The sequence below is a fragment of the Schistocerca nitens genome, chromosome 8 (assembly GCF_023898315.1).
Source record: "Schistocerca nitens isolate TAMUIC-IGC-003100 chromosome 8, iqSchNite1.1, whole genome shotgun sequence".
NCBI lineage: Eukaryota > Metazoa > Arthropoda > Insecta > Orthoptera > Acrididae > Schistocerca > Schistocerca nitens.
In genome coordinates, this window is record NC_064621.1 from 125,160,017 (window position 1) to 125,300,873 (window position 140,857).

The following is a 140,857-nucleotide window of genomic DNA, read 5'->3' on the forward strand; positions in this document are numbered from 1 at the left end:
TAGCTGTTTGGCATAAATATTTCTGAGGCTTGTTGCTATTACAGCTGGATCTGAAAACGAAAAGAAATATGTTTCACGTTCCATGAGACTCATCATCAGATATACGATGTACGATTTAAAGAAATGAGGCAACGGAGTGGACTCGAGTATGTGTCTATGTTTACAGAGCACTATTTTTCTTCCTTCTACATTTCGGTTGTCGTTCTCGTTATTTGGTCTGGGCAGACGTCATGTAACACCTCTTCAGGTTTATCATCGAAGACTTCACTAAGTTTTTCCTTATTTCTTGTTTTTTTTTTATTCTTTACAAAGGGCAGGGACGACGAGGAATACTGTCCACCTTTAATGAACGACTCAGACTTCGTTTCCTTGGCAGCTGTCGGCGGCCAGGTTATGTGTCCAAGATCTACTTTTGTGTCATCTCGATGAAATATTCTGTTTGACTTCCATTTAAGATGTGCCACAGAGTAAGTGAAATTTCTTGGACACAACAAAGAAAGGTATACCACAGCAATGTCATGTTGGCTTAGTGGTAAGAGACTCGATTTACAATGTTCTGGTTGATATCCAAGTCTTAAATCTCATTGGAGGAAAGCTGTGGTTTGGAAGACTTTCTCTTGGTATCTTTCTTCGATATGCAAACGGCTCCAGTGATATTTAGTCACTAAATGGCAAGACAGCTCTGCATCAAAAGCCATCTCACAACATCCGTTCTATGCAGTGTGGAAGTGAGAAGATAGATCAATTTTGCCAAGTACTAAGGAAGAAGCAGAAAAGTCTCAAAGGGACCATTAATGACGATATTTGTGTATTGTCATGTAGGGAATCATCACTCTGAATTAATTCTGGAGATGGAAAACATTTTTTCATATCTTTCATTTTGTAGCTTCATCAGAAGGGATACATTTTCATTGTAAATATATCTTCTGATTATTCTGTGATATACTAGAATCATTTCACAACTGTGGCTGAAACAAACAGGTTTCTATCATTACATGAAACTTGGTTGTACAAATCATGTCATAATTGTATAATTCAACTGCATTATCTATACATTTCAGCCATGGAGATATAACGCATGTTTCAAAGATTTTCAGGCCATTTTCTGCAAGAACAATTGGCACATGAGTAACTGCCATGCCTGTGTCGAAATTTTATGACACTTGCATTAGCAGCTAATAGATTCTCCCACTCTCCCACATATGCCATGTACAGAACAAGCAGATCTGAGGAAACATAGCAGAATACCTACAGTGTCACTTTCAATTACAGTATGATCTTCATAACTTCGTTGATGAGTAACAAAGTCAGATGGAATGTCTATGTTCCACTGTAGACCGACTCTATTTCTTTCACTTAGTGTATCATTTCTTTGTCATGGAAGAGGTTTGGTGTCACAGACCATATTACTCTATTTTGTATGTATAGGGCATGCAACTGGTAGAATGACATAGTAGTTAATATTGTCAGTTACTAATCTGGAGCTAGGTGTTTTGATACCTTCACTTGGATGAGCTTTGAGTCATGGTAAGAGTTATTAGTTTGTGAGGACAATGCGAACCATGAAGTATTCATAATTTTAAAGTTTCCTTAAGTATACAACTGTAGATGTAGTAGACACAAATGCCCAAAGTATAATTGTAATGTTCAAACTAATTCATTCAGTCTAATTTAATCAATGAATTTAAATGGAACTCATTTTAAAAAAAGAAATCATACAGAATTAAATGTTTGTAATCCCCAATAAAACTATAAATATTTTAAAAATCCTCAATTAATATTCTGTTTTGAATACCATAAATTAAACTCTTTTGATCATAAAAAAAGGTTGTGTATCATCAGGAATTTTGTGCTTAAAACCATTATTTTAATTATTGTATGTGCTTGTGTGCCTCTGACATTCAGTTACTTGTGTAGACTATTACTACTCACAGAATGCAGTCTAAATATCGTTCCCCTAACATTCAGTACTGGTGCTCTTCAAGTCTGCAACTGAACTAGGCTGACCAGCAACTTCTCAAATATTATATTGTCGACAGTTACCTATAAATTTTTTCAACAAATTTCTTTTTTTGCCTTATATACTAAACAATTAGTTTTAATTCTTTGTCTTCCATTTTTTGTTGTTATTCAACTGGAACATGTTTGAAAATGTTTTATTTTTTACATTTGAGACAACAAAATATAATTGTCTGAGAGGTGACTGGGCTTCTTCATTTATATATATCAAGAGTTAACTAAATTTAAATTTATTTATATCTGATGTAATAGTATAACCAAGTAAAAAAATTGGAATTGCTCATGTTATTGAGTTTCTTGAGAAAGGAATCCATATCTGTAAGTTTAAATTTCGCCTAATAAAATTATTTTTAATGGTGCTGCTGCTGCTGCAGGTTTAACATTATCTTTTAGTCTTATTAATAGAAACTTCACTAATTTGAAGTTTTTATTGATTGATTAGTAGTACATACTTTGTTGTAAAGTTTAACTGAAACACTTGGCATAATACCAAACTGCTTAAAAGTTAAGTCATTGAAGGAAAATGTTGACTTATATTTGTACCATTAACAACAACTTCTTTAAGAAGGAAATTGTACTCATGGAATTTATGACTTATTTGTTCATTTCGAGTCATCAACAAAAAGTCAGTTATTTGTTTATCTTATTCCTTATTCTTAATTCATTAAAGTTACGAATTATAATTAAGGGTTGAATAGATAGTTCTTATCTTTTGAAGATTATCTTCTGTAGCACTGTCATATAACATATTTCACTTCTTAAAATTTGTTATATTTGATTAATATCTTTTTGTAAATACTGTTTGGTAATGGCATCATAACCACAAATTACATCACCCATGTCTGCTGAACGTTTATTTTTAAAGGTAATTTTACTGAATTCATTCTCATATTGTTTAGTATAATTTTCTATTTCTAATTCTATTTCATTGTTTATTTCTCTAATTTATGCCCATTAGTGTGTTATTGCATTTCTAATAAAATTTTACTGAACTTAATATTTAATTTATTTCTTTTTATAATTCACATTTATTTTTTAAATCTGAATCTCCTAAATAAATTTATTATTTATATTTAATTCAGAGATTTTTGTAATTTTTCATATTTTTTTAATTTATGTCCAAAAAGTGCCATTTACAAAATTTAAAAAATCATTAATTTAGCAATATCTGCCAATGGTTATAAACTGAATAGACATTAATGACCACACATAAATTCACCAAAATTAGGCATTCTTTCAACATTATAATATAATAAATTTCCAAGGTAATTACACAGTTTGGGTGTATTTGCTCTAAATGAATGAGAAATAAATTAAAATTTTTCTTTTAGAAAAAATGTAATGCATAACCAACATTATTCATATTTTTTCTGTTTTTTAGGTAATTCATTACTTAGGAAAACACTTCGAAAACAATTAATTTTTAATTATATAGCTAGCTTTACTAAATCAAAATTTATAGTGCTTCGTTACTGTTTTGCTGTTATTTCATATATTTTTCTCTAGTTCCTTTATTTTTTATTGCTAAATTATTTATTTTTTGTTCTTCCAATTTGTAATCTTTTTGATTTTTATCTATTATTATTTTTGCTTTACCAGCGATTTTACCGATCTTAGCTGAACATGATAATGCAATGTTTATTATGGTAAAAAACCACCTCCATGATTTCTTAAATCAGAATCTGTTTTTTTCTTTTTATAAAATGTTCAGCACTTATTTCACCTAATGTTATAACTAAATTTCGACCTGATTTTATTATTCCTTTTGTTCATTAGTTACAAAATCCCTACTAATATTTAAATGTTCATTATTTAGTTTTATTTTAATTGCTTTAAGTTTGGTTTGGCTACTTGGAGCAAAGTATAATCAATTATAAAATTATTCATGGATTTGGATTAAAATTTTATAAAATTGTGACTAAAAATTAATTAAACATCTCATTTATACTAATTTTCATAAAAATTTGATTAAATTTACGTAAAAGGATTTTGTTTTGATTAAGATTTCATAAATTTCTTATGAAAAGTTATAAAAATATTTTCCTTAGGTTAAATTTTATAAAACCTTGATTAAATTTTGTAAAAAACATTTTGTTGAATATGGTTATAACCTATTCACTAGTAATTTCTGTTTCTATATGTTATTCCTCTAGCTGCTGTTGCTGCTAATTCGTCTCCAAATAAGCCATCATCAGAATACATTCTATCTATTGCAGTTAACTGAAGTTCTGTATCTGTTTTGTACGTTTTTTCATATTCATTATTAGTTCTATAGGAAATGTCATATTTTCTACAAGCCTCAGCTCTTGGAATTTTCTTTATCATCACTAGTTAATCTGCTTTCTAATTTTGTTCCCAGAATACAGTAATTTCAACCATGTAGGTACATTTCAATAGTTAATTTATTAATTACAGTATTAACTAACCCTTTTCCATAATTTTCCGATTACCAAGACGTGTAAGGTAAGTTACTGAAAAATGTAACGTAATATAGGATAGCATTTGCATCACTAATAATACAATCATATAATTTAGAATGAAATTTTCACAGTGGAGTGTGTGCTGATATGAAACTTCTTGGCAGATTAAAACTGTGTGCTGGACTGAGACTCAGGACCTGTGCCTTTCAGGGGCAAGTGCTTTACCAACTGAGTTACCCAAGCATGACTCGTAACCGTCCTCACAGCTTTAATTCCGTCAGTAGGAAATTTGGAAAGTAAGAGACGAGGTAATGGCAGAATTAAAGTTGTGAGGACGAGTTGTGAGTAATGCTTGGGGATCTCAGCTGGTAGAGCACTTCCCTGCAAAAGCCAAAGGTCTTGAGTTCGAGTCTTACTCTGGCACACAGTTTTAATCTGCCAGAAAGTTTGAATCATATAATTTGTTTGTTAAAATCTTTGGTATTCCTACTTTTTAATTTAATACTTTTTATTTCCAGTTAGTGCTTCACCATGAATTACTGCTTATCGTTTGATTAATTGGAAAACTCATTTGCCTATTTGATTAATTTTTCTGTAGTTTCTTAAATATAATAGTAGAACAATGCTTTCAGATAAACTTGGATCTGGATCTAAATCTACTGTGAAGTTTTTAGAAAAATAAGTTTTGGCAATTTATTCTACCATATATCAATACTTATTACCTCTACCTCATTTGGTTTGGTGTATTATGAGAATGTAATGCAACTGAATCAAACAATATATCTACATAAATCAGTGGACAAAATGTTTTACTCATATTGTCCATAGTATTTTTTCATATTAATAGATTCATTATTCCATCTCTTCCTTCATATGTTTTACTACCAGCTGTTAATTTATCATTACCACATTTTACTGGCAGTTTACCAACAAATCTAAATGTATCAACAGGCCTTGATCCAGAATATGTACCTTTACCGTATTTGATAATTTCTAGCATTCTTTCACTCAAATATATTTTTTAATATTTGATGCTTGTTCATAATTATTTTAATTCTTTATCTTATCCTGTTTTTAATATTTGTTCACTGAATCTTGTATTTCTGATATACTTAACGTACAACCTCTTCTATATGTTTTGACTTACGCTACATGATTAAATTCTTCTAAATAATGTTGTTCTTGATAACAAGCAGTGTGTTTCCCAAGTCTTTTAGATTCTTCAGCTGCTTTTAAAACCTTATCTCCTCTATTTTACGTTTTTAATTTTTACATATTCACTTCTACATTGTATTTTTATTTTTTACATTCCTCTCCTACTTGTTCTTTTATCTTTGTATTTCGTCTAACTATTTTAACAATCTCAGGGTCATATTTTTTACATGCAATAACAGAAAACATTGATGATTTACTTGATAAAGCTTTGCAAAAAACGATTATGTTGTTTTAAAAATACTTAAGTTTCGTTTTGTTCTGTCTGTGTTGTTAAAAAGAGATTTGTTTAGTAAGGAAGAAAGCTGCAATGATTTTTATATGATAACTGATAGTTAATGATCATGTTGCTCAATAATACTTAACATTTCTGTCTAGTTTACTTTGTTGAAAATGTTGCTTGGTAATAATATAGTTTGAAAATCACTTACATTTCTTTTTGAAAAATTTATATTTCCATTCATTAGGTTTTCTAGCCATATGTATTTTAATAAATGAAAATTTTTCAGTATTCCAACATTTAGTACTGATTTCTTTCAAATCATCAGATTTTAAATCAACACTGACAAATTCAGTGTAGATATGAGTAAATTCATTATCTTGTATAACAAAATTTAAAAATTAATATTATCTCTAGTTCTTTTGGTACTTTGAAATATGTTTGAGTTAAACAAAAACAATTTATTGCTATATGTCTTTGTATAGAAAATATTCTGTAATTGTATCTTATCTTCAAGTATATAATCATCGAATAAAACAACTGAGTTACCTTCACATTCATCAAATGGTGAAATTCCATCATTATTTTCAAGAAAGTATAAATTTATCCATTATGCTTATTTCCAATGTTTTCGTATCTTTTTATAAATTCTGTGAATAAATGTTATGTTCATGCCAGTGGAAGCTACAAGTGGTAAAAGATAATTACTGGTCATTAATGTCGTTTTTCAATAACCACTTGAGCATATTACTGCACATGAAACAGAACTTAGTATAAGTTCACCATAGTTTTTTTAAATTATATTTTCTGGAATTCTTTTTAATTTGTTCCAAACATTTATTTCCTTTAAACCTAGTTAAGAATTTATGAACTTAAATATCCATCACTTATTCCAATTTATGAGAAGCAAATTCAAGCTGTATAAATGAATATTACTAAAGAATCAATTAATTTTGTGGATTTTAATGGTAAGCGCCTTTGTAATATGCTTTTTTATTGTATATTAATTTTTTTGTATATTTTATATATTAAATTTTTTATTATATATTAAACAATTCAATTGGAAGAACATATATTTTTTTTAAATTGCTTCATTTTCATTATCTATATGCTTAAGTGCTTTATATGTTTAATATATTCTTAAATTTTAGCAACATATTTAGCTTTACACGAAGGATTGTTAATTTCATCAAGAATTGTGAAAACTTTCTTATCATCATCAATAAGCTTCTTGTTTATGAGATCTATGAATGATTCCATGTATTTCAAACGATTTTTATTAGAGTTTTTTATTTGCTGCAATCTCTGTTTTCATTTTTTATGGCATCATCTCCATTTTCCATTTTTCATTTTTGAAGAAAATGTGAGTGGGAAACCTAACAAAAATCGTATCTTGACTACTGGTGTGTTGGTAAATATTTTACGTCTGGTGATTAAAGTTGCCTACCTTCTAGAACATATCACTTCTCCTCATACACGTGTCAGTAAATTGGGTACAATACATAGTTTTATACTATGCAGTATACTGTCAGCATTCTGACGAGTAATCACACTGCTAGCAGATACTCCTGTAATGTTGATCAGATACTGTATGCTCAATGTCAATCACACAGCGCTTTATGAGCAGTTAATAAGGAATGATGTTCGCCTGCATGCATGGACACATGAGATGAAAGTACAGAAACTCTTAATGATAAATGGGGTGGGCCATTGCTGATGACCTAGCAACTACATATCATGCTAATGGAGTGGGTGTAGAGGTTAAGTGATCATAGTGCTCTTCAACGCCAAACATTGTAATGTGGTATGTATTTGTTAGGCCCTGTTTAGAAAACGACAACTTTAAGTAAAATAACGCAAATGCGCTGTGAAACAACAATAGTGCCACTGTTGTCAACGTTTTCAACTTGTACCGTACAGCATGAAGCGCGAAGCACCCGCTTATGAATACTCTATTGGCCTATGACCGATCCAAGTGTATAACACTAAATATGTTTTAGACAAACGTTTGCTCATCTGCGCACAAAACAAAACACATAATGAAGAAGCCACACAAAGGTGCATAGTCTTGTGGGCAAAATACAGAATGGTACACCATTTATCGGAAAAAAATCCTGTGTAGCGGCGAAATATAGTGTGTCGTCCTCTACTGAAACCCCAAGATGGCGGCGAACTATAAGTGCTCCATAAATAGACTGAAAATCCAGTTTTTGATGAAATCTGTTTGTTCATTTAGTATTTCTGACGAAAATTTTGTTTTACTCTGTAAAATATCAAATTCCTCAAGCCTATTTAATAGCAGCCCCTCTGGGGCTTTGTGCAGAATTTTAAGATTAGTCTGGCTGTTTCGTACAAGATTCCTTTTTATATACCCATCATTGATTTTTGTAGGACCAACGAGTTTCTCCTATGTAAAATTTATCGCGATCACTACAGTTATCCTGTAAGCTCTCATTCCCTCACACATGTTATGCCTGGGCTCAGTCGAGTGTCGCAATTTGTTCCGTAATTTACTGTTCGTTTTAAGCCCTGATCTGATATTATATTTCTTGAATCTGCTTAGTACATGTTCAGTGAATGTTCCATTGTATGTCATACTTATCCTCAGTACTTTTGTTAATTATAAGCTTACTATATAGAGACCCAACTTCAGTATTGTGACCATTCGATCTTGCTATCTGTTCTAAAATATTCAATTATTTTATGCCATTCTCATTGAAGGGCAGCTTTATTAACCTATTTAGCAAATCCCGAAAATAAGCCCATATATGCCCTTGTGGGTGGCATGAGTCCGCTGGTATAACAGCCAAACGTCAATTTGTCTGTGGACTTATTTGTAGTTAAATCGATAAATTATTGCTTGTTTAATTTCGTGCTCAACTGTAATTCTACGCTGGGGTGTAAACTTTTAAATTTCACGGTCACCTCTTTGTTTCCTGATTGCGATTTACTACTATGAAGGTGTCATCCACATCCTTACTATAAGTGATAATGTTATTCCAGATTTCTGGGTGTTTGACAATGAAACTGATTTCTAAGTGATCCAAGAAAATCTCGGCTCTTGTGCCCGATAAACTGTTTCCCTTAGTGAGGACCACTGATTGATGACAATATTTACCACTACATGCGAAGTAGTTAAAAGATAAATAAAACTAACATTTCGATCAGTTCTATTATGTCGCCTTGGCAATTTTTTTATGTTTTAACAAATTATACTTATAACACCAATGGTTTCAGAAACTGGTATACTAGTATATACATAAACGACATCCAAAGGAAGATAAGTAAGCATCTTCTGGAAGGACTAAATATTTTGTCTTTTCTACAAAATGGTAAGAGCTCGTCAAAGAAAAGCGTCTATCAAAAGTGTAAGCATCTCTGAATCTTTTATTGATATCCCTGTTCAACATACACATGGGCGCAGCACGACTGTTCACAGCTGGACACACCAGATGAGACTCATTGTGCTGCTTCACCTTTGATTTAAGTGTAGGTATACTTCAGTTCATTACTGCTACTCTTTCCCTACCTCTCTCTGTTGGATATAGAAAAAAAACCGGACTTTAATTACATTTTCAATACTGCATTAAATTTTTGCACTGAATGGTATTTAATCTCGGTAATACCACTACCTATGAAAAATTCCATAGTTTTGGTAATATAATCACAATCGTCAATTAACACAAACGAATTTCGCCTATGAGCCTTCGTTACTATGTATTTGTTTTCATATAACTTTTCGTTTAACTGCATTAGCGTTTTTAATAGAAAAGGGGATTTTTCCATATCTTGTTTGGTTTCCCTATTGCCCTTTTTAGACTAATGACAATGTCTGCTTGTTGACTTTTACTTAATTTCGCTACATCGCAAATTCTTTTTACTTCAGCAATAGTACTTTTGACTAATATATTGTTAACTCTAGGAGAGACGTTGTACTTCAATCCTTTATGCAACTAATTTAATATCTCACTGCTTAAATGAAATTACTCCAGTTAGATACCCTATTCGCAAAGACATGACTAGCTGCATTGCTGTTCTCGTCTCTACAGTACCTAATTAACACAGAAATTTTCTTTTCGTGCCTCTTCAAAACACAATGATGCCCATTCGCATTGAATGAAGAATTACACTGAAACACAGTACAAATATTCCTAAAGAATGTTTCTAAAGGGAAAAGCTTTCTCCTATACATGTCTCTTAGTCTGTAGGTATGTTTTATTTCACTTCCTACCCACACGATTTCGAAGCGCTGTTTAATCTTTGCTGCTGTTCTGGAACTGTTGAAGGCTCCTAATCTTGCATATTTCGGTATAACTCCATGGACTAAAAACGTTTTACAATTACCAAATACGCAGCAACCAGTCGCATATTCATGTTTTATTTATTCAGTTTTGCAAATCGATTTCAACTGATTAACAGCCATTATCGGTGCTTTCAACCAATATGTGCCCTAAGCAGTACTACTGTCTTATGAATAAATAAAACATGATTTTTCGACTGGTTGCTTCATATTTGGTAAATTTATGGTTTACAGTCACTGCACGACTTGGGAACCACAAGCAGCCCACCATTCATAAAAAAGTTTTGTTGAAGTTTATTCTCCTAATGCTCTTCTTGATACTTCGTTTTATCTTATGTAATTCTTCGATGTCTCTGAGTGCCCGACCAGGCATAGTATCAGCTGCAATTTTAACGAAAATACTGTCAGACGACGCAGCCATCTAGATGCATTTTTAATAACTTACCTCTTGACCACACTTTTACTTTTCACCAACCTTAGGCGTTTCAACTTTCCGTCATTTTCAAAGACTACAAAAATACAGCATAAAAATGTAATTAGACGACATGAAAATATCACACATTTCACCATTGATGAAACACATATTACAGCGACTAGAATATGGTTTCCCAGCTTACCATTGCTACGTCAGTCATATGAAAACATTAGATACACTGTATCACACCAACATTTTCGAGCGCGAAACAAATGCAAATTGCCACCAGGGAAGACCTTACTTGCGTTATCTTAAGTATGCCGACTGAGTGTTCTTATGCAGCTCCTCAGTCACTCACGCTGCACGGCAGAATTTGAAAACTGTTGACAACAGCGCTACTGCATCTGTTTCACAACGCTTTCATGTTATTTGATTTAAGCTGTCACTTTTTAAACAGAAACAAGTTGTACAATTTTCGTTAACATTTTTGGATACAGTGATCAATGCAGTAATTATATTCTAACTAAAGTTCAGTCTTGATCACAGTACTTATGTCTCAATAACACAGGTGACCGGTTTCGGTTATGTTTATATAACCATCATCAGACCCATGGCTTCCTTGGAGGATGGTAGGCGTAGCTCTCCTCAGCTGCTACGAAGTCGACTGTTGACTTCGTAGCAGCTAAGGAGAGCTCCGCCTACCATCCTCCAAGGAAGCCATGGGTCTGAAGATGGTTATATAAAGATAACCGAAACCGGTCACCTATGTTATTGAGACTTAAGTGTTGTGATCAAGACTGAACTTTAGTTAAAATATAACAAATTGCAGCTTGAACCACGTAGCCAGCACCGCCTAGCGGTCAAGTCCACTTGGCTTCCAAAACTTTCACTTGCTAGCAATTTGCACTTGTCTTGTGCTCGACAATGTTCACGTGATACAATGTACCTAATGTTTTTAAATGACTGATACAGCAATGGTAAGCTAGGAAGCCGTATTCTAGTCGTTGTAATATGTATCTTATCAATGGTGATATGTATCACATTATCATATCATCTTTGAAAATGTCGGAAAGTCAAAACACGTAAGGCTGATGGAAAATAAAAGTATATATATATATATATATATATATATATATATATATATATATATATATATGTCGTCTTCTAATATTTCTACATGAATTTCGCTGGCTATATACAGGGTGGTCCATTGATCGTGCCCTGGCAGAAGCGTCAAACAAAAAAACTACAAAGAATGAAACTTGTCTAGCTTGAAGGGGAAACTATGCAGCGCCATTTATCACAAAGCGAAAAAAGTGGCCCAACTAAAACATTCATATTTCTTTACGTACTACACAAATATGTATAAAAAATGGGGGTTCCTATTTTTAAAAAAACGCAGTCAATATCCATTTCACCTATGGCAGCGCCATCTATCGGGACAACCATAGCGCCATCTGGTTTCGCCCTTCAAGCTAGACGAGTTTTGTTCATTATTGTTTTATTGTTTATTCGTTTGATGCTTATTTCATGAGATATTTGGCCCGGTACTATCAATGGACCACCCTGCATACATGAAAATTGTGCATAACTATTTTCTGAGAGTATTTACAATGTCTGTGTATCCTACTAAACATGAACCCGCTACCTTTTACTTGAGTCTATTTTTTAAGTGTGGTGCTTTAATCTTAATACACCTTTATTATTTCATTTTCTACTGAGTATGAACGTTTTGAGGTTCAGTTAATTGGTTTGCTTAAACTGATTGAGTGACGTCAGTGGCGTTCAGAACCATCTTAAATGTGTCTTAGTAACTGTTCGCCGTCAGCACACAGGACCGATGGATCTGAGCTATGTGTCGCGTGCGATATTGCCTGCACCCGGTCACTCGCTTCAAGAACCGACTCACGACCGGTTTAACCAGTTATTTCCATCAGTATTATGGACAGCACTATGTCGGGATGTTCTGCTATGGAAAATAACAATTACTTTAAGCAGTAGCTATAACTGATTTCTGTATTCTCACAAACACCTGCTGAAGTGAGAAAGATAGCTAATTGAAGTTGTTTTGAAACGCTTTTCTTGGGAATTGTTGCTTACTTTACAGAATATATTACGTTTTTCGCTGATGCCAACTGGATTGTGTACGGATTTTCAGTGTGCTGAAACAATTCATTTTACGTTATTAGTCTTCATTTCCTTTTATATTCATTAGCCTTAGAGCTTAATTATAAGTATTTACACAATTTATTCGATGTGTCTACGGTAATGTTACCAATAGCATCACTACTCATTACCAAAATTCTTGTTATAAACAGTGTGAAGGAGACTGAGATTATATGAAATGAGAAAGGGCTTTAGTATAATTGTATAGCATAGTTGAACCTTTAAATCACGATATACTCTTAAAGTTCCAGGCTGTAAGTACATTATTCAACTTTAATAATTCATGTAATTACTTCATAAAAAACTCAAAATCATATGATGGAGCCCATTGTTTCGCGACTTTTATAATGAACTTCCCACCAATTTTACTTCTACAGCATATGCTTCAAAATGCTACTCACTGCATACTCAGAGAGTTCATTTTCAATTACTTTTTGGTGTAATTGGCAGCTCCTACTTCCACATCACTGCTTAAAGTAGTTCGTGATTTCTGGATAATAACAAATCTAACATAAATTTCGTACTCGAAGAGGGCAAAGCCAAACGAAGGGCAACCGCAAAATCACACTGAATAAACAGAGAAACGAATCGCCGCCGTATGGCCACATCCCACCGCCAGGCAGCCATATTGCGCGCACCATGCTCATTTGACTCACCAGATTGCATGGGCCTTACATTCAACCAGGGACCAGTGACCGAGCGCTGCGATATTCCCACACATGTGAACCTACGAGGTGATCGGGCGCCCATGCGACGGATCGCTGTGATCGGGAACTCGTATGAGGGACCCATAAGTTTGAAGACAGCTGGCAGTAGCACGACGCAGTGTGAAACTCACTGGACCACGCTGCCATGCTGATCTGAGATGTTTTGAGATAATGACGGCGTTACCAGTTTACAATAGCAAAATTAATATAATTTGTCTTAAAACTTACACACATGGAAGATGCCGCTCCAAACAGTAATTCGGTGATCATTGAACACTTGGAACAGCCAGGGAAAACTTCAGAATTCCATAGAATTTTGTGAAAAATGCAACTGCTTATCTTCCAGCAATGAGCACCAGCTCTGTTATTACATTGTTTCTATTAAGTGCAATAAAACTTGCACTTTTCATGCACTTTTCTCCGCCCTCACTATTGGTAAAAAAAATCTTTAAATTATCTTTTTCGTACGGATATCAATGCAACAGACACTGTTTGCATACTGCGGTGGTCTCGCGGTTCTAGGCGCTCAGTCCGGAACCGCGCGACTGCTACGGTCGCAGGTTCGAATCCTGCCTCGGGCATGGATGTTTGTGATGTCCTTAGGTTAGTTAGGTTTAAGTAGTTCTAAGTTCTAGGGGACTGATGACCACAGATGTTAAGTCCCATAGGGCTCAGAGCCATTTGACCTATTTTTGAACTGTTTGCATAAACAATTCATTCATTGCCACAGTTTTTCTACAGTCTACATAGACCCTCCTGTCTGGTGACAAATATAAGAGTTCTTGGTTGATCTCACTGATTTTACACCACGCCTTCCGGCAATATGTCTTCAATAATAATCGAGCAATTAATAATCGTGTTCAACATCACATGGTTACATTCCGCAATTAACCAGTTCTCGCTATCTTATGTTATTTTCTTATTCCTTAAGATCTTCTATATCAAAATGATTCAGCTTCTTCTCCAATCTGTCAAACCATCTGTCTCCTTCTTTGATACGCCTCAACTCGTATCTTTGAATACTTCATATACGTAATGTCAGGCGCTTTCTGTCAAAAAGCCTTTACTGTGTTTCTGTCTACACTTTTCAATACACTAACAAATTCTCAAAATAAAATTCCATCCTTTCCTTCCCGTTGCAATATTTTTTTCCGCATTCCCCTCGACACATCACAGTCTAAAGATTGCTTAGAAATATTTCTTCCTTCCCCATTACATGTACAATTCCTTCATTAACATGTTTTCATCAACCTCTGTTCACCAACTGTCTCACCTGTCATACCTCAATTAAAAAACGCAGATATTAATTTTGAGATTACTGTCATAATATTTGATTACATTTATTCAATACATTAACTTTACATAAAAGTAAAGTAAAAGGAATTCATACACCACTAAAATTTCATACACTCATACAAATTCACTCACATTTTATGTTCGTATTAATAATAATTGGTAAATACATATGCAAATTCTTAACAGTAGGAACATACAGACTCAACTAAACAAAAAGTACTGTCGAGTAAACAAATAGTAATTACAAGAGATAAATATCTCCTTCACCCCAGATATCTTATGAATGTCTAAGTCTTTATGAAAATGTCTGACAGTTAATTTAATCTGTATTAATCTTCATTCGTACCCGAACTGACGCTGCATTGACCCACACTGTGGTGCTAGAGCAGTGCCGGGTGGCCACTATTAGTCTATCGATTGTCCATAAGTTGTCACACTTCAGCAGTTAGCGTTCGCGGGTCGCAGACATGTGATCCACTTATCCCCCCCCCCCCCAGTCAGTGATATTCCTCTGCTACATGTGGCATTCGACTCAACAGATAAACCACACTTCCATGTATAACACTCAACAAATGGTAGCAGGGCACTCTGAGTCAATAGTCGTAACTGCAGTGTTGGGTCCAGTCTCATTAGACACATCTTCTTGTACCTAAACGTTACTTTAGTAAATCATCACATGAACATGTAAAATAGAAACAAAAAAATTGCTCTAAAATCACTTATTTTTATTTTATCTTGATATGTTACATTTTACCTTCTAATGGGCCATACTTGATTGACCTCCTCCACATAGTAGTTTCACCTGTTCAGCCACTGACTTCTTAATTCGACTTTTCAATAAATATAATGGCACTTCGGTTTAGCACTAGATACTTTCATCAATGCCTCCATCTTCTCCCTCTTCCAGGGTGACATACTGAAGAATTTTTGTGTGCTAGTAATACTTCCGTCCACATAAAAAAAAATTCAATTCGCTAACACCCAAGGAATAAAATCGGAGTACATTTGGTGCATTGCGTCTACATATGTGTATAGTTGAAATTAAGTTCCTTCTTACTGACGTCTTCCTTCACCTCAAGAACTTCCCCTACTCTCTCGTGTTCGTCATCTTCTATTGTTGTTTCGTTGTTGTTGTTGTGGTCTTCAGTCCTGAGACTGGCTTGATGCAGCTCTCCATGCTACTCTATCTTGTGCAAGCTTCTTCATCTCCCAGTACCTACTCCAACCTACATCCTTCTGAATCTGCTTAGTGTATTCATCTCTTGGTCTCCCTCTACGATTTTTACCATCCACACAGCCGTCCAATACTAAATTGGTGATCCCTTGATGCCTCTGAACATGTCCTACCAACCGATCCCTTCTTCTAGTCAAGTTGTGCCACAAACTTCTCTTCTCCCCAATCCTATTCAATACTTCCTCATTAGTTACGTGATCTACCCATCTAATCTTCAGCATTCTTCTGTAGCACCACATTTCGAAAGCTTCTATTCTTTTCTTGTCCAAACTATGTATCGTCCAAGTTTCACTTCCATACATGGCTACACTCCGTACATATACTTTCAGAAACGACTTCCAGACACTTAAATCTATACTCAGTGTTAACAAATTTCTCTTCTTCAGAAATGCTTTCCTTGCCATTGCCAGTCTACATTTTATATCCTCTCTACTTCGACCATCATCAGTTATTTTGCTCCCCAAATAGCAAAACTCCTTTACTACTTTGAGCGTCCCATTTCCTTATCTAATACCCTCTGCATCACCCGACTTAATCAGACTACATTCCATTACTCTCATTTTGCTTTTGTTGATGTTCATCTTATATCCTTCTTTCAAGACACTATCCATTCCGTTCAGCTGCTCTTCCAGGTCATTTGCTGTCTCTGACCGAATTACAATGTCATCGGCAAACCTCAAAGTTTTTGTTTCTGCTTCATGGATTTTAATACCGACTCCGAATTTTTCTTTTGTTTCCTTCACTGCTTGCTCAATATACAGGTTGAATAACATCGGGGAGAGGCTACAACCCTCTCTCACTCCCTTCCCAACCACTGATTCCCTTTCTTGTCCCTCGACTCTTATAACTGCCATCTGGTTTCTGTACAAACTGCAAATAGCCTTTCGCTCCATGTATTTCATCCCTGCCACCTTCAGAATTTGAAAGAGAGTATTCCAGTCAACATTGTCAAAATATTTCTCTAAGTCTACAAATACTAGAAACGTAGGTTTGCCTTTCCTTAATCTAACTTCTACGATAAGTCGTAAAATCAGTATTGTCTCATGTGTTCCAATATTTCTACGGAATCCAAACTAATCTTCCTCAAGGTCGGCTTCTACTAGTTTTTCCATTCGTCTGTAAAGAATTCGCGTTAGTATTTTGCAGCTGTGACTTATTAAATTGATAGTTCGGTAATTTTCACACCTGTCAACACCTGGAATTATTATATTCTTCTTGAAGTCTGAGGGTATTTCGCCTGTCTCATACATCTTGCTCACTAGATGGTAGAGTTTTGTTAGGCCTGGCTCTCCCATGGCTCTCAGTAGTTCTAATTGAATGTTGTCTATTCCTGGTGCCTTGTTCCGACTCAGGTCTTTCAGTGCTCTGTCAAACTCTTCACGCAGTATCATATCTCCCATTTCATCTTCATCTACATCTTCTTCCATTTCCATAATACTGTCCTCAAGTACATCGCCCTTGTATAGACCCTCTACATACTCCTTCCACCTTTCTGCTTTCCCTTCTTTGTTTAGAACTGGGTTTCCATCTGAGCTCTTGATATTCATACAAATGGTTCTCTTTTCTCCAGAGGTCTCTTTAATTTTCCTGTAGGCAGTATCTATCTTACCCCTAGTGAGATAAGCCTCTATATCCTTACATTTGTCCTCTAGCCATCCCTACTTAGCCATTTTGCACTCCCTGTCGATCTCATTTTTGAGACGTTTGTATTCCTTTCTGCCTGCGTCATTTAATGCATTTTTATATTTTCTCCTTTCATCAATTAAATTGAATATTTCGTTACCCAAGGATTTCTACTGGCCCTCGTCTTTTTACCTATTTGATCCTCTGCTGCCTTCAATATTTCATCCCTCAAAGCTACCCATTCTTCTTCTATTGTATTTTTCCCCCATTCCTGTCAATTGTTCTCTTATGCTTTCCGTGAAACTCTGTACAACCTCTGGTTTAGTCAATTTATCCAGGTCCCATCTCCTTAAATTCCCACCTTTTTGTAGTTTCTTCAGTTTTAGTCTACAGTTCATAACCAACAGATTGTGGTCAGAGTCCACATCTGCCCCTGGAAATGTCTTACAATTTAAAACTTGGTTCCTAAATCTCTGTCTTACCATTATATAATCTATCTGAAACCTCTCAGTATCTCCAGGCTTCTTCCATGCATACAACCTTCTTTTATGATTCTTGAATCAAGTGTTAGCTATGATTAAGTTGTGCTCTGTGCAAAATTCTACCAGGCGGCTGCCTCTTTCATTTCTTACCCCCAATCCATATTCACCTGATGTTTCGTATTTCAGTCCAAATACTTGTTTGACTCATCTCTCCATGCCAGTTTATCCCGTAGAAGCCTCTTCACCTCGGCATTACTAGCGCCATCTATCCATTTGAACCTGCTTAAAGTATTCACGCATTTGTCTCCGCCTATAACTTTTACCGCTTCCCACCTGTACCTTTCCCTCCAGTACAAAATCGACGATTCCCTGATAGCCAAGGATGTGTCCTATTAACCGAATCCTTCTTTCACCCAATTAACTCCATATATCCCTTTTTTCCCCTAGTTCTATTCAGAAACTCATAATTTACTGGTACATCTTCCTATTTAGTCTTTAGCATTTTTCTATATCATCACATTTCAAAAGCTATTTTCGTCTTCTTTGAAGTGCCAATCGCTCACGTTTCACTTACATACGTGGCTATTCTCCAGTCGAGTACCTTCAGAAAATACGTCCTAACAATTCAATTTGAATTACATGTTAACAAATTCCTCTTCTTCAGAAACAGTTTTCTTGCTACTTCCATTCTGCATTTTTCATCTTGCCTCCTTCAGCAATCATCAGTTAGTTTGTTGTCCAAATAACAAATCTCACCGGCAACTCACTTCCTAATCTAATTCTCTCAATATCGCCTGATTTACTGGAACTACATTCCACACCATTGTTTCACTTTTAATAAAGTTGATGTTATAATCCCTTCTCAGTACTCTATCAATACCGTTCAACAGCTCTTCCACGTCCTTGCCAATCACTGACGAAATTGTTATTTCATAGGTTAACCAAGAAGTTTCTTATTTCTCCTTCCTCAATTTTCATTCACTTTCCTAATTTCATTTGGTTTTCTGTCATGGCTTGTTAAATGTACAGACTGAAACATATTGAAGGTAGACTACAATTCCGTCTTTTTCCCTTCTGGTCTGTGGCTTCCTTTTCCTGTCCTTCGACTTTTATAACTGCAGCCTGGTTTCTGAACCATTTGTAAATAATATTTGACTCCCTGTACTTTATCCCCACCAAAATCTTAAGGAATGTAATCCTGTCCACATCGCCAAACGCAGTCTCAAAACCTGTAAATGCTATGAACGTTGTTTGCTGCTTCACCCTGATTTCCACAACAAGTAGGGTCGGTGTTGTCTCGCATGTTCCAACATTTTTATGGAATCCAATCTGATCTTCTCGAATGTTAGCCTCCATCTGTTTTACCATTTTTGTGTAAATAATTGGTGTCAGTATTTTGCATCTGTGACTTATTAAACTGGCGATTCCGTAATATTTAGGATATTTCTCCTTTTATATTTTATAATTTTTTCATACCAGGTCTCACAAAGATCTCAATAACTATGTGGGATTTTTGACTATCCAGGGACCCTCCTTCCACTTAGGTTGCTAAGTGCTCTATCGAATTGTCTGTTGTATCATACCGTATGTTCGTGCTCAGCTTCACATACTTCTTCTTTACCTTCTATAACACTTTCCTCAGACTCTTCCACTTATGTAAAGCATTCCGTGGTAGTCTTACAAAATTTCAGGGATGCTGGTGAAGCGTAAATTTGAGGTAAGGTACCTTGTCCCGGAACCGAGCCAGTCGAAAGTTAAAAACAAAAATCGTCCTGATACCTTTGAAAGTGGACTTGTTCAGCTTCGCTATTGTGAAACAGATCTCTAACACATGCCCATAGCTCAAAAACAGTCGTAATTCCGATAACAGATATCCCTGCGCCAGCTGTGAGCTCCGATCTGTGACGAAGCTTTTCATCTTTCTGTGTGTTGATTCTACAATAGTCTCGGTTGTTTAATTGTCTTTGTTAACAATCTCAAGTTGTTGCATATTTATTTGCCGAATTTCGTTAATAGAAATGTGGAAAATTAATAAACGGAGCGGAATGTTCATTCTGAGTAAAACGACCTGACGAAGTGAATATGAATTCCTATACGAAACAAGTATGACAGCAAACTAAAATGACCAGTACTGAAGAACCACAATTAATCTAAGTCCACCGTTTAACTTTCAAAAAGTCCGCTCCATGAATTTGAAGGAAATCTCAAAGACCTGCATGAAATGGACTTACAGCTGTGACTTCGCTGTCAAATTTAAATACTGGCTGGTAAGAACACTGTGTTTTGTTATGTATATACTATGTATCTTCTAAGGATCAAGTTAAAATTACAGTTATTATAATACTCTCAATCATAAGCTGCTTTCTCAGCCTTTCCTCAACCGCTTTTCCGATGCAGTTATTGACCATAGGAGCAGAAAGTCTGCATCTTTACTCGACACCCGTTTTCATCTGAGCACTTATCTTCTTGTCATCCTTCTTATTGCTCATTCCTTGTTCTTTTACCTACTGCGTATTACTTCTCTTTCCGTATAGTGTACTTTTTAGCAATGTTTGTGAGGGTTTCTAACATCTTGCTGCAAATTACGTTTGCAACTGCTTTTGCTGGATCAAGAACTTGTATTAAAGCGGTTTTCTCTTTTTAAAGTATTGATTACATAATGAAGTGTGACGTTATAACTACCTTTCAGGCACCTTTAGATTCCCTGAAGCCAGACTAATCACCAAGTAACAGTTGAATTTTCTTTTCATTATTCTTTGTCTCATTCGTCCATAGCAATCAAAGAAATGGAGATGTCAGCTGCTAAACATTTCAAGTAGGAAAATAAACAAAACCGATTGCACAAAGTTATCTTTCGACATAAACATAATCGAAAAGGAATAAATCTATTTTGTCTTTCATTGTGCTTGGATGCTGACCAACGTGTTACTTCTTGCTTTTCTGGTGTTGCTGATGCAGGCCGTCTGGTTGTGTTGTAGCGCGTGCTGCTAGAGCACCCGTGCGGCGTAGGCGAGTCGGTGACGGTGATCCTGCAGGATGTCAGTCACGAGGACATGCGCCGCTTGCTGGACCTCATGTACACCGGAAGCACCGAAGTGCCTGGCTATGACCTACCACGCTTCCTGTGCGTCGCTCAGGCACTCGACGTCACCCTACTGCAGTCGGGTGCAATACGGATTTGTGAAGTCACTACCTCGCCCAGTGCAGAACTCGCCACAGAACCCATCCAGATCACCACCCCTGCCGTCCCCGTATCGCCGCCAAAAACTGTGACAGACCCTACAGGGCCGCCTCCAAATGAGCCTTCCCCGTCACACTGCCACTCGCTGCTGCTGGCCTCACAACTTCGTGACACCGACGTTGGACAGCAGACGCCATCTAAAGGTACGCCTATGCCGTCGCGGCCGTGTCGGATCGCTATGCCGCTATCAACCCCGCCGCCAACAACAGCCCACAGCCCAAACAAAGGTGCTGAACAGCCTATGATTCAGGCGCAGAGCTTGCAGGTTCCCCACTGCTGTTCCTCAGAAACCGGGTCGTCGCTGCCCACTTTTACCTTCGTGAACATGTCGCCTTCGGCTGTGGGCAAACAGCGACGCATCCAACCCTGGATACCACAAGATTGTTGCACAGAACAGGTGTGTTCCTTCATCCAGACTCACGCACTGGATTACCAGTGCCAGCCTCTTGATTACAAGACGGTGGTGGGATCACTGTACGTAGTGAAAACTACTCTTTAGTGCATAATACACTTTTGTCCTGTTATCATAATCCATCATTTAACAGTTCCAGTTTAGAGGGTGCTGTGTAAAAGCAACACCTGTTTCCTCCCATGAAGATAAACTCTACTGCTAACGACAGCGTCCTGTGTTGCTGTTCTCACAGCAGCATACATCTTTATCTACATATATAATCATTACAGGGAAACCATAACGAAAATCATGGCAGAGGGTGACTACAGTGACACAAGTCATTAGAGCCCTTTTCTATTCAAGTACGGAGAGTGAGAAGAAGGAACGTTCAAGTACGTATATCACAAAGTATATGGCCTAGCCTTGACCTCGCGATTCCAGCCGTGGCGACACATATGTGGTTAGCTTATTCCTGCCTTCTTCAGTTAAGATTGCATCTTGAGAGTCTGTAAGTAGGCTTTTTCAGGATAGGTTGCCTCTGTGTTCAAATGCCTGCCAGTTCAGTTTCTTCAGTACTTCTGTGACACTCACCAATGTGTCAACCTAATCTGTGGCCATTGGTTACATGCAGCAGGTATATATGAACCGTATTTTAGAGATAAACATGTTTATATGTAGTGGCGTTTCACAAATGTCAAAAGCAGTGCAAGTACATATGCTGGAAAGTATAAACAATTATAAGAATAGGGGCTGGAGACCAAGATGCGTGATTCATCTCCAGATGAATAGTTTGCGAACAGTGAGAGACACTGGACCACAGCACATGCTAGTGGTAGAAACCTAGAGACTGACGCCACAGAGGGACACCGACTGTTTAACAGGTGATGATGCGAGTCGATCTCACGAGTTCGGGCTGCTAAATCTGCCACAGGCTGACATGGGATGTCAAGGTGCCATGAGAGTTTAATCAATCGCTGGGATGTGCAGCCCAGCCAGATGAGTGGGTGACCAGAGGATTTGGTGAAAATTTTGTTGTGTGCACAAAGATATCATTGTTAGACAATCATAGAGAGTTGTGCAAAATTGAGGATAAAATGTTGTGGGTGTATTGAAAGATGCCATCTAGATGTGTAATATTCGCTCTGAACATAGAGTAATAACGTGATTGTTCCCAATTACAAGGTAAAGAATAAACATTGTACAAGTATTTAGGTGTCATGCTATATAAAGGGCGCTATGAACATAGAGTAAAAATCTGATAGTTTCGAATTACTAGTTAAAAAAAGAACATTGCACAGGCATTTAGGTGTCTTGCTATAGAAAGGAATGATCACATAAAATCATTACTAGAGGAAGTGAATGGAAGCGTCCTAGGAAAATGGACAATGGAAGCATAGAGTGTTCCATTTCAGTTCCTTCAGTAGCTATGTTACACTCTCCCATGGATTAAATAAACTTGTGGCCATTCTTGGTGCCCTTCTCTGTTTGCATCCAATATCTTCTGTTAGGCCTATCTGGTACAGACCGCGCACACTTAAGCAATATTCTAGAACCGGTCATATGAGCGATTTGTAAGCATTCTCCGTGGTAGATTGATTGAAGTTACCAAGTATTCTACCAATAAAAAAAAAGTCTACCAGTAAACCGAAATCTTTACCCATGACTGAACCTATGTGATTATTCCACTTCATATCCCTACAAAGTGTTTCACCCAGGTATTTATATAAGTTGGCTAATTCCAACAGTGAATAATCAGTTTTATAGTCATAGGATACTATGTTTTTTTTTTTTCATTTTGTAAAGTGCAGAATTTTACACTTCTGGACATTTAAGGGAGATGCTAACAACTGCTCATCTGCTCATTCTAGCAAACATACTCACCCAGCCTTCTTGATTCGTCTATTAACCTCTAATATATTTTCATTGCGTCTCGGCTGTCTAACTACCCGTTGAAGACAGTATTCGGATAATATATTAAAAAATACTTCACAAGATTGCCTCGTCGTACTTCCTGTATTGAACTCACATATTTATGTCTACGAACTGGGTTAGTTACAGTCGCCTCCAACCATTATTTCATGATGCGGGTTCTTCGCGGTACTGACCATATACTTTCTTTGAATGCCTCAAACAGTCAGGAGGAAGCAGATCACCAGAAATAACACACAACAATAAGCTTGATTTCACCAAGATAGAGACAAAATATTTGTCGACTGCAATGGACACTTTTCACTGAAAGGGTGGAATTTGTCTTTCCGGTATACGTTCCATGATTCTCAAAATTTTTCTGTGCTTGAGTCACCTCTAGGTCCTGAGAATATCTTGAGCGCGAAGAATTTACTGCACGCCAGTAATTTGGGGAAACTTATTACGAAAACATCGACAATCTGAAAAACTTTCACAGTCTGTCTACTCTGAACGCGGTCTGATTTCGCTACGTGCGTGTCGACTAGTGAGCGTTTGTCAGATTATCTTAGACTACCGCCAAGCATAAAAAATGGCCAGGTGCACTTCACAATGTCTCTGCTACCAGCGTAGCTGCTCCTTTTGTGTGCTGCACACCTGATCTACCAAAGGGAGTCTTACAATTCTCCACCCGACAATGAAGGTCCAGACCATCACTGATTCAACGAGCGCTTCCATTAGATTCCCAACCAAAAGGCTCTAACCAGCACTGGGAACAATGCTGCAAACTGCGAGCTCAGCAGCCTTCACAAGTTCCACAAGCCGCCCATATGAATTGAGGATGGCCTCGGAAACCTGGTGATAGATGTTCTTGGTGCCGACATTAGCCACGACTTGCAGACGACATAGTCCTTCTTTCAAGCCCTAAACCTTTTCCCCTAGGGGGCTCCATGACACGCCTAACACTGTAGCTACTGATAAATAGAAAACGCTCCCCCTCTCCCATCCATGTGTTTCCTTGGACACTGTCCACTCACAGAGCGAATGGACGAGGAAGACCAATTGCCTCGAGGGACGCAAGCAAATACATTACCACCAGTCATTCACCCTGTACTGAGAGCATATCCACTGCGGCAGTTGCATTGGTTCGTGCCTCAGCAACAGAGCCTGTAGGCCAAACAAAGTGACTCCTGAGGTGTCTCTTCAATGCATCAAATTTTCTGACACTGATGCACTCTGATGCACCTGACTGTAGATGGTTGACTTTAGCCAGAAGTGCATTCAGCTGTTCGCAAACCGTGGGCAATTCCTTCTGCATCCACACACAACTTGCACACATCCTAGCCATGCTAGCATGGCTAACTTAAGAAATAAACTAAAGAAACACACAGAGCAACCTAAATATTCAATTTGCAACCCTCCCTATGTATCACCTTTGGAGGCTGCGTGCCGTTGATCGGTATAGTTGCCTAGTTGCCTGTTCAAAAGAAATGATAGACTGCCCAGATATACACGTTACAGTTGAGAAATACATGTACGGAATTTAACAATTAAAACGCGAAAGAAACACTGGAAAAGATGATACACAACTAGCTGGTCTACTTGTGCGTAAGAGGCGAAGTCTGGAGTCCAAATTGCAAGTAACAAAACCCTTTTACTCCTACATTATTAATATCAGTTAAAAACCACTGTCTTTACTAGTTGTTATGCGTATAGTGGATAATATTTCTTTGTAGCTCCTTTCTTTTTGAATAACAGGCTTTCACAAACCTCACAGGCTGTCATTAGATACCTATCTTTCTTTACTTTTTCCTTTTCCTTTGACTCTCTTTTGTTTATATATATATATATATATATATATATATATATATATATATATATATATATATATATATATATATATATATATAGCCATTTTCTCCATTGCTTCCTTGGATCATGTAGCCAATTAATGTTATAAAGAACGATTTCAATTTCCACTTAACTAATAGAGTGTTGTGAAGCAGATCGCTCATAACAATCTCAATGTCCTTTACATATGTACACAAGTTCTGATGATTATTTCTTATAGGCATCTGACAGAGCCTTCCAGCTTCCTGCATAGCTCGTTTTGTCGGTTCCTCTGAGATTGTACTAGCGTATTAATGTCAGGTGTTAACATGAACGTTTTCTGAGTATCGTACCACTTCATAAGATAGAAAACTATACTGCAGAAACCAATGTCTCGACCGCAGTTGCAGTGGCCTGCTTCTGGGTCTACTGGTGTGCTTTAGCTTATACAGGCTGGTATGTCTCACACGTGTGTCACGTGTTGCTGGTGCGGCATTTTGAACCCCAAGAGCTGGCAGCCATGTTGGGACACGCCTGTATGCATCCTTTCTGTTCATTTTGTTAGCGTGTTTCATTATTTCTACGGCCTCTCTGATTTTGAATTGGACGAAACTGGCTGCTTGGTCAGCACAAAGGCTTCGTTAAATTTAATTTTCTTTCCTGCAGTCTAGCTGGTGTTCAACAGCTGCAGATCTGATTTGTTGCCTTAGACGAATGCGTTACTTCACGTTCCGATATGCAGGTTGGTATTGGCCTGTCAGTCTCACCGATGTACATCTTCACACACTGACTTTACATATACTACAAACATGGAGTGTGTGAAGCACCTATCATGCCCTTGGTAGAGCCTAGCAAATCCTGGCTGCAGTATTAGACAGCCTTTACGCCAAAGCGGCAAAGGTGATTACTAATCTAGCCAGTGACATTTTTGTCTAAGAGTAATCGCACACCAGGGTGCAGCTTGTCGATTTCTTGTCTATGTCGCTTTCTTTTGTTTGTTGCTGTGGCTGACTGGATCCATGGCTGGTTGCAGCCATTGCCCAATAATCCGCTTTGCGATCGATAGGTATTGTATTGTATGGAACTAGGACCTAGAAACGACGTCCCCGCCGTAGCCTGCAGTGATAGACAACCCCATAATAGGCTACAGCAGTCCACCCACCCCACCGCCGCCCCACACCGAACCCAGAGTTATTGGGCGGCTCGGCCCCCAGTGGACCCCCTCGGGACTGGACCCCACACTAGACGAGTGTAACCACAATGATTGCGTGGTAGACTAATTATGGTGTACGCGTACGTGAGGGAAGTGTTTGCGCAGCGGATTCGTGCCCGGGAGCGGCATGCCTTCCCGCCTGGAAAGCAGTGCATTAGACCACACGGTTAACCAGGCGGGCTGCGATCGATAGGTAGTGCCATGTCTTCTGGAACACGATCCCTGGTGTGAAGGGGCCGTGGCACAATTGAGTGCCTTTAAGGCCGTTTTCCGGGAGAGGCAGTGAGTGATGCAGCACGGACAGCTCAGGTCTGCGGAGCAACGAGCTTATTCTACGAGCCATTTGACTTCCACGTTTGTCTTGTTAAGCGTCTTCAGGACATGAAGGATGCGCACTGGAAACGGGAGTGGACACATTATTCCTTTGCCCGACAAGATTTGGAGATGGGCAGGGGGTGGTCGTCATCCATGCATCTCCTGGCGGCTCCAAGTCTTCCCACTGTGTGTCTCCGCAAGCTGCTTTGGATGCTTGAGCATATAATAGTTTTGACTGTTCGGTTTCTTCAGGTGGTTGTGCCTTGCAGCCTCTATGTCGACTCGGTTCATTTTCCTGTTGTTGTTGTTCCACGCTTCTGCGTCTGGCCAGGTGTTTTGAGGAGCATCTCACTGGTATGAAAACATAATAGTTTCAGTTTGGTAGCTGTCATAGGGATGTGATTTGATTGTGTGGGATTATGTAAATTTTTTATGTTATTGGGTCGTTATTCGTGACGTTCAAAATATTTCTCTTTGCCTGGTGCTTTGTGCACTAAATCGCCAACTCGCTTTCTTCAGTTATTTGGTACGTCTTATGCGTCTTACGAGGACAAATCTTGCTGCATGTATTTTGGTGACTTATTCTTCGAAGCCAAGCTTGTGTATTTTAGGTTAATCATCCTACAGTTCGCTTCTTCCTTCTATTTATGTTTTCTGTCCCGCGTTACTCTTTAGTATTTGCCTTTCCCGCCCCGCGGCGTGATTTGAAAATGAATCTCATTGGCCGCTGAACCTCTTTACAGTCAGGTGTAAGTGGGCGGCAGAGGGGTGGGAGAGGGGATGACGGTTGCCCTGGACAGTTACCTTATCATCTTTGAGCTTCTTATTACAACTGTTTTGTCTATGCTGCCAGTGTGTAAAGTAATGACTTAAGTTTTTACTAGTTTTACTTACAACTTAATTCTCTGTTCATCGAGCTATATTGTATGATCGTGACTCTGGGCATGTATGCCAAGTCTTACAAAAATGTAATAATAGTAATGATCTTTTGAAAATAATTTAGATTCGCGACTGAAACAGAATCGAATGGTCTAGTTTTTAGCACCACTCTCTCTACAGGCCACAAGTGACCCATTGGGACCATCCTACCGCTGTGTCATCCTCCAGCAATGTAAGCGTAAATGAGTGGAACAAAGTGTCGTCACTTCAGAGGCTCCACGAATTTGCTGCTAACGGGGCTAAGGGAGACCCCATTGCTACGCTGTTTGCTGCTCGTAGGATTTTCCTTGCCATTCCAAGTTGGTGACGACAATCATAGTTCAACGAGGTCGCACAGTCGTTACTTGCTCTGGTAGGATAAGAAAAGTTTGTGTACTGGCACGTTTGCGAATAATGGCCTTATATCAAAGTCGACCATGATGGCGGTGGGTAAATGGTTTTCCCCACTTACCCAATTTATACGGTTTGTGAAGTGCATCAAACTCTTCAAACAAGAGTTTACTTTGCCGACTACAGGTCTTAATTTTGAGTGTAGACATTTTGGCAGTTTGTACTATATGTAGGCTAGGTGATCTATTTCACTATGGGCCTTAAAGCATAATTTTCCTAATGTATATTCGGCACTCCACAACCTGTAGGAGCAACTGGTACTGTTGAAATTCTGTTCCTGGACGTGGTGGTGTACAGGGCAACGTAGAGCACGCTAGGACACAGAGTATATCGGAAGCCTACACATATGTACACGTATTTCCACACCCAGTCCAACCACCACCTAGCACTTTTATGCTGTTTGGTTGCCCTTGCCCAGCGTCTAAGCGATGCTCAAACCATAAAACTTGTTTTCAAAAATTTGTGTGCAATGTTTGTGGCCAATGGTTGCAACCATACATCGATCCAGACAGCCATGACAGTAAACAAAAGGAAGCAAGATAGGTAAGAAATCGACAAACGGAGAGCAGAAGAGCGCTTACCCTACGTGAAAAATGTCATTGGCTGGAATGTTGAACACTATCGCCACGTTGGCGTTCAGTCTGTCTACTACATCGGCCACAAGATTCATGATGTGCTACGCTCCACCAATTAGAAGATAGGTGCTTCACACACTGCAGGTGTGTACAAGGCGGAATATCAGAATGGAAAACTATACTTCGCTGAAACCAGCAAGCCTATAGCTACATCCATACGGAAACACAGCTAATCTGCAGTGGTCGAACAATAGCAAGACCGTAACAGGGAAATCAGATTTAATGAAACCTGCATACTGGCCACGCAGCCGGGTTTGACGAAATCTAGAAACAGTAAAATACGCTAAAGTAATGAACGGAGAGGGGGGATACATGCTTGCCTTATCTTCGCTGCCAGCACTCGGGGTTAACATTCCGCACAAACAACATGTGTCACGAGTGCTACCAGAGAATAACTGACGCCCCACAGCCTGCGTCTAGCAGGAGGAAAGCTGCAGCCCACACTTCACTCGCCAATCAACACCAATTGTTGCAAATAATGAAAGAGGCAATAGATAAGAGCACATCTCCACACTCTTATCCTTTTTTTCGAGTCATCAGACTGGTTTGATGCTGCCTGCTACGAATTCCTCTTCTGGCCAAACCTCTTCATCTTAAAGTAGCGCTTGTAACCTAAGTCGTCTGGATCTATCCAGGTCTCTGTTTTCCTATATAATTTTTACATTATACAGTTCCCTCTAGTACCATGGAAGTTGTTCCGTGATGTCTTAACTGATGCCGTACCATCCCGCCCATTTTTTCTTGTCAGTGTTTTCAACGTATACCTTTCCTCGCGGATTCTCCAGAGAAACTCCTAATTCCTTGCCTTGTAATTCCACCTACTTTTCAACATGCTTCTGTAGCACCATGTCGCAAATGCTTGGATTCTCTTCTATTCCGGTGTTCCTGTAATTCATGTTTCACTACCATTCAATGCTGTGCTGAAAACGTACATTGTTAAAAATTTATTAATCAAATTAAGACCTTTGTTTGATGCTAGTAGACTCCTCCTGGCCAGAAATCCCCTTTTAGCCAGTGCTAGCTCTTTGTGTCTTCCTTGCTCCTTCCGGCATGGGCTATTTTGCTGCCTAGGTAGCAGAATTCCTTAACTTCATCTATTTCGTTATCACCAATCCCGATGTTAAGTTTCTCACTGCTCTCATTTCTGCTATTTTCATTGCTTTCGTCTTTCTTCGATTTACTCCCAGTCCATAATCTGTATTCATTTCAATGTGTATTCCATTCAGCAAATTCTGCAATTCTTCTTCGCTTTCCCTGAAGAAAGCAATGTCAACAGTGAATCTTACCACTGATCCTTTCACGTGAATTTTAGTTCCACTCTTGAACTTTTCTTTTACTTCCGTTATTCACCTGCACCACAGCAATCTTTTAAAACTGTCACTCATTCCGCCTCAATGAGACATTTTACAACAATAAAATTGTGACCTGATGTCATGCTCAGTGAGCAGCAATGACCACATATACAGGGTGTTACAAAAAGGTACGGCCAAACTTTCAGGAAACATTCCTCATACACAAAGCAGGAAAATATGTTATGATGTGGACATCTGTCCGGAAACGCTTACTGTCCATGTTAGAGCTCATGTTATTACTTTTCTTCAAATCACATTAATCATGGAATGGAAACACACAGCAACAGAACGTACCAGCGTGACTTCAAACACTTTGTTACAGGAAATGTTCAAAAGGTCCTCCGTTAGCGAGGATACATGCATCCACCCTCCGTCGCATGGAATATCACAGCCGTCCACAATACGAGCATGGAGAGTCTCTACATTTGGTACCGGGGTTGCGTAGACAAGAGCTTTCAAATACCCTGCATAAATGAAAGTCAAGAGGTTTGAGGCCAGGAGAGCGTGGAGGCCATGGAATTGGTCCACCTCTACCAATCCATCGGTCACCAAATCTGTTGTTGAGAAGCGTACGAACACTTCGACTGAAATATTCAGGAGCTCCATCGTGCATGAACCACATGTTGTGTCGTACTTGTAAAGGCACATGTTCTAGCAGCACAGGTAGAGTATCCCGTACGAAATCATGATAACGTGCTCCATTGAGCGTAGGTGGAAGAAACTAAAATGACCTCTAACATGGAAATTAAGCGTTTCCGGACACATGTCCACATAACATCTTTTCTTTATTTGTGTGTGAGGAATGTTTCCTGAAAGTTTGGCCGTACCTTTTTGTAACACCCTGTAGATGATTGCACGCAGATAAAGCACACCATTAGACCCAGAAAAAGACCACTGTGACCGTGGCTGATACGTTCTTCTACCCAGTATAGTTTTTTTTACATTATGTTGCCGTCCAATACTCATAAAGCTTTTAGGTCACCTCATACTGGCCACAGAAGCCTACTTATTAATACAGAACGGGTTCCTTTATCCTTTAACAATTCCTTTCCTCTTATGTTTGGGAACTGTGTACCATTTCATGAAAGAGTATTCTTGTAATAAGCCACTATGGTTAAACAGTCTCAATCGGAACAACTCTCATATATTCGCTGCATCAACTACTTTCCGTATATACAGCTTCAAATACATCGAAATCATTTCCATGACACCCAGTGCATAATATTAATCAGGTCGCATTGGCACTAGAGGACGCTAAAATGTTAGTTGTTACTAGATCTCACATGTTGTCCAGAACTGTTGTGTACATAGTTCCGCGTAGTTAGCGCGTACACAACTTTCCCAATAGAGCGCGCCTCGCTAAGCACAACAGCGCAGGCGCAGCGCTCGTCCGTCTCCGCACTACGAGATGGCGCTGTCTTAGAGACGGTCCGCCGATCCACGTATTAATATGTAACGCAGCCAATGATATTGCTGCTAACGTAGAACCTCTTCTCCTCGCGGATCACACTCGCGCAGTGACACCTGAACGCGCGAGGTATTATAACGAGTGTACAGACCTGCGATTAGTCAGTCTGTGCCAGTCTGCATTAGTCTGCATTTGCTGTACCAGTCTACAGTCAAGTTTCAGTCTGCGCCTAATAAGATTATCATATTCCTGTACATAGCCATGAAGACAAATGTATAGACACTTTTGTCAAGTATCAGAGATATGTGAGAATAAGATTAACGTACCAAGACAAAGGAATTTCAGATTGTCAGTTGTAAATAGCATCCAGAACCTAGTTAAGTAATTTTTATGCTGGTTATTATTTTAATAAATGTGTGTGGAAATTAATCAAGTTCTGTTTAAAGTTGGTCACCGTCAATCTGCTACTCTAAGCGTGCAAGTGGGATTTCTATCGTCTGACCTAACGGCAGAAGATAAACACGCCACGATAAGACCACGAGACAAACTGCTGACACTCGCCTACTTCACTAGAGCGACAAGTCAAATAATCTGATGGTGTGTGTACCGACGGTCTTACAGTACGCACACCACAAGAACTATGTGGTAATTTACTATAATGATATGGCGAGTAGCCGCCTTGACCTGTGACTCAAGTTGTAATAACTCGTTAGTTTCCATTAATTGTAAGAAAAAAAGCTCAAAATGGTAATACTTCGTCTTGTGCAGAGAACAATTCTTTGCTTCACTGGGTCTGAATGGAAGTATGTGTCCACCTCACCAATCGATCCACGTAGCGTTGAGTTACACTTAATCTCCAGTTTCCTTCCACGTGTAGTGTAACGTAGATATGTAGACGTGCTGGAGCCTGAGCATTGTATTACAGCAGTGCTGACAGCAGGCAAGTGAGGGATGCCGGTAATAAACTAAAACAGCTGATGCGATGTTGCGAGATAAGTTAGCTCGTTGAAACAGCAGACTCACAGGTATTGCACAGACTCGTGCTGCAAGAGGCAAGACAGATTTCCACGCTGAAAGTGGTAGTGGTGCTTTTAACTATCTAACTGGTACTGTCGCATTTGCACAAGTGTACCTCTGTTTACAATAAATGCTGATCATTTTTGTAATCTGCCAGGAGAGGACGCCCACATGGACCTGGCAATAGAAGCCATTGGTTCGAGGCCACAACCTGACAAGTTCTCAGTGCACTATGACCCTCCCCATACGTAATGCCACTGTGGAACGATCCACATTATGTTGTCTCCAGCAATACTGACAACTCAAGCCCAGGGCCTGTTCTGTGTGTCGCTGCCTGTACACACCACCTGCCGACCGCCAAAGAAGAATGGGTGTCTCCCAGTGATGCGCTGTAACTCACCCAGGCATCGCCCTGGAGCACAGGTGATACGCCATAGTGTGGGGCCCACAAGACCGGCTTCTATAATGAGAGTACTCGCACTCGGTGGAGAACGTCGTCATCATCGCAAGGGGTACGAGCAGCGAGCCCAACAGAATTCAGCGGTCAGCCAGCGACTGAATGGGTGTGTCAAGCAGTGCAGATACACCAATACAGATCTTCTTACGTTTGCAGTTACCTTCCTCTGGAGCGTCCTGAGCTCCCATCTCGCCCCCGGTTGCACCTTCCTGGCTCACAGCCGCTCCAACCTGTAACAGGGAGTGCTATAGTTTGGTGTTAGAATTTATGGCATTGCATTCACACATCACGACATCTGGAGACGACCTGTACTGTCAACATGATCCGATGAGTGATGAATCATTTGCTTTGTTTAGGAGAGTGTAACAGAAGTGAAGTGTGACTGTAATCTAAACTTAGAGGCTACCTAGTTTAGGTCGGTGTAGTGGACTGACTTACAATAGAATTAAGGGTAACTGGTGCCTGTATGCTGTACACAATGTCTCTTACTTGAGCATCCTGCGCCATGCACGGAGTCAGTACTCCTAAACTGTTCTATGTATCAGCATGATCGTATTGCAAAGCATGGTACGGCGTAAAGACTAATTTGTAGTGACCTTCTCGAGTTGTAACACAAATATATATTGCTGTGTGTAATAGAGAGTAAAAGTGTAGCAATGGCAGTCAGAGACGCGTGATCTACCGAAGCCAGAAGCAACGTGGTTATTGTAGGGAAAGCCAGCAAACCTGATGGCAGATAATATGGAGCTGGGTAGTTCAGTTGGTAGAGCACTTGCTGCGAAAGGCAAAGGTCCCGAGTTCGAGTCTCGGTCCAGCACACAGTTTAAATCTTCCAGGAAGTTTCATATCAGTTCACACTCCGCTGCGGAGTGAAAATCTCATTCTGGAATTATGGAACTACATAGGTACGAACAGTTTGCGTATCTTCAAGTACCATAGCAGGATGTGCATCCATCTGCCGCAGGATTAATCGTTTCATTTTCTGGAACTTCAACAGAGGATGTGCGGTAGTCCTGAGAGGACCCTAAAACGTTGGCGGAGCTAGGAGGTCGGACTGATGTTTAGCTGTTGTGAGTAACGAAACTGTGACTTGTGGAACGACCAAAAACGTACCTGATGGGTACGGAGACATTAAAGTACACAGTAAGCTTTGAACAACTGGAGAAGGGGCTTTGTAAAGATACAAGAAACAGAACAGTGAGAGATATTTTAAGTAGCATGGGGAAATAGTGGGAAATTTTGCGCAGAGGACAAAAAAATGCAATGCGCATAAACTCATCTAAATACTTAGGGATTACAATTACAAATAATCTAAATTGCAACGATCACATAGATAATATTGTGGGTAGAGCAAACCAAAGACTGCGATTCATTAGCAGAACTCTTAGAAGGTGCAACAGGTCTACTAAAGAGACTGCTTACACCACGCTTGTCCGCCCCATTCTGATCGCTGTGTGGTGTGGGATCCGCATTAGGCGGGACTGACGGATGACATCGAAAAGTACGAAGAAGGGCAGCTCGTTTTGTATTATCGCGAAATAGGGGAGATAGTGTCACTGACACGATACGTGAATTGGAGTGGCAATCATTAAAACAAAGGCGTTTTTCGTAGCGACGGGATCTTCTCATTAAATTTCAATCACCAGTTTTCTCCTCCGATTGCGAAAACATACATAGGGAGGAATGATCATCACGATAAAATAAGAGAAATCAGGGATCGCACTTAAAAATTTAGGTGCTCACTTTTCCCGCGTGCCGTTCGAGAGTGGAACGGTAGAGAGACAGCTTGATGGTGGTTCATTGAACCCTCTCCCAGGCACTTTACTGTGAATAGCACAGTAATCACGGAGATGTAACCTTTTAGGAGTAACGCAGAAGAGCTGTTAATTTACGGTTAAGAGAAAAGGAGCCAACGAGACTAGCTGAGGAGGTTCAAATTTCCAGGACTGCGAAATAAGTGTGATAAATAGTCTCATAAGCAAGTTGCAATAAGCAGCATAGTAAGTAACACTGGATGCAATATCCGACTAGTTTCATTGTAACATAAAATATTTTTGTCAATAGGTATTGTTACATTAAAAGATAATTTGTTACAATTTTACTGTATCTGTGGTTCATTTTGTTCTAATTTATCCTCCAAAATTTGGTAGTTCGTTACTGGAAACCTCGTCAGTTTGTTGCAGTTTTACTGCAACACTGGTAATATGTGGATCAATATCATACAATTTCTTTTCGTGTTTATCTATAATCGAATATCAAATTGATGGTTTATGAGAAAGTTGCCTAAATTTTGGCAAGCTATCACTGTGTGACAACCTACCAGTGTCACATGCAATTTCTTAATACATATTTTCAATGTGAAGGAAATACGTAAACTCAAGACACAAAGAGACATAGTAGTGAATTAAATAAGTGATGGAGCAGTGAAAGATACAATAGCAGATTCTTCATCTAGAAATGCCACTAATAAATATTGAATAAGTATAATAACAACAATTCTGTAAAAAGAAATATTCTACTGCTAACAGTACTTCAGCTGTGGCTAATGTTTACATAGAATCTCATCAGATTTTGTTGCAATCTGTATGAAATATCTGCAAGGAAGAGTCGTTACTGCAGAAAATGCAAGCTGAGAAGGATTACAGGGATGGGTCTAGACCTGCAGGTATGGAACATTTTTAACACTTTCAAAGACAAATGGCGTCTTGTAACCAGCCATAAAATGTTCCACTTCCAACCCAGTTGAACATCCTATCAATACCCACTACTTAAATGATTTTCTTATACAAAAAACCTGTATGTAAACAGTAAGGTTGAGATAAAGAATTTGAAAGAACTTGAGGTTTGTACCCCATATTGTTAATAGCTTCAAAATATGACAGATATTTACCAAAATATATAAGAAATTGTGGTGAAGTATTATCTATAACTCTTGTATAAAAGCGAGTTAATGAAGAAATAAATAGTCCAAACAATATGAAATACAAGAAGAAATATATGTCACGATATTCCAAACAAGTAGTTCAATGATTACAACTTCCCACTGCAAGAAATACAGCTCACTTGAATGAAATGATTTCATTGATTTCACATCTTCAAGAAAGATATAGTATCGAATAATTATGGTGACAGTAGTTGAAAAGTGTCACAAACCAGCAAGAAAAACATTCATGCATAGATATTTAGTAATATGAGAATCAGATGATTTGAGAAATGCAGACATTTTAAATACGAGGCAGTATTCATGTGATAATACAGGTTCAAAAAAATGGTTCAAATGGCTCTGAGCACTATGGGACTCAACTTCTGAGGTCATTAGTCCCCTAGAACTTAGAACTAGTTAAACCTAACTAACCTAAGGACATCACAAACATCCATGCCCGAGGCAGGATTCGAACCTGCGACCGTAGGGGTCCTGCGGTTCCAGACTGCAGCGCCTTTAACCGCACGGCCACTTCGGCCGGCAATACAGGTTCAAATGGACATGGTGACAATACACTTGGTCATAGATTATCACCACCAGTAGAATGCCTCTAAATGGCATGTAATGGTGTTAGCACATTTAAGTTCTTATTGCTAACATGCATGATATTTTCAAAGTAATCCATGCTATCAGTGTCAGCCAATAAATTGTCCAATTCCTCCAACAATAATCAAAGAACGAAATGTTCATCAGGTGGACTTGTCTTATTCCCAAGAAGTCCACAGACCTTGAGAACTTTAGAACAGATCATGGTAGCACTTTGAATTACTATGATGTTGATGTTTCTCTGTGAGATTCATAATCAGAAACTGGTCACACTAGCTGCAAAATGGGACAGCACAAAAAAAACAGAAGTATGTGTAGGTGAGCTATACAAATTTTTTCAACTATACAGTTTTTCTGTGAGAAAAAGGGGGCGATGCTCTTGTAAGTGCCACTCCTATTTACAAGATAATAATGCAGTTCAGCACATGCAACTGTACCCAGACAGCATAGTACCACACAATGTTATTGAGACAATGTAGTTTGGTGCAACAGTACTCACTGGACATGGTATCCAGAATATGTGGTGCAGTGTGGAATTGGTGGCATTCGTATCGTGGTCAACTCCTTCATCCCACATGCAATTTGTACAGAATGGGTTTTTTCACTAAAGTTATTTAAATAAAAATGCTGTTTTCCCCATCCTGTCTTACGTTCAGTGTTTAAACAGGACATAGTTATACAGTTAGAATATGTCATACCTTGGAACTGTAAGCTTAGGGCATCAATTATTTTAACAGTTCAAGTGGTTTGCCAGCTAGTTGGGGGGGGGGAATATTTAAATAAGCCATCTGTGTGATGATACATTGATTTAGCTTAGGGTGTGGCAGTTTCCGAATTTCATACCACATTAAACTGAGCTGTAAGTACCATCCATCTTGGACTGCCATCACATATTCTATAGTTAGGATAAGTAATCTGGCAACCAAGCACACTGTACCAGTATCCTCAGGTCTGCAGCTTGAAATCTGATGTCACAGGGCTGCAGAAAACTCTGTAGGTAAATTGGCCTATGTTCACCAAGATGGATGTGATACTTAGGGTAGCTAGGCCAGGTAAGATATCTTGAATTTTTGAACTTCTTGGCATTTATCAATTACTGCAATTAGTCTTTTTCTGTACTTCCCATCATACTTCTTAGGTCTAACTCAATTTCATTGAAAAAAACGTATATTTTATAATAAAAATGAATATTTTTTTCTTATCATATCCACTTATTATAAAGGAATTATTTTTTCATACAAAAGATGAATGTAAGAATATAAATTTAACATTTTTAAAGACACTGCACATAAAAAATAAATTCCAGAAAGAAATGCATTCATAAAAAGCCCAAAATCTTCAGTGTCTGCTGAAAGAAATCTGGAGGGCTATTCTTGATGTTACTCTCTTCATTTCATTTCACCCTCCAGTTTTTTCAAAGTCCAAATAGAAATCCAGTTAGCTGTCCTTCTTGCATCTGGTCCTGTGTTCTTTAATTGAGGGGGGCAGAGCTCGAACAGCAGTGACCTAATCATTGATGATGGCCATTGCTTGTGTGGCCAGCCCAGTCCTGGCCTGGCGCACTCTGGGAGCAAATGTATTCGATAGCAGTTTGTACATATAATTGGAATGTGAAAAGGAAGTGCATTCTTTAAATGCTATTTTCATCAGTTTATTCTGGATGTAAATCAGTTATTTTATTCACATTTATTCACATTTTCGTATTTTACTCGAAGAGATGAACTGTAAATAATACATAATGTTCCTCTGCAACACTCAAAATGAGATTTAAAAAGAATGTTATATGATAGAAAAAAGGTATTGCTGTGTCTAGACAAGACAGTCTAGACACAAGGGAGGTAGCCGAAAGGGCATGCGTCAACTCAAGCCGTCTTGCGTTAAGTCTGAAACAGGATATGTGATGAAAGCTATAAAGAAAAGAACGGAGCTTCTCGTATACTTAACTTTAATTCTTTGTGTTACATTTCTCTTGATAATACAAGTGAGACTCTCTCCAGATATGGTTAATGGCGCCTTGCTAGGTCATAGCCATGGACTTAGCTGAAGGCTATTCTAACTGTCTCTCGGCAAATGAGAGAAAGGCTTTGTATGTGTAGTCGCTAGCAATGTCGTCCGTACAACTGGGGCGAGTGCTCGTATGTCTCTCGAGACCTGCCTTGTGGTGGCGCTCGGTCTGCGATCCTGACAGTGGCGACACGCGGGTCCGACATGTACTAATGGACCGCGGCCGATTTAAGCTACCACCTAGCAAGTGTAGTGTCTGGCGGTGACACCACAGGTATATTCCCATATTGTTGTAAATGGGGATTGTTTCAGCGTTATTTCTGAATGAAGTTATGAAATGCTTAATGAACGGTGTAGATAGAATGTGTAAGTGAGATGGAGCAGAGTACAGTTAGGAGACAGTGTTATCTCTTCTTTCCTCTGATGCTAGCGCTGAATAAACTGTTCCAGCAGATCAGTACTATTGTATCTAGAAGCTGGAGGCCACATGCTGCTGACTAAATACAAGCTGCAATTACATGAGGGGGCTTATGCAGACAAGGCCTATGGTGTTTGCATGGATGAGTAGAAAAAAACCTTTCTCACATAAAATATTAACCGTTTTTGAACTTTCAGAATGCTAACATAATCTATATAATGAGGGCTATCTGAAATATCTTCTTCTAATTGACACATAACTTTTTCAGTTTTTATTTTCTACATAACATTTTCTAATTTTTTATTCATTTGTATAATTAAAAATTTTCAGTAAGTATTCTGTGTGTGCATCGTAAGATAAGTTTTTATTACCATACATTGTTACATACACTAAAGTATAAGAAGCAATTTTTTCATTAAAAGCTGCCAATGTTACATAGTCGTTTTGTTTGAAGTTACAATATTTTCTACAAGTCATGTTAATGATGTAGATAGGATAATTTGAAATGAAATTATATGGAGTTAAGTCAGTGTCTGATTTGAGTTGTGCAAATTCTTCCAAATCGAGAAATGCATCACATGTGTTGAGATAACTGTTTGGAGGATTAATATTCCAAATGTGATCGAATAATGGAGAGTCAAGCAACTGACTGTTTATACGATTTGTCTGAAATGTAACAAACACAAAATATGTCATATCAATTAATCCAGAGTTGTAGTTATTTGTGATACCCAGTTTAAAGTTTTTCTTACCACCCAATCCTGGAACTTCTACAGTTTTAAATTCATAAAAAGGTATTGAAATTTTTGGATTTTTCAGAATATTTTTTCACTGTCTAACTCGTAATTTGGTTCATATTTAACAATTGTTACACGAATTCTCATCGATTCTACTACCATTTTTCCTTCCTTTGGAAGTGTATCATTAATTTCACCTCCAGCTTCTTTATAACCACGCCATCTAAGAGTTGCATCTCCAGAACTAGAAGATCTTGAATAAATTACTGTTAAATCTCCTTCCTACATATATCCACCCAGTACTCCTAGTGGATGGAATACCTCGTATCTCTTACTCCCTATTTTTCCATTATTAAGAATATGTTGTAGAAAGCTTATTCTATCAGTAACAGATGAAGTCATATATAATATGACTGCTGATGAAATAAAAGGATGTTTGATTCTAGATGAACTGTTGTTTTTCTACATGTTTATTGATTTTTTATTGGATTTTCCACCATATATTGGGCAATGTAACTCTGATCCTTCAGGATTAGGATTAGAATTCTAAAGTTCATATTTAATTGTGCCTGATTTTGATCAAGACATCCATCACCAATATTTATTTCAGTCTCTGTATATATGTTGAGTGCATGTAAATTATTTTATGTATTCACAAGCAATGAGTAAAATCGATAACTCTCAGTTTTATTCGTGATTTATTAGTGATAAAATTTATTAAGACCTTTTTAAAACCACTGACACAGAAGTACCATTAAAGTCATTCAGATTGTCATGTTCATTGGTTATAGTAATTTCTAAATCTTGAATAGTATCAAAAAGAGAAATATCTACACAATAAATTGGTCATGAATTATTGGTCCACTAAATTCTACACTATATTTTGAATGAAGCCACAACATTAGTTTCTCCATGAAAATGAACAGTGTGCCTTAGAAACATTCAATCAGCTATATTAAAATTTATATTAATTAATTCGAATGGTATAATTTAAGAACATTGTTATCAACAATCTTTCTACTGGCTTCAACATTTCCTCTACTAAATCCCACAATAGTTCCAATACTACAGTTTGTATCTATATACAGCTTTACATTATTTTCAATAGTAATTGTGTTCAAAATTTCATCAATTCTGATGTGAATATTTGGCTTATCCAAATGAATAAATTTTTCTAACAATCTAAAAATATATTGACCTAGGGGAATTTCTATCATTTCTCGACTACAGTACATTTTATTATTTATTGATATAATATCTGGAGTTAAGAAAATTATATAAAAACCAACTAATGTAACATTTAATAAGTTTCTCTTATTGGAATACTTAATTTTTTAACAACAGATGACTTATCACTCAACTCAAATAGACAAACCTTTGATAGCAATAAAGATTTATTTAATTAAATGAAAGATTGGGAATCAAAAATTATATTCCAGAAAAGAAAAAAAATTAATGTGGTAAAATTTTACCAAATTCTACTCGTGCAATAATAGAACAAAGCTGTTGTGGAAAAACTACATTTATGATTCACAGCTATATTTTAGCTCCAGGATGGTTGAATTGGAATAAACTTACTCATTTGTATGTTTATTCCAAATGCTTACAGGAATCAAAATTCCCAGAATTTAAAAGAGGGTGTAAGAATCTGAAGATAAGTATAAAGAAAAAATTGCTACTTCTAATGAAAATAATGATTAAATTACACCATTAGATCAATGTCTAGATAATTCAATAGTAGTATTTCATAACTTCATTCTTGTAAATCAAGATATAATTAGAGAATATTTTACTAGACGAAGACATAAAGGAATAGATTGTATTTATTTAGCTCAAACCTATTCAAAAATACTAAAAGAATTAGTTACAAATAGTTATAAATTTTTAAATATTTTCAGACAAGATGAGACAAATTTAAATCATATTTGAGGTAATAAACATAATTATTTGATAAAGAAAACTGCTGATGATAATTTTTTCTAAACTTAAGATCAACTATAGATTCTACAGGTTATTCAGATATAAGTTCACCTGAGTAACAAGATAAATGTTTAATAGAGAAATATACAGAAAACTCAGTTGTGTATGTTTGGATGAATTATGTAAGAGATTTAGTCGATACAGTAGCAGTAAGTCATGGTAAAGAATCAGCTCGAAATAAAAATTATGTAAATGAAAAGTTTGAATAAGAAAATGTTAACAAATAAATTTATTGAATTCATTCCTAACAATTAAAAAGTTATATTGTATTTAATGAGATTTATAAATAATTTACCACAAACATTTCCAAAAAGTGAAAATTATGGGTTTAGTAAATTGGGAATTATATAATTAGCCATTGCCAGACATGCATCTACCAGGGTATATGTGTTGCAGGAGTTTTACTAAGCTAGAAGAAAGACTATGACATAGTAATTCTGGAATAAATCAATGAGACGGGGCATTCAAACAACTTGACATCACATATTGTGATCATAAAGATATAGAATCTAGATGTCAATCAGACAAAGAACTTCAGTTAGCTTCAAAAGAAAGGACGGATACTTGTCAAACTTCATAGGAGAAAAAACACCTGCAACTGTAGTTAGAACAATAATGCATGGAAAAAGAAAATTAGGCATGGGCCTAGAATTAGATGATACTGGATGTGGACTATAAGTAGTAAAAATATTAATTACTGCAAATATTGAATCTAGAAAAATCAATAACTCTAGTATTGATCTAGGAAAACAAAACAGACTAATTTAGCAATGGAAATGAAAGAAACTGAAGTAAAAGAATTCAAAAATAATACATATATATCATATTCCATTAAGTAATTTTGAACTACATACCTTGCTAAACAATTAAAACGAAATATTTTACACATGTTTTTATGATTATTGAATTAAATAATGAACCTAGAAAAACTGAATCAAGAAAGTGAATTGAGATATATCTGGTCATCCTAGTACTCATTGAATTTGTTATGATAAGAATAAAGGTACAGAATCTGTTTTTGACTCATTTGGAGATAATCTACCAAAACAATTAATGAACTATATAGGAAAAAATGAGCTACACTATAACATGAAGGAATAATAAACTTCAATGCAGTGTTTTGTGGGCCTTTGCATCGCCTTGTTTTAAAACAGTGTAAGATAATTATAAGTTTAATCATATTTTGAGCCAAAAAAATGGACGTATTTGGAATTAAGCTCCAGTCTTAAGGTCACATGATTAGTGCTCTAATACATCAAGAAAACATGCAAAATGATTCAAAGTAAAAATTCATCCAAAAGTAGAAAGTCTAAGTAAACGATTACACAACGTTTTTAAAGCAACAAAAGTTTACGTTAATTTTAAAGGTGGAAGAATAGTAGATACAGAAGATCCAGTAAATGGTTATGATATCATTACAAAACAGCAAAATAGAGTATATTTTTATATTCAAATAAAAGTTAACAAAACAAGTTCTTGTCAGAATCACTTGAGAATTTTAAATTTGAGTTCATGAAATCGGATGGTATTTATTCGTTTTATATCATTATGAAAGCTATATATAAAATTGAATTATGAAAAAATAAATTGGAAATTTACTTCGACTGAGAAATGGTTAATACATAATTGTAATTATAATTTAATTACATGTTATTGTATCTTTATATTTCCCACTGATTTTGTTCATTAAAACAAATCTGTACATTTGTATTACTAACATGACCAGTTTATACTCTATCTAATAATAACTTCATAGTTAAACTTAAGTTATTTCCAGTTATACAATCACGCAAAACTTTATTTATTTTCTCCTGTAATTTGTTCGTAACATTACCATCATGTAGTTTTTTGGGTTTAATTGGATCCATTGTATATATTGCTGTTAAGTGATCTCTAGTCAGATAGCTAGTATAAACGAATGGTTCATTTATATTTTTAAACGTTAATTTAACAATTTCAAGTAAAGGCATGTAGTGTAAAACAAAAACTACTTTGTCCTTCTTAACTCTAAAGTCATGAAGTAAATCATGAATTAATTTCTCTGTTTTACTTAATTCGTATACTTTATCATTGTAACATATATAAAATTTATCATTTTCATTGTGTGAATATTTAAAATAAGAATATCTAATTGACAAATTATGTTTCCTTACTTTAAAATTATTGATTAAGGGATATCTTTTTAGGTAGCTAACTAAATATGACCAATTTTTTGTTTAAACTTGGATATGAATAGTTCCATATTCATGTTGCTAGAGCTTTTATTTCTATTTTCTAATTCTTCTTTTTCTTCTTTTGATTTTTAACTGATTTTGAAAATCTATCACAAGTTGTTGAGATTGAATGACTTTATATACATTTACGTACTCAGCATAGGAGACAAAGGTTTTTTTATACTTAAGAAAATATTTTTAATGTTTCAATAACGCAACTGATGATTTAAAATCTATAGCATTAAGTAACCATATTTATAAATCATTAAGGAGAAGTGTTGTGGTATCATTTTGTATATGTGGATAGAAACCAGCTTTTTCATTTTGATTTTGTATTTGTTCTTAATCTATGTCATTTTCCTTTAAAAATTCCATACTATGCTTTTTTCTGTTTAAAATATGAATGATCAATTTCTCCAATTTTCCAAAAAAAAATCCCTTAATAGTGAATATATTAGGTGTAATGAATATATTTGTTCTTTATATTTTAAAGACAGACATAATTCTAAAAATATTCAATCATCACATAATGCTAAATTATTTACCTCATATATTAACTTATAAATATTATGGGTGTTTCTGAACTAGCAACAACTGTATTAGATGTACTTGCAATAGATGTCAATTACTAAAAATAATTTTATTACAATTTTATATTGTTTTAATTTTTCAGGGATTGAATTATTAACTTGTGGAAAAGTGTTGTATGTTCTATTATATTTTCATATATTTCCCGGTATGAAATATTTAGCACATGAAATCCCATACATAATAGAGAAGCTAATATTACTGATTAAATCATTTCATTCTACAGTGAATAGATTATTTTTTGCAAAGGATTAGTAATGTCTTGGAATTTTACAAATGTAATAAAAGTAATTTCTTAATACATGGCAGATAAAATTATAGTGTAAGAGTCACGAATTAAAACGTATAGCCAAAGAATTAGAATTTCAAGGAAATAAATAAATAAAAACAATGAAATTATATCGAAACTGTACAAGAATTAAAACTCAAAGCAAAGAGTTAGGAATGAAAGGATGTTATAAACTGGAAAAGGAAAAACTTGTACAATGGAAAAATTATAATTTTTAAAATTTATATTTTAGGAAATTACATAAATTGTACTCAGCAACAATGGAAATAAATTAAAATTACTGAGTATATTCCAAATAATGACCTCTCTCTCTCTCTCTCTCTCTCTCTCTATATATATATATATATATATATATATATATATATATATATATATATATATGTGTGTGTGTGTGTGTGTGTGTGTGTATGTATATATATATATATATATATATATATATATATATATATATATATATATATATATATATATATATATATACGGACATTATTTGTGGATTACATGGGAGAATTTTAAGATAAATAAGTTTGGAAAACTATATAATATGAGAATGAAATTTTCTGGTCGATTTTATTAGAGGTCAGTTTAAATTAGATTGGAATCTCTTGTCAAGGTATAAAACATTATCTAAGAATTTAATAACAGAATTTGATGATAATTTAAATGGGATTGTAATATCATATCGTAAGTTATATATATATTAATTTAATGATACAATTTTAAGACAAATTATATTGGATTGTTATACCAGGACATAAACATAGTAAAATATTTCATCAGAAAATTTGAAGACAAATTAAATTGGAGTATAATATCAAGTTAGCACAATTTTTATTGAATATTCTATAATAGTTTATCAGAATAATGGAAATTGGGATAAAATATCTTGCTTATTAAACTTTTTATAAAACAATTCCAAGGGAATATAAACTTCTTTGCAATATCAAGAAAGTCAAATTTCTTTGAAAATCTTATATGATAACTTGAAGATAAATTGATATTCAATTGGGATTAAATATTAGAAATATATATCAGCATGTAAAAAATTATCTGAAAATTTTATGATCAATGTCAAGACAGATTACATAAGGAACATATATCACACAGTAAAAAATTGGCTGAAGATTATAGTACAGAATATTAATATAAATTAAATTGGGATGAAATAACAAGAGAACAAATATAATCTGAATATTTTATAATAGGATTTCAAAGTAATGAATATGGGAATATCAAAATCTGCCTGAGCCATTTAAACAATAAATATTTAAAGCATTAGAAATAATAGAACAATCTGAATATAATGATTATTCTCTGTCTTAAAGTAATAAAAACAAAGTTTGCAACCATATTTTTCTTAAAGAGTGTCTGAATGAATACTTAAAAGAAAAAGTTGTTTGTCCATTGTGAAGAAATCTTATTAAAAATATATAATGTCAATTTGCAACCCCTAGATTTATTATACCATTAATCCATTATTCTTGTATGTAATCGTTTAAAATAATTCAAAGGAATGGTTCTTAAAGTTTCTTTCATTGATCTGTATAAATTTACTTAATTATGACTGTAATTACATTTTAACATTTCTTGACAGCTTGGACGAAATGAGAGATAAACATGTAAATCTCCTTTATTCAAAGATGGAATTAATTCACATTATTGTTATATTAAAAATTCATCAAGAGTGGTTTTGACTCAAATTAGCATGAAAAAGTAAAATTAATTTGTATTTTATGTTTACTCTATTTCACTAGTAATGAAAGATTAGGTCTCATTTCGTAATTTTTAGTGGATACATTTGATATTTGTCATCAAATGAATAGCAATTAATAAATATATCAATTCTACTCTCGATTTTTGGAATATTATTAACCTCTACCAAAAATTCAAAATTTGAAGATTCTGATCAAGATCAGGACGACCATTTTTATATTTTGTAGCTGTTTCCCATTTATTATCTACAGCTCTTTAGTTTTTACATTCAAACATGCTTTTTGTTTCTTCTTCATCAGCATTATTCATCGATAATAATATTTACGAATGTACTTCACTTGGAATCACACTGTTTAATTAACGAAGCATTAAACATTGAAATGCCGAAGAAGGATCCATACGTGCATTTTAAAAATTAGCAACATACCCTAAAAGTTCCATTTGTTATTTATGCTGATTTTGAAATGCTCTTTGTTGTTTAAGATGAACAATTATCAGGACTATCTAGAAAAGTCATACACAATGAAATATCAAAAATATGAAACTAACTGTAGATTATTATATAAAATACGTAAATGGAAATTGTAAGAATCCTGTAATTTATATATGACATAAGTAATTAAATGAATATATAAAACAAGAAGTAGAAGAAATTTGAAGAATTTATTCTGAAACTGATGAAATGAGACCATTCACTCCTGAAGAACAATCAAGGTATGGAAGATTCAAAAAACGTGTATTGTGTGACTGTCTTTACTCAAGGAAAAATAAAAGGGTTTGTTATGATGATCATGTAACTGGAAAATTTATAAGTCTATTATGTAATAATTGTAATTTAAAGGTAAAAGAACCTAGATTTGTCCCAGTTTATTTCCATAATTTGTCTGGATATCGTTCACATCTGCTTATAAAAGAACTTGCTTATGATAAAAAAAAGATTTAATACTTCATAATGAAGACAGGTAATTTAAATTTGGTAATAGGACAGGAAATTTGAAAATTAGGTTTATTGATACATTTAATTAATGGCCTTATCACTTCTCAAACTGTAATCTAATTTCAAACTGGATTGAAAGAAAAATATGAAAAAGTTTTTCTCAGAAGAGTTATTCAATCTAGTGGTCAGAAAAGGTGCATATCCATATGATTACATGGATTCTCCGAAAAATTTGAAGGGACAGCAAGATAGAATTTTGCAATATGACTGTGAAATAAGTGATGACGATAGTAAACATGCAGAAAGAATTGGAAAAAACTTAATATCAAAATTTTTGATGAGTATCATGATCTGTATTTTGAAACTGATGTTTCGTTATTGGCTGACGTGTTTCAGAATTTTAGAAAAACACGTATAAAATCATTTGGTCTTGATTGACTAAACAGTCACTTGATTTATTACATGGTTATAATATAAATTTAATAGTAGGGAAGGGAATAAGGGAAGAATCATCACAATGTTGTAAAAGGTATGTTAAAGCCAATAATAAAAATATGAAAGATTACAATGTTAAAAATGTATCAAACTTTTTAGCATATTTAGATGCAGATAATTTATATGTTTATGCAATGTGTCAATATTTAGCATATGGTGGATTTGAAAGGAATCAACAAAATAACTTTGACTATACAAAAATAAGTGAAATATAACATATAGATAAAACTGGATTTTTTAAAAGTAGATTTACAATATCCAAAAGAAATACGTGATTTACACAAAGATTTACCATTACCTCATGAAAATAAAAATGTACCAGGATCTAAAGAAAGCAAGTTGTTGAGTACCTTGATTTACAAACGTAATTTTAGTTCACTTAATCTTAAACAGTATCTGTGTCATGGAATGAAATAACAAAAACACATAGAGTGTTAAAATTCCATCAGTCAGTTTGGTTGAACAAATATATAGATTTAAATATGGATATTAGAACTAAAACTATAAATGATTTTGGGAATGATTTCCAGAAATGAATGAATGTAAAATCTGTGTGTGGAAAAATGAAGGAAAGCATAAGAAACATAGTGACAGATGTAGATAAATGTAGTAACCTTATAGCTAAACCAAACTTTCAAGGAAGAACTACATTTAATGAAAATCTTGAGGCTATTCGTATGAATAAAACCAAAATTGTGTTTAGTAAACTCATCTATTTTGGTACCAGTATACTTGATTTATCTAAAGAATTGATGTATGATTTTCACTATAGGGTAATGGAACTGAAAAATGGAGAAAATACTAAGTTGTATTTTCAAGATATGGACAGCTACATTTACAATACAAAAACTGAAGACTTTTATGAAATGATGATTTATAAATTAGATACTATTGATTATGCTGCAAATAATATTTATGGCATTACAGAAGTAAACAAGAAAGTTTCAGGGAAACTGAAAGATAAATGCAATGGAAAAATAACAGAAAAATTTTGTGGTTTGACAGCAAAAATTTATGCTTATAAGGCTGGTGATAAATAAAGAAAAAATCTAAGGGAGTTAAGCAATGTATTGTTAAAAGTAGAATTAGCTTAGAAGATTATGAAGTCTGTTTGTTTAACAACAGAGGACAGAGACACATACAATTCAAAGTGGAAAACATGACATCTATAAAGTTGGGATGAATAAGAAAGCGTTGAGTCTATATAATGATAAATGATAAGTATGAAGCAGGTGGGTATCTTTGGATTTGTGAAGAAATTAAAAAATATTGTCAAAATAATAAAGTTACTTGTGAATGTTGTAAAACATTTTGGTAAGGAAAAGATATCTTACATTCACATAATTAATTTTCTTCTTATATGCACCTTTTATAAAAAAAATATTACATTTACTTCCTAATGTTTTATAATAATCGAATATGTTAAGAAGAAATATTCATAATTACTAATTTTCTAAATAATTTACTATAAAATATATATTTCCTTAATGAAATTAAATGAGTTAGACCTAAAAAGAGGGACTGCAATTAGAACCATTCTGTAGGTTCTATGTAACTTGGGTCAGTCCTGGTGTGAGGCAGGACTGAGGTAAGTGGCACAGAACTTATGGAATGGATCTACTGTTGGGCAATATTCAGTATCAAGGGTCAGCATAAACTTATACTGAGATTCATCTGTCACCTACTGGACTCATCTCTGAATGTAACAGAAATGTTTCTCATCACTGTTCACTAATTCATAAGTTACCCGATCATTCTGTCATTACTGGAAGAGACATTGCGTCCTCTATAAGGTCACAGACTTAATGACTCTGGCATACAAAGCCACCCTCATTCTGTCAACGGCCTTGTCAAAGAGAACAGAGGAGCAGACAAAGCTTCCCTTATGGTGGGAAGGAATTTTCAACAGCATGAGAACGCAGAAGGCAGTGGAAACCACTGCATTAAAGGCTCATGACATGTGTCCATAGGACATGTGGCTTGTAAATGAAAAAGTCTCATCACAATTTCGCCATTGGCAAAAGATTCCGGAATAGACCCCTATTCGGATCTCTGGGAGGGGATTACCAAAAGGGAGGCAACTGCAAGAAATAGACTGAATAATCAATGACTCTACGAGTCGAGGCATCGAATGTCATAAGCTGGAACGGGGTAGGGAAGCAAGAAAATCTGAAAAGGGAAGTGCAAGGGCTCAACCTACATAGAATCGGTCTCAGAGAAGTAAAATGGAAAGAAGACAAGGATTTTTGGTCCGATGAGTAACTGCTAATATCAACAGTAGCAGAAAATGTTATAATGGGAGTAGGATTCGTTATGAATAGGAAAGTAGGACATGGAGTGTGTCACTGTGAACAGTTCAGTGATATGGTTATTCTCATCAGAATCGACAGCAAACCAGCTCCATGAAGTATAGTTCAAGTGTATGTACCGCTGCTGTGAACTGAAGAGGAAGACAGAGAGAAAGTGTGTGAGGATACTGAAAGGCTAATGCAGCATGTAAAGGGAGACGAAACTACAGTAGTCGTTGGGGACTGGAATGCAGTTGTAGGGAAAGTAGTAAAAGAAAGAGTTACAGGAAACTATGGGCTGTGATTTCTCCAGCGCTATAGATACAGCTACAAGAAATAGCTCGATTCATAGTACAGTTCAAGAGGAATGGAAATCTCTAAAAAGAATAAGAACGGAAGTTGGGAAAAACATGAAGATACAAAGAAAGTAACTGTGAAGAAATCATTTGTAATGGAGGAAGTACTTCAGTTGGTCGGTGAAAGAGGGAAGTATTAAAATGATCAGACAAATTCAAGGAAAAAGAAATACAAGTCACAGAGAAATGAAATAAACAGGAAATGTAGGGAAGCTAAGACGATATGATTGAACAAAAAATGTGAAGAAATCGAAAAAGAAATGATTGTCAGAAGGAAAACCAAAACAACCTTTGGTGAAATTAAAAGTGACGGTGGTGATATTGAGAGTACAACGGGCAGAGAAGAAAGCGGAGACGTGGAAAGAGTACATTGAAGATCTCTGTGAGACGGAAGATTTGTTTGAAGTGACACGAGAAGGAATAGGAGTCAATTTGGAAGAGAAAGGGGATTTTGTATTTCCGTCAGAATTTAAAAGAGCTTTGTAAGACTTACTATCAAATACGGCAGAAAGAATTTATAACATTCTATCAGAATTTCTAAAAATATTGGGGGAAGTGAGAACAAAACGACTATTTACGTTGGTGTGTAGATTGTATCAATCTGGCAACATATCATCTCACTTTCGGAAAAATAACATCAACTCAATTCTGAAGACTGTGAGAGCCGACAAGTGCAAGAATTATGGCACGTTCAGCTTAACACCTCATGCATCCAAGTCGTCGACAAGAATAATATGCAGAAGAATAGAAAAGAAATTTAGGATGTGTTGGATGGCGATAAGTTTGGTTTTAGGGAAGGTAAAGACACCAGAGAGGCAATTCTGACATTGAGGTTGATAATGAAAACAGGACAAAAAAATATCGAGACACGTTTATAGGATTAGTTGACCTGGAGAGAGTGTCCGACAATGACAAATGGTGCAAGAAATTCGAAATTCTGAGGAAAATAAGGGTAAAAAGTAGGGAGAGATGCATAATATACATGTACAAGAGGCAAGAGGGAGTAGTACGAATGGAAGACCATGAACAAAGTGTTCAGATTAAAATGGGTGTAAGACAGGAATGTAGTCTTCCACCCCTACTGTTCAGTCTACACAATGAAGGAGCAATCATGAAAATAAAAGAAAGTTTCAGCTATTTAATTCAAATTCAAGGTGAAAATATACTAATGACATTGCTTTCATCAGTGAAAAATCAGGAAAATTTACGTGATATACTGAACAGATTGAGCAGTTTCATGAGTACATGTTACAGAGTGCGAGTAAATACGAGAAATGAAAAGCAGCGAGATACTTAACATCAGGACTGGTGATCACGAAATAGGTGAAATTACGAATTCCGCAATCTAGGCAGCAAAGTAACCCATGACAGATGGAGCATAGACATTAACAAGTCTACCATTGACAAGAAGGAGGTTTCTGGTCAGGAGCAGTCTACTAGTATCTAACATATGTCTTAATGGAGGAAGAAATTCCTGAGAATTTACGTCTGGAGCACAGCCAAAATCCACCATCTTGAATGATGTCACAGCCCCCATCTTGGATGACGTCATCGCCACCATCTTGGATACGTCTGTCAACAATTCAGAATGGCTCAGAACCGCCTTGCCCCAATATTCTCTGCATTGAGGTACAAGGTCGAGGATATATTGGTAGGGAGGACACAGCATGTTATCTTGGTTTCTGAGTAATCAACGGATAAAGAGGTAGCTTTAAGTATGTCCCAGGGACATGTGTTGGGATCCTTGTTGTTCATGTTCCATCTGCGCTTCCTTTTGAATAATTTCAACAATAAAAAGAAACTTCCACAGACAATGCTGCTATATATGCTGAAGTACTGCAGAGATATTCAATGGGATCTCTATAAGATTTGAAAGTCGCGCAAAGATGGCAACTTGCTTGAAAATTCTGAAATGTAAAATTGTGCACATCAATGACTACAACATTAGCGATTCACTCTTTTGATCAGTCAAATGAAACAAATACCTTGGGGTAATGTTTTTGTAAAGACAGGAAACGGAAAGACCACATAGACTCAGTTGTAGGTAAAGGAGTTTGGCAGGCTTCGGTTTATTGGAAGAATACTAGGGAAATGCATTCAGTCTACAAAGAAATTGTTTACAAAATACTCGAGCAATCCCTCCTAGAATATTTCTCATCTGAATAGGAGATGTACCAAGAGGCGTAATAGGGCATATAGTGACACTGAAGGTCCTAAATCCAGTCTTAGGCAAGTTTTTGAAGATGGTTGGCGGTTGGAGTGGTCGGTTTTTGTAAGGGGAGAGAGGAAGAGGTAGTACAGTAATCTGGAGGAAGAAGTCAGATTGTGTGCCTGGGAATCTCACCAATTTGTCGCACGTTTTCGAGAAGCTTTTAAAGTGATTAAGCGGAAAGCGTTTTTCAATCGGTAACAGGACCTGAGCTTTTCTTATTGCATAATGGCTGCATGAATTTGAGCACTTTTCCAATGTGCCAGTCGCTAACAGTTTACAACACAAAGCACAATGCGGAATAAACTATTGTTTTAATCCTGAAACGTGTGCCCCCTAGAACTGCTTTTTTTTCTTATTTATCTGTACAACATCGTTGACAGTAAAAGATTACCGGTTAGGTTGTCTAACTTTATGTGAGAAGCTTTGGTAACATCTAGATTACAGGCTCCTAGCACCATCCAGCGAATTCCTTGTCCACCCACACGTTGAGCCCCTTTAACATCTCTGTCCAGATTTACTGTAGCTGTACTCCTTTTTTCATCCATAAAGTGTGGCCAAAGCGCTTGAGTCTAGATATTCTGAAAAGTGTGGGCAAAGCACTTGAGTCTACGTATTCTTACTTGCTCAAGTGATTTCTCTCACCTCCTCAGATCACAATTTGACAAGTTTCGTTTTCTGTATAGTGGACCTTAAGACCATCATTGATGCTTGTAGATGCTATGAGACTCCTTGTGATGGGAGCACGGTTCAACAGTATATGTTAGGAAAGGTTGGAAGCAGCTTCTTTGAACAGCTGATTTTGATTTTCTTGGCACGTCTGGACACCATGCAAACGGTATCGTCTCTTGGTAGAAGCTAAGGCTATTCTCAGTACCTATTTGCAACCTCTTTTGTGACAATATTAAATCGAAAAACTGTGTTTCCCACTCTACCATCTTCCAGTTGTTTACAGCCTTGACCTTCGCTGGCCACCTGTCGTTACTAACTCACGTTTTGATATTGTATTTGTGGTATTCCTCCATCCATTTGCTAAGTCTCATTTAAATCTCTACAATGCGTTTCTCAGACGTACAGGGTGATTCCATGTTGATGTTATAAACTGTCATCGATGATGAAGAAGAGTGAATCTATGAATTTGAGGGCCCAAGGTCAGGAAAAGACATTTTCTGGAGGAGATATGGATTAAAACTATAAAAAACGTCTAATAAACATGCATATATTAAGTGATATGAGCTTTTTTTCCTCTTTGCTACTGTGAAACACATCTTTTCTACTGAAGTGTTCGCAAAGTTCATGATTACGAGACCAGTATAAGTCCACCACCTCCTTGTCCACAGTACCCCACTAAGAGATAACCAAGGTATACCACTCCTACACATAAATACGACAAACTCGATAACCTTATGCGGAATCCAGTGTAGAAGTACCTATGCTAGTAGAATAGATATGCGGAAAACACAAGACGAAACAATTTATTGGACTCACCAAAATGAACCAATAATACAATATCGAAAAGAACAACCGACTCGATCCCAACTGCGGATCGAAACAAAATACAAAAGAACAAATTATTTAAAAAAATAAAAAAGACCAAATTCTTCACGGGTAGCAAACACAAACAATTCTACCAAGCCAGAGGTTCGTCAACTATACCAAGAGATCGGCCAGCCAGAAGAGGCGTCCTGTGGCTACCAGGACGACAGCTCTGTATCCCCAAGTGGTGCATAGAACTGCCTTTCCCAGGCAGTGCGCTGCCTTATAAAGCCCTTTGTATCTACCGGAAGTATTTGCAACACGTGCCTGGCGTAGCAAAGTGGTTCCTAGGCTACCTGCGACCTCTGGTGAAGCTGCTATGCAGGCTCCGCAAACGGGTAGCGGTTCCTGTCGGCCGTTTGTGGAGACCTGTTGCTGTGTTGTGTTGTGGCTGCCAGTACGTCTTCGTTTTGACAACACAGATGACGTAGATTATCCTGGTGAATATACACCCTGTGATGCAGGCACCCCGTGATGGTTGGACGTAAAGTGGGATGCCGATGCAGTAGGCGCTACGATGTCCGAAGTGTGCGGCCACAGAAGTAGTTCCAATTTACAATGTTGGTCTAGTATGCTGTTGTGTTGGCGCTGCAGCCACAGCTTACATGACCTAAAACGGCTGGAAACCCGAAAAATGCATGGACCACACTTGTACCGTGACTTTAACGATAGGGAGTCATAATATACGTACACCAAAAATAATCTTCATGGAAACTGAGTAATGTATGAGTGCTCATTCCTACTCCTGGCGGCGGAGACTCCTGGAGTGGTTCAGAAACAAGAAAAAATGTTATTATACTACGAAATTCTCCAAAGACATTTGTGTATGGAATTACCAATAGCTCTTTTATCTACTGTTACATAACCAACCATCACAGAGTCATTTTTATATTTATTGTTATATCATCCCCAACGCCCCATTTTGGGGGCTATGTCGCATAGTTAACAAACATGCAAAGTTATATGTACCAGGCATGTAGCAGCCACATTTCGGAATGGAACATCCAGATATTGTATACTAGCCATCAAAAACGAGATTAATACATATGATGGGATAGTATGGTTTCTCTGTGATGATAATCTTCAATATCATGCTTGAACAGCACATTCCAAGACGAAAAACTCAACTGCCACAATCAGCACAGTCCATCGCCATCTGGCGGACGTAATATGCAGTCTACAGTTCCCCTTCCGTAAATAAATTACACTCAAACATGGGTCAAGCGGCTGACGGCTGCTGATGACGCTAGACTTTACACAAGCCTGTCATCTAGGCAGCCACAGTCGGTCGAATTTTCCGTCATGTAGCGGAAATTTCTAACCAAATGGGTCCCACCTCACCCTGCGTTTTTTGCAGCCACCTGCAGGTGTAACCTTGCGTTTTTAACATCCATATGCTTGGAATCCCTCCTTCCACACGAAAGAATTTGTCGTCTGGGCTACATTCAGTACCAATTCGCCAGTTGGAAGCTCTCAGTGGCCCTTCTCTGCACCGTCTTGCTGCCCTCCGTCTCCGAAACCGCCGCCGTCGTTCGCCGCTTTGGGGTCTACTGCCAGCTGGCCGCCACTGCTCGCCGCTCCAGAGTCTGTTGTCATGTCGCCATCGCAGTCACAGTCGCCATGCTATTGCGTGGTCTTCACGTTCGTCTGATGTCTCGTCTCCCAACTCAGGGTTTTCGTTCCCTACCTAGGCTACACCTGTCGGCAGTAAATTCTTCTGTATTTAAACTTAGACACCCAGTCATCACCATTATCCACATTTCCCCTTCCCCTACCCCTACTATCACTTCATGAAGTTCCTCCTCTGGCCCCCTCCTTATACTTAGCCTCCCCTCATTACCGTTTTCTACCCTCCCATCTTCCCCAAATTGTACCTTAGATATATCAGTCCACTCCCACTTCTGCCTATGCCACCTGCCCTCAAAAATTTCCCCTCCTCCCCAGCCGCCCTGCAATATCAGCACCTCCTTCACCCAACCAGGTCCTAGCCCACCAGGCCGCAGAAGCCACCCCTGATGATTCACTGACACCACCTCATTTTGGCACCTCCACATATCAAGAAGGGGTGGCCTTCTGTCACCTCCCACTCCAACTTATCCCTCACCCTTCTTCCCAGGTCGGTCTCACCAAAAAAACTCTAAACGATCTAGTGTCGACCCCACTCCTGCCCCCACCAAAAAACCACCATCTACCAATAACCCTTCTGACCTCCCATGGGATATCACTATGATCCCACATCCCAACCCCCTCACATGCCTACCTCTATCCTCTCCTGCACCAGCCCGAAGTTCTGTAACATCTGATCCACCACCTTAGAAGTCCACAAATACTTCCCCAATGCCCCCATTTACTAACTCATTCCCTGCAAGTTCTCATCAAATCCCCCAATCCCTCCCTTCGCGCCAACCTCCTCAAAAAGATCTTGCATATCACCTTTGGCCGCCATGCAACTCTTACACCATTCCTTACCTCCTCCTGTCCCTACCAGACCCAACCCCTTACCATTGTCGCCGTCTCCAACCCTCACCACTGTGTTCACAAGGCTCAGCCTCGTGGTCATGGAAATGGAGGTGTTGGCAGAACTGAATGCCCAACCTGCCCCCAGAATCTGGTCTTCCCACCACATGTACAGTGTCCCTGGACCCACCTTCCTCATACATGTCTTCATAGAATTTCCCTCCTCCATCAACCACCTCCTCACCAAGGGAGGGTCCCATATTTATAACTGCCATCCTCCTTCCACTTCCATTCCATGTCCTACCAGTGCCAAAAGTGCCTGGTCTACAATGATAATCTTACATCTATCTGCCTGTAAAAATCCTTCCACCTGCCCCCACAGCAAAGCCTCTTATTTCCTCAGTGTCTGAACCTCACCTCACCTCCTTCAGGTAATACATGTCATGAAGCCCATCCCAACTATTCCTCTAAATGTAAGGCAAAACCCACTCCCATCAAACCATAGCTTACCATTACCACCATTCATCCCATTGATCAAACCCTCCACACCCACAATTCCCTCTGCCTACCGCCACAGCCAAAGACATCGTCCACTTCCTTATGAGCATCCTTCAATTCATGCATCCCTTACAACACTGACACATTCTCCAGCATATCTCCCTCACAGCCCATTCAGTTTTTCACCTCAGCATAGCTGTCCTGAATGTAACACCACCCCAGATATCATCCTCCCTTCACCCAACCTCCTTGAGCATATCACCACAGAAGTCTTAGATCCCATTTGTGACCGCCTTTCAGTCCTGTTCTCCATCTACTTTGTCCCTCACCCTGTCACAGCTCCCCACCCTGTGGCCCCTCTCCCCTCCCATGGTCGTTCACAACGACCATCATGCTGACCGGAATGCCTACTGGGAATCTATCAACATGTAGGTCAGAAGCCAGCCCATCCCCTTCCACTATCCTGATGACATCGGTCACACCTCATCCTTCCTCCAGCAGACCATTTCTGGCAGTGTGGCAACCCACATTCCCACCAAACGTATCCACTCCCACCATCCTACCATTCCTCCAAAAGGAATTCTTCTTCTGCATGAATACCTTCGGGTCTACGATCCCTTCTTCCACATTATTGACTAGAACATACTCCTCCACCACTGGCAATTACAAAGGCGCGTTTGAAACAGTCTGACAGCACAGAAACCCCGGATTGCGCCATACATGAACCAAACACAGTGTCAGACTTCCTGTCCTCTAAGTACATCCCACTCCGAATTACCCACTCCTCAATGACAACTGCCCTTTTCCTGACACCCCCAGTAACACGTCTCCATACCTGATGATCACTTTGATCACTCCCTCTCCCCCAATCGCCTTGACCACACCGGTACCACTGTCCCATTGCTTGCTCCTCCCCATTTCCAGTACTTGGACCAGTTATCGTCCTCAAAAATGAACGTCTCTATTACAGCACACAACATTAAAATAATCCTCTGATCCAAACGCCACACTGCCCCTAGTCATAAATGCATCACCTACTTCTGCCTCAAGCAATCCCCTCTCTCGTTTCTTGGTGCCCTTGCCACCCTGAGCAACACCATACCCTCCATTGGATTTTACCCTGACCTGTGGAAACCTCCCAAATCCTGTTGCTCCTTAAACCAAAGAAGCCACCTTTTGACACTTCCTCCTATTGTCCCATATGCCTCACCTCCATGATCAGTAAGATATTGAAGTCCCTCCTCTCTTGCCGGCATCATCACCAACCAACTCACCACTATTTCCTCCTTCTTACCCAGTGTCGTTTCTGGCCTTCCTTCTCCACTGACAACCAGCATCGCAAACTTATCCATCTCCCCTCTCTCTCTCTCTCTCCAACTTAAATCTTGCCCCTCTGCTACTTTTGTTTCCCTCGATGTGCAGAATGCCTATGACTATTTATGGCATTCCAAGTTCCATCTTCATATAGTTAAGGTAACCAGCCATTGACCTTCTTCTTCTATGTGGATGCACACGCATTGCCCAACCTGTTACGGTACTCAGTAAGATTGTCTGCCACAAGTAATGAGTGTAATGGCCAGGGGCACTGTGAACGTAGTGTGTGGACGTTTAGCTGGGACTGTGGGTCTCACAGGGAGTGTGCAAAGGATAAGTCCCAGCAGTTGCTCTATGATTTGTGCCCTCAGTGGCTCAGATGGATAGAGCACTTGCCCGAAAAAAGGGGTAGCGTCTAATAATTTATAAAAAAAACAACGAAGTGGTTAAAAAAAAAGATGGATAGAGCATCTGCTTTGTAAGCAGGTGATCCTGGGTTCAAGTCCCGGTCATGGCATACATTTTCAACTCTCCCGCTTGATGTATATCAACGCCTGTTGACAGCTTAAGGTGTTGATTTAATTATAATTTCATTTTAGAGAGATGCACAGTCACCAATGGTATCTGTTCTTTTGGACATGGCCGAAAGAACAGATACCATCTTCATATTGAAATACCTTGTTCTCACCCCTCACTGTCACCTCATCTGGACTCCCCATCACCTTAGCATCCAATTCCAATCCCACACAGGCTTCTGCCTCCTGAAACCCCTATCTGGCCAGACTTGGGGATTGCATCCTTCCACCATCCTCATAGCTATAAATTCTTGATCCATCTGGTCCTCTGTTATGGCAGTGTCGCCTGGATCTCCATATTTCATAAATTTTACAAAGGCCTCCAAATTCTTGAATGGCGGATCTAGCCATAAAAAGCTCGAGAATTTTGTTGGAATTGACACAGCTTGAAAACCGAGATTTTATCCACATGCCGATATGCCTGAATTTCGTCTCGATTCCTATTCAGCTGTTCTTATATTCCATCTTGAGCTCACTTTGACTTTGTTTCGTTTTATGGCATCCGACTGTATCGAAAATCTGAATGTCTGATACTACTGAAGCTGGTGAAGATAAATAAAAAATAATTCTATCTGAAGGCCCAGTAACAGAATGCCCAAAATAAGTACAAGGAGGTTGTTTGTGTTGTTACCCCCAGAGGATAATTACACGAATTATTTGTCAGGATTCGTAAGCAGTGAGTCCCTGAGGTACGGGATACACGAACACTGAGATGTAGGTTTAAACAGTTTATTAACAAAAGACCGATTATAAAACATGCACGCTATGCGCACCCATCATCACTGTCACATCCTAACACCAGCTAATTACGGTCGTATCGAAAGGCTCCATGGTGAGCTAAGAAAAGTGACATATTTGTGTCCTAGTCCACGCTAGTTCTATGGCTTACTGCAGACGGCGGCCAGTGGCTTACTCTCTTGTGGCACATTGTGGCCTGACGCATGACTACTGATCAAGCAAATTGTCAGCATTCCAAGATAGGTCGGCTGGCAAGCACGTTTTACATACTGTAAGGCTACTTGCAAACCCATAGATCCTTACATCACTCCCCTTAGAGAAAAAGAGCAACTATAGGTGGCTCAAAACTACCTCCTGGGCGTTATGAATTTACTTCACCACTCGTGGCATCAGAAAGCATTGCAATGTCTATTTCATTTGCAGACACAATAACGTTAGGTACAGAAAGGCGAGCTTTCAGGATGACAATTTCATACATGACAAATGTTGTTGACAAAAGACAAATCAATAAAAGCAATAAAAACACAATATTGACAATCAAATATACGTTAACATTACTGGATGAATCGAAGGACGTAGTTCTATTTGCTGCTTCAATGAAGTTTAACTCATCATTGGAAGAAATTAGATTTTCATGGATATCCTTAATTAAATCACTGTCTTCAGAAAATCTTGATAAGGAATGCTTTCCATGTGTTAATATGTATGAATCATTGTAATAAACAGATAATATTCTCATTAGTAGCAAATATCCAGTTGAATGAAATGTAGTTGGCAATCACTAGGCTTGTCAAATAGTTCATGTGGCAAATCACAATGTGTGGCATTCACAATGAATCCACTGTTATTAAATTTGAGTGTGAGGGGTAGCTCAGGTGTATCGTAATTTTTACATGTAAATGTGACATCAAGGGGGAGAAAATTATACCTTCAGAACATAGTTTAAGAAATGGATGATAAAGATGTGTTAAAATTCTAGGGCAATCATCTCTTGGGGGATGATTCATACACAATTTTTTCTCACAGCTGTACACTCTACTATCTGAGAATACTGCCAATTCAGGGCAAATTAACTTATGACTACATTTACACATATGCAAATAGTTTCCATTTAGGGACACAAAATATCTTCGATCCTTGTTGATCAGTAGATAATCATTTAGTACAGTACTTTAAACGAAAACCTGCCTGTCTCCATTTCACAGGGTAAGTATAAATCTTATATATTTCAAAATTATGCTTTGATCTAGAAATGAGTATAGAAACAATAACAGTTAATTCATCTTCAATTAATAAAGAGTGTGTGGTGGTTAACTTGTAGTAAGCATACAAACTGTAAGAGTTAACAGGGTAGATCATAGTATATGTTCCATCTAGCTTTCGTTCAGCTGAAAATAGGATATGTAAAAATTGTTGTGGATTTAGTAGTACATTGCTCAAAAAATCATTTTAACTACTTTCTAACGCTGTTGTTAAGTTAAGGCATCAATTCTAGCATTTGATAAACTATCAGTAATCCTTAACAAAAGAGTGTTTAAGTGTTCACTCACAGCATTTAATCGTTGGAATAATTTTTGGATATTTGCGTTCGTTTCATTACGAATTACATGGAAATGCGAGATAAATTGCTTTACAATCTGTTCAATGGAAACTGTGTGGTTAGTAATGGTTCTTTGCATATTGTTTAATATGATAATTTCATTAGAGAGGTTTGTTGAATTTGTACTGGACTGTTGTTCAAGAGCTAATAATTTACCTTTCACTTTCTGTAGATCTCGACTAGTTAAAGTACCAAATACAGTATGAAGGATACTCCCTCCAAAATCAAACCAGGCATGTTTACACCTAATTAAAGTTTTGGATGGCAAATGCTTTAAAAAACAGTAAATCTCTTTTCATAATTAGCAAATGTAGACTCTACCTGCATTTTGGCTGTGATCCAGTTATTATACCAAGATGTAGCCATTTCCAAAATTGTATCATTACCCTTAACAGAACGAATTAGATCAATTTGCTTCTTTACAGAATTGAACTGTTGCTGGATTTCACTCAGATTGTACTTGAGTACAAGTTTTTCATTACTTGTTGAAACTAGCATGTCTGATCGTGGTCCCAAAAAAAAAAAACACCTGTACTCTATGGTACTATTACTACAGCATTAGTAGAATATGCTATCATAGCAAATATTAGAATAAAAATGGGCATGGTTAGTTAGTTCTAAATACTAGAGTTAACAATGAACATAAAATAAATGAATTGCTTGTGGTAACTTGTGGAATAAAAGGTTTAGCTACATTTGTGCACTTGTGCAATAGTTTCAATACTAAATTTTCACATCACATTCACATAAGCACATGGTTAAAATAAACACACGCATTGCACTCTCACACACTACACACGTTTGCGCAGATTTTAGGGGTGTCTTGAACAGGATCGCTCGGAACGTGGTGATGCCTCAGCCTCAAAGTCTAGACTGCGACCTCACGATTCTCGCTTCCTGGGTTTGAAAACAGCAGGTCTACCTTTCGGTCGGTCCTTGTCGTCTTGTGATGCTACAGGAAATCTACTCAGAAATGGCTTTACATGACTGACATGAACGACAAACGAACGAAAGGACAGTTGGAGCTTAAGAGTGACTAGCGACAACACCTCCAAGATTGGATGTGGACCTTTCCGAAACTTCTTAAACTTTTTTACTTGACTCTTAACACCACGTTGCTCACACACACATCTCCACCTCAGTACTGTGGCACTGCTGCTTGGCGGTCGTGTTGTCTTGCTTGCTGAAGAAAGGATAGGTGATTTCGCTGTTTCACTCCCCTCCATGCTTCCTTTAGTTTGCATGCTAGATCCCTTGCGTATTCACTGCTGATTCCAGTAGTTGATCGTACAAAGTCCGAAGGTGAATGCAATCTTCTTCCATAGACTATCTCATGTGTACCTAGGCCAGTTGATCTGTGCATTTTGGCGTTGTGACAACTTACTAAGTACGGTAAACATACATCCCAATTGTTGTGTTTCTTGCCCGCATAATGCCTAACCATTTTAATAATTGTTCTGTGGACTCACTCAACTCTTCCATTTCCTTCAGAGTGTGCCGGTGTAGTCCTTAACTGAGTTATTTTCATGAGCTTACAAGTCTCTTTTAGCAATTTACTCATAAAATTCGTTCCTTATCACTAGTTATACTCAGTGGTGATCCAGAAGCCATTCTTTCACAAAAACTTTAGCTATAGTCTCAGCACTCTAATCAGGTATTGGTATAATGAGAAGGTATCTAGAGAAATGATCTAACATTGTCAATATGTATTTGTTTCCATCTTTAGTCTTAGGCAACGGTCTTACAACATCTAGTCCTACTCTTTCAAATGGTTTACTTGTCTCTGGCAGTTCTTGCAATGGTGCTCTACTTTTTCCTACATTATTCCATGTGTTACAGGAATCATATTGTGAAACGTCAGCTTTGTGGCACAGCCACCAAAACATTTGAGCTATTTTAATGTTTGAGGCTTTTTTACTGCAACGCCCTGATTATAAAGAATCGTGTTGTTCTCTCATGATTTGTTCTTTCAAGCTTTCTGGAATAACTAGGTGGTTTCCTTTACTAGTGATTTTGTACAATAATCCATCTATTTCGACAAAATGTTTATCATTTTTCTGTGATTTGCATTGTGGATTTTCTTCTTGAGCGGCCTTTAACTCTTCTTCTCGACTTATTGTAACACAAACATTGACTTTTTGAGTCATTGAATCAGCATTCCCATGTTGTTTACCAGGTCGGTGAATAACCTTAAATTGGTACTCACTCAGTCTTAATGCCCATCTTGTTAATCTGGAACTTGGATGCATTAAGCTCAGTAACCATTTAAGTGCGGCATGATCTGTAATAACTGTAAAATCTCTTCCTGTTAAGAAACATCTATTAAGTGTTATACCAAAAACCAAAGCACAAAGCCGCTTCTCAGTAGTAGTATAATTACATTCTGCTTTGTTTAATTGTCTAGAAGCAAATCAGACTGGATGTTCATGTATATCAACTTTTTAATACAAGATTGCACCGATGGCAAAAGTGGATGCATCTGTTGAAATAATAAAAGGTTAACTGAAATCCGGATAGGCTAACACTGGGGCTGTGGTTAGAGCAGTTTTAAGTTCTTCCATTGCCTTTTTGCATTCTTTTGACCAATTAAATGTGGCTCCTTTCTTCAGTATTTGTGTCACTGGATGTGCTATATTCGCATAACTGACCATAAATTGTCTGTAGAAATTTGACAATCCCAAGAATGATTGTAGTTCTTTCAAATTCTGTGGCTCAGGAAACTTCTTTACATCTTCAATTAATTTGGGATCAGGTCGAACACCTTCACAGGTTATAACATGACCAAGATAGTTAACCTTAATTTGTGCAAAATGACATTTATCTATTGACAAAGACAGGTTTGCACTTCTTATACGCTCAAAATCAGCTTGTAATCTCTCAGTATGCTGCTTCATGTTTTCACCAAAAAATTATTACATTATCAAGGTCAGCAAGTGCTTATGTTGGGGTGAGCCCTCGTAAAACTGAATCCATTAGTCGTTGAAATGTAGCTGGAGCATTATGAAGTCCAAATGGCGTACAAAGATACTTGTATACTCCTGTTACAGTTAAAAATGAAGTTTTTGCTTGTTCATCTGGATGCACTGTTAACTGGTGATAACCACTTGTTAAATCACATACTGAAAAATTCGAGATCTGCCGAAGTAATCCAAGATTACCACTAAATTTGGTAAGGGGTAAATGTTGGGTGTGGTCACAGCAATCAAAGATCGGTAATCAACACCAAAACGGAACTGTGGTTGTCCAGAAATTGATTTCTTCTTTACAATTACAACAGGCGAATACCACGGTGGGTCTGAAGGATCTCTTGGTTTTATAATTGCGGCTTCTAATTGTTCTTTAACCATGTCTTTTACCAACTCTCTTTGACTAAATGGTATTCGGTAAAGTTTCTGTGTGATTGGGGCTGCATTCCCTGTATGAATACGATGCTGAACTAAATTAGTGACAGATAAATTTGCACGTTCTCGGGATAAATCTGCATACTCCAACAAAACAGGCTCTAAAATCTTCTGTTCATCATCTGTCAAACGTTCTACTTCTTCCTAATCTTGCGCTTCACTTCGTTATTAACTTCGTCTCCTCTTTGTAATTTTGCGGTACTGTTACAAAAATCTGTGTTTATAACTGCAGCGTTTCTTACCCCATCTGGGATCTGTATTGCATCACTTTTACTTATGCTCGACACTTCAGCTATTTCCGTTCCTCGTGGCAAAACAACATCCTCATTCCTCATATTCGTTATTGTAACCGGGACTTTTGCGACATTCTGTCTCACCATTGTAGCGACACCTACACTTCTAGCAACATAACAAAGCATTGTATCCAATAACTCACTTTTCTCGGATCATTCAGTTAATAACAAAGTTCCTTCCTTGCATTGGGCTGACTTAACGTCAGTGTAGATTGTCTTTCCTGCTCTCTTGGGAATTTGCTGAGGCTGATCAATTTGAACATCGACTAGGATGATTTGAACTGATACATCGTTTGGGCGGTCCATTCACGCGACGTCAGTATCGCTGCTCCCTTGAGTACTATCTGAAGAACGATTTCGTAGATTGTAGTTGCTACGGCCTAGTCTGATCATCCTTTCTGCGACAAATATCTCTGCCTCGTTAGATATCAAATCCAAGTACACCGTCATAACGCGTTTCGTTATTTGAAACTACTTGCTCCCTTGCTGTGTATTTATCTTTATTTTCACCTTCATCTTGGAATTGGCCAAGAATTAATTCTGTCAGCTTCTCCATAGTTACGTAGTTTTCCTCCATTTAACCCTTGCACTTCTAGTAGCGGCGGTTTCAGTTAATCCCATTTATCTATGCAACACGATATTAATGAGGTCTGTGCTCCCGAGTCAATAAGTAGTTCGATGTTTGCCCCACGATATACGGCACCTATCACAAAGTCATTTTCGGTCTGATTTTCGCTGGAACTAACGGTAACCATTGTCTCTGGCAGGGGGCGGACGGAGTGGTGGCCCGTACGTACCTGTACTCGTTTAAAGATCTTGCAGATTGACTGTTGCTCTCATTACCCTTCTTCTTGTTGCGACAATCTCTCGAAACATGACCCTGCATCCCTCAACGATAGCAGATTAGATTCTCTTCACAATTCTTACGCTTGTGACACAGCTTATTGCATCTGTAGCACAGTAGTGTTGTGTTGAAAACTCTGCGTTCTTGTTTCTGCATCTCATTCGGATGTCTTAGTGCTTCAACCAAACCAACAGCTGATTCTACTGCGTACTGAAACGTTTTAAATCATGCCAATATAACAGCTTTTCTTACTTCCTCTCTGTACAACTCATGGATAAATGTGTTCAGGGCTCTCTGGTCGGCTTCGAACAACTAAATGCAATTTTCATTTTCGTCTTCTACTAACTTCTACATTTGAGCGTTGATGTTTCGAATTCTGTCGACAAACTGCTCCATAGATTCGTCTCGTCGCATTCTCAAAATGTAAATCTGCTCTCTGTAAAATCTTATCCCGTTTTTACATTTAAATCTCTGAACAACAAGCGTTCTAAACTCATTGTAATCTTATGATTTCACGCAAGTAGGCTCCGCTGCTCCCTCAATTCTTAATTTGGCAACCACTAGCTTATCGGGATCTGTCCATGATCCTAACAGGGCGGCACCTTCAAGTTTACGAAAAAACACTTTCACTTCATCTTCGGGTTTCCCGCTAACCACTGGTACTGATGGCAATAATGAAAAATTCTGTATTGGAGTTGTATTTGTACAGCATAAATTATCATTTGACAGGTCTTTCGGAATGTTACGCTCACTTCTTTCTGCTTTTAACTGCCGAAGCTCTTCTTGCAGTTCATTACTAACAGTTTGCAGATCGACAACGTTACTCTGACTCGATTGCGGGATTTCGTCTAATTTAACGCCAATGAGTCACTCAAGTGTAAAATGAGAATCCATGATTGCCTTTCGTATTCTAGCCAAACTGGAGTAGACCGACTTGAATTCCAGCGTTGGATGTCCCCCCGTAGTCGGAAGATGTTCAGGCTGCTGCTACTCGAAGTTCACATTGTGCTGCTCCTCTTCACGACTGTAGGTTTTCCATAATTACCCCCATGCTTACCCCACTTCTATACTAGTAGTAGCAGTAGTAGCTTTATTCATCCATAGATCTGTTTTAACGAAGGTATAGGACATGTCAGAGTATTTAAAAATTTAGATCAATTTAAAATAACCTTATTTGTATACAAATATATTTACAGACTTCTAGTTAGAGACAATCATTAGAGCTACTCCTGGTATACAATACTTTTTTTACAAATAACTTATTAAATAACATTGTCACACTTTTCACTCATATCTCAGTATCAGTCACTGCACACTCTATACACACATTGTTTCGTAAAACACTTCACTCACTACACACACACACACACACACACACACACACACACACACACACATACACACTGGTGATCTTTGAGTCATTTTCTGTACCGCAACTTCCCATTTGCTATCCCGAAAAACTGAGTCAGCATCCCTCCATAATGAGTGAGACGTTGAGCTCAGAAAGAGGAAGAGCTTGGGGGTAAATATTTCTAGGAAGGAAAAAAAAGAAAAGAAACATAAAGTGAAGGTGTTATGTGTAATGTTGGATATTTTATAATCGTTATTATTATTATTATTATTTATTATTATTATTTATTTGTATAACATTTTTTTGATAAAATCCCTATTCTGTTTTAGCTAAGTAATCCTTCAATCTATAAAATGTATTGCATAACAGGTAGTTTTTAGCTGCCTTTTTAAATAAGTATATTTTTGAAATTTCTTTAATCTCTTTTGGTAATTTATTGTACAGTTTTATTCCTTGGCAGAAATTGCTGTTTTGAGTTTCATGTTTATTTTCTCTTGGTAAATTTAAGTTCAGTCTCTTGTTGTATTGTCATGGACAGAGCTGTTTGTGCAGTAATTACCAATGTCATTTTTGATGTGTGCAACTGATTGGTAAATGTATTCACATGGAGCAGTTAAAATCCCTAGTGTTATGAGCAGATCTTTACAATGAACTCGACTAGTATTTTTGGTTATTATTCATATGGCTCTTTTCTGGAGTTTGAAAATTGCGTTCATGTTTTGTGCATTTGTTCCCCAAAAAAGCATGCCATAGCTAAGAATTCGGTTTACATATGAATAATATGCAACTAAAAGACACTGATAATAACATGCTCATGACATTCTGTTTGCAAGTACCTTTGTGTGTTCACACCACTTCAACTGAGAATCAATATTCATTCCAAGAAATTTTGCATTTGTTACAGTCTATAGAGGTGTCATTTACATTTAATTTAACATTGTCATTTTTCCTCTTCAAACTGAAATTCATGGCATTAGTTTTCTTTATGTCCAAAGTCACTTTATTGCTTATTGACCAATCATAAACTTCCTTGAGAGTTTCATTTGCTTTCTCAACAAGGATTCCTTTGTTTTCTCAATGACTATAATATTGCTGTCATCAGCGAAGAGAATTTTTTCACTATGAGTAACACTACTGGGAAAGTCATTGATGTATATCAGGAACAGTATTGGTCCTAATATGCTACCTTGTGGAACCCCTATATTAATGTATTTTGGTTCTGATAAGTGTTTTACTAAATGTTTAGAGTTATTTGAAGTATGTGTTATCTCTACTCTTTGTACCCTATCTGTTAGGTATGATCAATACGAATCATTAGTTACCCCTCTTATTCCCAATGCTTCTAATTTATTTAATATAATCTTATGGTCGACTGTATCAAACGCCTTAGAAAGACCCAAAAATATGCCTGTGACACACATCTTTATCAAGAGCATCAAGTACAACTTTTGTGAATTCTACTATGGCTGACTCTGTATTTTTGCCACTTCAGAAACCGAACTGTGATTCGCTTAAAATGTTCTATTTGTTCAAGTAATTAATTAACCCTCAAGTTTTGGACGTTCGTGTGCATCCTTTCCAGTTTATAATGCATTGATCATTCAGTGACACAATAGCTTCCTGTAGCTGAACGGAAGTCTCGCAATTGGACACCATTCAGAGACATGCGTATCCATTACCCACCCCAGGTATACTACTAGATAAAGGGGACATACAGGTTAACGTAGAATTCGCATCATGTGTCGTTCGTGGTGGATCATCACACTGAAAAGTGAAGGCTAGGTTGAAAGCATACTGAAAAATTCCGTGGACCGTTCTTGATCCCATCGACGACCACTCGGTTTCCAGGCTTTAACGTAGCTTTCCTGTAATACCATCATGCCTGACTGTAACTGATCAGTCTCGCTTAGTGTTGAACTCCTCCGACTGTCATTTGCATCTTTTAACATGTGACTAACAACCAGTGCTATGTGGTGTTCTCACTGTAGTAGGTCCAGTGTTTGTGCTGCTGTTCATGTAAGACTTCCCATGTACAGCAGCATGGTGAAGGCTCCGAGAGACCGACAGTGCGCGAGAGCGAGCAGGACCGCACCAGCTTTCTCGTCAAGAGGCTGATGTACATAGGATCTCCAGACGGGACGGTATGCCCAGAAACCAACAACAAAAGCAACAGCAGCAATACAAACGACATCGGCCAGCCCTGTAAGTCGAAGGCCGCAACGTCAGCACAACAGTTGCAGCAGCACCAGTGGATTCCCACTGTTCAACACCAGCCACCTCCCCCACCACCAGCTCCACCTCAACCATCTCTCAGTGATCTCCAACAGCAGGTCCACTGTGCCACTCCTGTGACGCCGCCTCTCCTGCCATCCCCCCAACTACTCACAGCAACAGTGCCACCATACCCAGTACCAACATCAAAGCTCCCAGCCCCCTTTCAGGAACTCCAGCAGCCCCAGCCACCGTTGTTGCAGCTTCCAAGCCCTCGCCTACAGCAGGCTCCAGACGAGCCAGAATCATCACGGAAACCTGAAGAACTGCCAGAAACTCCAGTATTAGCCTCTGATGAAGCAATAGATCGGCGTACAAAACACAAGTGTGAAGATTGCGGCAAGTTCTTCAGCACCAAGTCGTCTCTCAAGGTGTGCAGACTTATTTGCTAATCTTTGACCATTTGCCATAAGGGCTTGTACCTACATGTGTTTTCTCCCTTTACTTAAATTAACTTATTTGCTAATAGACTCCCACTACTTCATTTTGCTTGGTTGAAAAAAATTGCATTCATCACACGCATATAAAATGTTATGCATATTCTTACCACTGGAAACCCGTAAAATTTTCATAACTTTGAAGATTTACTGCAAGTAGATCTGGTGCGCTGCACATAGTAAAAGATACATTAATCATACGAAATTAACTGTTCTAGAGACACATTAAGTCTCAAGCCCATGATAATCTGTAAAAATTCCAGGATTCGAACCCAGATCTCTTTCTCACTAGCGATATACACTACCCACCGCGCCACCCTGGTTCTCTGGCTCATAATTGCACAGATAACCATAGTACAAATTCGGAGCAGTATAGGAAAGAACAGCCAGGTCAGACTTGTCGTGTCTGTGTGTGAACGAGGTGCCACAGACACATCAATATTTAATAAATGATTAAAAATTGAGCAAATTTATTTACGTTATTTACAATATTGGTAACATTGGTATTTTTCTGTGTAAAGGTTTCAAACTGTCATAGTTTTGTTATAATGTGAATCACTGACTGGATTCAAATGTTGTATCACTTTCATACTATTATCAGGTTACTAGCGTCAAGCTAGGTTCATCTATTCCAACTGCAAGTTATCTGAGGTCTGGGCCAGAGCTCAGTGTGTGGCGACTAGAAAGGACAAATACAGAGTGTATCAAAAAGAGTCATCTGATTTTTTTTAATCATAACTATTATGTTATTTGAGATACGTGCGTGAACAAAGTAGTGTTGGAAAGATCAAACTCTCAGTTTAGTTTTACATCGTTCCCACTAGGTAGCAGCAGTGTGCGCCCTCTTCAGTCCTGGTAAAAACGTGTCGGGACAACAGAAAGCGTCTTGTGTTCAGATTGACTTTCGTATAAGGTATGGTGTGGGTTTTGCTACTGCACAAAGCATTAGACGATGGCATGAACAATTCTAAGAAACAGATTGTTTGTATAAAATCAAATCGCCGAGCCGTCCCCGAGTGTCTGATACAGACGTCGAACGCATCCGCCATAGTTTCACCAAGGAGTTCGCAGAAATCCGTTCGCCGTGTAGCTCGACAGCTCAACATGCCCCCGATATCCGTCTGGCGCATGTGTTGCGTTGACGTTTACACATGAAGCCATACAAAATTCAGCTACTGCAAGCTCTTCGCGAAGGTGACAAACAACGACGTGTGAAGTTCTGTAATATCGTTCTTGGTAAGATGGAGGATGACAGTTTTCTTCCACACTTAGTGTTTAGTGACGAGACAACATTCCATTTAAATCGAACGGTGAGAATATGGGGCATAGAACAAACACATGATATTGTAAGTCATGAAAGGGACTGTCCAAAATTTAATGTGTTTTGTGCAGTTTCACAGGAAAAGGTATGGTCCATTTTTCTTTACCGAGAACACTGACTGTTACAGGACGCACATATCCCGATATGCTTGAGAACTTCCTTTTCCCACAGTTGTAGACTGATTCGAACGACTTCATTTAGCGCCGGCTGGAGTGGCCGAGCGGTTCTAGGCGCTACAATCTGGAACCGCTCGACCCCTATAGTCGCAGGTTCGAATCCTGCCTCGTACATGGATGTGTGTGATGTCCTTAGGTTAGTTCGGTTTAAGTAGTTCTAAAGGGACTGATGACCTCAGAAGTGATGTTCCATAGTGCTCAGAACCATTTGAACCATTTGAACTTCGTTTAGCAACAGGATGGGGCACTGTCGCACTGTCATCTGGAAGTGCGGGGTTTTTTAAATCGAAGGTCTACTGAACGATGGATTCGTCGCACTGGACCAAATGATTCAGCCTTACATTACTGGCCACCAAGGTAGCCGGATCTGACTGTATGTGATTTCTCTTGTGAGTGTTATAAAAGACTATGTTCATGTGCCTCCGTTAGCTACAACAGTGAATGAAATGAAATTCCGTGTGGCGAGGGCCTCCCGGCGGGTAGGCCTGATCGCCTGGCTCAAGTCTTTTGAGGTGACGCCACTTCGGCGACTTACTATCCAAGAAGATGAAATAATGATGATTAAGACGACACAAACACCCTGTCGCTGAGCGGAGAAAATCTCCAACTCAGCCGAGAGTCGAACCTGGGCCCCGCAGAAAGACAAGCCGGAGCGCTGTCCACTCAGCTACGGTGGCGGACGCAACAATGAATGAACTGAAACATCACATAACAGCAACTGTTTCATGCTGTAACTCAAGACATGCTCACTGCAGTGTGGCAACAATTTCAATACAGTATTGATATATGCCGTGCATCTCAAGGTGGGCATATTGAACACCTCTGAACGACTGTGAGAAAAACGTTTTGAGCTTTCCGTTCATCAAAATACTAAATTCATTGTCTATGTTTATTAGTTTCAGAAATATAGATGGGCCAAATCGATTCTTTTTGATACAGCCTGTATTTTAAATTCACTTACAATTTCCCTATAGGTCGGGTGACCGTAGCTAAAAAGATTGTATATAATGTGAAGAACATTCAAACAATTTAAAATCAGAAAAGGTAAAGTAGCCTGTATTAAAACTGAATGAAAATCCAAATCCGCGAAAGCTGCCGGCCGCGGTGGTCTAGCGGTTCTAGGCGCTCAGTCCGGAACCGCGGGACTGCTACGGTCGCAGGTTCGAATCCTGCCTCGGGCATGGATGTGTGTGATGTCCTTAGGTTAGTTAGGTTTAATTAGTTCTAAGTTCTAGGCGACTGATGACCTCAGAAGTCAAGTCGCATAGTGCTCAGAGCCATTTTTGAACCGCGAAAGCTGTTTTTAAGAGGCCGGCCCTGTGACCGAGCGGTTACAGGCCCTTCAGTCTGCAACCGCGCGACGGCTACGGTTGCAGGTTCGAATCCTGCCTCGGGCATGGATGTGTGTGATGTCCCTGGGTTAGTTAGGTTTAAGTAGTTCTGGGGGACTGACGACCTCAGGTGTTGAGTCCCATAGTGCTCAGAGCCGTTTGAACCATTATTTTTGTTTTTAAGTTCTCACTGTATGACGGCCGGTTTCATGCCCTGGAGGTATATCTTCAAGTCATATAAAACTAATACTTCATGTGCCACGAATTTCAAGGTACAAGAGCTCGTAAAACATGTCACTCCCTTGGTAAAATCCTGGATGAAACGGCAGATGAGCATCCGATCAGAACCTATATGATCAGTAATACTTCTCCCAATTACAGTCAAAAGACAAGCCCGGACAGCTCACGACAACCTACGTATAACTGATAAATCCATCGTCAATAGCCGCAGGAGAAACAAAGAATTAAGAGACACACCATCTTTGGGAGTTGTCATCGTACTGAAATATTGGCATGCGTCGAACAGAACTACACATCTGCGTCTGCACACATCACGAACACATCAAATCCATCCTACTACTAGTAGCTTCAGTATTAGACTATGAAAATACACAGAAAAAACTCAATATGTGACTCGCTAGTTTACTGATGCTTCGGCAACCGAGGCTGCATTTGTCTGACATGTGGCCAACGCTTACTGGCTAACAAAAAATAAAAAAAGACGACTCATCGACTATACATGTTACCGTTACCAAAGCATCTTTCTATATCCTCAAATACAAAAATACACAATGATTTTAACAGTTTAACTTTGCAAGTTCACAAAAACACGGAAAAAATTACGAATTATACTGAGAATACAAACAGATAAGCTCAGTATGCTTCTTGACATTTCTCCTGAAGAATCACCCACGAAGACTGATGGCTGACTATGCACTGCTGTGTTATACTATTAATTTCTTGCATGTCATAAACGATCTTTAAGGTCACTGCTATAGGATGCAATGGATGCGTATGAACGTTATACACTTTACACGCCTCACACTTTTCAGTATTTCAGATGATAGTCGAAGAGCATCACAGGATAACCAGCTGTTCAAGGGTCTGCCCAAAGGCCGCTGATTCAGGATATGCATCACTTTGGGGAGGCCCCACAAGTAAGGCATAGGCGGTTTAAGCTGAATGACTGAATGGCAGGCGTAATGACTTCTCGTGTCTTCCATCTCTTGGCAAAGATATTATTGAGGTGTTGATGAAAAATAATCTGGGAATGGGATGGTGCTCCATCGTGGTTGGTTCTGAGCACTATGGGACTTAACATCTATGGTCATCAGTCCCCTAGAACTTAGAACTACTTAAACCTAACTAACCTAAGGACATCACACAACACCGAGTCATCACGAGGCAGAGAAAATCCCTGACCTCGCCGGGAATCTAACCCGGGAACCCGAGCGTGGGAAGCGAGAACGCTACCGCACGACCACGAGCTGCGGACGCTGCATCGTGCATCAACCACGTTACTCGCAGTTTTCGCACGTGCTCAGATGTCGAATGTGTAAGTCTATGATTGCACCTCACGTCATTAGTGAAAATTACTGCCCAGTCGAATACCACAGTGATGGCGGCCTTTTGCAACAACCAGCTACAAAACTTATCTGGTGGAGGAATATCCACCGGTGGTAATCCCTACGTACGTTATGAAATATGCATTAATTCACTTTACACAATCTACAATGCGATTTACAAGCACTGTTTACTTTACTGCAGATTCACCGTCCATTTCGGAGCAACGCTTTGTTCTTTCCCCTATCAAGAATCGGCTCCTGAACTTGGAGGGCTTTCATTATATTCCTAAAGTGAGAACTAGCCGATCGAGTATAATGACTAGAGACCGAATTATATTCAACCCGCCGGGTTAGCCGAGAACTCGGATAGGCGCGCCGGTCTCTTGATCGAATCCGCCCGGCGGATTAACGATGACGGCCGGTGTGCCGGCCAGCCTGTATTTGGTTTTTAGGCGGTTTTACACATCCTACTTGGTGAATTCCGGGCTGGTCCCCACGTCCCACCTCAGTTACACGACTCGCAGACATCTGAAATACATTCACACTATTTCACGATTTACACTAGACGCAGACAGCTGGGGTACAATGATTCCGTCCCTGGGGGGTACGGGGTGGCGGCAGGAAGAGCATCAGGCCACCCCTTAAAAATTAACCCTGTCAAATCCGTACTTAACCTTGCCGACCCTGCGCACACTGCGGGATAAAGGCGGTAGCAAAAGAAAGAGATTATTTTCATGTTGCATATGCATTTGCATATTTGGTTCCTTTTCACCACTTATTGCATATTTCAACTAAAAACTAGTGATGATACATATTTTCGCTCTATGTTTACAATATTTTAAAAATTTTGACGAGCGGTTTCTAGCTCTGGTTTTGATGAATCACAGACTGACCGCGACCTAGAACTGCGTGCAAACGCTAACCAAGAGGTCACTGCCCAGCGAAATCATTACAGAAGAGGAATAGGAACAGGCAGTCAGAGTCAGTGCTCCTGCGCCCGCGCCACCGTCTAATCCCCCCCCCCCCCCCCCCCTGTCATACACTTCGCCACTTCGCGTCGGCAACAATTAAATTAAACTACGCAAGCTTTTCATCGCGCGTCCATTGTTTCAGTTTACGACGTATAGTGTGTAACGTGTTGTGCGTCACGTCGCCCGAAAAAGGAAAAGTCGCGTTGTTTCGTGGATAACTGACCATACTGGAACATTTACTAATGACGGAATTGTTTTATAAAGTCGAGTTTGCGAGAAAAATGTTTCATGCAAAAATAGTTTCAAATACATCAGCATGTCAGGACAAGTCTTCATGTAGCAGGAATGCAGAAGAAAAGACCACAACAACTTCTGACAACAGTAAGTTCAGTAGCAGAGATTTGTCCAAGGGTAACCAAAAAAGGCGGTTTAACATGGATCTCGGTAAAACATTCATTGCAAGCAATATTCCTCTTCACAAACATACAAACCCTATCCTCAAAGGTTTCCTACGCAAATATTGCTAAAATCAAAATATACCAGATGAATCTACATTCCGTAAAAATTACGTATCGACAATTTACGTACATGTTCAGGAAAAAATACGCAATGACCTCAAAGACAGCATTATCTGGATTTCAGTTGACGAAACTAAAGACACTTGTGGCCGTTAGATTGCAAATTTAATTGTTGGTGCTTCAAAACAAGAGCGTTCTTTTTCCTTTTTTAGCGTCCTGCAAAGAACTTGAAAAAGTAAATTATTCTACGATCGCCTGATTTGTGAATGACGAAATTAGAAAAATATTTCCAGTATATTCTGCAGGTGAAAGGGTGTTCGTGTTTATTTCAGATGCTGCTCCCTATACTATCAAAGCAGGAAAAGCCCTCCGAGTATCTTATTCCCATTTGATTCCTGTGACGTTCTTTGCTCCTAGAGTACAACGGTTTGCTGAAGAAGTACGTTCCACGTTTGTAAATGTAAATAAACTGATTTCATCCACAAAGAAAGTGTTTCTAAAGGCTCCTGCTCACATCACGACCAACAAAGGAAAACTACCAAATGTGCCTTTACCTCCCGAATCAGTGGTAACTCGTTGGGGTACGTGGGTCGAAGCTGTGTTGTTTTACAATGAACATTTTGAGGCCATGTAGCAAACGTCTTCGATAGTGCAGAGGCTTTGGCAGTTTGCCAGTGCAAGGAAGTTTTTAATGATTTCGTTATTAAAAAAGACATTTATGTAGTTAGCCTCATTTTTCTCATATACCTGCAAGTATTAAAAAGCTTGAAACTCAAGGTTTGGTGCTGAATGAAACTATTCAGTAAATGGATAAAATTATTCTAATGAACTCCTCATTGCCGGAGGTATACCCAAGAAAACTTATAGAAAAGTTTGAAAATATTTTAAACAATAACCAAGATTTGAACGCTTGGGCCAAATTGATAGTTTTATTAATGGGGCAAGTGAACTTTTACCAGAAACAATAAGTGCCAACGTAGTACCCAAATTCAAATACTGCCCAGTTACCTCTTTTGATGTAGAACGGTCCTTTTCTGCGTATAAAAATGTTTTTGGTGATCCAAGACACAGTCTTACTACCGAACATTTGGAGCAGCACTTGGTCGTTTATGTTTACAATAGCAGAAAAATGTAAAATAAATTGTAAATGATGCTTTGGTTTTTTAACAACAGTAACTTGTAATTAATACTGTTGCTTTGGTCCAACAGTATTAATCACAAGTTAATGCTGTTCAAACAAATTCATGATCGTACGCTGTTTTTCAAATAAAATATTACAGACTTCTTGAACGTGCCCCTTTGCGTGCAATATATCTCAAAGTTGGTCCTGTGCATATCGATTGTTTCGCTGCGACTCACTCGCGTCGCATCCGCTTGTTACCGACAACAGTAACAAAGAAGAAACAATTCTTGAAACACTGTTTGCGTCCCCATTTTGCAAATTTTTAGAAAACAGTCCCAAAGGCCCCCTTTCTAACCTCTACCATAAAGTATTCAGAAAATTATATCAGCGTTCTAAATTTATCGATTTTTCGCGTGCTGGCGCTGTTCCTCATAACTGATATGCACAGGTTCGACTTCGAGATATAATGCACGCAGTAACTACCATGTTTTTTTATTACTTTATCTTGCTTGTATCTACACTTTTCAGGCACATTAAGTATTTTTCATGAATTCTTGAATGCATATTTCAAGTTTTACGATGCATATAATGTGGTCCACCACGCTGCATGTATATCGCGTGTTATAGTCACAGAGAGGGCCGCATTTGCTATCGCTTATAGGAGACACTACTGTACTTCTTGTGGAATGTGAAATAACCATTACATAAATAGCTTCCATAACAGCCACAGTCGATGAATAGGAAAAGGCAGTGGTAATACTGTGTTTCTAGATAAGGAATCGAACGGAAAACATGACATATCAGGATATGACTTTGTTCATTTCATCTCTTAAGATGAAAGACCTATGGCAGACTTTCAAACTTGTCGAATAGCACAGGGGAATAAGACCGAAGTAAGTGAGTTTTCGCAGATGAGTGTAGATTCTCTGCATCTTAGCCCATAATTTTTCTAACGTAAAGTGAACATCTCAGCTTTTTTATGCAGAAGTGTTAGTTTGAGCCTTCAACAAAGAATTTCGTAAACCGCAAATCTGAGATGCATGTAAATATTTTGGGACAATTCTCTCTCTTTCAGCTATCTATGTTCCATAGATAACGCGTATTTTAATATTAAAGCGATATTTTTCCACGGTAATTACGTCAGAATATTTCTTCATCTTTCATTTACAAAGATTGATATGGGTGTACAAACTACACTCCTGGAAATGGAAAAAAGAACACATTGACACCGGTGTGTCAGACCCACCATACTTGCTCCGGACACTGCGAGAGGGCTGTACAAGCAATGATCACACGCACGGCACAGCGGACACACCAGGAACCGCGCTGTTGGCCGTCGAATGGCGCTAGCTGCGCAGCATTTGTGCACCGCCGCCGTCAGTGTCAGCCAGTTTGCCGTGGCATACGGAGCTCCATCGCAGTCTTTAACACTGGTAGCATGCCGCGACAGCGTGGGAGTGAACCGTATGTGCAGCTGACGGACTTTGAGCGAGGGCGTATAGTGGGCATGCGGGAGGCCGGGTGGACGTACCGCCGAATTGCTCAACACGTGGGGCGTGAGGTCTCCACAGTACATCGATGTTGTCGCCAGTGGTCGGCGGAAGGTGCACGTGCCCGTCGACCTGGGACCGGACCGCAGCGACGCACGGATGCACGCCAAGACCGTAGGATCCTACGCAGTGCCGTAGGGGACCGCACCGCCACTTCCCAGCAAATTAGGGACACTGTTGCTCCTGGGGTATCGGCGAGGACCATTCGCAACCGTCTCCATGAAGTTGGGCTACGGTCCCGCACACCGTTAGGCCGTCTTCCGCTCACGCCCCAACATCGTGCAGCCCGCCTCCAGTGGTGTCGCGACAGGCGTGAATGGAGGGACGAATGGAGACGTGTCGTCTTCAGCGATGAGAGTCGCTTCTGCCTTGGTGCCAATGATGGTCGTATGCGTGTTTGGCGCCGTGCAGGTGAGCGCCACAATCAGGACTGCATACGACCGAGGCACACAGGGCCAACACCCGGCATCATGGTGTGGGGAGCGATCTCCTACACTGGCCGTACACCACTGGTGATCGTCGAGGGGACACTGAATAGTGCACGGTACATCCAAACCGTCATCGAACCCATCGTTCTACCATTCCTAGACCGGCAAGGGAACTTGCTGTTCCAACAGGACAATGCACGTCCGCATGTATCCCGTGCCACCCAACGTGCTCTAGAAGGTGTAAGTCAACTACCCTGGCCAGCAAGATCTCCGGATCTGTCCCCCATTGAGCATGTTTGGGACTGGATGAAGCGTCGTCTCACGCGGTCTGCACGTCCAGCACGAACGCTGGTCCAATTGAGGCGCCAGGTGGAAATGGCATGGCAAGCCGTTCCACAGGACTACATCCAGCATCTCTACGATCGTCTCCATGGGAGAATAGCAGCCTGCATTGCTGCGAAAGGTGGATATACACTGTACTAGTGCCGACATTGTGCATGCTCTGTTGCCTGTGTCTATGTGCCTGTGGTTCTGTCAGTGTGATCATGTGATGTATCTGACCCCAGGAATGTGTCAATAAAGTTTCCCCTTCCTGGGACAATGAATTCACGGTGTTCTTATTTCAATTTCCAGGAGTGTAGTTATCTGGACGAAATGAAGCTATCTTTTTGGGTTAAACCGACTGAAACGCTAGATATTATTAAGCGAAATATTTGCACAATTGTCAAGAGAAAATGTCCTTGAGACATAAGTATGGCTGACGGCCCAGGCTAATACATAATCAAGCAGTGACAAAAGGTAACTATCATCCAATGAGCAACAAATGGAACTGAATTATTGCACTTTTATTTCACTGGAATCTAGAAACAAGGAGAAAAACGAAGTATAGCGAACATTTACATTAAAAAATAACAATGTACCCTTAAAGCGTTAATTGTCTAAATTATACATATTAGACACATGACTTACTCGGAAGTTACTGGTAAATACTGTACAAAATAGGTGTTACTCCACTGATCGTGACTCTAAACGACTTGGCAGAAATAATTACGTTATCCATGTTTCAAGAATAGGTGCTAATTAAACATACACATGCTAATACTTGCACTTGCCAAGGTAACGAGGAACACATGGTAACACAGTATTCACTGTAATATGAATCCATTCCCGAATCGTGGAAGAAGGGAAATGACATAATTAAGAAAGTTAACAATCATGAATATTGGTTTAAGAAACATGTTATTGTGAAGTTCCTAGTATCCACATGATGCCAGTTTCAGATAAATTCAGACATCGAAATGAGACCACTCTTAACAGGGCCAGAATCGGACCCTTACTGCCTGAAGAACTGTGCTTCTCTCCCTAGCCAGCAAACACCGCATACACGGATGTGCCAAAACTTATGGCATGTACATAATATCGTGCCGAACCTTCTTTTTTCCGGGGTAGTGCAGCAACTCTAGATGGCATGGATTCAACGAGTCGTTGGAAGTCCCCTGCAATAATATTGAGCCACGTTGCCTCTACAGCCATCCATAATTGCGAAAGTGTTGCCGGTGCAGGATATTGTGCATGAACTGACCTCTGAATTATGTACCGTACATTTCGATGGGATTCGTATCGGGAGATCTTCATGGCCAAATCATTCACTCCAGCTGCCCACAATGTTCTCCAAACAATCGCGAAAAATTGAGGGCCAGTGATATGTCCCATCGTCAAACGTAAAAATTCGGTCGTAGTTTGGGATCATGAAGTCAATGAGTGACTGCAAATGGTCTCCCAAGTAGCTGAGCATAACCATTTTCAGCCAATGATCAGTTCAGTCGAACCAGAGGATTCAGTCCATTCCATATAAAACCAATCCATATCACTATGGGGCCACCACAGCGCCTTATTGACAACTAGGGCCATGGCATCGTGAGCTCAGAGCCAACTCGAAACCTACCGCCAGTTCGTATAAGCTGAATTCGATACTCATCTGACGACGCCATGGTTTCCAGTCATCTAGGGTTCGAGAGATAGTCACGAGTCCAGGAGAGACGCAGCAGGCGATGTGCTGCTGCTAGCAGAGGCACTGCCATGGCTCATTAACGCCAAATTTCGCCAAAGTGTCCTGAAGTGTGCCTTCATCGTACGTCGCACATTGTTATCTGCAGTTATTTCACGCAGTGTTGCTTGTCTGTTAGTGTGGTGTCACTGCCAGACACCACACTTGCTAGGTGGTAGCTTAAATCGGCCGCGGTCCATTAGTACATGTCGGACCCGCGTGTCGCCACTGTGTGATCGCAGACCGAGCGCCACCACACGGCAGGTCTCGAGAGACGTACGAGAACTCGCCCCAGTTGTACGGCGACGTTGCTAGCGACTATACTGACGAAGCCTTTGCTCTCATTTGCCGAGAGACAGTTAGAATAGCCTTCAGCTGAGTTAATGGCTACGACTTAGCAAGGCGCCAATTGTCACAGTGCATGTATCTTACGAGTCTCTTTTGTAAAGTCAAGAGAGATGTATCACAAGGATTGATTAAAAGTTAAGTATATTCCAAAGATACGTATTTTCTTTATAGTATTCAATACGTATCCTGTTCCAGACTTGACGCCAGTCGGCGTGTGTGTACGCGTGCCTTTCGGCTTCCTCCTCAGTGTGGCGTGACTAGCTTGTTACGCCACAACAGTTAGCACTGCTAATACTACGCACACGCTGCTGCTCTTGGTCACGGCGGCCACGGCGAAGATCGTGGACATAGATGATGCCTGAAATTTGGTATTCTAGACACATTCTTGACACTGTGGATCTCGGAATGTTGAATTCCCTAACTCTTTCCGAAATGGAATGTCCCTTGCTCGTTCAGTGTCTTCAAAAATCCCGTCGTGCGGCCATAAGCACAATGGAAACATTTTCACGTGAACCATCTGAAGACAAATTGGTCGGCAGAAGTGCCAACACCGTGTTGTTTGACGAAGCCGAAATGCACGCTATAAACTCACGCAGGATGGCGTGAGGTCTGAAACAGGATACTTAATGAATGCTATAAAGAAAAGTACGTAGCTGCTGGAATACTTAACTTTAATCCACAATTGGTGAACATTGGTCTTCTTACTGGCCGCGCAGGATTAGCCGTGCGGTCTAGGGCGCTGCAGTCGCGGACTGTGCGGCTGGTCCCGGCGGAGGTTCGAGTCCTCCCTCGGGCATGGGTGTGAGTGTTTGTCCTTAGGATAATTTAGGTTAAGTAGTGTGTAAGCTTAGGGACTGATGACCTTTGTAGTTAAGTCCCATAAGATTTCACACACATCTTGTTACTGTACATGCTTCATTAGATACATAGCAAAGGATAAATGGCGCCTTGCTAGGTCGTAGCAATTGACTTAGCTGAAGGCTATGCTAACTATCGTCTCGGCAATTGAGAGCGTAATTCTCAGTGAACCTTTCATAGCAACGTCGGCTGTACAACTAAGGCGAGTGCTAGGGAGTCTCTCGAGACCTGCCGTGTGGTGGCGCTCGGTCTGCGATCACTAACAGTGGCGACACGCGGGTCCGACATGTACTAATGGACCGCGGCCGTTTTAAAGTTACCACCTAGCAAGTGTGGAGTCTGGCGGTGACACCACACAAATGACAGCTAGGCTAATGCACTGCCCTTTTATAGCTTGTGTACGCGACACTACCACATCTGTATACGTGCATACGGCTACCTCATGACTTTTCTTACTGCAGTGTACAGCCAGGAAGGCGGTACACATACAACCTGGGAAGCGGTACTCAGGCGCTCATCTAGCGAATATGACTGCTTGCAGACTGTCGGTTAGGCCCTTCACCAGAGGATGTCTCAGTAGGTCTGTATCTTCTACGTCATGTCTGAGAGGTATCAGAAGCGATAGCGTGGAGCGACCATTTTCATTCTCATCTTGTAGATGAAGTCCTCAGACAGGTGGTAAGCAGTACATCATGCTCGACAGCAGCGCTGACCTGTAACTACCGATACTGTCCTTTCGTTGGGATCGGTGATGCGGACGGAATGAGCTGACACACAGAGGACGAGCTTTCGGAAGCAGAGATATATAAAGCCACACAACACATCATCGTTGCAGGTTAGGCGGCCATTTGCTCTCGTTTAAGCAGAGCTGTCAGTGATCCTGTCCACACAGTGGTGTCCCAACTAAGGAGGGTTTTTACAGCCTCTGCATGGCTTATCATTACTGGCACGCACTGGAGCGCCTTGGAGCAGGTGTGTTATATGTTATTACTGTGTATTGTAATGAACTGAAAGTCTTTGTGATATCGCGTATAGCATGCATATTACCAACAAGATTGCCCCACGCCGGGTGCCAAAATGTAGTAGAGAAATTGTTTGTGGCATCATATACCATCAAATTAGCAATGATAATTATGTGAATCAGCAATTAAATGAAATCAAACACAAAAGGTTATGAGATTAAGAGATTGGTGTAAGAATGGGACAGATTGCGTGAGGGATTAAAACGAGAAGAAATGTGTTTCAGGGCCGTTTACACAAACTAGAACAAAGTTACGAATCTCAGGTCCTACTTTCACACAAGATACTTAGAGTTCAGACGTGTGACACATGAGTTAACTTCACGCTTTCATAATGTTTATGAAAGTGTTATTCGTCAGAAATGCCAACAAAAAACCACACAAGACACCAAGAATTAAGACATATGACTCAGAATTTGAACTTACGACTAGTAATCTTCCTCAGCAAGTTCTAAAGAATGGGTACAAAATGGGTGCCTGTTCAAACATTTGGTCACGACAAATAATAAACTTTTAGATGACATACATTACTGGATTGGCATGGGCCAAATCAAATAGGATACCATGGGTAGCACCTTAATTTTTTCACTAACAATGCCCTTTGTTCCTCCTCAGTGACTCAGGTTCCCATCAAACAACACATACGAGAAATAAGATTGGAACCACATTTACTGCCACACTGGTCTTTGAGAGCTCTCCTTTTTATTTAGGAAATCAAGTAGTGTTAGCTGTGCGCGCCACGTGGTCTAGAATTAAAAGAATCGTGCTTGGACCTGGCTTTGTATACACGAGCGATTTCTCTTCTAACACGCAAAATAATCTTATATTCCAAATGTAATCGTCAGCCGCGCGAACAGTCTCGCATGTCAACAACAACAGAAAGATACCGTGCGTGTATCTAACTTTGTACACTCGAGTGATTTCAACTTACCCTTAAATTCTAGCATGCAAAATAATACTAACATGATTCGATACACTACTCTGAAGAGGTAAAATTCACTGCCGGCTGTCGAGGTCCTTCTGGTGTCTCACTACGTGCTGAAACAGAAATCTCACGAAATGTTGAAGCTTGTGTGGTTTTCACGATTCACGCTAGCATCACTCCACTGAACATCTTACATGGTAATACGATAAAGTATGGATCCATCGCACTCTATTACAATTGGATGTACACGACAAACAAACAAAAATAATATTGTGCGTGGAAGTGGCAATCCACTAGCGTGAGCGGCGCTTCTTAGCCTCGCGTTGCACGGAACTCCTTGCTCACACAAATGCGATCGTCTTATCACGTCTCCACATTCACACCAAATGTCCCACATTCCAGTCATACACAAAAAAAAGACTAAGCACAATAAACACGAACTAATTACTGCAGCAGAAAGTTTATTCGCAAAGCACAACGTCTTTCTGAAGAAGAGAAATTTGTTAACATCGAGTATAGATTTAAGTGTCAGGAAGTCGTTTATGAAAGTAATTGTATGGAGTGGAGCCATGTGTGGAAGTTAAACATGGACGATAAATAGTTTGGACAAGAAGAGAATAGAAGCTTTCGAAATGTGGTGCTATAGAAGAATGCTTAAGATTAGATGGGTAGATCACATAACTAATGAGGAAGTACTGAATAGGATTGGGGAGAAGAGAAGTTTGTGGCACAACTTGACTAGAAGAAGGGATCGGTTGGTAGGACATGTTCTGAGGCATCAAGAGATCACCAATTTAGTGTTGGAGGGCAGCGTGGAGGGTAAAAATCGCAGAGGGAGACCAAGAGATGAATACACTAAGCAGATTCAGAAGGATGTAGGTTGCAGTAGCTACTGGGAGATGAAGAAGCTTGCACAGGATAGAGAGGCATGGAGGGCTGCCATCAAACCAGTCTCAGGACTGAAGACCACCACAACATCAACAACAACGTGTTGTTAACAATTTGCAACTTTTGATACCGCCGCTGCTGTGCACTACTCTATTGACCCAACCTCGCGATTATCAGCATAAATTGCGTAGCTGTTCGGTGCTACTTCCTGTCGTGCCGAGTATGCGCCCAAGTACTACTTTACTATACTGTTCTTTTCGGCATCAGACGGCCTATGCGTCTTCACGAGGACTCGGTCCCCGACCTCGTAAGCCTTTGTCCTTCTTCCCTGTTCTCTGTCGATTCTTTACATCGCCTTCTCCATCGCGAACTCTCGGGCCTGATTCCCTCGTTGCTGGTGTGCCTCTGAGTCAGCTCCAGACGGACATTTGACAGTCCTGTCAGCCACGGACTTCTCCGGTTTCTGGAACTGTAGGTCTATCCCGTATTGCAATGCGCGGCTACATTGAAGTATCTCCTTATCTGTGGTCGGTGCCGTACCCAGACATTGTGTCTGTCAGAAACCATTATCATAAAGAATATTCCCAGCTGGCGCATGTACCGTTCAGTGGGGTTCGACTGAGGGTTTATAATTGAGGAGAATGTGATTTTGATCCCTTCCTCTTCTAATCTTGCCTTCCATCTCGTTGTTTGTTGTTGTGGTCTTCAGTCCTGAGACTGGTTTGATGCAGCTCTCCGTGCTACCCTATCCTGTGCAAGCTTTTTCATCTCCCAGTACTTACTGCAACCTACATCCTTCTGAATCTGCTTAGTGTATTCATCTCTTGGTCTCCCTCTACGATTTTTACCCTCCACGCTGCCCTCCAACGCTAAATTTGTGATCCCTTAATGCCTCAGAACATATCCTACTAACCAGTCCCTTCTTTTTGTTACTTTGTGCCACAAACTCCTCTTCTCCCCAATTCTATTCATTACTTGATCATTAGTTATGTGATCTAGCCATCTAATCTTCAGCATTATTCTGTAGCACCACATTTCGAAAGCTTCTATTCTCTTCTTGTCTAAACTATTTATCGTCCATGTTTCACTTCCATACCTGGCTACACTCCATACAAATACTTTCAGAAACGACTTCCTGACACTTAAATCTACATTCCATGTTAACAAATTTCTCTTCTTCAGAAACACTTTCCTTGCCATTGCCAGTCTACATTTTATATCTTCTCTACTTCGACCATCATCGGTTATTTTGCTCCCCAAATAGCAAAACTCATTTACTACTTTAAGTGTCTCATTTCCTAATCTAATTCCCTCAGCATCACCCGACTTAATTCAACTACATTCCATTATCCTCGTTTTGCTTTTGCTGATGTTCATCTTACATCCTCCTTTCAAGACGCTGTCCATTCCGTTCAACTGCTCTTCCAAGTCCTTTGCTGTCTCTGATAGAATTACAATGTCATCGGCGAACCTCAAAGATTTTATTTCTTCTCCATGGAGAGGCTACAACCCTGTCTCACTCTCTTCCCAACCACTGCTTCCGTTTTATGTCCCTCGACTCATAACTGCCATCTGGTTTCTGCACAAATTGTAAATAGCCTTTCGTTCCCTGTATTTCACCCCTGCCACCTTTAGAATTTGAAAGAGAGTATTCCAGTCAACATTGTCAAAAGCTTTCTCTAAGTCTACAAATGCTAGAAACGTAGGTTTGCTTCTCCTTAATCTTTCTTCTAAGATAAGTCATAATGTCAGTATAGCCTCACGTGTTCCAATATTTCTACGGAATACAAACTGATCTTCCCCGAGGTCGGCTTCTACCAGTTTTTCGATTCGGCTGTAAAGAATTCGTGTTATTATTTTGCAGCTGTGACTTATTAAACTGATAGTTCGCTAATTTTCACATCTGTCAACACCTGCTTTCTTTGGGATTGGAATTATTATATTCTTCTTGAAGTCTGAGGTTATCCCTCTTGTCTCATACATCTTGCCCACCAGACCTTCCATCTCAGGGATGTGAAAAGTGTAGCATGGTCTGTGAGGACTCTCTTATGTCTATCAAATGTGCGCACATAATTTTCTGTCAAATTTTTGAGCGGCTTTTCGTTGTGGTGCGGTTTTGTGACGTAACGTCTGATGTTCATAGTAAATGCGCCCATGACAAGTACAGGTAAAATGCCACCTAACTGTCCATTCTACAGAGGCTCGTAATGATCAACATACACGGCATGCAGTACATCTCGTACGTTCGGATGTTTCACACGCTGGCACATGCTGCATTTACTAACCACCTCTGCAACCTTCCGTCTGAGCACAGCATGTTCCCAGTCCTTGGCAATTGTCGCACACTACATCATCAGTCCGTAGTGCACAAGGTGCTGTTGATAGCGCTCCATTAATGTCACCAAAAGTGCATCAGGCATCCAAATTTCCCACTTCTTTCACATGCCACCGAAAACATACCCTCCGCTCAGCCGTGCCCAAATAGAGCAGATTTCACATTCGCCCATCATCTCCGCCAACGCTGTACAGCTTAAAGTCCTTTTCTCTTTGGGTCTGAGGCTATTGCTCTTAATCTGCGGCTAACTCCCTGCTGTATTGTGAGATGGACGCCTGGTCCCTTTGTTCTAACATTGCAATTATGACTTCATTACTTTCTCGCGTGACGTCTTCGTTGTCGACCTCCCTCGAATGATTTCCGCTTCACCAGTCGGAAAATTTCTTATTTTAACGCCGACAATAAGTGACTTTCCCATCATTTTCCTGAATCGCCACAGCCCACCTCATCACTCTCTTACTCGTGTACCTGACGGTTCTTAGAAACGTGGTGGTCTGTATATAAACGAGTTTTGCGGCCAAGTAGGTAACTCCAGACAGATGGAGTTGCGATGGGTAGTCCGTTGTCTACTCTGATCGCAAATTTGTTTATGGAAGACTTCGAGAAACGTGCATTCGATTCGGCGCCTTTGAAACCCGCCTGTTTCTTTAGATATGTTGACGATACCTTTGCTGTTTGGCCTCATGGTAGAGAGAATTTGAATGCCCTTTCTAGAACATCTGAACTACATCCGCCGGAACATTCGTTTTACGATGGAGATGGAAGAGGATGGTTGCCTTCCCTTTCTTGACGTGTTGGTTAGGAGGAAGGGTGATGGATCATTGGGACATGCAGTCTACAGGAAACGTACTCACACCGACTTGTACTTACAGGCTAATAGTTGTCACCATCCGGCTTGGCGTGAAGGAGTACTGCGTACCTTGGTACACAGCTGAGACTTGGCAGCTGAGCTGTCCCGTCTTGAAGTTATGTTCCGTCAAAATGGTTATAGTGATAGACAGATTGAATGGTAATTTGCTCTATCGACCAACTGTATATCGGGTGACTGATGATAATTCTGACACCTAAGTCTACTGCCTTTTTGCCTTACATAGGAAACACTTCCAACAAGATCGGTCGTATTTTACGGAAAAACGATGTGAAATGTGTTTTACGACCACCATCTAAAATCAGAGTGCTTTTGAGTTCTGTTAAGGATGATCCTGGTCTGCGAAGGCGAGTGTATATCGCATTCCTTGTAGCTGCGGCATGGCATATATTGATCAAACTATCAGGACCGTGGAGGACCGATGTACTGAGCATAAACGGCACACACGATTACAGCAGCCAAGTAGATCTGCTATTGCCGAACATTGCTTGGATACTAGTCACCCCATGTTATATAATAACACCGAGATATTTGCATGCACGTCCAGCTAGTATTTGGACGGTGTTATTAAGAATGCAGTTGAGTTTAAATTAGCGAGCAACCTCGTTAACAGGGATGGAGGTTTTTGGTTAACCTCTGTTTGGAATCCGGCTCTCTCCTTTGTCAAAAAACAGAGGGACAGAGTCGATGCTACCTCACCTGCGAATTCGTAGTCTCACTATCGATTTCTCTGACTTCGGTCATCTTTGGTGGCACTAATGTTCAGTGTGTGTGTTATCTTTTCTGCATCAGCCTGAGAACCGAGGTTTTAAATTTGCATGTACGTTGCCTGCCCGTTGCAGTTTGTCTTGAAAATGGCGGGGTGTTCTCCCGCCGAAATATCGGCTGTCGCTGAAAGTGTTACCTGGCTGTATTACCCGAAGTTATTTGAAACCCCTAAACTGTTTTGTCTCACAGACAATGGCCAGCATTTCTAGTTCAGTAGTGAAATACCGTGTCTCTGCGTCCAGTACCTTCCGGCTACATGTGGCCACAATATTCACATTCCCATCCTAGACTTGCTGTAGACAGCCTCCAATGCCATGCGCACTTGCGTCTGTGAAGAGTTCGAAAGGTACAGCGATGTCAGGTTGCGCCAAACAAACACTATCATGAAACACAAGCTTAAGGTTCTCACACCCATTTTCCTTCTCTCTTCCACAGCTGCACTTCTTGCCCTTGCCGGCCGGTGTGGCCGTGCGGTTCTAGGCGCTTCAGGCTGGAACCGCGTGACCGCTACGGTCGCTGGTTCGAATCCTGCCTCGGGCATGGATGTGTGTGATGTCCTTAGGTTAGTTAGGTTTAAGTAGTTCTAAGTTCTAGGGGACTGATGACCACAGATGTTAAGTCCCATAGTGCTCAGAGCCATTTTTTGAGCCTTCTTGCCCTTCTTTATCAGCTCCTATAGAGGACTGAACTTCAGCGAGAAGTAGGCAATGCCCCCTCTATAAAATGAAATAAACCCCAAGAACTGTCTTAATTTTCATGATTTCCATCAGTTCACACGTTTCCGAACGGATACCTTCCGACGAGATCTCTAACACGAGATATACCACCCTGGTTGCGCACAGATTCACTTTGTCACGCCTGAGCGTCGTGCTCTATCTCTGGAGTACCGTCAGCAGCTTCTTTATGTGTTCTTATTGCAGACGCGTCAATTATGTCATCGATGTAGGCGACACAAATCCCCTCATCTCTGGTGTAAATATGCCGTTAAGCGCCCTCAAAAGTGCCGAACTATTATGCTAGCTGTTATTTCAGTGGTGCTTTCCTGAAGTATGGATTCAATCTCCTGTTTCACTTTATCTCTATAAATTTATGGAATATGTTAATGTCTTCCTACAAAATTACTGTGCTGTTTCACTGGAAATTTGTTAAGAAATCCCCTAATGGTTCATCGGAAATTGACAAAAACATGAGCTTGCGTTTAAAGAATCTGCTGTAATTGTTGTTTGTCCTGGTCAGATGTGGCTTTGTAACTGTCTACTGTAGTCTGTATTACCTCTAAAATGTTTATGGCTGTTCGTGATCTTTATTTGGGTAATAAAAGTCTGTATTATTTAACTGTGACTTGTACCAATCAACGTTTTCGTTTGAAGTTAAGAAACTCGTGATGTACTGTATTTCTCTATAAAAGCTTTGTTCAAACTTTAATGAAATCTGAGCATCGTTCTTGTACAGCGATATGCAAGAATTGTTCAAATCCAATACCGCTTCATGTTCGTTCGGAAAATGGACACTCTGCATTGCTCTGTTGTGAGCAGTGGCACGATCAGAAAGTTTGCGAAAAGAGTATGACCTTGTACTACGAATTCCAGGTGTGTTTGTGTTGTGACATCAACTTCTTTTCCTGCAACAGCATCTTTTATTTTAATTTTGCGTAAGGGTAAAATAGGACAAGATTCGTCTGAATTACACTTGTTAAATGCTGAATCGGTGATAACTGTCACTGGAGAGCCTCAGACTACTTGTATAGTTGTATACTGATGGCTGAGTGGTAAATGCGTTTAATCTCCTGGTCTCCTGTTTTCGTTATTCCTGTTCCCATAACTGTTATTTTGATTCTGATGATGTTGTCTGTTGTCGTGTGAGTTCTGATGGTGTGGTTGTGTAAATTGCTATTCCTCTGTACGTAATTATTTCCTGAATTATTAATGAGTGCGTGTGACTGTGACTATAACTGTTGATTTGAGGTATGGTTCATGTTGGCTCCTATGTTGAATGTCTGCCGGTTGTAGCGATGAAAATTGTGATTCTGCTGGTAATCGTTCTGTTACAATTTTGTTTTCGATATCGTCTGTCGTTACCAAAATGGTTTTGTCTGTTGTCATTAAATGACCCAGATTGCCCTTTGTTGTTTCTGTCCTGATAGTTGCGGTTTTAGCGGGAAAAATTCTTATTTCTGTACTGGCTGTATTATTTCTCTAAAGTATCGGAACCCGTGAATATTGTCTTTCTGGTGTCCTGTCAGTAGCGAAATGTGTAATGATCTTGGATGTTTTGAAACGCAGACCTGGATTTACGCTGGTGGGTTGTAAGGTTCTAACAAATGTTGGTTTTCATGTACCATGTGTTGAAAAAATTGTTTTAGCGTTTCAAATATTGCAAGTTTTCGAAGTTTGGTAAAGTTTATGTCCTTGACACCACGTTGTGTTGTATGTGATCAGTACGCTGCAAGAAAGGCGCTCAGAAATTCTTCAACTGAAAAGCATAGTGAAGCTGATATCTGTACAGATATCATTGGTGATCTTGCAGCTCTCGAAGAATGAAGTTATAATGAAGTCTAGACCTTCCACTGCTTACAGGCGTTGATAAAAACGTTGTTGTGCAATCGGTCTCATTCTCATTGCTGGTTCTTCTTGTGAAAAACTGCAAATAAATTCTAATTTGCGTGTGACTGACCAAGTAGGTGATCATGAAAAACTAAACTGCTGGACCCAGTCTGTCGGATGAAAGTCGTCGCTCCATTTCGAAACATTAAAATTGCTTACTGATAAAAAGTGATTGTCGCCAAAGCTGTCGTGTCTATGTGAGTCGTAAGAATTTTTTAAATTGGAGTAAATACGAGAATGTTCCCGTGTACAAAGTTTCTTTCCCTCAAGGGCTTGCTTAAATGTGGCAGCTGAATATTTTCCATTCCGCGTCCTTTATAGCTATCTGTGCAGTTGTGTGTACAATCCTGAGAAGCGTGATTTTTGTTTACTTCTTGCTTAGTTCCCATGTGCCCTAATTTTAAATTTTCTGATGATTTTTATTGCTGTGTTTCTACGATGTGTACAGGTTGGGACTCCGTCTGATTCATTCTCTGCATTTAACTATAGCTAAGTTACTTTACTTGAATGGTCATCAACTTGAGTTTTCAGTGTCTCGCATGGTTCCTATTTGTTGTACCTGTTCTGAACGTGTGTGTGTGTGTGGGGGGGGGGGGGGCTTCTTGGTAATTTAGTCACGACTGTGCTAGGAACTACCTTTCTGATCTCAGCAGTAATTACAGCTTTGTCTTGGCGGTATGTGTCAGTGGTTGCTTTAAGCCTTTCGTCTACCTCAGCCTCTCTTTGCGAAAAACATTGTTCTAACCGTGTGAGTGTTTCTGGAATTACCTCGATGCCAGAAGTTGCATCCTGAATTTATGTTTTCATTTCTTTCGTTAAATTCCTGTCAAATAATTCTTCATTTTCTTTCTGTTGCTTAGCTAGTTCCTTTTGACCAGACTTGAGTGAAGTGTCAAATCATTTTGCCATGGTTTTGTTATTCTCTTGTAATGACTGCTGAAGCAGAAGTCCAAGCTCATTGTTCCGCAAAGAGTTCGTAATGTTCATTGAGTGATGAACCAGTTGTATGACTACAGTTTCTAAAAATTTTTGTATTGTTTGAGTGGGTGCGGTTTTCAACGGAGCTGAATTTTCAACATTTAATCTCGAGATTTAATCCTCAGAGAAAGAAATGTTCAGATCGGCAAAAATGTCATTTGGACTTGAATCGTGTCTGATTCATGAGTGAATGTATCTATTGCACTCTGACTGTCCGTACGGAACGTGACAGCGTAATGCAATATTGCACCCAAATTAAGCTCACTGTGTTTAACAACTACGTCATATGAAATCCCATTATTGTTATCTGCTGAATTTTGCAAATCAGTTTTCTGCGAGTCGATTGTGGTGCGCGGTTTACTACTGCCAGTGTAGCGCGGCATGTTAGCAAAAAAGTTTATATAATGTTGAGATCAAATGATAAAAAAATATAACAGCTGGTCTCTTTAATAGCCGGAAAGAAATATAACTTGTTAGTAAATAACGCAATGACAAAACACAGTTATGAATAATGTATGACGAGAGCAGCGCACTTATTCGACTTCATAAAATAATTCCCTGACGCCCTAACCTTGCAGGAATGTCGGTATGTGAAAGTTATCTCAATTGTAAATCTTAATTGTAAATAATACAATTGTTTTCATTAAAAATTTTGCTAACTGGCTGTGTCCGATGTTTGTAAACTTACGAAAGGCTTTCTGCATAGGAATTCGTAAACTTTGAATTCAAAGATTTCTAATGCTAGAACACTTTGCAAAATCTTTGTGCAAGATAGTAACTTAAAACTACCTATCTGGTTCCCTGTCTGTTTCAACATTCGTGACAAGAGTACTTGCTGGATTCAACACTGTGAATTCTTAACGTTTTAAACTGAAAAACTGGCCCTGCAAAAACACAATGTTGAAGGTATATTTATATATACCGAAACCTTGGTCACGAATTTTAATAAATTTTTATCCTGCAACTGTTTTGGCTGTCATCCTTTATCTTGATGAATTTCAACAGTTGCTGTTGCAGTCATGATTAAAATCTTGTTCTCTTTTTTAATTATTTAATTTTGGCTTAACTGTTGCACAGTGGAAACACGGTGACACTGGTGTCGTCTTTATATCGCGTCGCGTTTCCTGAGCTTCAGTTAACTGTAGTGCTGCGTCTGCTACAATGGGCTCTTTCTTTTTTTAAAAAAAGAAAGCAGAGCATTTGTTTCACAACAAATATGAGTAGGTAAAAATGACGTCTCATATTTTGGCATGGACTTAGGATGTAGACGATGACTTGGGTAAATCTTACCATCAAATGCAATTAGTTTCCCGATTTAAAAACTTCTGTACTGAAAAATTATCACTTTCCTTGCTTCACAAGCATTAATCCACAAAAAATTACAGTTCCTGACTCGAAAAATGTAAGTAGTCTTCAATATCAAGTGAGATCTTTTTAGAAAAGCAACTCGTAAAAATGGCAATAAATATTCAGCAGTTATTCCTACCCCTAGTTTCAGAATGAAAATTACGTATGGCTATTGTCTTTCCTTATACTAAAGTCTCTGGATGTCTGAACCAAGAATACGTAACAATAAGCTGCCGCATTAAAATACAAAATCTAAAACCAATTACCTTAATATCAATCCTCTTCTATTTCTCATCAAATTAATCGTAATAAAATATTCTTCTCGAAAGGCTTCAATCTCTTTCGTCATCTCAAATAATTAATCAGTACATCAATGTGTTCCACATGCTCTGAATATGACTGCAACGGCACCACTCGGTCTATGCCGTACTAAAACTCACGACACACCACTGCCGACTGTTGTGTCTTCTCGTCTCACTATCAACAGTACGCAAATCCCCCCCCCCTCCACCCTCCTCCCGCCCTCCACCCTGTAAGGCAAAGATGGTCCATGTACGGTTCCAGGCGACATACCATCTCTGATGACAATGCGCGTATATCATTTCAAACATTAAAAAGCCAGTTACGCGTTTATGACATCCAAGTACTAGAAAAATGACTAAGAAATTATCTACAGCCCACTATCAGCGTGGCTGCAAAAGAAAGCAGGATAAGCCCAACAGTGGTGATCATTCCCAATAAAACGATACAGTCCGTGGCCTTCTGCAGAGACGGATTTTTGCCTGCTTGTAACAGTAAATAAAAAAGAAGATTAATTCTTGGTAGACACGGATGCACATGTGTCAAACGATGATCTCGACCTCTTAGGTTGGGAAGAGACTTCAGTCCCATGGTATAGGTTACATAGTGAACGCAACGAAGAGATGGGATCATTGGAGACAACACTGTTTACTTCTAACATCGGGACTGAAAACTTTAAGGAGCAGATGTCGCCACACATTTGTGATCTACTCTGTGCAATTGTCAAATCCGATTTTCTGGATAAACATCACGCTGTAACTGACCTTTCGAGTTGTAAAATCGAACTTGTTGGAACTCTGTTTCCACTTGGAGACAAAGCTACTAGTGAAACAACGTCGTCAAATGCACCTCTCATGAGGGTGTAACCAGCCAAACAGCGTACACATACACTAATGGTGAAATCGTTGAATAACGTACCAGCAGGTACAGGAAAATTGTTCTGGGTTAGTGTAGATAAGGACTTACCAAGGGAATTGTAGTACATGGTGGAACCATTGACCTGCAATCGAAGTTTTAGATAAGTCACATAGTACTGCGTGCAGCAGAGTGTGAGGCATCACAGATGGAGAAATTACAGTTCCCCTGACTTTGTGCAACTTTTGAATGGACGAGATTATTCTGACAAAGTGCCTAATGATTGCCGGTTTGAGTTTCTTGGAAGAAGACAATACTGATATGTTGAGTGATGTCCACACCACAAGCAAACTGTTAGCAATTCTGTGTTGTGTGATAAAACCAAACACTTGCAAGGAAAGGATAGGGAAGACATCGAAGATTCATTTCTTAGATTCGTGAATTTGTACAAACCAGTGGGTCCGTTACCACTGACACCCATAACACAGCATAGGTTGCCTACAGAATGCAATACACTAGTGCAGAAGTGTCCAAACATTTCAGCCTATTGGCCACACTAGCTCTTCCGTTAAGTCCCCAGAGCCAAGACCCGCCATAAATACCACAAATGAAGGTCATTGTAACACCCTTTCACGAAACTTTGTTATTTCAATAGATCATTAACATCACAGCAAGTGGTTTGGACGCGGGGAAAGCTTCATATAGTACCCGCATTTCAGGATATCTTATCGTAGTAAATTTTTGGTAACATTCCTCGCCAAGTGACGACAATTCCTTACTTCCCTGCGATCATCGTTGGTATGGCTCAAGAGAAGACTGACAGACTATAGCTCACCATATCAGCAAACTGTGGTACTGAATGACGCCTACATTTTTGTTTCGGGACTAGATGTGCTTGAGGTATCCATGGCACAGGGAGTTGGGGTGGGGGTGGACTCCACTGCGCAATTTCTGTTCTCGCTTACGGGCAAGTGTCCATATTACTTCATCGCCGCGGTGATAGCCGATGCGTGTGCTGCGGTTTTCGTATTGTTATGACCCCTTCCGACAATACTAAATATACCTAATAGTGACATCTTCCGAAGAATAGAGAAGTGCGTAGTACAGCACCACCTTTCGGACATGTGCGATCTGAAAAGAAAAAATTAATGGAACTAGTGTGTTTTGTGACTACAGCATCTTAGTAAAGATACAGTGTGTTTAACAGTGACTATTTAATGTAATTAAAATTGTGTAAAGTTAAATATCTAGTGTAATTCTTTACTGACAACTCATTTCTTTACTCGCTTTGAAAATAGACTGATTTGCAACGTAGCGACTCTTACAAAGACAAATGTTTAAAGCTATCATTACTGTAGTTAAATAAGAGTCTTCCATTCACGCACTCAGATCCGTTGAGTAGGTTTGCTCGTGTCTTTTATTCCGCTTTCGGCAATATTTATATGTGAAAAAATATTCTGCAAAATGAAATATACAAATATATCCACAGATCGAAACTAATTAATGAGCATTTGAAGTCGCTCATGATGATTTCCATTAATAAACTTGATCCACAACCACAAACAATTGTAAGTGGAAATTACAGTCACATAAATATCATTAATCATAACTGCTGTGCTTAATTTCAGTATGTGAATTGAATTGTATCTCTTAAGTACGGTAAACTTTCAAGAAATCTCATGCAATTAATTACAGTTAAAATATTCATTCACATTAAAAATGTCAGTTAACATGTTATCTTAATTGGCCACAAAATAAAAACGACTAATTATTGTATTACTTTGTATGATTCATTTGGACTGTAAATTTTGGACTGTTACTTCACTCAATAAGCATGATTCGTTCCTGCATCTTACTCGTAATTTACACTCGTTAAGTGAAAGGCTTTTTTCTGCAGGAATCCATTTTCCATAGGTCAATGCATTCCATTCCGATAAAGTAGGTACTGAAACACATTTATAAGAGAGTATTGTGATTTTTAATTTATAGTACAGTACATCCTATTTTAGAAAGGTGATTTTTTATGCTTGTGCTTGAAAATTTTGTCGAAACATAGACATCATATTTGCAACGCGCACAATTACTGCTTTATGGCCATCTTCAATGAATTTATGTTCGTTAACGATGACAAATCAGAATGGGAATTCTTAAACAAGTACTGCAAGGGAAAGTGTTACGACGGGCAGGAGAAGAGATCTTGCTAAATCGTTGGAGAGAATTACAATATCGTCAGAGAAGCCCAAACCGTAGTACGGGTGACACCCTGCTGTGGCGTGAGGTGCATTGCAATCAGTACAGCGAACTAAATACAGCAGTTTTGGGTCTTCTATGAGGGTGAGTCAAATTAAAACCTTAAATTTCTAATAACAAATAGAAATTTCGCGCCGTTATCCTGTAAGTTGGTAAGCGTGCTGCAAACAGCGTGCAGAATGGCCTGTAGGTGGCAGCATAGTGCAGATGCGCACATACCGTCGCAGTATCAGTATGAAGACGGCTGCCCCACTTGCGACTTGCACCAGGGAAGAACAGCGTTCTGTTATTCGGTTTTTGCCTAGTGGAGGTGTGAAACCTATTGAAATTCATCGACAAATGAAGGTCCAGTATGGTGATGCCTGTTTGTCACAGCAACAAGTCTACGAATGGAGTAGGAAGTTCGCAAATGGTGTGACTTTGGTGGAAGATGCTCCTCGTCCAGGTCAGGCACAACGAGTTGTGACTTCACAGAACATTGCAGCAGTTCAAGGAAAACCGCTGAGTGACACTGAATGACATTGCAGCATATTTACAGATAAGTCATGGGTCAGCACACCACATTGTGCATGATGTGCTCCAGTTCCACAAAGTGTCTGCAAGATGGGTGCCATGGCAGCTGACTCCTGAAATGAGAACGACGTGCTGATGCTTGTGAAGAACTTCTTCGGCGCTTTGAACGAGAAGGTGATGGCTTCCTTGCAAGAATCGTTACTGGGGACGAAACCTGGGTTCACTTCCACCAACAGGAAACGAAGAGAGCGAGCAATGAATAGCGCCATTCCTCATCGCCAAAACCAAAGAAATTTCGAACCATCAGGAGGGAAGGTTATGCTGACTCTCTTTTGGGACGAAAAAGGCGTCATTTTGGAGCATTACATGCTTAGAGGGACCACTGTCACCAGTGCATCATACACATATCTCCTAAAAAATCATCTGCGGTCTGCTATCAAATCAAAGCGACATTGATTGCTGTCAGCAGGTATCCTTTTGTAACATGACAATTCAAGGCCCCCCACACTGCCCGTACAACAGTTGCAACAATCACAGACCTGCATTTTGAGTGTCTTCCTCATCCACCATACTTACCAGACCTTGACCCAAGTGATTTACATATGTTTGGACCACTCAAAGATACAATGGGAGGAAATACGTTCCTTTCTGATGAAGAGGTACGCCACGTGAGGCATGAGTGGTTGCGCGGACTACCAAAAGAATTTTTTTCTAAAGGAATTTATGAACTTTGTAAGCGCTGGAGGCCTTGAATTGAGCCTGCCGGGAGATAATGTTGAAAAGTGATACAGCATTGTACGACTTCTGCACAATAACTAATATTTAAAGAATATTTAAGGTTTTCATTTGACTCACCTTCGTAATTTACATAGTGGTGGCTTATAGAAACTTCCTTTATAGCGGCCAAAGAGACCGGTCCAGGCCAGAAGAAGGTTTTTGAAATGGTTATTAAAAAGTGAAAGAAAAAAAACACTGAACATACGAGGGTTGTTTTTTAAGTAAGGGCCGTTCGCGCGTATAGTCCCGTAGTTCGCGCGGACGCCGCAACAAGCCACCGCAACACTTGCCGGCATCCTTCCCGTTCACACTGATGCAAGTTGCAGCTCTGTAGCTGACGTGTACGCATCGCTGTGCTACTTTATAATGTTTATGATTATTGAATCGCCCGCCGCGTATGAGACACGGTCAGTGGTATGTTTTTTGACCGCGAGAAGCCTATCAGCTGCAGAAATTCATCGTCAGTTAACAGAAGTTTATGGCTTGAATGCAATGAGTGAAGGTAAAGTGCGTCAATGGGTTAGAGAGTTTAAAAATGGCCGTCAAAATGTCCATGACGAAGAACGCTCAGGCCGGCCCTCTGTGATCACTGATGATTTGGTGGCTGCAGTCGAAACAAAGATTCGTGAGGACAGAAGATTCACAATTTCCACTCTTTCTTTGGAATTTCCACAAGTTTCAAGATCGGTTTTGTACAAAATTGTGTCTGAAAACCTAAACTTTAAGAAACTGTGTTCTCGGTGGGTACCCAAACTCCTCACAGAGGACCACAAAGGGAAGAGATTTGCCACTTCATTGGACTTTTTGATTCGTTAGGAGGAAGAAGGGGATGACATGTTGAGTCAAATTGTCACTGGAGATGAAACATGGGTATCCCATATCACTCCCGAAAGCAAGTGACTATCGATGGAATGGCGACACACAACCTCACCCGTCAAGGTCAAAGCCAAACAGACGCTGTCAAAGCGCAAGATTACGGCAAGTGTGTTCTGGGACCGGCGCGGTGTTTTTCTAGTGGACTTTATGCCACGAGGAACGACAATCAACTCAGATGCCTACTGTGCAACTCTAAAGAAGCTCCGCAGAGCAATTCAAAACAAAAGGCGCGGCATGCTGACAAAAGGAGTTTTGCTAGGCCTCACACCTCTCAGAAGACTCGGGATTTGATTGATTCTTTTGGCTGGGAAGTTTTGGACCATGCACCATACAGCCCCGACCTTGCTCCTAGCGATTTTCACCTTTTCCGGTACCTGAAACACCATCTTGACGGGCCGCGCTTCAATGACAACGATGAAGTGAAAGCGGCCGTGAACTCTTGGCTGTCGGAGCAGGCGGCCGAATTCTTTGAAGAGGGAATTAAAAACTTAGTTGTACGGTATGACAAGTGCTTAAATAAACAAGGCAACTCTGTAGAAAAATAGGTAAAAGTGTGTAGAATCAGAAAATAAAAGTTTTTTTACAAAAGTATTTGTATCTTTTTTTAAAAAATAAAAACGGCCCTTACTTAAAAAACAACCCTCGTACTTTTTAAGTGGATCACCGTTCGTTAAGCGAGTCTCTTGCTTACATTTTCTTCTACTCGTTGTGCAAATCATTCGTTATGGTAGATGCTCAATAAACAAGTTATGGTGGGCCAGATATCATGCATGTCTGACCCGTTATCACTGTCCAGTGTTGCCCTGCAGGCCGTAGTTTGGAGACCCTCTAGTGTATAAGGAGCCATACGGTGTCCAAAAGCTATTACAACCTTTGATGCAGGAATGTAATGACAAACAATTGGGTGATGAAATCATTGACAATAATGATACCTGACAGAGTGAAAGCATTGTCATTTTGCCCAAAAAGTCATTGGATGGTATAAGACAAGACAGGTACTATTGTGGCTATCCCCGCACAAAGCCAAAGGCTGTCACTGAGACATATTCTATCATTTCGGAAACACTGGACAATTTGGTCAATGTAAATAATTCTCGATCGTGGAATTACTAGCGTTTATTACTGGTTTTAAGTGGTTCCAGAAGACCGGCGAGAGACAGCTTTTGTCATAGCATTGGCATATGTACCGTAGCATGCCATTTGAACTGAGAAATGCACCACCTACATTTCACAGACTTTGGATTGAGTGTTTGGGGAATGAATACTGAAAAAAAATCATGATTTATCTTGGTCACATAATTTTATTTTCAACAGCTATGGAAGAACACGTGAAATGATAGGAAGTAGTTTTTAAATGACTATCGGTAGCAAGGCCTAACACTCATTGTCAATACGTGCCCTTTCGGTCAAACAGAAGTAAACAATCTGGGGCATGTAATTAGCCAGGGAGAAGAAAAAAACTGAACTATGGCTGATTTCAGTGGTTTGTGATTTTGTACCACTGCAGACTACAAAACAATGTTTGGCCTCTGTAGCCACTGTAAGACTTTGAGAGGGAGTTTGCGAAATTTGCAAACGCCTGAATAGTTTCTTAAGAAAAAGGGATGAAACTGGTTATTTGAATGTGTCAAGCCCAATTCCAGAAACTAAACTAGACTTTGGTATCAAGTCCTGTGTTGATATTTCCTAACTTCAACCAACAGTTCATCCTGCAACATGGTGCTATCTGTATGGCAGTTTTGAGTCATAGTGAGGTGACCATCATATCCCTAATGTTCATAATTATTGTGGCATTCGCACTGAAGTAAGACCCTCCGCAAAATTCAAGAAATGTTCAATGGAAAGTATGTGATGCTACGATTTTACGATTGGCGCATATTACGCCATATGTTACTGCGAATAAAATTTAGCCAACATACTGAATTTTTCTTCAGACTCGGGAGGAATTATCTGTGTCCAATCTCGACAAAATGGAATTTATGTAGCACTTAAACTTCCGATCGCACTCACCATTCGTGAAATCGTTACAACATTTTGGCCAGTGATACCATGCAATGAGCGGAGTATTCAGTTATACGTGTAACAGATAGAATTTTCTCACCTACGGCGATGTAACAGAAGCTATGATTCTTATTTTCTTTTCTCAATACAGTATTTTAATTTTTTAAGAGTTGAAGGGTATCTGGGGAGGAGGAGTGAGGTAGGAAGGGAGGAGGGAGAGAGGGTACCCTTGGGAAAAAAAGCAGGGGTGGGGTGGATGGGGGGGATCTCAGTTGGTACGTGGGGTAAACGGAGGGGATGATGGCATCATCAGGGAGGGGGAGTTGGTGGAAGCCACCTTGGGAGAGGGTATGGAGAGATGGAGAGCAGGTGGGATGTGGGAATGAAGGCACGGCAGCGGACGGGGATGGGAGAGGCAGGGGGAAATAAAAAGAGGCGACGGTCAAGGGTGGCGCCAAGATAATTGAGGGTGGGAGTGAGGGTGATAAGACAGCCATAAATGGTGATATAGAAGAGGAAACGAAGGAAGGGGTGGTTTTGCCTACAATGATCGCCTGGGTCTTGGAAGGATTGACCTTGAGCAACCACTGGTTACACCAATCAGTGAACCGGTCAGATGGGATTGGAGAAGGTATTGAGAGCATTGAAGGGTGGGGGCGAGGGCAAGGAAGGCGATGTCATTGGCGTATTGGAGAAGGTGGTCGGGGGGGTGAAGGCGGTGGCATGTCCACCGTATACGGAAGGTACAGAAGAGGGGAGAGGGCGAAACCTTGGGGCACACCAGCGGAGGGGTAGAAGGTTTAGGAATCCATATTATGGATGGTGACGTAGGAAGGACGTTGGGAAAGAAAGGACCCAATGAGACGCACATAGTTGATAGGAAGGGCCAAGGTTTGGAGGAGACCGGAATGCCATACACGGTCGCAAGCACGTTCAAGGTCGAGGGAGCTGGCTGAGTGAGAGGCAGACGCTTAAATACTCTGTCGAGGGCACCGCTGTTGGCCGCTGGAACCACGTGTTCCACCGTGGCGCCATCACACTAAATGCAGGCCAGGGGGCATGCGCTGCCACAGCTGACGGCGTGATGGTGCAGAGACCTCTAGGGGTCTTTGACATCCATGACGTCTGGTAGGGGATGCAAATTCCCTCTCCCCTGAGACTTGCACCTAGGGGCGGAAACACCCCAGACGGTGCCGAGGTGGGCTGCAAAAGGGACACCTGAGGGATCCACGACAGCCGATCCAGAGTCCAGGTTGGGGGAGGGAGCCGCTGAACCACCTGGGGGCGGAGAGGGCCGGCGGCAAGCCCGCGGGGAGACGACAACCGGGGGCAGGGACGGTGACTCGAGGACCACGTCCACACTGGAAGGAGGTTGGGGAAGAGGCAGTGGCACGAGTCCAATGGGGGCACAAGGGTGGAGCTGATTATAATGGTGGCGCTCCAACACTTTTGACGTCTACAGCAACATGGCGGGTGTCCAACTCATCTTGTGCCCATACTCGTGGGCCCATACAGCTGTGCCAGGGGCATACCGCTGCGAGGGCCTGGAGCGGGGGCGGGAGGAGGATGGCATCAGCAAATGGAGCAGGGTCCATGGCTGTCGCCCATGAGGGAGCTGCACCGGACTGCATCCGTCAATTGGCGTAGTGCAAAAGGTGCTCAAAAACAGGGTGAGGGACGATGTGTTTGGATGTGTCGACCACCTTAGTCAACTGGTGTTTAAAAGTGCGGACAAGCTTCTCTGCCGCACCATTGGATGAAGGGAGGAGACGGGGGCTATGGATATGTTTGATACCGTTGGCCTGACAGAAGTTGTGGAAGGAGGACACTGTGAATTGGGGACCATTATCAGAGACCAAGTTTTGTGGCAGCCCTTCAATGGCGAGAACCTGGGCCAAGGTTGTGAGTGTAGCCTCAGTAGTGGTAGATGCCATGTGGACAACATATGGGTATTTGGAGTAGGCATCAATGATGAGTAACCATATGGACCTCGAAAACAGGCCCGCAAATCAATGTGGATGCGATCCCGGGCCGACAAAGCACAGGCCATGGTGCAAACGACTGAGGGGGTCTTACCTGGTGACGTTCACAGACAGTGAACCCACACATCAGGCGCTCAGTATCGGTATCGATGCCGGGCCAATACACGTGCCGGCGAGCCAAAACTTTCATACAGGACATACCCCAGTGCCCGTGTTGTAACAAACTGAGCACCCAAAGCCGCAAGTCCGAAAGTATGACCACCCGATGGGCATCTGACTCTGTGGCCAACAGAAGGACGTCACCGACCACGGAGAGCCTGTGGGACAGGTGGCGCCAGGGGCTGAAATCGGGCTGCATCTGACAAGTAACACATGAGGACCACCTGTGGACCATGTAGTGGAGAACCCGCCACAAGGTCGCGGCGGGTAGCCTCAGCAATGTGAGCAGCCACGAGATGCAGTCCATCCAGTGCATCCTGGCGGGTAGAATCAATGTGAAAGCAGAGGACCTCCTGTTGGTCAAAGGCAGGATCGGGGCCTGCTGGGAGACATGACAAAGCGTCCACGTTAGCATGGTGGGCGGTGGGCTTATACCGGATGGTGTATGTGTAATTACATAAAAACACCGTCCAGCAGTAGAAACGTTGAGCCGTCTGCTCTGGCAGGTGAAAGTGGGGTCCGAAGAGTGTAACCAAGGATTTATGGTGCGTCAGGAGGATGAACATTGCCCCAAAGAGATAGGTGTGAAAGTTTTGGACGGCGAACACGATCGCCAGGGCCTCCTTTTCAATCTGGGAGTAGTTTCGTTGTGCTGGGGTCAACGTCTTAGAGGCATAAGCAATGGCCTGTTCGGAGCCATCGGCATTCCGGTGTCCGGGACGGCCCCAACGCCGTATGCCGACGCATCAGCCGCGACAACCAAGGGGAGGTCCGGAGAGGAGGGAGTATGGCAAGGGACGGATTTTAGCATCGCCTTAAAAGCCTGGTCACAGGCAGGAGTCCAAACAAAAGGTACCCCTTTGCGACGAAAGTGATTGAGGGGTTGAGCAATGGAGGCAGCCTGTGTCGAGAACTTTAAGTAATAAGAAACCTTGCCCAAAAACACCAGCAGTTCAGGACGAGGAAGGGCCTCAACCTAACAACCACGTCCACTCGTACACAGAACAAGAAAGTAAGTAAGATGTCTAACGCGAGGCGATGTGTCCATAGACGTACACAAGATTAGACTCGCTGACTGAGTGAGAGGCAGGCGCTTAAATACTCTATCGAAGGCGCCGCTATTGGCAGCTGCAACCATGTGTTGCACTGTGGCGCCCTCACTCTAAATGCGGGCCAGGATGCGCGCGCCGCCACAGCTTACGGCACTATGGTGCAGAGACCTCTAGGGGTCTTCGACGTCCATGACTTCTGACTGGGATTCAAATTCCGCGGCGCGCGGTACCAGGAATACTTACAGCGCACAAATGTATATATTTGTCAGTAGTACTTTTCATTATGATCTATTTATTGTTTTTAAGCTGTAGACAATCTGCGAGTGTATTTATGTTTTCTTCCCATTTTTTGCTGCAGATCTGACGATGGTCATTATAGACTGCAACCGGTAATCCGTTAACAAAAGTTTGTGACCATAGACGTTAATTAAAGGAAAGTTATTGAAACCGCTTGTCATTGACAAAGGCATGAAATTCGTCTCCGGTCCCTGTCGGTTGGATCTTTTACCTCCGACTGTTCTTAACCCTCCAGCGGGCTCGTGCGTTAGGATGCGCACAGAATGAAAGTGGGCTATCTGCTCAGGGTGAACTGCACTAGGCAGCTTGACCCAGAGCAGGATATACCCTGCACATAATGAGGCAGCACACAATGGCAGCCGGGTGTGGGCGGCGACGAGCGCGGAGCCACCCCCGCCGGCGATCCGGAATCAACGAGACATTCTTTGCAGGGTTTCGGCGCACCGGTTGAAGACGTGCTGCGCTTACAGGATCGAGGCTCACGTCCAGATATCTTGCTAAAACTATTTTTCAGAAAGTATCGGTTGAAAAAACTATTTTCAAGTTATTTATACTTTGTATGTCATCTTCATGGTGAAGTGCCCGTCATCTAGCTAATTGTCATAGTTAACGTGAACTTCGCATCTAAGTACGATGCTCCGCTGAATTCGGAAAAGTCTGCAGTGAAAAATATGGGTCGCTATGATTTTACGTTTGTTGCATATTCCACCATACGTTGCTGCGGATAAAATTAGCAAAAATATAATAGCTTTCTTTAGACTTGGGAGGAGGTATCTGTCTCCAATCTCAAGAAAAGGAAATTTATGTAGTACGATTACTTCCGTCCGCACGCGTACGAAAATGAAATAATCATGTTGTTGTTGTTGTGGTCTTCAGTCCTGAGACTGGTTTCATGCAGCTCTCCATGCTACTCTATCCTGTGCAAGATTCTCCATCTCCCAGTACTTACTGCAACCTACATCCTTCTGAATCTGCTTAGTGTATTCATCCCTTGGTCTTCCTCTACGATTTTTACCCTCCACGATGCCCTTCAATGCTAAATTTGTGATCCCCTGATGCCTCAGAACATGTACTACCAACCGGTCCCTTCTTCTTGTCAAGTTGTGCCACAAACTCCTCTTCTCCTCAATTCTATTCAGTACCTCCTCATAGTTATGTGATCTACCCATCTGACATTGAGCATTCTTCTGTAGCACCACATTTCGAAAGCTTCTATTCTCTTCTTGTCCAAACTGGTTATCGTCCAAGTTTCACTTCCATACATGGCAACACTCCATACAAATACTTTCAGAAACGACTTCCTTACACTTAAATCTATATCGATGTTAACAAATTTCTCTTCTTCAGAAACGCTTTCCTTGCCTTTGCCAGTCTACATTTTATATCCTCTCTACTTCGACCATCATCAGTTATTTTGCTCCCCAAATAGCAAAACTCCTTTACTACTTTAAATGTCTCATTTCCCAATGTAATTCCCTCAGCATCACCCAACTTCATTCGACCACATTCCATTATCCTCGTTTTGCTTTTGTTGATGTTCATCGTATACCCTCCTTTCAAGACACTGTCCATTCCGTTCAACTGCTCTTACAAGTCCTTTGCTGTCTCTGACAGAATTACAATTTCTTCTCCATGGATTTTAATACCTACTCCGAATTTTCCTTTACTGCTTGCTCAATACACAGATTGAATAACATCGGGGAGAGGCTACAACCCTGTCTCACTCCCTTCCCAACCACTGCTTCCCTTTCATGTCCCTCGACTCTTATAACTGCCATCTGCTTTCTGTACAAATTGTAAATAGCCTTTCGCTCCTTGTATTTTACCCTTGCCGCCTTTAGAATTTGAAAGAGAGTATTCCAGTCAACATGGCCAAAAGCTTTCTCTAACTCTACAAATGCTAGAAACGTAGGTTTGCCTTTCCTTAATCTTTCTTCTAAGATAGTCGTAGGGTCAGTATTGCTTCACGTGTTCCAACATTTCTACGGAATCGAAACTGATCTTCCCCGAGATCGGCTTCTGCCAGTTTTTCCATTCGTCTTTAAAGAATTCGCGTTAGTATTTTGCAGCTGTGACTTATTAAACTGATAGTTCGGTAATTTTCACATCTGTCAACACCTGCTTTCTTTGGGATTGGAATTATCATATTCTTCTTGAACTCTGAGGGTACTTCGTATGTTTCATACATCTTGCTCACCAGATGGTGGAGTTTTGTCAGTACTGGCTCTCCCAAGGCCGTCAGTAGTTCTAATGGAATGTTGTCTACCCCCGGGGCCATATTCATAACATACCTCATATCTTCTAAACCGTTCGAGATATCGATATGAGATTGTGGTAACTGATAGCATGCGAAGAGAACAGTGTTTTGCTATAGCATTAACATAAGACACATTTTTATCTATAGCGATTTAGCAGAATCTATAATTTTTATTTTATTTTTTCAATCCAGTATTGTAATTTTTAAGAGTCTTGAAAAGAGGATATTCTAGTATGAAACGAAACCTCAAATTTCTAACTTATTTTACAGTAAAGTTATTGACGACTCTAGTTGTCTATTGCTGTCACTCTGTGTCACGATTCTGTCTCAAGGTAGGTTTGTGCAGTTTATGCCGCATTTTCACAAAAAAAGCAAAACTAAATCTGTCAACAAGAGAAATGTAGCCATTCCCCACAATTGACGATGTTTCTTCAAGTGAGAAATTGTTATGACCTCAGTCAAAAATAAATCGCCAATTCTGTTGCAGTTTTGGCGGAATCCTGTGGACCACCGTACTTTCAATGGTGAACGACTAGAAAGAATTTTCTCCCTGTTTTTCACCTGAGAAACACGAAAATAATTCGCAGCAAACAGTGTATAACATTTCTGTTCCTACCCGCAATTCAGAGTGAAGTGGCGAACTTCTCTACCGTAATTATATTCTAATGTATTAAATATAGATTATATATTTATATATTAAATTTATAATCCATTTCAGTCTTAATTAGTAATATCAAGTGGTTCGTAGAGGAATGACTATCATTTTTTGTAACACTGTTATCCACAGATACCCAGCCACCTAGTTTGTTATTTCTAATAGAACAATAGTGCATTTTGCTTCAGAGTAGATGTGACCAATAAAACTCTTTCATAACTTTGAATCTGTGAACACAGTAACGACTTGCATAAGCTTGCCAACTATTCTTCAAAATATATATCATTTATGAATCAAAAGATACTTGTAGTAATGCGATTCACTTCCTCAGTCTGTGGGGGTATAGGAACGGATATATGGTACACTACTTGCTGAACCTTTTAGTATGTCAAATGTAACAGAGGTGTAGAAAGAAAATCCTTGATAAGATTCAGACCTAGCTGTTTATTGTTAAAGAGACACTGGGGTACAGAATTCTCCTGAAATTGTAACTGAACTTGCGATTTACTTTCATCTATGTTGTTAAACTTTTTTAGGAAAAAATCGCCACTAATTACACTTTTCGGAAAGAAAGAAGGTTAACAAGTCAGTCCAAAATAAATCATTCCTTTCGTTGTAATTTCATGATCATTTTAAACCAGTCTCTCCTCGATAAGGAACAGGTAGTACCGAAACTTAGTACATGATTTTCTTTCCGCATCTTAAACCTGCAGAAACAGTGGTTCATTAAGTGAGGAAATGAGGGAGAATCTGGTCAATGGCTTATCAAGAAGTACATCCTGAAAGTGAAAATGAATGTGTAATTTCTTCACTTATGTTGCTGCAAAAAACCCCAGCCAATCTCGTTTCACCATTGATACTCCTTAAAAGCTACATCGTTTCATCACTTTACGAATTGCTCGAAACTACTCATTATGGTTAAAATAGATTGTAAATATGTATAACCTATGTTTAGCAGATTAAAATGTAATTATGAGAGACAAATTAAACTCTTAACTGTGAGTGGGACAGGAACAGAAACATTGAACACTATTTGCTGCGAATTATTTTCATATTTCTCTTATGAAAAATTGAGAGAAATTCCATTTCTAAGCGTCCATTCCAGTCGCACACTATTAAAAATACGGTGGGTTGGAGGTTTCCACCGAAATTTCAGCAGAATTGGCGATTTATTTCTGTCTGGATTGTTAGGTATTACTCATTTGAAGAAACCTCATAAATCATGAGAAACGGTTATATTTCTCTTGTTAATAAGTCTAATTTTGCGTTTTTTGTTTGCACAAACTTATCTTGCTATATCTATTGTGACAGAATCGTGAAACAGTATCTTATTAATAAGATATTGCAAGGTAAGTTTGTGCAATCTGTACTGTACATACCAACGTGAGGTGGAAGTACAAAGAGAACAATGTCTTGTAGCTTTTTTCCTTCCCGTTGTATATTTCTAGATTGCAGTTACAGGGTGTACATACAGTCCAGGAACACTTTCAAATATTTATCATAAGAACCAAACATTGTGCAGATAAATACATATGTCATTTTGAAGAGAAACCCTGAAAGTTTTTTTTTTTCATGCATACCGCCACAGCGTGGCTTGGTAATTTGCAGAGTAATCAGCGCTAGTCGCAAACAAGGCGAGCTCAGTTGCGGAGCGTGTTTTCTGTGTGTTGGAGTTCGACAAAAACCAGATCTCACTCCGTGTGACTTTTTTCAGTTGGGACTCATTAAAGATCTGGTGTATGTATCGCTTCTACCACGTGATGTAGCAGAGCTCCGGGAGAGAATACGGGAAGCGACTGCCACAGTCGGCGTTGCCATGCTGGCACGGGTATGGCAAGAATTCGTTTACCGTACTGACGTCTGCCGGGTCACTCATGGTTCGCATACCGAATGTTTGTAAAAAACCTTTCAGAGCTTCTCTTCAAAATGCAATATGTATGACACCTGTACAATGATTAGTTCTTGTGCAATAAATAATTGAAAGTGTTCCTGGGCTTTGTGCACACTCTGTATATACACTTACACTTTTGCAAACCATACGAACAACCAAATCATATCTGATAAGTTTTCCAGGATTATATGTCCGGAAACCTTTCCGGTTTCTCTATGGTATCATTGTTTCATCTAGAAAAAGCTCCTATTCAAGTTTGTATACGGTTTGAAACTTACCTAGGAAGTACTTTAGCACTGGCTCTATTTTGTGGAGTCTGTTTTACAGACTACTCTGTAAGTAATTGTCATTGAAATGCCACGATATCCATATCTGCTCAGTACTTTTTTTGCTCATTAGCTTGCAAAAAGTCAGTGTCTCTATTGGAGTATCTGTTAAACAATAGTTCTTAAAATAATCTTTTTTTATTTGCCCAATCAAGTTAATCATGCCCAAAAGCTTTTTCAGTTCAACAGCAATGATTTTCGTAAATTTCGGAGGTTTGGGAGATTCTTTTAATGGTTTTCGTTTTGTTCGTAATACAAGTTTGATTGTGTCGACATCTAATCAATCAATTCATCCCGTACAAATAATTCCAAATTACTTATAACGCTATTGGTCTCACTGGGAAGTGTTTTTACCGCTGGAATTCCTCTAAATGTATATTGTCCTCCTCCAGGCAGCTTTCACTGTCAGAAGCTTCGTCATCTGAATCGTTCACAATTGTCTCACTTACACTACCACTATCAGTAAAATCATCTGAATTACTCAGAACGTCAGAACAATTTTCCACAAACAATTCAGCAATAATTTCGCTTTCCGTCAACTGTTTTCGTGCCATACCGCACAAGGCAATAACTACAGTACTGACTGTTTCGCGGCACTGATTGTAGGCGGTAAGACAAAGATAAAAATAAATCCATGCGGTTGTTCACTGTACTGAACCCTCCAATTCATATACCATATTTTTTTAAATTGAAATAGTTACTGGCATGAGCGACAGGTCACAGGAACCGCGCGCAGAACGAAAAACGTAAATTTATCTGATCCCTCCACAATTGTTGGACGTGGAGCATGTAAATCACCGTGAGTCGTACGCAACAACAGATCAACTTAGTTTTATCTTTCTATATTTTAATTTTTCTTTTGACCTGGAAAGAGGTTTCTACCTGTTTGCAGTCTGGAGAAAACTGAATTTATGTAGCACTTATACTTCCGACCGCACGCGCGAGGGAATGAAATACTCATATCTTACACAATATTGCCTAAAGTGTTGAAGATAGCGATACGAGATTTTGACAAATGATAACACACAAAAAGGAGAGTATTTTGCTATATGGTTTACATAGGGAACTTTCTTATCTACGGAGATATAGCAGAAGCCATGGTTTTAATTTTATTTTAGTTATCCAGTACTTCAACTTTTCAAGAGTCTTCGACAACTGTTGAAAAACGAATTTGCTCATGTAGAAACGAAAGTAAAATTTCTTTTCTTGCATTACAGCAAACCGACACAGTGATGTTTTTCGTAAGATATTGACCACCCTGGTCACCTATTACTTGTTTAATAAGACACTCTTTCCAGATTCTATCGCAATGACGATTGCGAGATGAGTTAGTGCAATTTATACTGTGTTATGGCAAAAAAGCAAAATTAAACCTGTATATAAAGGAAATGTAGACGTTCCCGCTAACTGATGAATCGACGACTCTGTTTCTGTTCTGGTGGGATCCAGTACACCCCACGGTATTTTTGATAGTGAATGACTGGAATGGAAAATTACCAATTGATTTTTTCCCTGTTTTCTGTCTGAGAATAATTGGGGGTAAATAGCGTACGGTATTTTTCTTCCTATCCTCATTGAGAGTGAAGTGGTGAACGTCTCCACCATAATTATCTTTTAGTGTATTAGAGATAGATTACCCATAGATATAATCTATTTTAACCTTCATAAGTAGTCTTAAACGGTTCATAATGTAATGAAACAATGTAATATATAAGTGCCATCGACAGATGGTTAAATGAGATTTGCAACAACATAAGTGAAGAAGCAACACGTTTATTTTGATATCTAGGATGCACTTCTTGATAAGCTGTGGACTTAATTTGTACTCAGTTCCTTATTTAATCACCCACTGTTGCAGAACTATTTGTTCAATGTGCAAAAAGAAAATCATTTGCTAAGTTTCGGTACCACCTATTCCATAGTAAAAAGACACTGGGTTACAATACGACTCTGAAGCTGGAACAAAAGGAACGATTCATTTTGGCCTGACTTGTTAGCCTTTTCCCTTTCGGAAAAGCGTCATCAGTGGCGATTTCAGTTATGCAGATGAAAATAATTCGCCAGTTTTGTTGGAATCGCAGGGAAATCTTGTAACGCAGTTTATGTTTAATAGTGAATAGCTGGGACTGAAACATAGCAAAGGATTTTCTTTCTATATCTCAACTGCAATTAACATATGTAAAAGTACACCAAATACCGTACTAACTATCCGTTCCTATCGCTTTACGGAGTAAATAAGTGAATTTTCTTGCTACAAATTCTTTTTAGTTCATCAGTAATATTGAGTTTGACGAATAGTTACAAAGACACGATAGTCGTTACTCTACGAGCCGCTTGAGACTACTCATTCAGTTTAAAGAGATTATCAGTATGTGTAATCTATCTTTAACACATTAGAATATAATTGTGGTAAAGAAATACACCACTCTGAATGGGAATAGGAAGATAAATACGGTACACTATCCACCGCAAATTATTTTCATATTTCTCAGACGAAAAACAGGGACAAAACCAATTGGTAATTTTCCATTCGTCTACTATTAAAAATACCGTGGGGTACAGGATCCCGCCACAACACCAACATAGTTGTCGATTTAGTTTTTTCTCAAATGTTAACCATTTCTCATTTACAGAATCTTCATCAGTTATGAGGCATGGCTACATTTCTCTTTTTGACAGGTTTATTTTTCTTTTTTATCAAAACACGGTATAAATTGCATAAACAAGCTTTGCAATAGGTATTGCGACAAAATCTGGAAACAGAGTGGCTTATTAAACAAGCAATAGGCGAACACGGTTGTCAATACCTTACGAAAAACACACTGTGTACTGTGTCGCTTTGCTATAATATAGGAAAAGAATTTCACCTTTTTTTCCATACCGGCAAATTCTCTTTTCAATAGCATTTTGTTTAACAGCTTAACATAATGTACCCAACTCCCGCACCTCAATCCTGGGCGCAAAATGTAAAATAATAGTAATAATAATAATAATAATTCCAACCCCAAAGAAAGCAGGTGTTGACAGATGTGAAAATTACCGAACTATCATTTTAATATGTCACGGCTGCAAAATACTAACGCGAATTCTTTACAGACGAATGGAAAAGCTAGTAGAAGCCGACCTCGGGGAAGATCAGTCTGGATTCCGTAGAAATATTGGAACATGTGAGGCTATACTGAGCCTACGACTTATCTTAGAAAATAGATCAAGGAAAGGCAAACCTACGTTTCTAGCATTTGTAGACTTAGAGAAAGCTTTTGACAATGTTGACTGGAATACTCTCTTTCAAATTCTGAAGGTGGCAGGGGTAAAATAGAAGGAGTGAAAGGCTATTTACAATTTGTACAGAAACCACATGGCAGTTGTAAGAGTCGAGGGACATGAAAGGGAAGCAGTGGTTGGGAAGGGAATGAGACAGGGTTGTAGCCTATCCCCGATGTTGTTCAATCTGTATATTGAGCAAGCAGTAAAGGAAGCAAAAGAAAAATTCAGAGTAGGTATTAAAATCCATGGAGAAGAAATAAAAACTTTGAGGTTTGCCGACGACATTGTAATTCTGTCAGAGACAGCAAAGGACTTGGAAGAGCAGCTGAATGGAATGGACAGTGTCTTGAAAGGAGGATATACGATGAACATCAACAAAAGCAACACGACTATAACGGAATGTAGTCGAATTAAGTCGGGTGATGCTGAGGGAATTAGATCAGGAAATGAGACACGTAAGGTAGTAGATAAGTTTTGCTATTTGGGGCCCAAAATAACTGATGATGGCCGAATTAGAGAGGATATAAAATGTAGACTGGCAATGGCAAGGAAAGCGTTTCTGAAGAAGAGGAATTTGTTAACATCGATATAGATTTAAGTGTAAGGAAGTCGTTTCCCAAAGTATTTGTATGGAGTGTAGCCACGTATGGAAGTGAAACATGGACGATAAATAGTTTGGACAAGAAGAGAATAGAAGCTTTCGAAATGTGGTGCTACAGAAGAATGCTCAATGTCAGATGGGTAGATCACAAAACTAACGAGGAGGTATTGAACAGAATTCAAATGGCTCTGAGCACTATGGGACTCAACATCTTAGGTCATAAGTCCCCTAGAACTTAGAACTACTTAAACCTAACTAACCTAAGGACATCACACACACCCATGCCCGAGGCAGGATTCGAACCTGCGACCGTAGCAGTCCCGCGGTTCCGGACTGCAGCGCCAGAACCGCTAGACCACCGCGGCCGGCGAAGACCAAGAGATGAATACACTAAGCAGATTCAGAAGGATGTAGTTTGCAGTAAGTACTGGGAGATGAAGAAGCTTGCACAGGATAGAGTAGCCTGGAGAGCTGCATCAAACCAGTCTCTGGACTGAAGACAACTACAACAACGTCTGTAAGTAATTAAAAATTAAATTTTGCCTCTACAACACAAATAAAGAATTAGAAAACATGAGTTTTACCTTCAGTACTATCCCACAAACCCAGATAATGTGCAATAAAAACAAATCCTGTATCACATTCCACTTTCTACTGTCACCAGTGGATGGCTCCACTGAAAAATCTTACGTAATTCGAAAGTGCGAGTTAATTTCGACATATACATGTATTCACGAAATTAGTGCCTAAACTTCTAATGTATGCACTCACATTGCTAGAGTTCAGTGCCTAATGACAGTTGACATTTGAAAATGTAGGCCTAATATTTCGATATCGTAAAACTAACCTGATAGGCTTATAACTGCAGATAAAATTGTACAAGCCTTCAAAATACATACGCTGTGTAAAAGGTACAGTGTTCAAATTGCTTCTTGAGGTTAGTGGATTAAAAAAGACACTGTTAGACTCAAATTAATTAATGTGACATCACATGTATCTCCAATGTAAAGAAAGTGTAAGTTAATTTCCACATAAGTAAATATTTGTCAAATCTGTACCTGAAATATTCTAAACTATGTCTATGTCTAATAACTGTTAACATATTAGAAGCTAGGTGTAGACATTACATGTCGTAAAACTAACCTGACCAGGCTCATAACTGCAAAAAAAAAAAAAAAAAAAAAAAAAATACAGTACTAAGCAGGCAAATGCACAGACCGACAGTATCTAATTAGGCCAAATGTTAATATAAATCATAATACACCCGAAAGTATATGTTCTAGCATTTAAATTATTCTCAAGCATCACTTTAGGAGGGGTGGAGATACTGAAAGGCGTTATTCACTAGAAAAAATATGAATGATGCTGTTCATTTTCAGTTACTGGTATTATATAAAATGACTTAGGTCTAATGAAGGCTGTGTAATAAAGAGTAGTTTATAGTTAGAAGGTTGTCTAAAAGCTTCACAGACTATATTTGTTTGATATCATCGCTCACAATATATTAAAGATATGTGTCAGAAACGTGAAAAGCGCGATGTTCATGGAACAGCATTATCTGAATATGTAAAATATATATACAATCTGTGCAGTTGCATTTCTGGAAACCATGACTTATCAAAATAAAACCGTATAACCAACTGCACCACCACAAACACACAACACAATTGTCGTACTCGGGACGGAAGGAAGGAATAAGGTGTTATTATTACCTAATATTACTTAGACTGCAGAAGACTACGTACTGCTTGTAAACAAGTCACCAAAGATAGTAACAGTGAGAGATGCGACATTTCGAAAGACAAGGTCTTAGAGAAATAAATAAATCTACTATCGTATATTGTGAGACACCATACGTTTTGCAACCACAAATTAAATAACGTCACTTCTAGATTTCCTATTTAATTCATTAAATTAGATGTAATTTTTCCCGAGGGCATGCAGCTTTACTGTATGATTAAATGATGATGGCGTCCTCTTGGGTAAAATATTCCGGAGGTAAAATAGTCCCCCATTCGGATCTCCGGGCGGGGACTACTCAAGAGGACGTCGTTATCAGAAGAAAGAAAACTGGCATTCTACGGATCGGAGCGTGGAATGTCAGATCCCTTAATTGGGCAGGTAGGTTAGAAAATTTAAAAAGGGAAATGGATAGGTTAAAGTTAGATATAGTGGGAATTAGTGAAGTTCGGTGGCAGGAGGAACAAGATTTTGGTCAGGTGATTACAGGGTTATAAATACAAAATCAAATAGGGGTAATGCAGGAGTAGGTTTAATAATGAATAAAAACAAATAGGAGTGCGGGTTAGCTACTACAAACAGCATAGTGAACGCATTATTGTGGCCAAGATAGACACAAAGCACATGCCTACTACAGTAGTACAAGTTTATATGCCAACTAGCTCTGCAGATGATGAAGAAATTGATGAAATGTATGACGAGATAAAAGAAATTATTCAGGTAGTGAAGGGAGACGAAAATTTAATAGTCATGGGTGACTGGAATTCGTCAGTAGGAAAAGGGAGAGAAGGAAACATAGTAGGCGAATATGGATTGGGGGGAAGAAATGAAAGAGGAAGCCGCCTTGTAGAATTTTGCACAGAGCATAACTTAATCATAGCTAACACTTGGTTCAAGAATCGTAAACGAAGGTTGTATACCTGGAAGAATCCTGGAGATACTAAAAGGTATCAGATAGATTATATAATGGTAAGACAGAGATTTAGGAACCAGGTTTTAAATTGTAAGACATTTCCATGGGCAGATGTGGATTCTGACCACAATCTATTGGTTATGAACTGCAGATTGAAACTGAAGAAACTGCAAAAAGGTGGGAATTTAAGGAGATGGGACCTGGATAGACTGAAAGAACCTGTAGGTAAAAAGACGAGGGCTAATAGAAATCCTTGGGTAACAGAAGAAATATTGAATTTAATTGATGAAAGGAGAAAATATAAAAATGCAGTAAATGAAGCAGGCAAAAAGGAATACAAACGTCTCAAAAATGAGATCGACAGGAAGTGCAAAATGGCTAAGCAGGGATGGCTAGAGGACAAATGTAAGGATGTAGAGGCTTGTCTCGCTAGGGGTAAGATAGATACTGCCTACAGGAAAATTAAAGAGACCTTTGGAGAGAAGAGAACCACTTGTATGAATATCAAGAGCTCAGATGGCAAACCAGTTCTATGCAAAGAAGGGAAGGCAGAAAGGTGGAAGGAGTATATAGAGGGTTTATACAAGGGCGATGTACTTGAGGACAATATTATGGAAATGGAAGAGGATGTAGATGAAGATGAAATGGGAGATAAGATACTGCGTGAAGAGTTTGACAGAGCACTGAAAGACCTGAGTCGAAACAAGGCCCCGGGAGTAGACAACATCCCATTAGAACTACTGATGGCCTTGGGAGAGCCAGTCATGACAAAACTCTACCATCTGGTGAGCAAGATGTATGAGACAGGCGAAATACCCACAGACTTCAAGAAGAATATAATAATTCCAATCCCAAAGAAAGCAGGTGTTGACAGATGTGAAAATTACCGAACTATCAGTTTAATAAGTCACAGCTGCAAAATATTAACACGAATTCTTTACAGACGAATAGAAAAACTGGTAGAAGCGGACCTCGGGGAAGATCAGTTTGGATTCCGTAGAAATGTTGGAACACGTGAGGCAATACTAACCTTACGACTTATCTTAGAAGAAAGATTAAGAAAAGGCAAACCTACGTTTCTAGCATTTGTAGACTTACAGAAAGCCTTTGACAACGTTAACTGGAATACCCTCTTTCAAATTCTGAAGGTGGCAGGGGTAAAATACAAGGAGCGAAAGGCTAATTACAATTTGTACAGAAACCAGATGGCAGTTATGAGAGTCGAGGGGCATTAAAGGGAAGCAGTGGTTGGGAAAGGAGTGAGACAGGGTTGTAGCCTCTCCCCGATGTTATTCAATCTGTATATTGAGCAAGCAGTAAAGGAAACAAAAGAAAAATTCGGAGTAGGTATTAAAATTCATGGAGGAGAAGTAAAAACTTTGAGGTTCGCCGATGACATTGTAATTCTGTCAGAGACAGCAAAGGACTTGGAAGAGCAGTTGAACGGAATGGACAGTGTCTTGAAAGGAGGATATAAGATGAACATCAACAAAAGCAAAACGAGGATAATGGAATGTAGTCATATTAAATCGGGTGATGCTGAGGGGATTAGATTAGGAAATGAGACAGTTAAAGTACTAAAGGAGTTTTGCTATTTAGGGAGTAAATTAACTGATGATGGTCGAAGTAGAGAGGATATAAAATGTAGACTGGCAATGGCAAGGAAATCGTTTCTGAAGAAGAGAAATTTGTTAACATCTAGTATAGATTTAAGTGTCAGGAAGTCGTTTCTGAAAGTATTTGTATGGAGTGTAGGCATGTATGGAAGTGAAACATGGACGATAACCAGTTTTGACAAGAAGAGAATAGAAGCTTTCGAAATGTGGTGCTACAGAAGAATGCTGAAGATAAGGTGGGTAGATCACGTAACTAATGAGGAGGTATTGAATAGGACTGGGGAGAAGAGAAGTTTGTGGCACAACTTGACTAGAAGAAGGGATCGGTTGGTAGGACATGTTTTGAGGCATCAATGGGTCACAAATTTAGCATTGGAGGGCAACGTGGAGGGTAAAAATCGTAGAGGGAGACCAAGAGATCAATACACTAAGCAGATTCAGAAGGATGTAGGTTGCAGTAGGTACTGGGAGATGAAGAAGCTTGCACAGGATAGAGTAGCATGGAGAGCTGCATCAAACCAGTCTCAGGACTGAAGACCACAACAACAACAACAGATTTTTATCGTAAAGTACACTAAATCACATATGAACATTCAATTTTTTACGCCTTTTAGGCACAAAGGGCCATCAAATACACCTAACCCAAGACATTTTATGACCACGCTAAATTGCTATAAATGTAAATGAAATGCCACAACATTATTAAAGTGATGTTGTTCTTTGTAACGTGCAGATATGCAGTTATTGATGTGGAAATCATGTTCTAAGAAAATGCTGGATCACAACAATAAATGACCTTAATGATTCAACCAACCCATTATGCTGCCTCAGCTGAAATATACGCCTATTATCCAGCCCTCAACCATATCGTTTACGTTCGGACCCTCAATAATCAAGCCTTAAACAAAATGGTACTAAATATCGACGTCACAACATACCGAAAATAATGACGAATCAAGTGATTATAGCAGCCACAGCGGTAAATCATTACGAACAAATGACGAAGTGATGACACTACATTCCTCACAGTAGTTGAAAAGAAAGATACAACTCGTTGTGGATACACATGAGTAGTCTTCTGCGGAGAACAAACACACAATAATTTCTGCTGATGTGGCCTCCAGCCAGGCAATGCCACGTACTTTGGCATAGGAAAACATAAGAGGTTTCCTGTAATCACGTGTCTGGTAACTTTTGTAAAACCTGTAAGGTTGTTACCAATAAATTTTGCCACTTCTGGGCTTGTTATTTGACGTATATAATTTATTACACAAGTTTTACTATACAACTGGAGATCATTCACATTAAAAAGTCAACCCAAGTGTGTAGGTGTAGCTATACATGTGAGAAGTCGACTGCAAGCGAACGTTATCCTCCACGTACTATAACTTTATAGAACTCCTGAATCAGGTAGCTCTATTAATGTAGAGTTCTATTGTAGTTTAGTGAGGTAGAATAGTGCATCAATCCCCACGCACTTTACCGGTTCTGTAAGAAGATGAACATTATTCCTCCGGGCTGTAGGGACAAGTCATAGGCACAAAGGGAATTCCTGGGGTGGGTGAAGGGGTGCGTGGGTTGGAAGGACTGATTTGTGACTCCATCAGTTCAGCTACCATTTGATCGGAAGCCTTTTGGGGTGCGATGGTTCAATCAGTGCTACATATTTGTTGCGACTTGATAGGGCAAGTGCTGAGTAGGATATTAGTACTCTGTGCCAGTTTCTTGCAGGTGGTGTCAACTACATGGTACTTTGTCATACAAGTCGTGGAATTTACCACTAAAATATCCAGTTACGTTATTTTCGTCGCAGTTTCATTTAAAGTAATATACTATGACGCCATTAATTTGTACACAGCAGAAATAGCAATGTGCTGAAAGCAATGGAAAGTTCACCAGTGGTTAGAGGTACAAATTATGCGGAGGCCACAGCGCCCAATTCAAATGTTATTGTAGATGGAGGTATACAGGAAGTTATGTGCTCCAGCAGTGTGAATGTATAAAATAGTGAGCAGGCAGTAGATCCTGTATGAGATGTTGTCTTGGGTAATGATGCTGATACAGCACAAGGCTGCAGAATTTGTTATTAATGCATGTGGAGACACTCAGTCCAGTAATGATAGAGAATCTACCAATGAGGATGAACGAGCAGTAGCTGTGGGTAAAGTTTTTATTGTGCAGAAGGGAGCAGCAGGTGTTGATATTGTGATTCAAACTGTGAGGGATTCTGTTGATTAAAGTAAGTTTATGTCTGTTGCTAATAGTATGAGTGAAGAAGCTCAGCATACACATTTTTTTAAGGAAGCATGGGAGAATAAAGCAGAGAGTGATTTTGATTCTGATGATTGGATAGCCAGAGCAAAATGGTTTCAGAAGTGTGCACCTGATGATTGGGAGACTAGCAAGCATGATTATGCCAGACAAATCAGGGATTTATGTAGGGAAAGTGAGGAATTGAAGCACACTTACATTTCACAGTGTATAATGATGAACAACAGATAGCCATCCATGAGCAGCTAAATAATGAATGGGTGGGGAAAGATGAGTGTGATTATGATGCTGGTGACTGGGTTGATTTTGTAAAGTGGCACCTGCAGTTGATACCAGAGACCTGGGAGGAAGAAAAATATAGCTTTCCTAAAAAGCTAGGTGTGTTGAGAGTGGGAAACTCTGGAATTAAAGAGTCCTTTGATTAAATATTTTCAGGGGATAAGGATACTGAATCTTTTAGTGAAGAGCAGGTGTGCACCATGAATAAAGATTACGTACAAGAGACAGAGGAGGACTTGTTGACCAAAACAGAATTGAAGCATGATTTTATTGAAGAGGTGCAGCCGATAATAACTGTTGGTGTGTCGGGGTCTGTGAAACTGTTTTGGTGAATACTGGAATTTCTGTCTCTGGGTTAGCAGAGAGCTTTTATGATAATATTAGTAACAGGGAGGCAGTGTAATTTCCAGTCACAGGGGTGAAAATAAAAAAAATGCTATAGTAAACTAGTGAGAAATGTGGTAGTTTAAGTATGAATCTGATGTTAGGGATTCATTTCCTGAGTAAATATGAGTCATATGTAGATTGTAAGGACCTTATGGTGGAACTGAATACTTTTGAGAGAAGGAAAAGGTTAAATTAAAAAATGCACTCAATGATGCAGAACCGGTGGCTAGTTTGAATGTAGCACAATGATGGATGGATGAGATCAAGGTTAAGAAAGAGATAAGGAGTAAATTAAGTGGTACAAAGGGGATTTCTGAAGATGAGAAGGCAAAATTATATCAATTATTGAATAAAAACAAAGATGGGTTTTCTGAAAACCAGGGAAGGTGATTTTGAGTATTCACTCAAAGTGAATGCACATGAACCCATGAAGGTCAGGTAATACCCTATAACACTAGCAGAGATCAGAGATCCTCTAATTTATCATGTGTATGCTAGCTAAGGTGTCTTTTTTTTTTTTTTTTTTTTTTTTTGGCAAGGGATTCCATGCTGTATACTATTTACATATGTGTTTAGTTTTAAGAATTTTCTGGATGAGCTTGTGGTTTTCATGTTTATCTTGGCAAAAATATAGTAGTACCTGAAGTTGTGGAACATCCAGTTGACACAGCTAATTCTCTCATAATGATTAGTGATATGGGCTACAACTATTGTAGTCACTGTACAGCACTTATATGTACATGATAGGATGTGAATGTGAGAGAGGAACATTGAGTGGCATTTTCCTTATAGTTTATAATGACACGAATACTGATTCAATTTTTCTGAGTGGTGATTGTGATTTGGTCACACACCAAATTTTTTTAGTGTGTGGGGATGGAGATAGTTCAGCATGGGATTGACTGATGAGAATATGGAATTGAATGGTATACATATAACATATTTTTGTAGTCATTGAAGAAATGTTTAGATTTGGGTGGATATATAATTTGTTTTTATTTTATTTTTATGTTTAGGATTAGTTAGTTTCAGGGGAATATAGGGTGATTTGTGGATTATATCGTGCCATGGGGTATTTTATTCATTTTGTAGTGCTGTAATTTTCATTGGTCAGTGAGCAGCAGTTATACAAGGTGATTCAAAAAGAATACCACAACTTTAAAAATGTGTATTTAATGAAAGAAACATAACCTTCTGTTATACATCATTACAAAGAGTATTTAAAAAGGTTTTTTTTCACTCAAAAACAAGTTCAGAGATGTTCAATATGGCCCCCTCCAGACAATCAAGCAATATCAACCCGATACTACAACTCATTCCACACTCTCTGTAGCATATCAGGCGTAACAGTTTGGATAGCTGCTGTTATTTCTCGTTTCAAATCATCAATGGTGGCTGGGAGAGGTGGCCGAAACACCATATCCTTAACATACCCCCATAAGAAAAAATCGCAGGGGTAAGATCAGGGCTTCTTGGAGGCCAGTGATGAAGTGGTCTGTCACGGGCTGCCTGGCGGCCGATCCATCGCCTCGGGTAGTTGATGTTCAGGTAGTTACGGACAGATAAGTGCCAATGTGGTGGCGCTCCATCCTGCTGAAATATGAATTGTTGTGCGTCTTGTTCGAGCTGAGGGAACAGCCAATTCTCTAACATCTCCAGATACTGTAGTCCAGTTACAGTAGCACCTTCGAAGAAAAAGGGACCAAAAACTTTATTGGCTGAAATGGCACAGAAAACGTTCACCTTAGGCGAGTCACGTTCATACTGAGTTGTTTCCCGCGGATTCTCAGTGCCCCATATACAGACATTGTGACGGTTGACTTTCCCGTTAGTGTGGAAAGTTGCTTCATCACTAAACACAATCTTTGAAACGAAAGATTCATCTGTTTCCATTTGAGCAAGGATAAAATCACAGAAATCGATTCTTTTAATCTTATCAGCTGCAGACAGTGCTTGAACCAATTTCAGACGATAAGGTTTCATAACTAACCTTTTTCGTAGGACTCACCATACAGTTGATTGTGGAATTTGCAGCTCTCTGCTAGCTCTGCGAGTCAATTTTCCTGGGCTGCGAACAAATGCTTGCTGGATGCGTGCTACATTTTCATCACTCGTTCTCGGCCGTCCAGAACTTATTCCTTTGCACAAACACCCATTCTCTGTAAACTGTTTATACCAACGTTTAATACACCACCTATCAGGAGGTTTAACACCATACTTCGTTCGAAATGCACGCTGAACAACTGTCGTCGATTCACTTCTGCCATAGTCGATAACACAAAAAGCTTTCTGTTGAGCGGTCGCCATCTTAGCATCAACTGACGCTGACGCCTAGTCAACAGCGCCTCAAGCGAACAAATGTACAACTAAATGAAACTTTATAGCTCCCTTAATTCGCCGACAGATAGTGCTTAGCTCTGACTTTTGTGGTTGCAGAGTTTTAAATTCCTAAAGTTGTGGTATTCTTTTTGAATCACCCTGTATTATTGTTTGGGTTAAAGCTACAGACAGGGTTTTTGAGTACTATTCTGGTCACATATTTTCAAGTTACGCTTTGCTTAGAGAAACCTTGTCTCATTGTTGTACAGTTGCAACGATTTGGGCCATTTCTGTTCCCGAATGGAACAAATTGTTGCAATTAAAGAAAAGTCTGTAGCCATCATATATTTCTTGGTAACACTACCATCTGTATGTTTGTGTCAGGTTTCGCCCTGAAATTTCGCTTTAACTGTGCCAAGTTCGAATAGCAGAAGGGGTGGGTTTACATCCGACCAATTCTTGGTACCCGGACACCTTTGCTGATACGAAATTGACTGGGTGAATTTTGTTTGTTCCTGTTAGAATCGAGTTAGCTGACTGGCAGGAGAACTTGAGAAACGGAGCCTGAGATCTGAGCTGCAACACTGATGCAGGTCAGAGGCACACGACAGAAAACAACAAAAGGTGTAGTGCTTGCTGTATGTGCTGTGTAATTTCTACTAAGAAATATAGTGCAATGAAATAAAAAGACTGATAAAAAAGAACAATATTTAGAGCACTTTAAGAAAACTTGCAGGTGCACCTTCGGTTCGTTTATGTTTTGTTACTTACAACCTTTGGACAATCATATCATCATCACGGAAATGCTGATGCATAAACGTATTTAGAGAAGGTTTACTTAAGTTATGGTAGGTATAAGCTGCGAAATAAGATAATGTAGGGACTTGTTCATTTCGCTTTTTCTGCTATGATATGTAGAGTTTATTTCTGTGTATCATTTCGTTTCTGAGGGCGCAGACTGGGTTTGGTGCTACTTGCGCCACCATGCACTACGTTTATCGAGTAGCAAGTGGGGGTAATTGTGAGCGTAGAAGCTGTGGCGGGAGATTAGAATGCAGTTTTCCGCCACAGAGCACGTGGCTGACGGTTGCTGCGGGGCCATCGCGAGGGGCTGGCGATTACGCGGCCTTGGGAAAACCCGAGCGAGCGGAAGCTTGGCAGGGGAGCATATGGCCGTGTTTGCGCCCTTGGAGGAATTTATATGCCAGAGAAAAACTGATAAAAACAGAACTAACAGTGACAAGGATGTGCGAGTTGGCACTCATGGACAGAAAAATATTTAAAGCTAAATTATCTAGACGCGCCACAAAAATGTATAATAGTTTAAAAGTCATAGTTTTCTTAAAAATTGTAAATTTATGAAAATTCAGAAGCTAATATCTCGGCAATTAATATGAACAAAGTGTTTACAGATGGAGCTAGTAGAGCTGCATCGAGTAGTCATAGCCGATTTAGCAGAATTGTACCATTTTTGATTGAGCGGTCGGAATATGGGATTCGACTGAGAGAAACTGTGTTTTTGGTAATAAATAAATTTAAAGAGACGGAACTAGCAGCAGAATTCTAAGGTTTAAAGAGGTACGTGTGTAATTATGTATTTTTATTTGTTTATATATGTTTAGTATCAACGTTCTGGGAAAAGCAAAATCACGCCACAAGAACATTTTTTGTCAAGAAACGGTGGTAGATACAAATAATCGGACATCGTAATTTTTTTGTCAAACATTGAGTTAGGCAGTCGTTTCGAGGCTGCATAGGGCGGCCATCTTTGAGGACACTGAGCGACGCTAAGAACCGGACATGCCGCGCATCTGGGGATAATACTGGGTTGGTAGATATGATCGGGGAGAAGTATGTATGTAGCGACGTTCAAAAACGATCAAGTTGAGCGCAATATAGTGGTTTCGGACAGCAGACAACAGTGTATTTAGTGAACTGTGAGCAGACTGTCGAGTGCCATGATCGCGACATATGGTTCAAATGGCTCTGAGCACTATGGGACAACATCTGAGGTCATCAGTCCCCTAGAACTTAGCCGGCCGAAGTGGCCGTGCGGTTAAAGGCGCTGCAGTCTGGAACCGCAAGACCGCTACGGTCGCAGGTTCGAATCCTGCCTCGGGCATGGATGTTTGTGATGTCCTTAGGTTAGTTAGGTTTAACTAGTTCTAAGTTCTAGGGGACTAATGACCTCAGCAGTTGAGTCCCATAGTGCTCAGAGCCATTTTTGAACCCCTAGAACTTAGAACTACTTAAACCTAACTAACCGAAGGACATCACACACATCCATGCCCCAGGCAGGATTCGAACCTGCGACCGCAGCGGTCGGGCGGTTCCGGACTGAAGCGCCTAGAACTGCTCGGCCACAATAGCTGGCGATCGTGACATAGGAATGTTATATTGAAGTGTTGTAGCATCAGTTATTAACAGCTGCCCTTATGCAAAAGCCCCTCAGACTGCATTTTAAGTGTTTAGTCAATATTTTGAAGACTTCCGTGGAAAAACAGAAATAAACTACTTGTTCAAACTATAAATCAACGTGACTGACTCTAATATTTTTTTAAATTTCACCGTAATACCTTCCTGCATTGTTTCTTTTCCTTGTATTTTTATTTCAGCTTGAAAATTGAGTTTACGGCAGGTGTGAGCTGGCACCCTATGACTAAAAACGTAGACAGACATTGAGACCAGCCACATCTCTGGGCTACACAGTTAAGCTGAATGTTGACTGTAACAAATGTATATATTTTCATGCCATAGCACATGCGGCCTCGAAACTAACTATACAAATTGTAAGTAGGCTGTTTAGGTTCTTATATTGGTAACGCCACCGTCACGCTCTGTATGAAAATCGCTGGCTGTGCTGTGCGCAGTCTGTGGCTGGGTGGCATTGTTGGAATTCGCTATTGTAGTGCTGGGCAGTTGGCTGTTAACAGCGCGTAGCGTTGCGCAGTTGGAGATGAGCCGCCAGCAGTAGTGGATGTGGGGAGTGAGATGGCGGAGTTTTGAGAGCGGATGATCTGGACAATCAGTAAATTTGTAAGACTAGATGTCATGAACTGATATATATATAATATCACTTTTGAACAATATTAAGGTAAATACATTGTTTGTTCTCTGTCAAAATCTTTCATTTGCTAACTATGCCTATCAGTAGTTAGTGACTTCAGTAGTTTGAATCTTTTATTTAACTGGCAGTAGTGGCGCTCGCTGTATTGCAGTAGCTTGAGTAACGAAGATTTTTGTGAGGTAAGTGATTCATGAAAGGTATAGTTTAATGTTAGTCATGGCCAAACTTTTGTAGGGATTATTGAAAGTCAAATTGCGTTGCGCTAAAAATATTGTGTGTCATTTTAGTGTTGATCAGAATAGGTAAAGAGCGAAATGCGAAATGTCTGTCATTCAGTTCTGCTCAGCTGTTTGAAAATCAAATAACGTAGGGGCTCACCAGCACAGTAATTCATTAATTTTTCTAAGGGGACGTTACAAAATCTACAGCCGGCCGGGATGGCCGAGCGGTTCTAGGCGCTACAGTCGGGAACCGCGCGACCGCTACGGTCGCAGGTTCGAATCCTGCCTCAGGCATGGATGTGTGTGATGTCCTTGGAGTAGTTAGGTTCAACTAGCTCTAAGTTCTAGGGGACTGATGACCTCAGAAGTTAAGTCCCATTGTGCTCAGAGCCATTTGAACCATTTTTTTGAACAAATCTACAGTGCGTAATGCCCAGTTACGTCGTACTACATATACTTAATTGTTCTGCTTCATCATTCTCACGCCTTTATTATACTTTCTTTTTTTTTCCTGAAATTTGAAACTTGGTAGTTGGCTCACATACTGAGTGATTCCATTCCCAAACTGTGGGTAATCTTGAAAATGTTTCAGCTATTATATTCTCATCCCTTCAATGTATTGTATTTCATAGTCAGATTCTTGAGGAAACCAAACACATCTCATCGTAGTCAGATTCTTGAGGAAACCAAACACACCTCATCAGTCACTGGTTGTAACTGCTAATTATTCATTAGAAAAGTGCGGCCTGACGATTGGTCTAAAATACTGCTCTGTTTCCTGCTAAGAGGTACCTAAGCCATTTAAATCTCCAGACCTCAGCTAATGCTTCCTTTTCTGTAACAGAATAATTTCTTTCACGCTTATTTATAATTCGGCTAGCACAAGCTACGTCGCAAACCCCACCATAATCGCATTGATAACGCAAATGTCTCGGTGAAACTGGCATTATACGTTAGAGGTGCTTGTAATGGATTTTCTTTGATTTTATCAAACACTAATTTCTCGTCCTCACTCTAGCGCCAATGGGAATGTTGTTTCAATATACGAGCGATCAAAGGATGCACTACGTGGTCTTCTGACAGAAATCATGGCTAGAAATTATTTTAAACTTTTTTTTTTGTTCTCAGGGTTTGAGGATTTAGCGATAGCGTCTAATCGTTGTGGCTCAAGTCTAATTCGTTTAGCACCCACAATATGTCCCTGAAGTTGTACATCCTTCTTACCAAATGAAGATTTGGCCAGCTTTATAGTGAGCCCTTTTTGTTTAAACTTGTAAAAAACTTCTAAAAACTGTTTGTGTTCAACCAATGTCTATGGAATAATGACAAAGCCATCGATATATATTACAATCTTTCGTACTAGTTCACTGCTGAAAGCGAGATCTCGTGTCCTGGTGAAAGTAGGTATTCTGAGCGGGTTCTCGAACAGCCTGAGTCACTGATGACGTTATTGATGAGATCACTGATGAGTCATGGGATTTCCCACGTCCTCCCACCTCCCCCCCCCCCCCCACTAACACACGCCAAGTTTTCTACGTATGAAATGACTGGAAATTCAAATAAAGTATTGAAATACATTTGGCTTGATATTAAAAAATAGGCCGGTTGCATTAGTGCGTTTACTATGCAGGCAGGGCGGGAAATCCAAGACGACGCATTTTCATGCTTGCTGTAGTATATCGAGAGGTTGTAACAATGGAAAATTGTACTGAAATGCAGGAGGATCTGCAACGAATTGACGCATGGTGCAGTGAATGGCAACTGAATCCCAATGTAGACAAGGGTAATGTGCTGCGAATACATAGAAAGAAAGATACTTTATCATTTAGCTACACTATAGCAGGTCAGCAACTGGAAGCAGTTAATTCCATAAATTATCTGGGCTTAGGCATTAGGAGTGATTCAAAATGAAATGACCATATAAAGTTGATCGTCGGTAAAGTAGATGCCAGACTGACATTCATTGGAAGAATCCTTAAGAAATGCAATCCGAAAACAACGGAAGTAGGTTACAGTACACTTGTTCGCCCAATGCTTGAATATTGCTCACCAGTGTGGGATCCGTACCAGACAGGGTTGATAGAAATAGAGAAGATCCAACGGAGAGCAGCGCGCTTCGTTACAGGATCATTTAGTAATCGCGAAAGCGTTACGGAGATAACAAATAAACTCTAGTGGAAGACTCTACAGGAGAGACGCTCAGTAGCTCGGTACAGGATTTTGTTGAAGTTTCGAGAACATAACTTCACCGAGGAGTCAAGCAGTATATTGCTCCCTCCTACGTATATCTCGCGAAGAGACCATGAGGATAAAATCATAGAGATTAGAGCCCACACAGAAACATACCGACAATCCTTCTTTCCGCGAACCATACGAGACTGGAATAGAAGGGAGTACCGATAGAGGTACTCAAGGTACCCTCCGCCACACACCGTGAGGTGGCTTGCGGAGTATGGATGTAGATGCAGATGTAGACTTGGAATAATGGTCCTCGCTCGGTCACGCCACAATTGGCCACTTGGAGTATGGACACCAGCCTAACTATACATCAGAATCCTGACTTGGAGCACAGACTGGCCAAGAAATCTGCAACCAACATTCTGCAGTACCTCGCCAAGAACCAAGTAACCCTGGAGTCGAAATACTGTACACCTACGACAGCTCTCTTTAGAGAGACGCCAAACACATGCTACCAATTCGATAACCTGACACAGAATGGAGTATAGGATTTCCAATCCCCAGTGCTAGTATGCTGTTGTGATAGCACTGCAGCCAGAGAAGGCATGATTGGACTTAAAATGCCAGGCAGTCACGGAGGATGCAGGAACCACCGAATGACACGGAGTCAAAATGAAAAATCTAGTTACTCCAAGTTGGAAAGTGTGGTGGCTGTCAAGCTACAAAGCACTTGTCCTTACGTTTTGACTGAATAATCCTCCACCGACGTAGCCTGTAATATTGTGCAACACTCATCACTGTCGAGCGCAGTTAGGGGGAACGGACAGGAGACTCATGGATGTTGGCTCACGTCACCTCTGCCACATTCACTGTACAGAGCCATCTCGGGTGGAGACGGGACACGTGCTTTGCTGGAGACAACCTCTCAGGTCGACAGCCTGCGTTTACCTGGGCTCCAGTGTTGGTGGAAGAGCACAGTATGAGGTAACATAGTCACCGAATTCACCAGAGGTGGTTGTTCTGGATACTGATTTCTCAGGATCTATGCACCCAAATTGCGTGAAAATGTTATCACATGTCTGTTCTAGTATAGCATGTTTGTACAATGAATACCCGTTTATCATCTGCATTTCTTCTTGGTGTAGCAATTTTAATGGCCAGTAGTGTATGTCCGCCACGCACTCTAAAATTGTTCATACAAGTGTCTTTCTTTATTGAATATGTCGTTACAGATGTATGTGTGCATGTGTTTCCTGCTGAAATCATCACATATTTCAGAAATGTTCACCTCTAAGCGCTGACAGTTTTACTGGATTACAGTGCGTGAGAATCATCCAATGACAATGAAAACATACTTCAACAACGAGAATACCATCCACTTAGCGACTCACATCTCACACCTCGCTAAAGTATTGTTATTCCATGGTCTGGTATGTTTTACGCAAATGATAATGACATCAGCCTTTTCCAATGATTCTATGATGTCAAAATCGAAGATTGCAATGCTAAACGACTGACCTAGAATACTACCTCTATGACATTAGAATCCAAGACTTGGACTGCTAGCACTGGCTCTATGAAATCACAATCGAGCTCTGCCCTCTCATCCTGTTTATAACTATGTAGAGTTCCGACATATGGGCCTCCCTGAGGTCTATAGTCACAGCGTGCTGTTTCTCAAAACATTATGTTTGGATCTCTTCAGTTTATATCTTGAGCAAACATAGGGAGGGAAAGACCACTCTCCCACATAATGGCTTGCTTCTGCCACAGCAGGTTCAGTTATGTTATACTCCAGCAACTCTCCACATCCCATTAAACATTAAAAGTTAGAGTTTAAATAATTACCCCTTCACACCAGCTAATATAAGTTCAAATGGTAAGAAAGTCCACCTAGATCACGTTTAAAATGATGGGAAGTCTACTCGCTGTCAAACCATCGAGCACTCTTCCTAACTTTAAAACTGAATAGCACACTGATGCACTCGATGACACACATCATTGTCTTATGATGCTGGGGAAATGACTAGGAGAAGTATTGACCTGAAACATTATCTGAACCCCGCTAAATCGATACTAAATTGAACACAGCTCACGTCACCAGCCCACGTCACATATGCCACACCTCACTGCATGTCCAATATCTGTGGCTCGCAGTTTGATACATTTTTATGCAAAGCGTAATGACGCAAAGACGTTAAAGAGCAGCTGTTATAGGTGGAGGCAGGATAGCTAAGAACTTCATACAGCATATTGTACTTTTGTTCGATATAGTAGGATCCGAACCTTTATGTATCTAAACAAATGCTGAGTGTGGACATCGCAATAGCGCACATCTGATATTTCATATCAGCCAGTAGCCAGGAACGCTAACTCTGTTTTCCAACAAGTACTAGACAACATAGTTCAAGATTTATCGACCCAGCTTCTAGATGCACAGTGTGATCTTCTTATAATCCCACAGGCCCGTCGAAGAAAATGCTTGCACAGTCTACATCACACAAAGCATATAGCATAGGTTCTTGCTTTCAGTGAGAAAAATGCCTAACAGTGACGTGGAACTCCTAATAACAGCTTACAAATATATACCTTAAGTCATGGAAGCTTATATGTTGGTCTAAAAACCACAACAGTCATGGCTGAAGTCAGATGTCAATACAGGTGAAGGATTAGACAGTAGTCCTCTAAGCCGGTAGGCATTTGATGAATCTGTTGTGAGACCTATTTCCAGCAATACACCTCTTACTAACGCTATTTGCCGGCCGGTGTGGCCGTGCCGTTCTGAGCGCTTCAGTCTGGAACCGCTACGGTCGCAGGTTCGAATCCTGCCTCGGGCATGGATGTGTGTGATATCCTTAGGTTAGTTATGCTTAAGTAGTTTTAAGTTCTGGGGGACTGATGACCTCAAATGCTAAGTCCCATAGTGCTCAGAGCCATTTGAACCATTTGAATTAACGCTATTTGTTGTGCACAACACTTTAAAAGCCATAATCATCTGGGTAGTCTCACGTCTGGTGTTCGATGAAAATGACGTTGTATGGAAGGATTTACAATTATAGGAAGTTTCTAAAGAATTGCAGGAAACTAAAGCTAAATCTATGATAATGGCTGTAACACAACTCCATAGGAAAATGTGACGCATGCTTCAGGAACTTAAACGGAACTCCATTGAAGAACAAAGAGGTAGTTCTCGCAAAACCATTTCGTGTAAAGGGACGTGAATATCAGAACGGAAGGAGGACGCCACAACCAAGCGTGACTTAAAGAATCCAGAATTTAATTGCGTACACAGTATAGCACACACAGTGAATTTTACTACAAATTTAAGCGGTTCTGTTGTGTTTTCTCTGTAATAACTGTTATGTAGTACCACATTTCGTAGAGAACTGACCGTTAACAGTATGTATGTGCATGGTCATTAAATGAAAGGTGTGGGAGGTAGGTTTCCTGATAAACCTTCCCTTATATTGATCCAGCAGTTTGTCATAGTCGACCTATCCCCTGGAACATTATTTTGATTGTGTGTTAAGCATCAGCACTGCAACTTCAAGAGAGTCCTCACCTAAATTGTGGGATTGTATGGCAATGTAAGACTGGAAACTCCAGGCTGATCCGTGATGGGTGAAGCCAGAAACAATCATCGGTCACAGGTGGAAGCTGTTGATGGAAATGTCTCCTATCTCTGTAAGTACGTATACAACCGTATTACACATGCGAGAACGGTTGTCATACAAGCCAGTGACACAATATTAAGCTATGTCATCAGTACTAAAAGACCTGAATGAGGTCAAAATAGGAGCTAAACGTCACAAGTGTGCAGAGATACTGTATAAAGTATTACGGCAACATATATAGCCCTATGATACATTGGAGGAGCAGGTCACACATAATTTTCTGCAGACTTTCCTTTGGGGAAGAATGTTGTTTCTAGTCTGGCTCTACATCAGCTAGCTAGAGTTGGTAACTTGCATGACCATGTTTAAACTAGAAACACATTCCATCAGCAACTTATAGCAGAGATACTTGCAACCCTGTACTATTTTCAGTCTACAAACATGTGTCTGACATGCCCAGAATGTAACACAGTAAACCACATGCAAGCTTACTAACCTGCATAGGCCTATTCCATCGACATCTCCTACAGTTTCCACTGTAATGACCGACAAGTGTACTTTAACTTGCAACTTTGGTCAGTAGTACTCACATATGTGCCTTGTAACTTTATAGAACCAATTTTCAAGTGTTTTTTTTTTTATAAATAATGTCAGAAGCCATAATGGTCTGTGTATTGTCATAAAATGAAGCGTCTAAGTGTTACATCTTCTCGTACTGCTTCTTGCTGTTTCCTCCAAATTATGACCATTATGCGGTATCCTATCAAATTGCTGCAGTTTTGGGGAGAGTCTGCGACAAACTCGAGTGTCAAGATGTTAAATTTGCGACTAGGGAGCGAACAGATGTATGACGTTCTAAGCAAAGTAGCCACAAGCTATAGGGAAAGTATTTTAATTAACAAGATGTAGGAGAAAATGTTGAAAAGTAAGTTCAAGTTCGAGAGAAATAGGTGGTAACACAAAGTCACAACGCTACTAACCTACAACTCATTATACAGGGTGTTACAAAAAGGTACGGCCAAACTTTCAGGAAACATTCCTCACACACAAAGAAAGAAAATATGTTATGTGGACATGTGTCCGGAAACGCTTACTTTCCATGTTAGAGCTCATTTTATTACTTCTCTTCAAATCACATTAATCATGGAATGGAAACACACAGCAACAGAACGTACCAGCGTGACTTCAAACACTTTGTTACAGGAAATGTTCAAAATGTCCTCCGTTAGCGAGGATACAGGCATCCACCCTCCGTCACATGGAATCCCTAATGCGCCGATGCAGCCCTGGAAAATGGCGTATTGTATCACAGCCGTCCACAATACGAGCACGAAGACTCTCTACATTTGGTATCGGGGTTGCGTAGACAAGAGCTTTCAAATGCCCCCATAAATGAAAGTCAAGAGGGTTGAGGTCAGGAGAGCGTGGAGGCCATGGAATTGGTCCGCTCTACCAATCCATCGGTCACCGAATCTGTTGTTGAGAAGCGTACGAACACTTCGACTGAAATGAGCAGGAGCTCCATCGTGTATGAACCACATGTTGTGTCGTACTTGTAAAGGCACATGTTCTAGCAGCACAGGTAGAGTATCCCGTATGAAATCATGGCGGTGAATCGAGGAAGTACAGTACATACTGGTGAAACTAAAATGAGCTCTAACATGGAATTTAAGCGTTTCCGGACACATGTCCACATAACATCTTTATTTGTGTGTGAGGAATGTTTCCTGAAAGCTTGGCCGTACCTTTTTGTAACACCCTGTATATGTCGAAGAAGAACCGAGAGCCTCATCGATATTCCAGACATTTGCTCCAACATATCACCAATTTTAAGGCCAGCTAACTCCAACTAACAGGGTAAGGTCATGGATCTATTAGACGCTTTTCAGCTAATTATACCCATTTCCCTCCTGCTAGCCGGCCTTTGTGGTCGAGCGGTTCTAGGCGCTTCAGTCCGGAATCGCGCTGCTGTTACGGTCGCAGGTTCGAATCCTGCCTCGGGCATGTATGTGTGTGATGTTCTTAGGACAGTTAGGTTTAAGTAGTTCTAAGTCTAGGGGACTGATGACCTCAGATGTTAAGTGCCACAGTGCTCAGAGCCATTTGAACCATTTGAGAAATGGTTTGCAGTCTTCACGGAGATGAACTTGAGAAATTTACCACGTTAAATGTTACGCACACACACACACACACACTTTCAAGTTACTCATTTTTTGTAGTCATCATTCAGCAAGATATTGAAGGCTGCAGGACACTTTAGAGCAGAACAGTCACGTACAACTGTACTGAACATATTGGAATTAAAGTATGAACAGGTGAATCACACAAGGTGTTTGTGGCAGGGTTTGTAGCGAGGTGGAGGCGGTAGCAGTGTGCAGAGACCGATCGTTCCGTCGTATTCCTCTAACACAACAGGATACAGTCGTGTTCTAAAATTAGACTATGTTTAAGTGTAATATCGTATAGTCTTAGGGATATGTCTGAAACAAACTTCGAAAAAAAAAAACATGTGGCCTGTTGACCCAAGAGGATTTCTCTGGCACGGCACATGATCTGGCCCAGCATGACACTGCACTGCACTGCGTGTAAGGTGCGGCAGAGCTAACAGAAGTTGGTATCTGAGAGTTAACCGACGGTCAGCGCTGTGCAGTATTGTGGGGACGGAGGGGGACGGGGACAACAGTGTATAAATAAATATACAAGTAAATCCCTCAGACGTTGCTTTTTTACTCCCAGAGACATATGACAGCGACGGGAGTTTGACAACCATACAGGCTACATTGGTGGACTATTCAGCTTTATGGTTGTGATGAGTGCTTTATAGTTTCAAAGCTATCACATTAAACTTGCTTGAGAGAATTTTTAATTTTGTCTTACGTCGTTTGGGTGAAAGTGCGAGTGTGATTCTTAGATTTTTCATGTTTCGCTGTCAATTTAACGCCAGTCATGCAAGTTGGGGCTGCAGTGCAGTCACAATAGCATTCTAGTGCTAGGAACCGGAAATTGGACACTCCACTCTGCAGTAATTTGTCGAATTGGTAGTAAGTGTGTTGCTGTCAGCGATGCATGGTGGATTCTGACGTCGTAGTGATGCTGGTGCTCACATTCCCGTTGTCGGATCCTGATGTCACACAGCCAGGGCCAACGTTCCAAGTCAGCCAGCATGACAATACATCTTGGATTTACTTCCAGCTTATACATAGAACAACAGCGCTCCTTTCATAGGAAGCACACTAGCGCTATTGGTCTTTTTTTAAATTTTCTACCAAAATTTGAATTTCCTGACAAATTTAGAACTTCCAGCCTTTTAACACATAGTGCCGTTGACGTTTGTCATGGGGGATGTGGGAAGGAGTGCGGCAATCTCATGACCCATTGATAACATCATCAGTGACACATACTTTCTGAGAACCTGCCCAGAATAGCTACTTATGAATACAGATACCGACACATTAATCCTAGCAATACCAACATATTTTCCATAACGTGTGCCACCAAGGGCACCAAGTACTTTATGCACACCACAAAATATTAAAAAAACTAATTTCGTTAATTTTATAAGCTCTTATTAAAAATGTTGATGTATGAGAAGGGCCCAGAATCTCAAAATATCTATTAGCACAATCTTACCTGTATCAACGCATTTCCCATAACGTGTACACATAGAAGACGGCTACTTTAGGACCATCGCAAAAAAAAGTTAAGGAAATACAGATCTCCTTAATCGTTACCGAAAAAAATGGTTCAAATGGCTCTGAGCACTATGGGACTTAACATCTATGGTCATCATTCCCCTAGAACTTAGAACTACTTAAACCTAACTAACCTAAGGACATCACACAACACCCAGTCATCACGAGGTAGAGAAAATCCCTGACCCCGCCGGGAATCGAACCCGGAAACCCGTGCGTGGGGAACCAGAACGCTACCACACGACCACGAGATGCGGACAATTGTTACCGAGCTTTATTCACAATATAGTTTTTAAAGGTGTGCAGATGTGTAGCAAGTGTCCTGTACTTCAAAATATGAATATGACGTTCGTTGTGAAACGTCACATTTACTAGTAAGACCTAAATGTTTGGGTCATATTTACTGAAAAATGCAAAACAATTACTGAATCTATACGAAGACGGTCCGAAAGAATAGATACCATCTTGATACCATCTTCATATAGATAAGGCTTAACGGCTAATGACCTTGTTCGGTGTAGGTAGGTGCACTCCCACTGCTCAAACTCTTATGGGAATCGATAGATTGACTGCCGCCAGTAATGAGTACAGTGTGCAGGGGCACTACAAATGTAGTGTGTGGACAGTACAGGAGTTGGAAGTGTGGGTCTCATGGAGAGCGTGCCAGAGATAAGTCCCTTAGGCACACTATGTTCTGTGTACTGAATGGCTCAGTCGGATAGAGCATTTGCCATGCAAACAGGAGATCCTGAGTTCGAATCCCAGTCAGGGCATACATTTTCAACTGTCCCTGTTGATATTTATCAACGCTTGTAAGCAGCGTCTGGATTTCATTATAGTTATTGAATCTGGTGTAAAAAGTCATTAACAGTAACAAACTTTTTTTTTCAAAACTGTGAAACATGAAGTACATGACTGAATTACAATATTTTCCAAAGATGTGAATAAAGTACCCCTCCCCTCCCCTCCCCCGTAGATGGTACTGTAAGGTTTAAGACGAAACAGAAAAAAATTATGAACTGAGGAGACTGTCCTTCAAAGTATAATGCTGTATTGCGTCGTGACTGTGGCAGAAGGCTCAGCTACCACTGTGAGCAGCGAGATCCGCGCTACTAATATATCTGGCACCATTTAATCCAGCTAGCACCTCCTCTATTGGTAAGTGTGTACCTTTTCCACTTGCATGATCTCATTTAAAGTTCTGGAGTCACGTACACCTCACAATTGGGTTTTTCTACTACTAAAAGAGGATTATTACATTCACTCTGGGATCTTTCAGTGGGATCCTGTTCTACCATCTTTTTAATTTCTAATGTAGTGTCTGATCTGATCATTGGCTGGTCCCAGTGGAGGTTCGAGTCCTCCCTCGGGCATGGGTGTGTGTGTTTGTCCTTAGGATAATGTAAGTTAAGTAGTGTGTAAGCTTAGGGACTGATGACCTCAGCAGTTAAGTCCCATAAGATTTCACACAAATTTGAACATTGGTACTGGATGGAATTATTAAAAAGTTGTTTGTCTTCCTTGATTTTTGATTGAGCATCCTGGATTATTTGAAAATATATTTTTATACTTAATTAATAATCTAAACCGTTTTGCATTTCACTTGCTGTTCATTTGAGTAGGCCTAATTCAATCATTTATTGTAGTAAACTATTCGCCTCCTACTGTCTCCTTTTCGAGTGTACGATTCTGTTGATCGAGTGGTATTGCTGAGGTAACACCTATTGCTACCTGTCCTTCTGCTTGCTTGTCCTGACCCTTCACATACCGTAGTCTTCCTTTTTAAATTCAAAGAGATGCAGTGATGAGAATTTCAGTCTGGGTGGATTCCTTCGAAATACTTTTAAAAACCTCCCCAACCTCGGTTATAAGAATTTGGATGTTTTAGTTTCAATGTAAATTTTTATTGTTCACTTTCACACCAATATTTTTCTTACACTGCCTGCGAAAGCCTTCCCAATTCAGGAAATCTTTAGCATGCGGAGATGCCTATTCCGTTATTTCACCTTCCAATTCTCCTGTGGTAAATCTTTCTTTAATCTTACTTTCCCATGACGAAGCTATCGCTTATTTGAAAGTTTTAAGGAAAGTAATATGGTGTACTTTACCCTCAGGTTTAAATATGGAAAAGCAATTTCAGCTATTACTGCAATTCCCTGCTGGATATTCTGTTCGCCAGTCCTAGGCTGTAGCAAGAACTTCACATTTCCTGAGCAGGTCACTAATTCTACTTTCCTCGATGTTATTAGACTTAATAATATTAATATTTTCGATAACAACGGTTTTGCCTGCGATACTGCAACCGGAGCCCAGAGAATACTCATCCTGCAATGTAACAAATGACATTGGCAATTATAAGTTCTCTCTGGTTGATTCTTATTACCTCTATCTCTGTTATCTACCTCCAGGACAAATATAGGCTCCATGTATTAACTCAGAAATTGTTCTGTAAATTATTTCTGCCTATCCCTTTATTTATTTAATTCAAATCTTTCTCTAATGGTCTTCTTCTTCTATCTTCTCTAAGACTGCGTTAATAGTTTCTATAAATTCTTTTCTAGTTGCATATAAATTGGCGTTTACTGCGCTACATGGATCGTCCTTATCCTTTTCGAGATACTCGAGCAAACTTAAACTCGAAAAATTTTCCCTAATTTCTTTATTTCATTATGCATCTGCTTCTTCTCAGTTCGTGATTCATCGATATGTGTCTGGAGTTGATTGCTAGTTTTTTTTATTTTCTTTGAGAGTTGCTTAGTTATTTCCTCCGTATGAGTCATTTTATTAATAGAGATTTGCTGAAAAGGCTGATTAGGCATTGCCCAGAAAGGTGCTTGGACATTTATTCAGAGAGTTGATGAAACATTTGCTCAATAAGACAGATGATTAGATACTTACTCAATAAAAGCTGGATTTATGTTAGTTATCTGCTCAGTGAGGTGATTAGATATTTCCTCAGGGAGTTCCCTTTTCTACTCTTTATTATTATTGCCTATTTTCTCCGATATCCGGTTAGACATTTTCTCCTAGAGCTGACTTCTAAGAAACTGATTATCATTGCCTGTTTCCTCCCTTTTAAATTTTCTGTTGTTATTGGACGTTAGCTCACTAAATTCTTTTCTTTATTCTCTATTTTCCTTTCACATCTCTCTCCGATCCTACTCTAGCTGCTTTCATCTTTAAACAGTTGAATTATATCAGATTCTATTCTTACCTAAAGTTCTGACTAGGTGAGTAACAATTACAGTAATTATCGTGCCCGAGTGTCTCCACGACTTATCGACATCCATACAGCAAATTTTTTTCCAGTGAACATATTTCACATTTCAGTAGTAAACGTATATATGCACAAGTTACTGTCGTTTTTAAAAAGACTCGCCGTTGTATATGACTAAGGCTGCTGTACTACCTCCTCGATGCCGACTTCTGCTATATTGCTGACTCAGACTAGCCGCAGCTTCTGCTGCTAGATTGACTGCCAACGGCTGCAGTTTATCAGCTCCGGAATACTCTACGTGTTGTAGACGTCTGCTGCCCCCGACTGCTGCTGCAAACTGCTGGCACTGACTCGAAGACGACTGCTGCCCGCACCGACTTAGTCGTAGATTTTATTCATTAGACATCATACACGGACAGCTACACTGAACGCGAACAAACCGAAGATTACTGCGGAAGTGAGAGAATTCTTGCACTCCAGAGACATTCTGGTGAACGGCGAACTCGGTCTTCCCACGACTAACAATCTTTCAACATTTCCTAGCTCTCTTCTCTCCTAGCGGCTTTCTGTCCACGTTGGTAGCCACAATGAGATGACTGCCCCAACACTAGCTGCGATATTGTGTTCCGCTGGCTGCATATTCTCTCTCTTCTTGGTACAATCTTAATAATTAAAAGCCTCTCTACCTTCAATAATTCACAGAGCCAAGCCAGTGTATCCGTGTTATGATGGGTCATTGTACACTACCTTCAGAAGTATAAACAGTTAACAAATAACAATTAATTCTTCAACGACTCAATCCAGTAACATGAATGATGATGTTTATCGGCGGGATCACACTTCCTACGAAATTTTCTTCGAGGATGATTTCATATCTTGCTTATGCGAAATATTAATTCGTTTTCTGTTTGCCTGTATATTTCAGATTTTATCAGTCTGCCTAGTTGAGATGGGACTGTTTCTTAAATTTTGTAACAAATGCTTTTCCGCTACGCTAAATCAATGGCACGTCATTCTCATAAAATTCGATTGACCACAGATATTTTTAATAGTTCTGCT

The 140,857-nt window shown here is 39.7% G+C and overlaps 1 protein-coding gene across 1 annotated transcript; it reads left to right on the plus strand.

Annotated features, from left to right (window-relative positions):
* The first annotated feature begins 455 nt into the window (after positions 1–455).
* Positions 456–70,213, plus strand: LOC126199442 (bromodomain-containing protein 4-like). Its single transcript, XM_049936360.1, has 3 exons — positions 456–467; positions 21,073–21,732; positions 69,587–70,213. The coding sequence occupies exons 1-3, from the start codon at positions 456–458 to the stop codon at positions 70,211–70,213; spliced, it is 1,299 nt and encodes a 432-aa protein (XP_049792317.1).
* Positions 70,214–140,857: the final 70,644 nt, after the last annotated feature.

Bases quoted from the DNA above. Each gene is read 5' to 3' on its own strand.
- LOC126199442 (XM_049936360.1), top strand. The intron at 21,733-69,586 runs GTGTGTTCCTTC...TCCCATGTACAG, and splicing joins AAGATTGTTGCACAGAACAG to CAGCATGGTGAAGGCTCCGA.